The 144,179-nt window shown below is 44.0% G+C and overlaps 1 protein-coding gene and 1 pseudogene across 1 annotated transcript; both read left to right on the forward strand.

The window, feature by feature from the left end:
• The first annotated feature begins 3,278 nt into the window (after positions 1-3,278).
• LOC134353307 (interferon-inducible GTPase 5-like) lies at positions 3,279-12,892 on the forward strand. The gene is made up of 4 exons (XM_063061342.1): positions 3,279-3,371; positions 5,160-5,261; positions 5,391-5,521; positions 10,943-12,892. The coding sequence occupies exons 3-4, from the start codon at positions 5,502-5,504 to the stop codon at positions 12,141-12,143; spliced, it is 1,221 nt and encodes a 406-aa protein (XP_062917412.1). The 5' UTR covers positions 3,279-3,371; positions 5,160-5,261; positions 5,391-5,501; the 3' UTR covers positions 12,144-12,892.
• A 44,436-nt stretch (positions 12,893-57,328) lies between these two features.
• Positions 57,329-117,927, forward strand: LOC134352538 (interferon-gamma-inducible GTPase 10-like; annotated as a pseudogene).
• Positions 117,928-144,179: the final 26,252 nt, after the last annotated feature.

A 144,179-nucleotide genomic window follows, 5' to 3' on the forward strand; every position in this document is an offset into this window, starting at 1 on the left:
AGATAGTTTAATTTCATTTCCAGTACACAAATGTAAAGGAGAAATCAATAATTGTTACTTCGTACCTGATGCAGCATAAGAAAAACACAATAAAATAAAGAACATAATAATAGAGAAACATAATAAATATAAATTGGAAAATAGTTTGTATACATACATATATTGATTGTATGGCCATACAATGATGCAAGGCACAGGAACATTCGTACTTAAGGTGACTGACAGGAAATAATAAACTGCTGGTGGTAGAAGTGTGGAGGGGTGGGTTAGATGTGGACATGTTGATCAGCCTTACTGCTTGGGCAAAGTTACTATTTTGGTTTCTGATGGTCCAAGTAGCCACCTCCCTGATGGGAGTGGACAAACAAGTCACAAAAACGGTGGGGGGGATCCTTCATAATGTTACTGGCGCCTTTCTGTATCTACTTTATGTCCTTGACGGAGGATAAGCTGGTACGAATGATGCATTGGGCTGCTTTCACAACCCTTTGCAAAGCCTTCCTGCCTGTCACAGTGCAGTTTCCACATCATGCAGTGATGCAGCTTCTTGGGGTGGTCTCTCATGTGCAAATATTGAACAGCTGAGTATGGATGTTGATAGTGCAGCTCACATCAGCTTCTTTAAAAAGTAGAGGCTTTGGTGAACATTCCTGATCATATAGGATGTGTTCCAGGATTATGATAAGTTGTGAGAGATATGCACTCCTAGGAATTTGAACCTGCTAACAGATTCCACTGCTGTGCTGCTGATGTAAAGAGGGGTGTGACTGGTGCAAATTCTCCTGAAATCAATAATCATCTCCTTGGTCTTGGTGACATTGAGGAAGAGGTTGTTAGCCTAGCACCAGTCCTCAGGATCCTCTACCTCCTCTTTGTAGGACATCTCATCCATCTCATTGCTGTTGATGATGAGCCCCAGCACTGTCATGTCATCGGCGAACATGACAATGTGATTAGTATAACGTCTTTGGCTATGCAGTTGAGTGTGAGCAAAGTGTACATTTAATGGGCTCAACACACAGCCCTGGGGAGGATCCCATTTTGAGGATGATGGGGAGGAAGGTGCAGTTGTGCATCCTGACTATCTGACATCTGTTGGTTTGGAAGTCCAACACACAGTTGCACAGTGGTGTATTTAGACAGTGGAGTAGGAGCAGCAGTTTGTTCACCAAGATCTGAGGGACAATAGTGTTGAATGTAGAACAGAAATGCAGAAACTGCTTTCTGACATGAGGGTTGTTGCTTGTTAGGTATGTCAGGGCCAGGTGCATGACAGACGCTATGCCATATGTTTGAGAAAGGTTCTTTCAGTGAACATGTTGATGACTGTCTCGTGTGGCAGGAATGGAATGTTTGATTACCAGCCATTCAAAGCACTTCATGATGATTGCTGTCAGTGCCAGAGGGCAGCAGTTGTTTAGTTCTGAAAGTGTAGAGTTCCTTGATACCGGGATGACTGTGACTGTGTCAGAACATGTGGAATTGTAGCCTGGATGAGTGATGTGCTGAAGATATCCCTGAGGACATCAGTGAGCTGGTGTGCACACTCCCTGAGAACGCGACCTGGGATATTTTCTGGTCTGGCCGTCGTCGTAAGGTTGACTCTGCAGAGTCTTTCTCATGTTTGCTGTTGCTACAATTACTGATCACCTGGGAGAGAGGTAGATTTTGTGGTTGGTGTTGTGTTGCATGCCGCAAAGCATGCATAACAGTTGTTTAGAGTGTCAGAGAGGGAGGCATGACTGGTACAGGGGTAGAGTCGACATGGTCCTTTTTTGCACAATGTCCTTGCTCTCCAGCCACATACGACGGGAATCATTATTGGACAGGTGTTCTTGATCTTTTATGCAACAAGATGGTCTTGGCCCTCTTGATGCTAAGATGATGATTTCCTGGCTACTCTGGAGTTATTATGTCACCAGAATTGAAGGCGGTGTCCCAGGCTTTTAATAGGAAACACTCCTCACCATTCAGGGTTGGACAATCAAATGACCGTTGTTGAGTCACCAATGTTGTCTGCACACTTACTGATGTAGCCAGTGACAAATGAGGCATATTCCTCGAGGTCTGTATCCTCTCAGTTTCTGGCAGATTCTTTGAACACTTGCCAGTTCATCCATTCAAAACAGTCCTGAAGCACAGAGATCGTCTCATTAGGCCTCACAGTGACGGTTCTCTTGACTGGTTTCTCCATTTTCAGCAGTGGTTAGAATGCTGGGATTTACATTATGGAGATGCGCTCACAGAGACCAGGATGAGGGAAAGGGATGGCTTTGTAATTACCGTGTCCGTTTGAATAACCATAATCAAATCTGTTTACCTCCCAGTGGCCATGGTGATCTGTTGGTGGAATTTGGATAAAATGTAATCCAACCAGTGAGGATACTCCCCACTGTGCATCTATAAACGTTTGTCTCTCACATTATCTTATGTTCATAGACGTCTCCCACGCGCTATTCAGCACCTCGTGTTGCCTGTCCAAATAAACCGGGGTCAATTTCCAGTAACCCATTCACCCACCAAACCGCATGTCTTTGGTATAGGAGAGGAAACTGGAATACACCAAAAATACCGACACGGTGACGAGAAAACATGCACATTGCACGCACAAACATCATCGAAGGTCAGGAGGACAGGACAGCTGCACCTCCCGCTCTGCCATTGTGCAAGATTGATTTGTTTTCATTGCGAATGAGATTGTATACTGTGCAGTCATGAGCAAACTGATTTAGTTCTGACTTTAGAGGAAGGAAGGTCTTTCATGATACATTTGGAACTGATTTTTCCTGCCACTAGGACCTGATGAAATCCTACATCGATATCATGGTTCTGGATAGATTTATCTGCAAAACCCTGCAACCAAGCTTCGATCCTGACACAGAAGGCAGTTTGAATATTCTCTCCGTGATTCTGGGGATCCGTTCTCCCCAGCGGCTGGCCTGTCCTGCCACATCTTAATGAATTGATGACTTGTTCAGTTAGTTGGCTGCGGTAAATTATCCTCAGTGTAGCTGGCTGGCTGAAGAAATGAGGAAGGTATAAATCGGTTGGCAAGTGTGAAAGAGTACGTTGCGGTGATTTAACTATTGTAGTTAATAGGAATCGTTCTGTAAGTACACTGTATCTGAATGTACCGTCTGTACTCATCACACACTGAACCAGCAGAATTAAAAGAATATTCACCCGGCAACAAGTAATCTCATGTATATCTTTATTTCTTATTGGATAACACACATCAATCCGGGTGTACCTTTTGGAGAGGTATGCAGTGTGAATGAGAGCGGAAGCACAGAATGTACAAATCGCAGCGAGAGTGCTGATCATAGCGGACATTCACTGACGGAGCCTTCGTGATCAAAGATCCAGTGCAGGTAAAAACAAGAATTTGAATAACGAACTCAGTCTATTTATTCCCGTTACATAAATTTAATACGATTCGATTGAGACAATTGTGGGCAGTACATCCTGCGAGTTTGTAAGCAGGGTCTCGGTGTAAACGACCGTAAAGCGCCAACAACTTGAGAAAACTCCTGAACAGGTGTTACTTTTGTCCTAAATTTTCCGCCTATTTTGCTAGCATGTAGCGATTTTACATCGGGGATCTGTGGGTTTTGGAGTGAAAATGAAGTTGAGGACGTAACAACAGCAACAAACTGCCCTAAATTGATAATCAGATCAGAAACAGGTTTAATATATCGTGAAATTTGTTAAAATTGCGGCCGAAGTACAATGCGATATATCATAAATGTAAAAACAAAACTGAATAACAGTAGGTATATATGTGTATATTAATTAGGTAAGTTAAAACAAGTAGTGCAAAACAGAAATAAAAAGTAGTCGGGTTAGGGTGTTTCCATAAAGGAGAGACCCGCATGACGCAAGTCACAAATGAGAAAACCCCGAGGCGCTGCAATACAAGAGCTTATTGTAAACCACCCAGAAAACAAATAAGGGAAACAAGTTTCATTTACGTTTAGTTCACTTTAGCAGCCTTTCTGACTACATCCAGCACTGAATGAGATGTCCTCACAAGACCGCTTAACGCAAGGTACAGAGAGTCTAATAAAATCCTATGAGCCGTGGTCTCTGAGAAGAAGGTGCGGGGCTCAGCCGGTTGCGGGCTGGTCTTTCAAGTTTCCATCCGACCATGTAGCCATGGAGAGTTAGCACACAGTTCATATTGGCTGTCCAGTGCATTTGTGAGGAAAGTTTCCGAAGAAGTTTTTGGAGCCATCTAGCAGAGCGTGCGAAGATTTCCAGTGTAACGTTGTTATATAAAGATCTTATTTAAAGAGAGAGAAACAAAATATATTCGAGGAGAAATTTAGGGGGCATAGCTAAAGTTGAAAGTGAGAAGTTGTAGAACCAGAAGGCAAGGGTCTGTTAATGGAAGCACGTTGTTGAAATGTAGAGAAATAGAAGTGTGGACGGTGTGGTCGATCCCGCAGAGGATAGTTGGCAGCTAACAGTAAAGATAGCTCTTGTCCGGATAAGCATTGGAATCGCCAAAGCGTAGATGTCGTTGAGTGTGTGCCGTCAGGACCCTATACATCCTCCCAGAAGAAGGCATATTCTGGGTGTTGCTAGATGACGGCTTTAAGAGACATCGCTCCTTCAAAATGTCATGGATGTTGGGGAGGCGAGTGCCAATGATGGACTGTCTGAGTTTATAATTTTCTGCAGCTTATTTCGATCCTGTACAGTGGTCATCCACCTACCTCCATACCAGATGGTGATGCAGCCAGTTAGAATTCTTTCCACTGCGTAACAATGTCTCTTTGTATTCTCACTTATCAGTGCTTTTGTGGATACAACGCGAAAAATATCATCCTCTTGATTTACTTTAGTGTTGAACTATATGTTTAGTATTTTATGCTTTTCTGTGAAGACAGAAAAGGTCTTCACAAAGTCAGCTTTTTATTTCAATTCAATTGCAATTTCACGGACAATATTTCTATAGACATAACATTTTTCTGAGTTACTGGTAGTGTGAGTGCAAAATGCTCTTTTTCCCAAAGTGATTGCCATGGGCTTTCCATTGAGACAGTAACGTGGCATTATGCAGCACAAGGGTTTCTGTCACTTCACTTCAAGTCGGAGACTGATTTATGATGATGTTGGAGAGTCCAATAATTTTGACCATTTTGATTCACCTGCAGTTCTCGATGTCCCGAGCTTCACGAGAGGTCCTTCTTTCTAAGAACATTGAGAAGGAGCACAACCGCCCTCAGAATCTCTTTCTTCAGATTGACTAAGGCAAGGTGAGTAAATGCAATTGTGTATATTCGAGCTGGTTGCATTAAGCCAAACGTTATTAATGGTGATTTGCCTCAGAGTCAATGGTATGTCTGGTGAGAAAAAAACATAACTCATTCTATCATCTCCTCTAGAAGTAGAAAAAACGCATAGGAAAAGACAAAAAGGCTCCCCGAGCATCTGATTAAAGCCCTGTAGTCACTGGATCGTTATACAGGCCAGCCAACAAGAGACAGAGATCGGGAATGGGAGGGTCAAGCTCCAGGTAGGTTGGAAATTCCCAGTTCTCCTGCATCAACAAAACCTGCCAGAGCAGAAGCCGTACAGTGCTCAGCTTTCTCTTTCGATTAAGATAGATCTGACTCTATGGCAGATTAAATCCCTTTTGTTTGCCTTTGAGATGTGGGTATTGGCACGAAGAACAGCCGTTATTGCAGCCTTGAGCATGTAGCTGGGTCCTGCCTTCTTGAAAAGCTGTATTCAGGCCCATAAACACAAAATACTCTGCAGATGCTGGGGTCAAAGCAACACCCTCAACATGCTGGAGGAACGCAGCCAGTCGGGCAGCATCTGTGGAATCAATCAGTCAATGTTTCGGGCCAGAACCTTTCATCAGGATTGAAGAGGGAAGGGGCAGAGCCCCTAAAAGATGATGGGGGGAGGGTGGGAAGGAGAAGGCTGGTAGGTTCCAGCAAAAAACCAGTAAGGGTTAAGATAAAGGGGTGGGGTAGGGGTTAGGCAGGAAAGGTGAAGAAGGAATGGGGGAAAACACAATGGGTAGTAGAAGGAGGCAGAACCATGAGGGAGGTGATAGGCAGCTGGGGGAGGGGGGACTGCCATGACGCTGAACTCATCTTCCATCGCCTACGTCTCCGAGCCTATTTCTTTGGCAAGGATTCCCCTCCCCCTACTGATGACCCCTTCTCCCGTCTTCAACCCTCCTCCTCCTCCTGGACACCCCACCCGGGCCTTCTACCTGCACTCGATCTTTTTATCTCCAACTGTCGCCGAGACATCAACCGTCTCAACTTCACCACTCCTCTCTCCTGTTCCAACCCCACTCCCTCTGAAGGCACTGCCCTCCACTCTCTCCGCACTAATCCCAACCTCACCATCAAACCCGCAGACAAAGGTGGTGCTGTAGTAGTCTGGTGGATGGACCTCTACCTCACTGAGGCCAAACGGCAGCTCTCTGACACCTCCTCTTACTTACCCCTGGAACAGGACCCCACCAAAAAACATCAAACCATTGTCTACCGAACCATCACTGCCCTTATCAACTCCGGAGACCTTCCATCCTCAGCCGCTAAACTCATTATTCCCACACCACGTACCGCTTGGTTTTAACTCCTCCCAAAGATACACAAGCCCGAATGTCCCGGTAGACCCATAGTTTCTGCCTGCTCCTGTCCCACCGAACTTGTATCTGCCGACCTGGGCTCCATTTTGTCACTCATAGTTCAGTCCCTCCCCACCTACATCCGGGATACGTCCCATGCCCTCCACCTCTTCAATAACTTCCAGTTCCCCAGTCATGACGGCTTCATTTTCACTATGGATGTCCAATCCCTATACACCTCCATTCCCCATCAAGAAGGCCTCAAAGCCCTCCGCTACTTTCTGGACAATAGACCTCACCAGTTCCCCACCAGCACTACCCTCCTCCAGTTGTTGGAACTGGTTCTCACACTTAATAACTTGGCTTTTGGCTCTTCCCACTTTCTTCAGACCAAGGGTGTAGCTATGGGCACTCACATGGGCCCCAGCTATGCCTGCCTCTTCACTGGTTATGTGGAACGGTCTGTGCTCCAAATCTATTCTGGTACTGCTCCCCAACTTTTCCTTCGCCACATTGACCACTACATTGTTGCTGCTTCCTGCACCCATGCTGAGCTCGTCAATTTCATCGACTTTACTTCAAACTTCCACCCAGCCCTCAAATTCACTTGGTTTATCTCGGACACTTCCTTTCCCCTTCTCGATCTCTTGGTCTCCATCTCTGGAGACAGACTGTCCACTGACATCTTCTACAAGCTCACTGACTCTCATAACTACCTCGACTATACCTTTTCCCACCCTGCCACATGCAAAAATGTCATTCCCTATTCCCAGTTCCTCCATCTCCGCCGCATCTGCTCCCAGGATGAGGCTTTCCATTCCAGGACATCTCAAATGTCTTCTTTCTTTAAGGATCGTGGTTTCCCTTCTGCTGTCATCAACGATGTCCTCACCTGCATCTCCTCCATTTCCCGCACTTCGGCCCTCACCCCATCCTCCTGCCACCACAACAGGGACAGAGTTCAGCTTGACCTCACCTACCACCCCACCAGCATCCGGATCCAGCACATTATCCTCCGCAACTTCCACCACCTTCAACAGGACCCCACCACTAAACACATCTTTCCCTCTCCACCCCTCTCCACTTTCCACAGGGATCATTCCCTCCATGACTCCCTGGTCCACACGTCCCTCCCCACGGATCTCCCACCCGACACTTACCCATGTAAGCGCAAGTGCTACACCTGTCCCTACACAACCTCTCATGCCAACATTCAGGGCCCCAAACAGTCCTTCCAGGTGAGGCAACACTTCACTTGTGAATCTGTTGGGGTCATCTATTGCATCCGGTGCTCCCGGTGTGGCCTCCTCTACATCGGTGAGACCTGACACAGATTGGGGACCGCTTCATTGAGCACCTTCACTCCGACTGCCACAACATACAGGATCTCCCGGTTGCCACCCACTTCAACTCATATTCCCATTCGGATATTTCCATACATGGCCTCCTCTACTGCCATGATGAGGCTAAACTCAGGTTGGAGGAGCAACACCTCATATACCATCTAAGGTAGTCTCCAGCCCCTTGGCATGAACATAGAATTATCCAACTTCTAGTAATTCCCTCCCCCTCACTTTTCCTATCCCTATTTACACTCTGCCCCCTCCTCCAGCTGCCTATCACCTCCCTCATAGTTCCGCCTCCTTCTACTACTGATTGTGTTTTCCCCTATTCCTTCTTCACCTTTCCTGCCTATCACCTTCCTGCTTCCCCTCCCCCCACCCCTTTATCTTCCCCCGACTGGTTTTTCACCTGGAACCTACCATTCAACCTACCAGCCTACCTATTCAACCTACCTATTCATCTTCAACCTACCAGCCTTCTCCTTCCCACCCTCCCCCCACCTTCTTTATAGGGCCTCTGCCCCTTCCCTCTTCAGTCCTGACGAATGGTTCCGGCCCGAAACGTTGACTGATCGCTTCCATGGATGCTGCCCGACCTGCTACGTTCCTCCAGCGTGTTGTGAGTGTTGTTGTATTCAGGACCAATCTGATTACTTCTTGGGGTTGGCTGATGATTTCATCAAGTTAGACCTGGAGACATTAAAGGAACAATGATACCTTTCCTCTTAAGCATTGTGCATGATGGAGATGAAGACACATGAGGAAATGTTATCTCACACTAAAACCTGGTCCATTCTCTTAAAGGTTATTTCTTTTATTGTTAAAATAGCTTAAACAGGCAGCATCTTGAAATGTTGCGAGTGCCATTGGCTTCATCCTCTGTGTGGTACTGGTGGAAAAAGTGAATGTTTTGGGTAGCATATGTGCACCAGTCCTTCATCTTGTGTGCGTCTGGAGCTTGATTCATTGTAGGAAATTGAGGGGTAATCCTGCATGCATTTGACTTCTGCCTCACAGGTAGTGGAAAGCTTTAGGGGTGTCAAGAGTTTTCAATAGGATTCCCCACCCCTCTCCATTCTTCTAAACTCTCATGAAGACAGACCCAGAGCTATGAACCACTTATTATACATTAACTGTTTCAGCCTCTGGTACATTCTCGTGAATATACTTTGGTCTCTCTACAATACTAGCATATCCTTTTATAGATATGGGGTACAAAGATGCTCACAATAATCCAAGTGCAGTCTGTACAATGCCTGATAAAGCCTCAGCATCATATCAGGATGCAAAACCTGGCTGAGAAGTGGCAGATGGAGTTCAACCCAGATAATGTGAGGAGGTTCATTTTGGTAGGTCAAATATGATGGCAGAATATAGTATTAATGGTAGGACTCTTGGCGGTGTGGAGGATCAGAGGGATCTTGGGGTCCGAGTCATAGGACACTCAAAGCTGCTGTGCAAGTTGACTGTGCCGTTAAGAAGGCATACGGTGCATTGGTCTTTATCAACTGTGGGATTGAGTTCAAGAGCCGGGAGGTAATATTGCAGCTATTTAGGACCGTGGTCAGACCCCACTTGGAGTACTCTGCTCAGTTCTGGTCCCCTCACTATAGGAATGATGCTCAGAATGTATTTTGCCCCATGATGAGAAGGCATAGTCCACGCTGGCACCAATGATCATACGCAAGGAGGAGATGAGGTCCTGCAACAGAGATTTACAGATCAATAGATAAGTTGTAAAGAAGAAGTGGTGGTATATTGTAATCACTGGACTACCCCTTCTGCCATGTACGAGCGAGTTTAGAAACAGGAAGGCTGGACGGCTGAAATGTACAGACGAAGTGTGGGTGCAGAGCAGACAGCATCACTGGGATCTCTTCCATGGCAAGGTGACCATTTGTCAGATATTGTCAGATTTGGTGTTCATTAGCCGTGCTGTATTTGACACCAGAGCAATGTTATGTCTTCCTGTGTAGATACTTACATTGAAAGAGTCTAGGTCATCTGTACTATATTCTGGAAGTTGCCTGGTCCTATCTGCATTCAACCTGGTTATCAAACAGCATGCTTGTGTATATTTCAGCCTCAGCTTTAGCATTCACGACTTTTGAAGGTGGGCATTTTCTTGGAAAATTTACTTCTCTTATTTCTCCTCCAACAATTTGACTGTGCAGCATCATTCAGAACTGCATGTACTGAAATTAGATCTTTGATTGTGGTGGAGCTTATCAACGATTGAAGCATGCCAGGTCAAATATGAACCGATCCTAATCCCATTGCTGCACCAGACTGCAGACAGAACGCATCATCTGCATAGGAATCTCTGATATCCACTCCACCTTTGCACCGTATCAACCAGTTACTAGCGCACCTCACAATAAAGGCCTTCATGTGCTCCAAATCTCCCATCATCAAATTTACCTGCTATATCATTTCAAAGAGGCGAAGGTTTAGATAACCTTGTTGAACGGGGAGAGATTACATGAAGTAAATTGGGTGAATAGAAATAAGATGGTAGAAGTTTGTGAAGTTGCAGCTCTCTGGACAAAAGTTTGAGATCAATGTACTCCATTAGTTAAATCAGTGGTAGTTAAACAAATGAAAGCATATTAACCGACCAGAGGGTCAAGAGACTGTGGATTGAGCTGCCAGAGTAAGTGGTGCAAGTGAGCAATGTTAATGCTTCAGAGAATTTGGATAGGTACAGCAATAATAGGGGTATAGAGGGCTGTGTTCCTGGTTCAGGTCAATGTGAGTAGGCAGTTTAACTCATTTTGGCATGGACTAAAGGGCCTGTGTCCATGCTGTGCTTTTCAATGACTCTACTTATGCAGATTATAATAATAAATATAGATATCTGCTGGGTAGCAGATTGTAATAGCAAAGAGCACCTGGACCATTACTAGGACAAAACTGACATGAGCACGCTCAGTGAATGCCATGACAACAATATAAATAGAAGATGTTTCAATTGAGAATTTTAATGGAACATATTTTATTTCAGCGAACAGGTGGCAGAGACTGAGACCCCCTCATTCTTCACACAGGAAGAACTGAACAAACTGAAGTCTGATTTTGATACAGGTGGGGTGGAAAAAGTAAAACCACTGATAGAGAAGAAAGTAACTGATCTGGACAAGACAGAGCTTAACATCGCAGTGACGGGAGAATCAGGTACAGGAAAATCATGCTTCATCAATGCTATGAGAGGACTTCGGAGCGATGATCCAGGAGCAGCTGAAGTTGGGACCACAGAAACAACAAAGGAACCAACTGGGTACCCACATCCCACTCTGCCCCATGTTCACTATTGGGATCTGCCAGGGACTGGATCTCCAGAATTTCGAGCAGCTAGGTATCTCACAGAAATGAAATTCAAAAGATATGATTTCTTTATCATAATTTCTGCTTGTCGATTCAAAGAAAATGATGTAAAACTTGCCAAAGAGATTAAACGGCTGGGGAAAAAGTTCTATTTTGTCCGCTCTAAGATTGACTTTGATCTTTACAACACGAGGAATGAAAAGGGGGTTTTTAATGAAAAAGAGGAGCTGGAAAAGATTCGGAGTGATTGCGTCAGGAAGTTGGCAGAGGCAGGGTTTCCAGATTCACCTGTGTTCCTGATATCCAGTTTCGAGCCGAAACATTTTGATTTCATTCAGTTAAATGAAGGACTCGAAGGTGATCTAAATAATGTAAAGAAAAGGATCTTTGTCTTGGCCCTTCCAAATCTAAGTGTGGAGATAGTTCAGAAGAAATCTAAGATTCTGAGAAAACTTATCTGGATGTTTGCAACACTCTCTGGGGGCATGGGAGCTGTCCCAATTCCCGGTGTCTCTCTCGCTTGTGATATCAGTATATTGATTGGAGCCATTGTCTCCTTCCGGAAATGCCTGGGTCTGGATGATGCTTCTCTTCAAAGACTGGCCAACAGAGCAGGAAAACCTGTGGAAGAGCTGAAGGCGACAGTAAAAGCTCCATTGCTGGAGGAAATAACCATAGATGCAATTGTGAGGTTCGGTTGGGGTGCTGCAGTTGTTACCGTTTCAGCCCTGGAATTCGCTCTCGACTTTGTCCCTGTCATTGGCTCCATTTTTGGAGCAGGCTCATCATTTCTCATGACGTACAAGATACTGAGTGCTGCACTGAAGGATCTTACAGAGAATGCAGAGAGAGTGGTGAAAGTTGCCTTTGAAACTGATTAACTGCTCTGTACAAACATCTACCAGGAGAGTTTATATCCTGCTGTGGTTCATAATTTGATGTTATCTAACACCAAATACTTATTTAATTCTACCCAATAACGCTCACTTCTACTGCATTTTTTCCTGGAAATATTTTTTATTAATCACTGAAGGGGCTTTCGAGGGACTTTCTGATCTGCAGCATTTGGAAAACTGGGGCAAAATTAACAGTGTTACTCAATGAATCTATATACTACTAAAACTCTCATGCTCTGTTTGTGACCTCCAATTAGTGCAAACGGTACAGACAGTGGCACTATTTTTGGCTAAATCGACTTAAAATGTGCTAACTTACAGAATGTAGGCATAGTTCAGGGTTATATATTTGTATAAAATTCCTCACTCGCCAAAATCAACAGCCCCACTTTCACCCGAGAGCCGATGTCAGCCACAATGGAAACCACAACGCGACACCAGGACATATGCGCACGGCCAGCCTCAGAAGTGATTCACGATGCTCACAGCAGTGACACTAACCGGAGCAAAAGGGCAGGACAGCGCTATTTCGACCAGTCATGTTCTGCTAATCGCCATCAGCATGTGCAGGATTGGGAAAGATCAAACTGAAACCCATCAATAAGAGATAATTAAATCTTATTGTATTTTTTTTTCTTGCTGGCAGTTTGATGTTTATTTTTAGAAGCTTTTTGTATGACGCATGGCTCTGGGGTTGTACACCTAATGGGTTCTCTTTTTTTTTCCCTCACTTTTCTGCTCAGTAGGTTTTTTTTGTTATCACAAAATTTAGTTTTCAATCTTTAAGATGATGGTTTTTTTTGAGGCATTGTAAGTGTTGTTACCTCGATGTACTCATGTTATTTTTCCTATCTATACAATAAAAAGATTTGAAAAGAAAAAAATATCTTATTGCAATGATGTACTTTGAGACACCCATCAAGCCTTTTGCTGCAAAGGACAGTGATGAATATATCACGTCCATTTAGGAGAGCACCATCATCAACAAATAATCAGCAGCCTGGAGGCTTTGGTGTTACTGCTTTGTACCTTCTATCCAGCATTAGAGTGAAAAAAATATGGTCAGCCTAATTATGCCGCGTGGAAAGAGAAGGGGGACATTATGGTCAAGAGATGACGCCAAACGTTGTCGGGAAGCTTCAAAGAGAGGGAGTGAACAAGAATCGGATGAGGCCAGGGCCGCACGACTCCAGAATCAAAGAGTCAGGACAGAAAAGATGAGGCAGAGGAGGAGACACATGCATGTCTCCAAAATGACAACAACTGGCATAGAAGGAGGAGAGATGAAGAGACAAAGGAGCTGAGAAATGCATGTCTCCAGCAACAGAGACAAACAACAAACAGCAGAAGAGATGAAGAGATGGAGAATGAAAGGACTGCACATCTCCAGATTAACAAAAACAGGTACAGGAGGAGGAAAGAGGAAGAGACAAAGAAGCACAGAAATACATGTCTCCAGCATCAGAGACAAACAACAAACAGCAGAAGAGATGAAGAGACGGTGGATGAAAGGACTGCACATCTCCAGAATGACAACGAGAGGCACAAGGGTGGCAGATCAACCAGAAATTATGTCATCAAAAGTGTCCTTCGTTAACAAGGAGGAGCTGTATTTGCCTTGCTATGCGTTATGCTTCTTTAAAAAACTGAGGTTTTCTTCTTCAATTTCCAAAGCAAAGCAATACCAACAGCATTCAGGAAAATTTAATGTTCATTCTGGTCACATCAGACTGCACTACCCTTCTCTCAAAGGGTGCCCCAATGGGTCACCCCATTGTCTGGTTAAACTTTAAAATTAAGCTATATCTGCCTGCAGAGTCGTACAGGAAGGATGTACCTGCTCGACACTGGCCTACAGATGACTCAGCAGTGTGGGCTGCTGGGCAATGATCAGTAGCACCATGCATTACTCAGCCAATTACTTGTTAAAAAATAGAATGGCACAGGCTAAATGATAGATACCTGGATGCAGTGTATAAATGTCTGTATCAATTGAGATGATCTTTGAACCAATGACATAGAACAAGTGTCATCCCAACCATCCGATGTTAACTACCAGGAGATTTTCCCTGTGTTCAATGCTTAACAACCAGTTCAGTTTCACTTACCTTAAAGAGGACCTCTGAATAATTTAAAAAAAAACTTTGTTAGTGAATTTAGCATAAGGCTAATGGCAGGATCTGGGATTAATGAAGGGCTTGTATATTTAGAAATCATTTAAGATAGTCAAAAAATTGTCTGTAATTCTCCCTTCTGTAGGTTCTGTGAGTTTCGCATGAACACTCACCCACACAGCACAGCAAGTCAGAATTATTCTAAGTAGTTTATCAATACTTGTTAATAAATCACAATATAAAAATTAAGGAATATTGCAAGGAAACAGAATAAATTACATGTTATTGAAATAATCATAAAACTTTTCATTGTTATAACTGTAAGTTAAACTCACATTGTATTATCTTCACTCTGATTGAGTTTAACTCCTCCTTTATGAAGACTTGGAGGGAGCAGCTCTGGATGATACCAGTGCTGTGTCACATCCAATATCTCAAATTATTCCAAACTACTTCAGAAATGAAACTCACTCTTGTGATATTATTGAAAACACACCGTTTGTGATTGTGCAAATTACATTCAGTCTTTTCCACTTTTCCACTGCAAATCCAGTTGATAGGAATTTCATTATATCCCACCATCAATATTAAACTGTACTTTTTTTGTCAGATGAAATGATCCTGCTTCGTAAATGCTAACTTGTTTTCACTGTTCTGTGGCATTCCCACTGTAGAAACTCTGATAAACAGATTAATAAATTGTCTTGCTTCTACCTGAACTATTCCATTTTCGATTCTCTCACGCACCTGGTGAAAAATAAAAGAGAATGCCATAGTAGCTAGAAAACTGAAATGTAAACCAACTGAGAGAGATGCTCACAAAATCAGGCAGCACTTACAGTAAGAGAAGGAAATTTCATGATCCAAATCAGTTCTCTTCATTTGAAACTGCACCAAAAGTTTCTTCAAACATTCCAATGATTCCTCCTTTTATAGCAGATGGACACAGAATTCAACGTCAGTGCAGAGTGTGAATTAATATCGTCTTTGTTTGGCTATTATCACTAAAACATCACAAAATATTGTTGACTCAATGTAAGAATACAGAGTAAAACATTGAAGGAATGAATTGAACTCAATTACTTTAAATCTTGGCAATTAATTCAATGCTCTGCTGCATTAATGAGTACTCAGTTGTGTGGGGAAAATAAGTAAATATAATTGAAGTAAACAGTAGACGTTATGACATTGATATTATAGAGTGAGCACTGAGTAGAAGAGGAAGAAATGCTCTTAATTCCTGGTGGAGTCATTGGGGCGCCGTCAAGACAAGCTTTTTGCTTCGATCTTTTTGACGATTGCTCATCATGTGGCGTTTCTTTAGCATCTTTATTTTTACGAGGTCGAGTTGCTAGCTTGACGCTCAACCCAGCACGGATGGAAAGCATGCAAGGGAGCCGGCTGGATTCGAACTTGGTGCCTGTTGCCCCAAATTCCAGCGCTGATGCCACTACGCCACTAGCCGGCTTGTGAGCACTGAGTGCTCCCATGTTTTCTTCCCTGGACTTCAATTTTCAGAGAAATTAGCCAGTCTCCAGCAGTCTGGTGCTTTACGCCATCATCATCAAAGGAGCTGTGTTCAGGAATGGTGCCATCAAAAACACAAGAGATTCTATTCTGTCAGTTGTTCCCTCCTTCACCTTTTCCTGCCTTTTATATCTGCATTGGGATGGGTTTCTCCCAAATGCTCTGTTTCAGGTTATTTGGCCACTGTAAATTGCCATAAGTGCAGGCAAGTGTTGGGATTGATGGGAACATGGGATGAGTGGGTTATGGAGGAAATTATTAGGGGAAGTTATTTTCTGTAAGCTACCCTAAACTCAACGAGCCAAAAGGGTTCCTGACACTAGACTTCCTTGAAACATCTCCCATGAGGGCTTTTAAAACAACCAATGAAAAATGTAATATATTACCCTGTTAATTTTATGGGGATAATTTGATTTAAAAGAACAATAACCACAAGAACCTCTATATTGGAATTTTCTTGTGCTTAAGTGTTTGAAAACCTAAAGGGCAACCTCTTCTGCTGAGTTGATTGTTGCAGTGGTTCAAGCTGCTGTATCACAAATCTAGCTCTTCCGTAGCTTTGGGAAAAAGCTATTATCCTACCCATGATTGGCATTTGGCTGTTCCATTACTTCTACTATACCTATTTTGTACATTAGTCTGACCTGAGCACTTTAGTGTCAGAGAAACTGCAATTGTGCTTGTAGTTGAGAGTTTTGCCTATGATAAAGTTTGAAGGAAATTGGGGAGTCTCAGATTCCTGTAAGTAATGGTTAAGGTTGAGTCTGTGTATTCTGGTTTGAGAATGGCTGCAGTTTGAACAACTGTTGTCTCCTGACTTTTCACACCCTTTGATTTTGTGTTTAAATTTCAATTTTGGGTTAAGTACCGACTATGTCTGTAACTGCAGTATGTTTGAATAATGTCTCACAACTGCTTCTTTTAGTAAAAATAAGGATTATAAATTTACCAAACCCACAAGAAAGACATCTCCTAGTTTTCACACTTTCTGGTTTCAACAAAAGGTGGAGATAAGGCAGGGCATTCTTTACATTCCTTTCCTATTTTCGGTTAAGTCTCTTATCTAAATTATTAAATTCTGCTCTATTTGATTAGCCGGAATGTCTGTTGATCTGACTGTTCTTTTGTATTGAGATATTAAAGGTTCAATCTGTCCTGCTAACATGTAAATGCTGAGTGTCCAGACAAGGACACGCAAGATGTGAGAATTGATTATACTCTGTTCTCTGTTTACCTGTGTCTGATGTGATTTGTCAAGTACGTTTACCTCTGTTTCAGGTGATTAAGTGGCCTTTGTCTTGAACTATCACTGTTGCTGAGCTTCCGTGACAAAGATGTTATAAAAACTCTGTATCTCTGTGCTTTGAGAGAGAGAGAGAGACTTCCGTGGCTGACTCCCTTGTGAGTGCAGATGGAAGGTTCTCTCTCATAGCTTGCTGCCAATAAAGGTGCAAAAGAATCAACTGCGGTACTTGTTTCATTACATCGGGTTGATCACCGTTGACACATAAACCTACATCAAACAGTGAGAAAAGAAAGATGTTGCAATTTGCAAAATCAGCCAGGTTGAAGTAGAGGAACGAATGGGAACATCTCTGATCATAGGGGACCAAAGTAAATACAAGTTCGATGTTCTCATTTAAAGTTAAATTGGATAGCTATATGGACAGGAAAGGGATGGAGGGTTATGGGCTGAGTGCAGGTCGGTGGGACTAGGTGAGAGAGTTCGGCATGGAGTTGAAGGGCTGAGATGGCCTGTTTCCATGCTGCAATTGTTGTATGGTTACATGGTTAATGAAGGTCACATTGAATTAAAGAAAACAAGTGGAAGTGGGTGGGTGGCGGGAGGAATTTGAACTTAACTCATGGAGGTAGTAGTCTGTCTGGAATACCGAAAGGTGCTGAGGGCAGGGAGAAATCAATGGTGCTGGAATGTAATGAAACGGTGAAAATTATGGAGTGTTGTCCATTCAGTGCAATTGGAATGCTGGGAGATAAGGGAATGTGTCTATCCAGGCTCTTATACTAATCTACTCATTTTTGTTGTGACATTTATTGTCCGTGTTCTAGAGCGAATATTATTAAAAAGCATAAACCTTACAAGCTGACTTCATGGTTTTCCTTTTATCTTCATATGCTAACAATAATTTACAGAAGCCAATTAACATATGAAACTTGCCAACTTAGAAATGTGAGAAGAACCCAGAGAAGCTGAAGGAAACATATGTGATCACAGGTAGAGTCAGAATCAAATCTGGTGGTTGGAACAATGGGATCATTGCATTAACTGTCAAAATGGCAGAAAGAATCCAAGCTGTTGTGGGTGTAAGTTAGAAGAAACAGGGCGATGGAAAGAATAACGAGAAAGTGAAGGAATTATTATGTGGGCAAGTGAAGGCTGAAACAGTAGGTCTGTCTTGAGAGTTCCACCTGTGAATGTTCGGTAAGTGCTCACAGTGGACTGTGACAGGCTGAGATATTCCTAGTTTAGAAATTCTGGAAGCCTGACCAGCAGAGGAAGTGTGGTCAAGATAGTTTGAAAGACAATTGCCTGATATTCAGATATGTGTACAGTCCATGAGTGGCACGATGAAGTTTCCGATTGCTAATATGCAGTTTCTGTGAGTTAGAAGGCAATTCACCATTCCACAATTTCAAAATTGTCATTATGTTTGATAATATTGAGGTTGTTGTAGTGAATGCAGTACTACAAGTGCAGAAGTGGGTAGGCAAGAAGAACAGTGTGTAATTTATGCTTGGAAGTGTATTAGAATGGAGATGGAAGAGGCAGGAATGGAGTGGTATGGATAGATCATGATTGCTATATTCATCTGCGGAGAAACAATGTGCCCTCAGCCTGAAAAACAGATTCCTGACCAAAACTGTAGGTACAGAGGCAAATGTTGGGAAAGAAGAGCTCACCATCATTCTGGTATCAGAACTTACGAAGACGGTGGTGAAGCTGATGCCATGAATCACTTGTAATCAGAGGGGGAGCAAAAACACAAACAGACAGGAATGTTGGAGGGATACGTGTTCACGGAGATGAAGACTGTTAGAATTCAGGATCTGTTCAAGTTTGAAAGGGAAGGTGAAGGATAAAGTAGTCCTGTGGTTGAAGCAGTTTGAACATAGAATTACCTGACACTTTCAGCTAGAATTATCAGAAACTTGAAATTGTGCATTGGAAAAGGTATGGTTGTTAAAATGAGTATACTGATTTAAATGTCGGGGTTCTGCGAAGATTCCTTACTTACCAAGTTGTGCGATGCCAAGGGAAAAATAATAACAAATTTCATAGCTTTTGCAATTTCATGGTAGACTGCAATGAAAAAAAATAATCAGTTCTGGATTCTGAAATCTGTCTTCTGCATTGTTCCATTCCACGTACCAAAAATCTCGACGTATTTAAACTTCATCCCCTCCCCCCCAACATTAAAGGCACAGCGTCTGGTGTGCTATGAGGAAGCAGGCTCACGGGTTTGGTAAGTGAGACAGAAGACACTGATTACATAGAAAACCTACAGCACAATACAGGCCCTTCGGCCCACAATGCTGTGCCAAACATGTGCTTACCTTAGAAATTACCTTGGGTTATCCATTGCCTTCTACTTTTCTAAGCTCCATGTACCTATCCAGGAGTCTTTTAAAAGACCCTATCGTATCCGCCTCCCCACTGTCACTGGCAGCCCATTCCATGCACTCACCACTCTTTGCGTAAAAATTCTTACCCCTGACATCTCCTCTGCACCTACTTCCAAACACCTTAAAAATGCACCCTCTCGTGTTAGCCATTCCAGCCCTGGGACAGAGCCTCTGACTATCCACACATTCACTGCCTCTCATCATCTTATATACCTCTATCAGGACACCACAGATTTGCTATTGCTCCAAGGAAAGAAGGCCAAGTTCACTCAACTTAGTGTCATAAGGCATACTCCCCAATCAAAGCAATCTCCCCTGCACCCTTTCTATGGTTTCCACTTCCTTCCTGTAGTGAGGCAACCAGCACTCCAAGTGGGGTCTGACCAGGATCCTATATAGCTGCAACAATACCTCTTGGCTCCTAAACTCAATTCCATGATTGATGAAGGCCAATGCACCGCATGCCTCCTTAACCACAGAAGCTTAACCGCAGCAGCTTTGTGTGTCCTGTGGACTCTGACCCCAAGATCCCTCTGATCCTCCACACTGCCAAGAGTCTTCCCAGTAGTACTATATTCTGCCATCATATATGACCCACCAATATCAACCACTTTACACTTAGCTGGGTTGAACTCCATCTGCCACTTCTCAGTCCAGTTTTGCATCCTATCAATCACCCGCTGTAACATCTGACAGCCCTCCACACTATCCACAACAACCCCAACCTTTGTGTCTTCAGCAAATTTACTGACCCATTCCTCCACTTCCTCATTCAAGTCATTTATAAACATCACAAAGAGCAGGGGTCCCAGAACAAATCACTGAGGCACATGCCTGGTCACCGACCTCCATGCAGAATATGACCCATCTACAACCAGTCATTGCCTTCTGTAGGCTAGACAGTTCTGGATCCACAAAGTAATGTCCCCTTAGATCCCATGCCTCCTTACTTTCTCACTAAGCCTTGCCTGGGGTACCTTATCAAATGCCTTGCTGAAATCCATATACGCTACATCCACTGCTCTACCTTCATCAATGTGTTCAGACACATCCTCAAAAATTCAATCAGGCTTGGAAGGCACGACCTGCCTTTGACAAAGCTATGCTGACTATTCCGAATCATATTATGCCCCTCCAAATATTTATAAACCCTACCTCTCCAGATCTTTTCCATCAACCTACCAACCACTGAAGTAAGACTCACCGGTCAATAATTTTCTGGGCTGTTTCTGCTCTCTTTCTTGAATAAAGGAACAACATCCACAACCCTGCAATCCTCCACAATGTCTCCCGTCCCCATTGATGATGCAAAGCTCATTGCCAGACGTTCAGCAAACCCCTCCCTCGCCTCCCACAATAGCCTAAAGGACATCTCATCTGGTCCCAGAGACTTATCCAACTTGATGCTTTCCAAAAGCACATCCTCTTCTGAAATATCTAAATGCTCAAGCTTTTCAGTCCACTGTAAGCCATCCCTACAATTGCCAGGATCCTTTTCCATAGTGAATACTGAAGCAAAGTATTTATTAAATACCTCTGCTATGTCCTCGGGTTCCATGCACACATTTTCACTGTCACATTTGATTTGTCATATTCTCTTATGTGTTATCCTCTTGCTCTTCACATACTCGTAGAATCAATTGGGGTTTTCTTAATCCTGTCCACCAAGGCCTTCTCGTGGCCCCTTCTGGCTCTCCTAATTTCTTTCTTAAGCTCCTTCCTGCTAGCCTTGTAATCTTCTAGATCTCTATCATTACCTTTCGTTAGCTTTTCTTTTCATCTTGACTAGATTTACAACAGCATTTGTACATCACGGCTTCTGTACGCTACCATCCTTTCCCTGTCTCACTGGAACATTCCGATGCAGAACTCTACGCACTATCCCCTGAACATTTGCCACATTTCTTCTGTAAATTTCCCCAGATCATCTGTTCACAATTTATGCTTCCAAGTTCCTGCCTGATAGCCTCATTTTTCCCCTTACTCCAGTTAAACGCTTTCCTAACTTGTCTGTTCCTATCCCTCTCCAATGGTAGGGTAGAGGAGATAGAATTGTGATCCCTATCTCCAAAATACTCTCCCACTGAGAGATATGACATCTGACCGGGTTCATTTCCCAATTCCAGAACAAGTACAGCCTCTCTTCTTGTAGGCTTATCTACATATTGTGTTAAGAAACCTTCGTGAACACACCTAACAAACTCCACCCCATCTAAAGCCCTCACTCTAGGGAGATGCTAATCAATATTTGGGAAATTAAAATCTCCTACCACAATAACCCTGTTATTATTACGAATAAACACAAACAGTGAAACATTCAACCCAACATCTGAGTCACCCCAAGTTACAAAAACTACGATACCAAACATTCAAAACACTTCAACACTTAATTATGTCTTCTCAAGTTGCATTACTACAAAACCAAACATTCAACAGATACTCAGCTCAGTGTGCACGTGGGCCCTCCTAAACCTGCAGCACTTTCCCAATGGTCCTCAGCACTGGTCGCAATCACAGTGAAGATGAGCCCCAGAGACAAAGGGAGCCAGCCAGTCTCTCGCACGTACTATTATACCCCTGAGGCAACTGGAACAAGACACTGGTGCCGTGGCACTCAATAAGAAAGGGCTGCTGCATCTTTTGAACGGGCCAATTGATGACCTGCATGGCAGAAACGGTTTTTGACCGACAAGTACACTAAAACTTCGCGTTACAGGTAGTGGACATTTCTACCCTGGGGCCAGATTATAACTGTCTATGCCATTTATGCCTCTTACAATTTAAAAATACCTACTAAACTCCCTTCCGCCTCCAACGCTCTAGATAACAACCACATTTGTCCAATATTCCTTTATAGCTCATGCCCTCTAATCCAGGTAGCAATCTGCTAAACCTCTTCCGCACCTTTCCACAATCTCCACATCCTTCCTATCATAGGGCAACAGAACATCACACAATACTCCAAGTATTCTGCTCAGTGTCAGTGAAGATGTGGTGGGAAGTGGATTGTGTTTTTCTGAACTGGGCATCAATGACTTCAAACTGGCAATCCATCAAGGGATGGGAGGTAGACCGATGCAATGACTAATCAGCCCCCGGAATGAAACAAACTCATTTAATTTTTCAATACTGATCCGAGGCTGCCGACAGATCCCAAATTGTTTTGACCCGTCTTTTTCGAATCTGATCTCTGCACAATCAGGTGGGACCGTGTTCATGATGGAGAGCGCTGTGGGTGGTAAAGCAATTTCTGTTCCAATATATAGACGAGTTTCCACCTGTCACTTTACAGAATCTGTTGGCGAGCAGTCTATTCATTCATAATATCTATTATTCTTGCAGGAGAGGAAACTTCGGCAGTTAAGAGTCCTTATTTTTATTCTGGCCTCTGATCCTAATTTTCCAGTCCTGTTGAAGGATTTCAACCAGAAATGTTGACTGTACATTCCCCTCCATTTTTAAAAATCTAACTCTATTTTTGTCTGTTTCTTAAGCTTAGCCAAATAGGAGATTATCTGACCTTGCCATAGAGGGAGTACAAAGAAGGTTCACCAGATTGATTCCTGGGATGGCAGAACTTTCATATGAAGAAAGACTGGATGAACTGGGCTTGTACTCGTTGGAATTTAGGAGATTGAGGGGGGATCTGATTGAAACATATAAGATCCTAAAGGGATTGGACAGGCTAGATGCAGGAAGATTGTTCCCGATGTTGGGGAAGTCCAGAACGAGGGGCCACAGTTTGAGGATAGAGGGGAAGCCTTTTAGGACCGAGATTAGGAAAAACTTCTTCACACAGAGAGTGGTGAATCTGTGGAATTCTCTGCCACAGGAAACAATTGAGGCCAGTTCATTGGCTATATTTAAGAGGGAGTTAGATATGGCCCTTGTGGCTACGGGGGTCAGGGGGTATGGAGGGAAGGCTGGGGCGGGGTTCTGAGTTGGAGGATCAGCCATGATCATAATAAATGGCAGTGCAGGCTCAAAGGGCCGAATGGCCTACTCCTGCACCTATTTTCTATGTTTCTATGTTTCTATGTTTCTATCTCCTGATTTATTAAAAAGAAAAAAAATCTTTTATCTGAGTCTCAATAAATTTGACAAAGTCCAAACTTTGTAATCGATTTTCTGGAAAACGCCAAAGCAAGTTCACAATACCGACATCATTCAATTCTAAAGTTAAGCATAAAGGCGCTTGATCTGAGACAACAATAGCGTCACATTCACATTTCTGGACTTTGGACAAAAATTGGAAATCAGCTATAAAATAATCAATTCTCGAATATTTTATGAATATGTGAAAAGAATCTCTATCATTTGGATGTAAATTTCTCCAAATTTCAATCAAACTACAATCAATTAAAAGGAGTAAATAAGTGAAGCCGAACAACTCGGAAGCCGCTGATTGGTTGAACTCTTATCAATCAAAGGATTTAAACAACAATTAAAATCACCACCCATTAAAAACATATATTCATTTAAATCTGGCAATAAACCAAATACATTTTTAAAATAAGACCGTTCATCTGCATTAAGTCCGTATAGATTAACTAGGACAATTTTTCTATTACAAATTGTTCCTTTAATAATTAAAAATCTACCATTAATATCTGACACGATGTCTTCTTGGATAAATAAAATATTAGATTTAATAAAAATAAATACTCCCTTTGTTTTATTTTAACAAGTGGCATGATATTGAAGGCCCTTCCACGTTTTAAAAAATCTATTTTGATCGTCCGTTCTGATATGCGTTTCTTGAGCAAAAATTACATTGGGCTGGAATCGCTTAATAATTTTAAAAGTCTTCTTTCGCTTAATAGGGTGACTTCAGCCACATACGTTCCAACTAATAATGTTTATCTGTTTAACTACCATAAGATTTTTTAAAACACGAAAATACACGCATACCAACGTGGGCTAATCAAAAATGGTGGTAATGAGTATAACCATATAGAAAACAAGTATGCTCCAGAACTCCTTAATGGGAAAAAATACAAGAGGAGGAAAAAAACTGGAAAATGTGAAATTAATCCGACAATAAAACCTATAATTCAAAATTACCCCCAATCCTTCCACCATCCCAAAAGGTAAAAATACGGCAAAAAGAAGAAATAAGCTGGAATGCATCCCCATAGAAAAAGAAAAAAAGAAACAGAACTCTGTGAGCTGCTCAACTTAAATAGTGATTTTAAAAGTTTTTCTTAATTCCCCCCTCCCCTTTACAAAAAAAAACACATGGCCCTAAGATAAGAAAGCCCTACAGAGAAAGAAAAAAAAGATGTTTATACTTAATCATTAAAAATAAACTAGGGAATGCAAAAACAATCTCCAGAGACGTCAACACAATAAAATTAAACCTAAACATTGTAATCTCTAATGAAAAAAAATGAGCACCATTATCCCTTTGATTTACTGCCCGATGAAAAATCACAGTTTTTAACAGAAAAACTAAAACTTATTATCTATTTACTAAGCACTCCTCGTTATATATATATATATAAGAAAAAGTCTATATAAACTATGAAAACTATCACTTAATTCATGAATAAAAGGAAGAAAAAACAGATAATCAAACCAGTTAACAATCTATCCGCTGTGTTAATTCACTCAGTATACCAAACAGACTTTGAAAAAGTCGTTCATCAGTCAAATCAAGAAATTCACATCTTCTTTAAATAGTCCATTGATCAAAGGACATCTTCAACATATCAGAAATCTTCAAAGCCTGTTTTGTTTCGGAAAATTATTCAGCAGACCTAATACCATTCAGACCTTTGCCACCTCCAAAATAGAATTAACATAGTCCAATGCCGCTTGGGGATCCAAAAAAACACATGGAGTCGAATCTTAGGAAATAATTTGAATCGGGCTGGATAGCGAAGTGATGGGAATAATCCCTTAGCATGGGCTATCTTCATAGCCGGAATGGATTTGATTCGCTGTTCCATAACTTCCCGTGGATAGTCTTCATAAAAACGAATCTCGGAACCCTTAAAGTTAAAAACTCCCTGTTTCCTTGCACATTTTATGATTTGGTCTTTAACTTTAAAATGAAGAAAACGGACCAAAATTGCCCGTTATTTTACTGGATTTTGAGATCTCGAAGTGAAAATCCTATGTGCTCTTTCAATATCGGGAGGCTGAGAGAGAATATCTGGAAACAGAGATTGAAACAAATTAGCAAAATAGTCCAATAAATTCCCACTCTCAGATCCTTCCTTCAGTCCAACAATTCGAATGTTATTCTAACGAGACCTTGCTTTCAAATCGATAATCTTGCATTGAGCCTGTTCCAAGCCAGCTGAAATATCCACTATCTGATGCTTCGACTCTTTAAGCTCAGTATTCAAGGAAATAATATTTTCCTCTATGAACTGAAAACTCTGTCGGAACGACTTCATCTCAGAAGTGTTATTGTCTATTTTCTTGTCGAGAGCCATCAACGCATGTTCTGAACACTCAGCCCAGACAGGCATATCTTCTGATTTTTCTTTCAAAGTTTTTCCCTTTCCATTGCTGAATTCAGAAAGCTGCTTTCCACTTCTTAAAGATTGTGACATAATGACAACTATTCCCCTCTAAGATCTGACAATTAAAAGTTAAAAATTCAAAGTTTAAACTGCGGAAAAGGAACAATTAAAGGCAGCCACAGAATTTGTGTGTTACTCCATTGAGCTGCAGGCGGAAGCCCCCATTTTTAAAAATAAAGTTACAAAAGTTTATTCACTGGCAAAATACACGTGATAATCAACGGTTTACAAAATAATAACATTTCAAATTAAAATAAAAGCACTATTATTCACAAAGCACTCCGTTTTCGGCTGTGGGGGCAACCTTTCTCGGAAATCCCGCTCTCGTCCCCAAAAACCTCATGCTCCCTCTCTAAACATACCCAGGCATGGTTCAGAGGTTGAGGAGTGCATTGTCATTGGAAAGAACCCAGTTCGTACCTTGTGTGTCCATGTCACCACCAAAAAGTGACGAAAAAACTCAGAGGGAGACAGATGAGCAGTCTACAGGGAACTGGATAGTCTTTTTTGTTGTAAAAATCTCCCATAATTCGTTAATGTAGCATAAATTCAGTCCTGTATTTGTCTCAGTTTGCAGATGGCTGAAACAAAGTCTCATGAAAGAAATTTGACATAATGGGCTGAGAATTTTGAAAGGTGAAGAGTGAAGACCCATCCAGATCTTATAAACTTTCAGTAGTACCTCCATTCTGTACATTATTGTTGAAGCTTTCCTCTTGAAATGTGTCTCAAGGAGTGGTCGCCAGGCTGTTTGATCCAGAATTATGACAGCAAAGTTCTGTATCTTCAACTAGTGGACTACAGGGAAGAGCTTAGACCAGGTAGATCCAAGTGTAGAGGAAACTAGACACAAGGATGGAGTTGAACAAAGAATCTTCACTTGTAGATTTGTAGAGACCACTGACTAAAACGAGAATCACTGCACACATAGTAGTTAAACTCAAAACTGATGAAGAGAAACAAAACATGGAGATTTTAAATAGAGAAACAGGCCACAGGCGCACTGATCTGTAAAACGAGACACAGGTGTAAATGCCTAATAATCATGGGGGGGGAGTGTCGGTGCCTGGAGGACTCTGGTGCTCCCGGATATGCCTGCTGTTCCCATACCTTAAAACGGTTGAAGATTTGTAATGACTGTCAAGGTAAGATGAAATAGTTATCAGTTGGATTACAATGATCTCCTGCCTGGTACATGGTCTCACATTCCAGTTACACAAGGTAGATATGGACTTTGGTGACAAAAGAGTTTTCGGCTGTGGAGGATCCTGATGACATTCCCTGCGCTGCGTCATGTGCTCACTCAATGATGAGCCTATTTTCTCAAAGTTCGCAGTATGGTTGGAGTCCATCAATGTTCCTGTAATCTATTGTGTCCAATATACACAGGATTGCTGTGCTCCATGTGCCTGCTAGTACAGTCATCCCACCCTGCAGGAACTCATTTCAGGGAGGTAGCACCATCAATTTGCGGGAGACTCCCGGAACTTCCGGGAGAGGTGGGATGTCTGCAATAGAGTAGCTCCTTAGCAGCGAGCCAGCTAGTTTAAATAACGTTAGCTATGCGAAGAAATGAATGATAGCTGTTAAACTCACCTCAACATGTCTTTTACAGTCTCAACCCACCATGGGCAACAGAAAAGTCACTGTTGCAAACAGTGCAGCGAGCAACACTGTCATTATTTTTGACCCCTATTAGGCGGGGTACACTTCAGTGTAGTCTGAGATGACGTACGTTTTATATTTTCTTTTTTTGGAACACTCTGCCACTCTGACTTTTTTTGGAACTCTCTCGCTCTTGCTCTTGCTCTCTCTCTCTCTCTATCGCATGCGCTCTCTCGCTCTCTCTCTCTCTCTCTGTCCCACTCTCGCTCTCCCTCTCACATTCTCTCTCTCATGGTCGCGCTCTCTCAAGCCTGCTTTCTTGCTGTTGTGCTCGCTCTCTCTAGCACGCTCTCTCACGCTCAGTCTCAAAAAAATCAATTTCCAGGACATTGTATATAATTTGCGGGCATCAGGGAGCCGCTTTTAATTTGCGGGAGACTCCCGGAACTTCCGGGAGAGGTGGGATGTCTGCTAGTATGATGAACTGACAAGCGAGGCTTTGGGCCTTCTCTGGGTTCTGATCTGAGGACTCAATTTTCGTTTGGAATGCTGTTGTTCACTTTACTTGTTTGACTGATTTGATTTTTTCCTTTCTCTCATGCATCAAGTATTGACTTCTTATTTATTTATATTTTTTCTTTAGTTTAGTTCTTTCCTTTTTCTTGATTTGCTGTTACCTGTGAGCAGGCAAATGTATAACTTATACATTCTTGGATAATAAATGAATCTTGAAACTTAATTTGTTCCTGAGAGTGTCTCCGAAATCTGATTTGACTATCGTTGATTCTTTGGCTTTTGTTCAAGTGCTGCATTTTCTGTAGTGGGTTATTTTTAAACAGAAACACCCTGAAATGCTTCTAATGCGATTGTCTTTTGTTGACGATTCTTCGTCACTTTCTGTAAGTGATCATTAAGAATTATTGTTAGTTTTATTATTAGTGAAAGTGTTCCGGGTTTCCTTAAATTTTTATGTAGTAATGTCAATAGCATACAACAATCGAGCGCACTCCCGCACTCCTCCCATTTAAAACAAAATCCAGGATAACTCATTAATTTCCTTCAATATTGTTGCACAGAAGCAGATTCACACGTTCGGGTGAGTGAAACAGCAGACGCTGACTGCGGGTAAGTACAGCAACTGTTTGTTCACAAGCCAGCAGTGAAATAATTTACTCCCATGGAAATCAAACAAATGCTCATCCAAGTCACCCAGACTACAGAAATGCAATACTAAACACTCAATACACTTGTTAAATCTGCCCAAATTATACAACAAGCGTAAATAAACAATAAACAATCATTTCTGAATCTCAATTAGAATCAGCGTTAATGTCATCGGCATTTGTATTGATATTTGTTAACTTTATTCAGCAGTAGAATGACAAATAAATATAGAGAAACACACACACACACACACACACACACAAAAACACACACAACACACACACATATATATATATTATAGTTAAATTAAAACAAGTCGTGCAAGAAAAAACAGAAATTTTTAAAAAAGTAAGAGATGTCGGGTTCACGAGTTCAATGTCCATTTAGGAATCGTTTGGCAGGGTCGGGGGGAGAAGCTGTTCCTGATTCACTGAGTGTGAGCCTTCAGGCTACAGTGCCTCTTTCCTGACGGTAACAATGACAAGAGGGCAGGTCCTGGGTGGTGGGGGTGCTTCATGATGAACACCATCTTCTTCAGGCTCCGCTCCTTGAAGATGTCTTCAACACTACGGAGGCTGGTACCCATGATGGAGCTGACTAATTTTACAAGTTTTTGTAACTTACTTTGATCTTCCACAGTAGCTCTCTTCTCCCAACACCTCACCTCCCCCCATACCAGATGATAATGCAGCCAGTCAAAATGCTCTCCACGGTACATTGGTAGAAGTTTTTGAGTGTGCTCGTTCACAAACCAAATCTTCTCAAACTCTGAATGCAATATAGCCCTTACCTTGCCTTCTTTATAGCTGCATCAATAGGTTGCGTCCAGGTTAGGGGCTCAGAAATATTGACACCCAGGAACTTGAAAGTGCTCATTCGGTCCTCTTCTGATCCATCTATAAGGATTGGTTTGTGTTCGCTCATCTCACCCTTCCTGCAGTCCACCATCAACTCTTTTGTTTTGCTGACGTTGAGTGCAAGGTTGTTGCTGTGACACCACTCAACCATCTGGTATATCTTGTTCCTTTACGCCCTATCGTCGCTATCTGAGATCCTGCCAACAATAGTGTCATCTGCAAATTTGTGCATGCCATTTGAGTTGTGCCAAGCTACACATTTGTGAGCGTAAAACGAGTAGATTCGAGGGCTAAACATACACTTCTGTAGTATGCCAGCGTTGACTGTCAGCGAGGTGGAGATGCCATTTCCAATCCGCGCAGAAAGTGGTCTTCCGGTTACGAAGTCGAGGATCCAGTTGCAGAGGCCTACGTTCTGTAGCTTTACGATCAGGACTGCAGGAAATATGGTGTTAACTGTTGAGCTATCGTCTACAAAGTGCACCTTGGCGAAGTATTTATATTGTCCTGGTGATCCAAGGCCGCATGGAGAGCCACTGAGATCGCGTCTGTTGCAGACCTATTGTGGCAACAGGCAAACTGCAGTGGCTCCAAGAGTTTCCTGAGTCAGATGTGCGCTGGAAACAGAAGCCACTCCGCCTATTAACTGCAACACACCTTCCAAATGATTTCTCTAGCGCTGTCTTTGGCTCATAGCCTGGATCGAGCTCAAGGTAAAAAGAGAGAGACTCGGACACATGAAGACCTTTATACATCTGAAGACAGGAAGCCAGTTGCAGGTATAGGACCATGTGACCCAGGACCAGAAAGCAGTACCGCAGTGTTGGGGAGAGAACCAATGGACAGCGACTACACACCAATCATTAACTAATACAGTAGAAGCGACTTCGGAATAATTTGCGATGAGCAAATAAGTTAACTTTCCATGTGACAAATATTTCTTCTATGATTGCCCAAAAAATTTCTTCGTATACGGGAGATAGATAAAGAGAGGCTTCTCTGATGCAATGTCCACAGCAATTGAGGGAGTATTCAGCACAGTCCTTTGTGTATAAATTGTGATTATTACACAATTTCAATTTTTTGATAATATAATATCTTTTTCACCTTAAGCTGGGTCTTATGTTATTAGGAAGGGACAGGATGGCAAGACTGTCTCTATTCCAGTAGCTGTCAGTATTATGCTGGGTATCCCTTTTCCTCTCTGGGCTGCTGTCCCTGTTAGGAGAAGATGCTGTGGAATACACACAAATGGCTGGAGGAACTCAGCAAGCCAGGCAACAGTGGACATTTTGGGCCGAAACCTGTCGGCAGGACTGTGGGCCAATTATTGCAATAAATTCACCAAAGCATCACAAGATCCACACAGTTACATCTGAACTAAAGTCACTAGAAAATAATAGTTAATTTCACCAACATTCGCTGCATTTCTCTGTAACCAGGTGATGAAAGTTCATCCAGCTCCTCTAAAATCTCGTCACTTCGAACTCCTGGTGGTCTGCACTTGACGGCCAGAGTGATGCCCGTGCTCTCACAGCAATAATCCACCACATTCAGCCAAACTTAATACAGTACCTAAGTTTCATCGTCACTTTGATTGCAGTTCTGATATGGGTCATGAACTGATGAATGAAGAGAATAAAATTTGAAAAATAATTACCCAGCTCTCTCCCCAACAAATTTCGCTGCTGGCGGATCCGGGTCTCCTGTTGATTTGTACGAAGCAGTTATGAGTTGTTGGGAGTACTCCCTGCAGCAAATATCTTGTTTAGACAAAAGGCTTACGTTCTTTCAGCATTTTATATCGAAAATTCCCGCAAAATTGCCATATCTCTTTATTAGCCATTTAAAACTCTCTATTGATTGCACACTGATAGTTATCCACTTGCTTTTTTATGGTGGCTGACTGCCTTAAAATCGATGAAATCGGAGTGCTCTGTGTGATGAAATACTTGGAATAATTCCAGGATGTTGCGCGTTGATAAAATAATAGATTTTTTATTCTGTTTCGCATAATAAGGAAACGACAATTTGCACATTTTTTCCTGCTCTATACAGACTTATGTTGATGTGTAAGTAAGAGACAGATAGTCTGAAATCATCATTTCCTCTGTAGGCGATCGATGCTATAATAGGTATCTCCTTTTCCAAAAATTACCATCCTTTATTCTTTTCCTGAGTGAACTTTTGTTACAATGTAAGTGAAAATTTTCAGGAAGAAAATCCACAGGGACAAAGTAGCTCTGTTGTCTGTTTTGATTTCCCAATTGTTCATTGCACCAGCAATCCAATTATCATTTGTCTGTCTTCATCCCATTCATAAAATTACATATGAAAACACGTCAGAGTATCTGCGAGCAAAGTCCACCACTGGTACTTGGAGACAGAGTGTTTTTTGTTGTGACTGTCATTTTTGCCATCATTCCTTTCAATGGCAAATTATTTGGCTATATCAGACAATGTTTGTGTTAAACAGAGGAGTACTCGTGATTTCCCCTTGACCCAATACCAATTTTCTCAAGAACTATAAATGAATAAAATTTATCCGCACCGTCTGTTTTCAAATATGGCTTAAAAATGGCAGAATCTAAACAAGGTACGTGTTGAATGTTTGCATCAATGGACTATGCATGTACATACTGCTCTGTGACAATATAGTCTCGAGTTTGAATATAATATCATTATGAATATACAGGATCATGTGTTTTCTGAGAAAATTACTCTTTTCACTTTCCGGGCTCAGTTCCCGGAGAAAGAGACACACGTCAAGGAGATTTGCTGATGCTTGGTGAAAACGCCAACATCATCTCTCCAAACTACATGAGTTGAAACAATTATAGGTCCTCAGAATCGTTTGGCAATGATAAAAAAGAGCAGGTCGATTGGCAGAAGGTGGTGCGAGGGTAGGTATTGTGCACTAATGTGACATCAGCACTCAGCCTCTCGGAATCTCATTGTTTGTCCATCTCCACACAATACATCACTCGGACTCGAGAGAATGCAGGTGTTCCCGTTACTACATTCATCATGACAAACTTTCCTTTGACATCTTGGCACAATTCACAGCCCGTAATCATTGGCCGACCAAGTGAAAACATGAATTCACCGACACGTAACGTGTAAGAGTACAGTTTGAACGTATGTTACCAAAATGCCAAAGCGCATCCACACCTCTGATATTTATTTTAGTATTTGAAGATTCAACAGTTAGTGACATTTGTGGGAATAAATGTTGTCCATTTATCAATTATCAATGATATTGTGTGTTAAAAGTAGTTAATGTTATAAACTGTATCGTGGCATGATAACACACACCAAAAGTATGTAGATCTTGTGTAAAGAAGCAAAATCAGGAGCATTCTCATGTCACTGCTATTCGAGATACAGGAACTGTTGCTGGTTGAGCGCATTCTCTGGGATCTTGGATGTGAAAACAGGTGACATCCCTGCGATCCATCGATGAGGTCGAGCGGTTACTTTTACAGTGTATTTGAGGTGATCATCAAAAGTAGATTTCGAGACATGGTCCCTTGTAAAATACTCATCCCCAGCCCTTTGTTGATATACATGGATTTTACATGGCGCTATTGGCTCAGGGCGACCTAAAACAATAAACACTGAACTGCACTGAATAAGGACTCCTGCGATTTTATATTCTTTTTAATATGTTTTATATTCTATGCTTTAGCTCGTTCTTTCTTGTTGTTATTTGCGCGATTTGTTTTGTTTTTGCGCGGGATGGAGGGGTGGTCGAACATGATTTTCCTTGTTTCGTGGCCGTCTGTGGAGAAGACGAATCTCAGGGTTCTACACTGTATACACTGCATTCTTCAAATTCTTTGAAACTTGAATTTCCTACTGACTACATCACTTGAAAAACTGAAATCATGTAATAAAGAGCAGCGAGAGATGTGCGTTGGTACCACTGAAACTTATAAAGTTTTGATTTTAGGGAAGACACAAAAGACTGCAGATGCTGGAATCAGGAATAATAGACAATCTGCTAAGGAACTCACGATTCCAGTAATATTGAAAATTCCTTCCAGTCACAGATGCTGTTAGACCCACTGAGTTGCTTAAGCAGGTTACTGTTTTGAGGGAAGAATCGATTATTTTATGCTGCATTCTCTGAGACAAAGGCTATTGATTGGAAATCTTGTTGAAGGCAATGGGTCAAGTTCAAGTGAAGGAATTAGAACCATAGAACCATAGAAACTACAGCACAGAAACAGGCCCTTTGGCCCTGCTTGGCTGTGCCGAACCATTTTCTGCCTAGTCCCACTGACCTGCACATGGACCATATCCCTCCATACACCTCCCATCCATGTATCTGTCCAATTTATTCTTAAATGTTAAAAAAGAACCCGCATTTACCACCTCGTCTGGCAGCTCATTCCATACTCCCACCACTCTCTGTGTGAAGAAGCCCCCCCTAATGTTCCCTTTAAACTTTTCCCCCCTCACCCTTAACCCATGTCCTCTGGTTTTTTTCTCCCCTTGCCTCAGTGGAAAAAGCCTGCTTGCATTCACTCTATCTATACCCATCATAATTTTATATACCTCTATCAAATCTCCCCTCATTCTTCTACGCTCCAGGGAATAAAGTCCCAACCTATTCAACCTTTCTCTGTAACTGAGTTTCTCAAGTCCCGGCAACATCCTTGTAAACCTTCTCTGCACTCTTTCAACCTTATTTATATCCTTCCTGTAATTTGGTGACCAAAACTGAACACAATACTCCAGATTCAGCCTCACCAATGCCTTATACAACCTCATCATAACATTCCAGCTCTTATACTCAATACTTTGATTAATAAAGGCCAATGTACCAAAAGCTCTCTTTACGACCCTATCTACCTGTGACGACACTTTTAGGGAATTTTGTATCTGTATTCCCAGATCCCTCTGCTCCACTGCACTCCTCAGTGCCTTACCATTAACCCTGTATGTTCTACTTTAGTTTGTCCTTCCAACGTGCAATACCTCACACTTGTCAGTATTAAACTCCATCTGCCATTTTTCTTTCTTTTTAAATCTTTTTATTGAGTAAGTATACAAAAAAGGTAAGCCATATAAACATTAATACAATGTTAAAGTATAATAAAATTCCAAAAGATATCAATACCAAAAAAAATACTACAATGTAATTTAAACATAAGAAACCAAGATAACATAATAGTATACTAAATTTTATATATATCAATGGAAAAAAAAGAAAAAAAAACCCCAAAAAAAAACCCACCGTGCAACTAACTAAAAGCAAAGCAAAGCAATGGGCTAACTTGAAACCAAACAGAGTTAAACTTAAAATCACGTCCTAAATCCCGACCTCCATTAAAAACAGTGAAAAAAAAAACAAGAAGGGTAAATATTACATTAAATGAAAATATCGAATAAAAGGTCCCCAAATCTGTTCAAATTTAAATGAAGAATCATAAAGGTTACTTCTAATTTTCTCCAAATTCAAACATAAAATCGTCTGAGAAAACCAAAAAAAGGTAGTTGGAGCATTAAGCTCTTTCCAATGTTGTAAAATACATCTTTTCGCCATTAAAGTAAGAAATGCAATCATTCTACGGGCTGAAGGGGAAAGATTACTAGAAATTTTAGGTAGTCCAAAGATAGCAGTAATAGGGTGAGGAGAGATATCTATATTTAATACCTTAGAAATAATATTGAAAATATCTCTCCAAAAAGTTTCCAAAGTAGGGCAAGACCAAAACATATGAGTTAAAGAGGCTATCTGCCCCGAACATCTATCACAGAAAGGATTAATATGCGAGTAAAAACGCGCTAACTTATCTTTGGACATATGTGCTCTATGAACCACTTTAAATTGAATTAGGGAATGTTTAGCACAAATAGAGGAAGTATTAACTAATTGTAAAATCTGCCCCCAATCATCCACAGAAATGGTAAGCCCCAATTCCTGTTCCCAATCTACCCTAATCTTATCAAATGGAGCTTTCCTAAGTTTCATAATAATATTATAAATCATAGCCGATGCACCTTTCTGACATGGATTGAGGTTAATTATCGAATCTAAAATATATGTAGGAGGAAGCATTGGAAAGGAAGAAAGTATAGTACTTAGGAAATTTCTAACTTGTAAATATCTAAAAAAATGTATTCTTGATAAGTTATATTTATTAGATAATTGTTCAAAAGACATAAGGGAACCATCTAAAAATAAATCCAAAAACCGTAAAATACCCTTAGTCTTCCAAGTTTGAAAAGCGCGATCCGTAAAAGAGGGAAGAAAAAATGTTACCTAAAATAGGAATCGCTAACCCGAATTGATTAAGATCAAAAAATTTTCTGAATTGAAACCAAATGCGCAAAGCATATTTAACTATCGGGTTAGAGACCTGCTTAAGACGTTTCGAATCAAAAGGGAGAGAGGAGCCTAAAATAGAACCAAGTGTATAACCCTGAACAGATTGTAATTCCAATGCTACCCATTTAGGAATAGATAGTATGTCCTGGTCAAGTAACCAAAATTTCATATGTCGAATATTAATAGCCCAATAATAAAATCTAAAGTTAGGTAATGCTAAACCTCCATCTCTCTTAGCTTTCTGTAAATGTATTTTACCCAGTCTCGGATTCTTATTCTGCCAAATAAATGAAGAAATTTTAGAGTCAACTTTATCAAAGAAAGATTTTGGAACGAAAATTGGTAATGCCTGAAACACATATAAAAATTTTGGCAAAAAAAACATCTTAACTGCATTAATACGACCAATCAAAGTTAAATATAAGGGAAACCATTTAGATGAAAGTTGAGTAATATGGTCTATTAATGGTAGAAAGTTAGTCTTAAATAAATCTTTGTATTTACAAGTAATTTTAATCCCAAGATATGAAAAATAATTATTAATCAATTTGAATGGAAATTTATAATATAAGGGAAGATGTTTATTAATCGGAAAAAGTTCACTCTTACTAAGATTTAATTTATAACCTGAGAAATGACCAAATTGTGCTAATAACTCTAAAACAGCAGGAATGGATTTCTCAGGATTAGAAATATATAAAAGTAAATCATCAGCATAGAGTGATAATTTATGGGACTTTAATCCCCGAGTTATCCCAGTAATATTGGAAGATTCTCGAATAGCAATTGCAAGAGGTTCTAATGCAATATCAAATAATAGGGGACTAAGAGGACAGCCTTGTCGAGTACCACGAAAGAGAGGAAAAAAAGGTGAGTTTAAAGAGTTAGTACGAACCGAGGCTACAGGGGAATGATATAACAGTTTAATCCAGGATATAAATTTCAAGCTAAAATTAAACATTTCAAGCACCTTAAATAAATAAGGCCATTCTACTCTATCAAAAGCTTTCTCGGCATCTAAAGAAATAACACACTCAGGAACATTTTGTGAGGGAGTATAAACGATATTTAACAATGTACGAATATTATAAAAAGAGTAACGACCTTTAATAAAACCCGTTTGGTCTTCCGAAATAATAGAAGGAAGTACTTTTTCTAGTCTATTTGCTAATAACTTAGAAAAAACTTTAGAATCAACATTTAATAAAGATATTGGTCTATAAGATGCACATTGAGCAGGGTCTTTATCCTTCTTTAGTATTAGAGAAATTGATGCTCTATTAAAAGATTCAGGAAGTTTACCAAGTTTCAAAGAAGCCTCAAAAACCCTACAAAGCCAAGGAATTAATAAATAAGCAAAACATTTATAAAATTCAACGGTAAACCCATCAGGGCCAGGAGCTTTCCCCAGATTCATAGAAAAAATAACATTCTTAATCTCATCCATTGTAATGGAAGTATTTAATAAAGAAGACATATCCTGTGAAATCTGAGGGAAGTCTAACTTATCTAAAAAATCATTCATATATTTAGAATCTCGAGGAGACTCTGATTGATATAAAGAAGAATAAAAATCACAAAAGGTTTGATTAATCCCCACATGATCCAGTATCAATCGATCATTTTGGTCATAAATCTGATTGATTTGAGATTTAACATAATTAGATTTCAATTGATTAGCCAGCAGCTTACCAATTTTGTCACTGTGAACATAAAAATCACTTCTTGTTTTCTTTAATTGGTTTACAATCGAGGACGAGAGTAGTAAACTGTGTTCCATTTGAAGTTCAGTTCTTTGTTTGTATAACTCCTCAGAAGGAGCCATAACATATTTCTTATCAATTTCTTTAATCTTGTCCACAATTGCCATCTCCTCCTGCTTCTGTTTCTTCCTCAAAGCAGCAGAATACGAAATAATCTGACCCCGAATATAGGCTTTAAAAGTGTCCCAAAGAGTGTTAACCGAAATATCTTCTGTATGGTTAATTGTAAAAAAAAGCTCAATCTGTTCATTCATAAAATTAACAAAGTCCGAGTCCTGAAGCAACAGCGAATTAAAACGCCATTGTCTATTATTTGGTATATTGGCCGTAATTTTAATAGAAAGCTTAAGTGGAGCATGATCCGAAATGGTTATAGAATCATAATCACATTTAATCACTGAAGGAATAAGACGAGAATCAATGAAAAAATAATCAATTCTTGAATAGGAATGATGAACATGTGAAAAGAAGGAAAAATCTTTTTCCTGAGGATGCAGAAAACGCCAAATGTCCGTCGACCCAGAATCAGAAAGGAAAAAATTAATCAAATTTGCAGATTTATTAGGTAAAGTCCGTAACGGAGCCGAACGGTCCAAAGCTGGAGACAAACAGGTATTAAGATCTCCGCCCCAGATCAATGAAAACTCGTTCAAATTCGGAAACTGATCAAACAATGATTTATAAAATTCCGGACAATCCATATTAGGAGCATAAACATTAACCAAAACTACTTTTTTATTAAATAGTAAACCACTAACCAATAAAAATCTACCATTCGGATCAGAGATAATATCCTGTTGTATAAAAGTAACTGAGGAATCTATAAAAATAGAGACGCCTCGAATCTTAGCATTGGAGTTCGAATGAAATTGTTGTCCCTTCCAGAATTTGAAAAAACGTAGTCTGTCCCTCCTCCGTACATGGGTCTCTTGTAAAAATAAAATTTGTGCTTTAAGTCTCCGGAACACTTTAAAAACTTTTTTCCTTTTAATAGGATGGTTAAGACCGTTAGTATTCCAGGAGACAAAATTAATAATAGACTCCATAAATCCTAAAGTCAACCCACAACAAGGAGGATTGACAATAGGCGCGACCCACAAACCCGGAGAGGAAACCGAACATACAAAAGATACCGGGAAAAAGGACGCAACCAGTACTTCAATAATGTATATAGCCCAAAGAGAAACAAACTAAAATGTGAAGCCCCTCCCACCACCCACCACCCCAAGACCCCAAGGCAAAATCTAAAGCAGACCCGCCAGAAAGAAGCAAGCGCTAAAACTACCCCCATGACTTCCGGTATACGCTCCCTAAAAAAAAAGGTATAAATATGAAAAGGATCAGCTAATTGTAAAACAGTAAAAAAGTAAAAAAAAGGTAGCTCAATTAAAATACACACAGAACAGAACAAAAGCCAGAAAATATATATTAAAAAAAACCCACAATAAACCTCAAACCCATGAATAAACACAGCAACAAGAAAAAATAAGATTATTGACATAAAGTGGTTATAAAAAGCAAAACAGAATAAAAATTAAAAAATTAAAAAAATTAAAAAAAAACTACAAAATTTAAGGCCACACAGGAAATACGTAAGATGACAAAAAGGAAATAACCACCCAGAATCCCCTGGGAAAAGAAAGAAATGACGCAGTTAAAAAGAAAGTTCAGCAACCATATTAAAAAATCAAAAATAAACTTTTCTGCCCAAATAGGGCACGAAAAAGTCAAAACCAACCAATTCACAGCCTCCGATCGACGGAGATAAATAAAAAAAGCAATTAAGATGTTGAAGATGAAAGTTGATCCAGATAACTCTGGGCATCCGATGGAGAATCAAAAAAACGAAGGGCTCCATCTAACATGCGAATCCTTAAACGTGCAGGGTACAGCAGCGCTGGTCTTAAATCCATCTTGTAGAATTCCGACATCACGGATCTGTAACGAACCCGTTGGTCCCAGATTGGTTTACTGAAATCTTCCACGAATCGGAACTTAAGATCCGAAAAATCAATGAAACCTTTAGATCGAGCGAATCGAAACAGTCTCTCCTTGTCTTGAAAGTAATGAAAACGTAAGATAACATGCCTAGGTCTATCTGACCTAGACGAGTATGATGGGATTCTGTGAACACGATCCAGAAGCGGTGGTTGGTCAGGAAATACAGTAGGGAATGCATCTTTTAAAAGTTGAGAAAAATACTTCATAGGATTGTTAGATTCAACGGCTTCCCTCACCCCGATCATTCGTAAATTCTGCCGTCGCATTCTAGATTCCAAGTCAGAGTTTTTAAAAGTCAAAAAGTCAAGTTTCTTCTTCATTACATTAATTGTTTCTTCGATTTTCCCCATCTTAAGCTCACTTTGTTGCGCGAATTGTTGAAGATCAGATATAGCCGACTGATGTTCCGCAATAAATGTTTGCATCTTATCAATTGAATCGGCAATTTTCTGGAGATTAGTTGAGATTTCCGTATGAATCAGGTCTTTAACAGGGCCTGCAATTTCCGTACGAATCATCTCCCTAACAGAGGTTGAAATTTCCCTCTGAATTAACTCCGATATAGCTTTCAAAGTCACCGGTGATTCAGTCGGGGGGAGATCCGTAGCTTTCGGTTTAACCGGAGGTTTACCATCCTTGCCGTTTTTCCCGTTCTTAGACATAGCAGATCTAAGTTCCATCCAGTTGTCGGAGAACTCAGTTTAATTCAAAGTATTGTAAGAGTTGATGCCTTAATAGTTAATTAAAGTATAGCTGACCATAGAGAAAAAAAACTCAGAGGTAATGGAGCGAGTCAAGAACGCGACTTCACTCCATGAGCGCTACCGGAAGTCTCTCCCATCTGCCATTTTTCAGCCCATTTTTCCAGCTGGTCCAAGTCCCTCTGCAGGCTCTGAAAACCTTCCTCACACCTCCAATCTTTGTATCATCAGCAAACTTGCTGATCCAATTAACTCCATTATCATCCAGATCATTGATATAGATGACAAATAACAATGGACCCAGCACTGATCCCTGTGGCACACCACTAGTCACAGGTCTCCACTCAGAGAAGCAATTCTCTACCACCACTCTCTGGCTTCTTCCATCGAGCCAATGTCTAATCCAATTTACCACCTCTCCGTGTGTACCTAGCAACTGAATTTTCCTAACTAACCTCCCATGCGGGACCTTGTCAAAGGCCTTACTGAAGTCCATGTAGACAATATCCACTGCCTTCCCTTCATCCACTTTCCTGGTAACCTCCTCGAAAAACTCCAACAGATTGGTCAAACATGACCTACCACGCACAAAGCCATGTTGACTCTCCTTAATAAGCCCCTGTCTATCCAAATGCTTGTAGATTCTGTCTCTTAGTACTCCCTCCAATAACTTACCTACTACTGACGTTAAACTCACCGGTCTATAATTTCCCGGATTACTTTTCGATCCTTTTTTAAACAACGGAACAACATGAGCCACTCTCCAATCCTCTGGCACTTCACCCGTAGACAGCGACATTTTAAATATTTCTGCCAGGGCCCCCGCAATTTCAACACTAGTCTCCTTCAAGGTCCGAGGGAACACTCTGTCAGGTCCCAGGGATTTATCCACTTTAATTTTCCTCAAGACAGCAAGCACCTCCTCCTTTTCAATCTGTACAGTTTCCATGATCTCACTACTTGATTCCCTCAATTCCATAGATTTCATGCCAGCTTCCTTCGTAAATACAGATGCAAAAAACCTATTTAAGATCTCCCCCATTTCCTTTGGTTCCGCACAAAGCTGACCACTCTGATCTTCAAGAGGACCAATTTTATCCCTTACAATCCTTTTGCTCTTAATATACTTGTAAAAGCTCTTTGGATTGTCCATCACTTTGACTGCCAAGGCAACCTCATGTCTTCTTTTAACCCTCCTGATTTCTTTCTTAAGTATTTTCTTGCACTTCTTATACTCCTCACTCCCTGCTTCCTATACATGTCAGACAACTCCCTCTTCTTCTTTATCAGAGTTGCAATATCCCTTGAGAACTAAGGTTCCTTATTCCTATTCAATTTGCCTTTAATCCTGACAGGAACATACAATCTCTGCACTCTCAAAATTTCCACTTTGAAGGCTTCCCACCTACTAATCACATCTTTGCCAGAGAACAACCTGTCCCAATCCACGCTTTTTAGATCCTTTCTCATCTCTTCAAATTTGGCCTTCTTCCAGTTCAGAACCTCAACCCTAGGACCAGATCTATCCTTGTCCATGATCAAATTGAAACTAATGGTGTTATGATCACTGGAACCAAAGTGCTCCCCTACACAGACTTCTGTCACTTGCCCTAATTCGTTTCCTAACAGGAGATCCAATATTGCATCCCCTCTAGTTGGTCCCTCTATATATTGACGCAGACCCAGTGTCCTAATGAAAGGTCTCGGCCCAAAATGTTGACTGTACCACTTCCTACTGATGCTGCCTGGCCTGCTGCGTTCACCAGCAATTTTTATGTGTGCTGCTCGAAATTCCAGCATCTTCAGATTTCCTCGTGTTTGTGGCTATATTTAATTTGAAGCTTGAAGAAATTTGGTTTGTCACATAAAACTCTTGAAAACTTTTACATATGTATGCAATGCTGTCTGGTATGAGAGAGTGCTACTATACAGGACCAAAAGAAGCTACAGAACGTTATCAAATTAGTCAGCTTCATCTTGGGCTCTAGCCTTCATAGTATCCAAGACATGTTCAAGGCGTGGTGCCTCAGAAAGGTGTAATCCATTATTAAGAAGCTCGATCAGCCAGTACAAGCTGTTTCTCATTGTTACCATCAGGGAGGATCAGAAGTCTGAAGGCACACACTCAGTGATTCAGAAACAGCTTCTTCTTCTCTGCTATCTGATTCCTAAATGGTGATTGAACCCATGGACAATACATCACCTTTTTAATATTATTTCTGATTTGCACTATTTCAATCTAACAATTTCATATATATATATATGTATATTTACTGCACTTGCTTTACTTCTTTATTTTTCTTTCTATATTATCATGTATTGTATTGTACTGCTGCTGTGAAATTTCATGCCGGTGATAATAAAACTGATTCTGATTTTAATTGCCGATGAAAGGTTACAAATCCCAACTTCAAATGTTTTATTTTCCACAAATGCTCCCTGAGTTGCTGACTTTTCCAACACTTTCCATTTTGTTGTGTTTATCAAACTGTCATGGTCACATATTACGGCCTTTGTTCAAAGTTCAAAATAGATTTATTATCCCAGTACATATACAGCATGAGAGATCTGCAACACTGAGGTTCATTTCCTTGTGGGCATTTACAATAAATCCATAGAATAATAACCATAACAGAATGAATGAAACAACGCACCAACCTGGGCGTTCAACCAGTGTGTACAAGACAGCAAACTGTGCAAATACAAAAAGAACGAAATAATAATAATAAGTAAATAAAGAATAAATATCGAGAACATGAGATGAAGGGTCCTCGGAAGTGAGTCCACAGGCTGTGGGAACATTATATGATTGGCCAGGTGAAGCTGAGTTAAGTTACTCTTTGGTTCAAGATCCTGATGCTTGAGGGATAGTAACTATTCCTGAACCTGGTGTTGTGTGTCCTGAGACACCTGTACCTTCTTCCTGATGGCAGCAGTGAGAGGAGAGCATGTCCTTGGTGGTGGGGTCCCTGATGTGCCCTTCATGCTGTGTAGGGCATCCTTACTTTCGATAAATACGTGGCCTCTACATCTGTGATATTCAGTAGGATCTCTTTTGGCATTGTCGTCAAAACAAGATGGGAAATACAGAGGTCTTTTATAACCTTTGGCATCCTTGAACGTCATGTGAAGCATTCTAATCTTGCACGGTCATTACTGTGTCTCGGCTTCATTTGTGGACGAGAACTTTTATCGATACTTGATTTACCGGTCCACATATCCCACAGCCACAGTTTATTACTATTCACTCTTTCGGTTTCGGGCGGCACAGTTTTGTAGCCTTAATGGTATTATAGCGCCAGGAAACAGGGTTCATTTCTGCTGCTGTCTGTAAGCAGGTTGTACGTTCTCTCACTACTGCGTGGGTTTTCTCCAGGTCTCCAGTTTCATCCCACTTTCCAGAGACATACAGGTTAGTATAATTCTTACTCAGTCATCATTGAGAGTGTTGTGACCACCTCTATCAATGTTTGGTTTCCTGCAACCTCCCTCCTCTCCTATTCTCGGTCCACGCAGAAGAGAAGGCCATTGGCTGTCAGCTACCAACATTAAGAGACCTATTCATCACCAGAGCAAAGAAAAGAACTGGAAAAATTACACCCTAGCAGTTACCTATTCAACAAATTACCATCAGGGAACCGCTACAAGTTCATCACCACCAGGACTACACAAGGTCATCAAAGCTTCAATCCAGTAGCTATCCACTCCGACACAATGACCCTACACTAAGGCAGGGGTCCCCAACCTTTCTCGCACTGCGGACCGGTTTAATAGTGACAATATTCTTGCGGACCGGCTGACCGGGGGGGTGGGGTGGGTAGGGTTGCCAACGGACAGGAGTAGCAGACAAATACGTTGAGTTTACCCTTAGAAAGACTACAATGACCATCAAACCTTGCGCGAGCACCAGTGCGCATGCGTAACCCACCAATTTTTTCCCCTCCTTCTACAAATCGTTTTCGGCCATTCTGTTCGGGGGCTGCGGTGTTAATCATGACCGGAATATAGGTGATAAATGGCTAATACACTCAATTTCGTTTCTAAAAGGGTTTATCTAACGAATTTAATATTAAACACACAATGCATATTTTCCACGCATGAATATAGTGATAAGTCAATTATCAGGGGAGGACAGGGGAGCTTGAAGTAAGTATTGAATGAACTTCCAGTAGAAGTGGCAGAAGCAGGTTCGATATTATCATTTAAAGAAAAATTGGATAGGTATATGGACAGGAAAGGAATGGAGGGTTATGGGCTGAGTGCAGGTCGGTGGGACTCGGTGAGAGTAGCGTTCGGCATGGACTAGCAGGGCAGAGATCTCCTGTTTCCGTGCTGTAATTATTATATGGTTATATAAGTAAGTCAATAGCATCATAACATTTTAAGTAACGTTTGGATATTAAACACACAGCACATATTTTCTCCGTATGAACATATAAAATCATTGCAACACACCAGTATCGCTGAATCCTTGGGAGCCCTGGGCTTGTTTCCCTGCAACAAGACGGTCCTATCGAGGGGTGATGGGAGACAGCGATTCTCGAAGGGGGTTCCTTATGTCTAGTCTATTCCGCAATTTAGTTTTCATTGCATTCAATGCAGAAAACTCCGCTTCGCAGAAAAATGCTGAAAATGAAAGCAACGTTTTCAGTGTTTTCGTGGCTATCTCAGGATATTTAGCCTTGACTTTGATCCAGAATGCCGGCAGAGCTGTTATGTCAAACATACTTCTCAACCGGCCGTCATTTGCAAGCTCGAGGAATTAATCTTCTTCCCGTGCTGACATGGATGACGCGTGCGTAATGACCTCACGTGCGTTCAAGCTCAATAGTGCATGACAGGGAATGAGGAAAGGTGCAGCTGAGTCATATCGCCAAATCATATCGTTTCCTCGCGGCCCGGTAGCACATGCTTTGCGGCCTGGTACTGGTCCACGGCCCGGTGGTTGGGGACCACTGCACTAAGGCACTGAATGGGAAACCTGTTTAAATAAACATACAATGCGGGAAACGTACCAGTCACAATTAACTTAACAAGATTAACAAAGGGCTGGAAAACTGTATTTAAAATATTGATTAGTAAATACAGGTGCTCAAAAAACCGAGAAGCTCAACGCTCTATGGTAAGCCACTGGGTTCATGACAGATGATCCATGATGTGATGGCTGCTAAGGCTATTGGAAATAAAAGTGTTTACCAATGGGTTTCTGTCTTCATTCAGTTTGGGGGCTGATAAGACCATACGACCTAGGAGCAAAATTAGGCAACTTGGTCCATCAAGCCAATTCCACCATTCAATCATGGCTAATCATTTTCCTCTACTCAAACTCACTCTTCAGCCTTCTCCCTGTAACCTTTGATACCATGTCAAATCAAGCTCTGCCTTAAATACACCCAATGACCTGGCCTCCACAGCTGCTTGTGGTAATAAATTACACAAATTCACCACCCGCTGGTTGAAGAAATTTCCCTGCATCTCTGTTTGAAATGGACACCCCTCTATCCTGAGGCTGTGCCCCCTTCTCCTGGACTCCTGCACCATGGGAAACATCCTTTCCGAATCTACTTTGTCTCGGCACTTCAACTTTTGAAAGGTTTCAATGAAATCCCATCTCATCCTCCTAAATTCCAGTGAGTACAGACCCAGAGCTATCAAACATTTCTCGTATGGTAATCCTTTCATTCACGAATCAGCCTTTTGAACCTCCTCTGAACCCTCTCCAATGTCAGCACATATTTTCTTAGATGAGGAACCTGAACTGTTCACAATACTTAAGGTGATGCATCACCGGTGCCATATAAAGCCTCAGCACCACATCCCTGTTCTTGTATACTCGACCTCTTGAAACGATTGCTAACATTGCATTTGCCTTCCACACCAAAGACTCAACCTGCAAGTTATCCTTCAGGGTGTTCTGCACAAGGATTCCCAAGAACCTTTGCATCTCAAATGTTTGGATTTTCTCCCCATTTAGAAAATAGCCTGCACATTTATTTCTACTACTAAAGTGCATGACCATTCATTTTCCAACATTGTACTTCATTTGTTACTCTCTTAATCTGTCTAAGACCTTCTGCAGCCCAGCCTACTTGTTTCCTCAACACTACCTGCCCCTCCACCAATCTTCCTATCATCTGCAAAGTTGGCAACAAAGCCATCTATTCCATATTCTAAATCATTGATATACAGCATAAGAAGAAGAGGTCCCAATGCTGACTCCTGTGGAACACCGCTTGTCATTGGCAGCCAACCAGAAAAGGATCCTTTTATTCCCACTCACTGCCGCCTATCAGTCAGATAATGCCCTCACCATGCCAGTAACTTTCCTGTAATACTGTGGTCTCTGATCATGGTAAGCAGCCTCATGTGTGGCACCTTGCCAAAGGCCTCCTAAAATTCCAAATATACAACATCCACTGCAGCTCCTTTATTATCCTATGTGCCATCTCCTCAAAGAATTCCAAAAGGTTCATCAGGTAAGATTTTCCCTGAAGGAAACCAGGCAGACTTTGCCCTTTCTTGTCATGTGTCACTAAGTACTCCATAACCTCATCCTTAACAATTGCATCCAGCATCTTCCAAACCACTGACGTCAGGCTAACTGGTCTATAATTTCTTTTCTGTTGGCTTCCTCCTCTCTTGAAGAATGCAGTGACATTTGCAATTTTCCAGTCCTCTGGAACCATGCCATAGTCCAATGTTTTTTGAAAGATCATTACTAATGCCTCCACAATCTCTACCGCTGCCTCTTTCAGAACCCTAGTTAACCTATCCCCTATTTTTTTTTTTTTTAAACAGCAGCACGGACCAACCATTGGTCTGAGTAGGATATTTGTTACACATCCGGAAATCTGTTTTTCACTTTAGTTAAACATTATACAAAAGAAAATTCCAGCTGCGCAGCAACAAAGGCTATGTGCATGGGAGCATTTCACTTTCTGCACGGCCACACACCCAGACAGCATAAAAGTATCAGTGGGATAGACAGAAGAAATCCACACATCAAATGAAATGTGACAGAGGACTCTATGAACCAGAACAGAAGGGAAGGTGCATTTCTTCATGAGTGAGTTCCTCTATCCTGCGCAGGTAGATGCTTCCTGTATGATAACCATTCGACCATTCAATGGGATCACGGCAAACATCTGTTATGGTGGCTCTTTACTGTGCAATTCTCACATTCTTGGATTCACATCAGTTTTGAATATAATTTATCTGCTCACTCTTGATCATACTGAGAATTTGACTTTCATCAGACCAGTTCAGCAGAGAATTACCATGATAACCATACTCTGGGTGAAGGCATTTCCCATCTCTTTTCCACTTGAATGGAATGCTGCTGAGACGGGATTCTTTTTTGCCTCGCATCCACGGGAAGGAAATCACCTCAATATACCTATTCTTACAAGTTCCTTCCCATACTGAGACCATCTAATACCCAGCTTTCTATCTCCAGCAAATGTGTACAGTTGCATTTCATTCATCAGTTAAGTCAGATTAATTTAGATTCTGGATAGACTGTGATTTGTTGGAACATCAGCTGATGCGAACAGTACTTTCATAATGGAAAATTATTCATGTCATCTTGATATAACCATATAACCATATAAGAATTACAGCACGGAAACAGGCCATCTCGGCCTTCTAGTCTGTGCTGAACTCTTACTCTCACATAGTCCCACCGACCTGCACTCAGCCATAATCCTCCATTCCTTTCCTGTCCATATATCTATCCAATTTAACTCTAAATTACAACATCGAAACTGCCTCAACCACTTTTGCTGGAAGCTCGATCCACACAGCTATCAATCTCTGAGTAAAGTAGTTCCCCCTCATGCTACCCCTAAACTTTTGCCCTTTAACTCCCAACTCATGTCCTCTTGTTTGAATCTCCCCCACTCTCAATGGAAAAAGCCTATCCACGTCAACTCTATCTATCCCCCTCTTAATTGCAGGGACAGGTCAGTGCAGAGACAAGTAAACCTCACAGATCAGTGAGCTGCACACCGTCCCATCCCTCTCCTCTGGCCCTGACACCCTGACGTTGTCAATGTGGCCTGGTGGTTAAATCGTCCGAACCTTATGTCGTTATTCACTCTCTGACCCAGGTCCTGCCGCATCAATATGCTCTCAGGCCTGGGCCTTGCATTCTCAATTCAGCACATATCTGATCTTTCCAATCTGGGCTGGTGTTTAAATCAGCCAAGCAGTGGGTTGTTCCTCTTCCTTGGGTAGATGCGCCGCTTCCTCGAGTCTGCCTCATTTCCGCGGGTTTTGCCTGAATTTTGCCGCATCAAATCACTTGCAAGACCGCTCCAGCAATGGCCAAATATTGGTTCAATCCCTGCTCTCGCACCCTGACCCCACTGCCTCAATTCTGCCTGTATTCACCAAGCTACAACTGCCCTACACCATGGACACTTCAGTTCACACCGTAAATATGCCAGGTCGTACAGCGGTTCAAAAGGTCTACTCCGAGATGGAAGTCGCAGGCTATAAATGGCATTGATAGTTTCCGAGAAGAAGGGTGATTTATAAACAATAATTTATAGTTTTGTTCATTTTGTTTGCTGCCAGCAATTCGACACTATTCTTTACTATCACCATTGTAAACAGTCTGTCATTTAGAATTTTTGCATGTTGATATGTTCAAGTCAGGTCAAGTCAAGTCGCTTTTTATTGTCATTTCGACCATAACTGCTGGTACAGTACACAGTAAAAACGAGACAATGTTTTTCAGGACCATGGTGCTACATGAAACAATACAAAAACTACACTGAACTAAGTAAAACAACACAAAACCTACACTAGTCTACAGACCTACCAAGGACTGCATAAAGTGCACAAAACAGTGCAGGCATTACAATAAATAATAAACAAGACAATCGGCACAGTTAAGAGGGCAGTAGGTTGGTGTCTGTCCAGGCTCTGGGTATTGAGGATTCTGATGGGTTAGGGAAAAAAAACTGTGACATAGTCTGGTTGTGAGAGCCCAAATGCTTCGGTGCCTTTTGCCAGATGTCAGGAGGGAGAAGAGTTTTTATGAGGGGTGCGTGAGGTCCTTTATAATGCTGTTTGCTTTATGGATGCAGCGTGTGATGTAAATGTCTGTAATGACAGGAAGAGAGAACCCGATGACCTTCTCAACCGACCTCACTATCTGCTGCAGTTGTATTATCCACACAACTAAGTGCTGTGGCAATGTATCTTGCATTATATCCAGATGAAGGTCTTCTCATTGTCCAGGCACACTACATCACCTGGTTTGCAGATACATTATATGAATTGGAAAATCAAAACATCAAAAAATTACCAATCACGATACTACGTTAACCAATCAAAATTGCCATCAGCAAAATATATCAATATTTCCAAATGTCATGCAATAATTTCCGTGATAAAAAATATATAACCACTGTTACTATTAATGTCATGCTAAAGAGTCTGGAGATTTTTTCTTTTACCTTTCACCCTTTCTTTCAATATTAAAGTTATATTTGTTATCTTTCAAGCTTATATTTTCATACTTTCTTCTATTTTGGAGGCACGTGGTGACTATTGCAGCTGCCAGAGCAAACCCCTCAATTACATTCGCATGCTGATTTACCTGGAATTATTTGCTCCCATAAAGGGTTTCGTTTGATTTGTTTTCTTTCTTTGTTGACCACTGATTACCCTGTAACACTTCCCTTTTTCTTTGTACTATCTTCACTTTTGTAATTTTGTAACTAGCACCCATTCTCATCATACCATCAACAATTTATGATAGGTGTCTATCATCATGTTTAGAAGTTGTTCACTTGGAATTCCTTCCAGTTCTGTTTGAGGATTATGAAATTACTTTTCAAAGTGATCTGAAATTCCAACAGCTGTTGATCTCTCTCGATGATGCACAGTCTGATATATATATATATATATATATATACACACATTCAATTTTATAATGGTGAATACTCACATAAATTCAAAAAGAATGTATTTACCTACTGCACATCAACCTGAGGTTACTCCAACATGTAGTTTCTTTTTCTTTAGCCCTGTAGATTTCTTTCACAAATTGTGGAACACATTACTGCCTTGGTTCCAACATTATTAACAGACAGATTTCTAAGGCAGTTAACAGAGACAGCCCTTGACATCAATCTGACATTCTAACGAGTAATGTTTCAGGATTTTCGAATAGAACTAATGCCAAATGTCAGCCAGGGGGAAGAAAAAGTGTTATTAGTCTGAATTCACACTTGCTCAAGGGAAAGTGGCTGTGATAACTGAGGAAAGATTCAGACATACGCTAATGGACTCGAAGGATGCACTGTGCAGGATCTAATGAGGAGAGAGTTCCCACAACTCAGATTGATCTGGGCTGTCACTGCAGATTGGTAGGCTAAAATGGAAACACAATAGACTGCAGATACTTGTGTAAGGAGAAAAACACAAACCTGGAGGAGCGCAATGGGTCATAATTTTGTGAGGCAGAGGAACGTTCAGGAAGTGTATCATAACAAGGAAGCAGCCAATTGCTTAGTAGAAGATGCTCATTCCCCGTACTTTTTAACAGTTTAGTAGCTTAAAATAAAGGCAAGCACACGATGCTGTGGGAACTGTGTTGATGTGTACATTTTGTCACCTGTACATTCATACTCAATAATTCATGGATTATTGGTGATAGTAGCACAGTTTTCCTTGGACATTGAGGGAAAATAATTTCTAGCGAGCATGCAGGCAGGAAGTTCATTCAGCTGTGTTTACAGATTTCAAGCTTTACAGAGATGGAGCTGCAATTAGATTCACTGTTGTTGTTGTTGTTCGTCCTTCGTAGTCGAAGATGACCATGACTTCAAAGTCAAATGGGAGATTGATGGCTGTGGGTCCGGAGGTGACTGATGAGGCCAATCCAGGCCCTGAAGGCTCGCCCACATGTGGGACACAAGTGGGTGGGTGCTGTCATGGCAGTGGATGCTGCTCGGGCCCTGCGCACAGCACGCTTTCGTTGCACCTCGATGATGCGCCTGACTTCAGCTGCATGGGCTCCTGTTGTGATCTTGCTGCGCCAAGCTGGACGGTCGAGGGCAAGCGTCTCCCACGTGTTGATGTCGACACCCGGGCCTTTGAGGGACGCTTTCAGGCAGTCTTTGTAACGTTTCTTCTGCCCCCCGACTGAGCGCTTGCCCTGACACAGTTCTCCGTACAGCAGCTGCTTAGGCAATCGGCTGTCTGGCATTCTGACCACATGTCCAGCCCACCTGGCTTGGGCTTTCAGCAGGAGGGTGTAGATGCTGCAGAGCCCAGCTCGTTCCAGGATTTCCATGTCGAGGGCTTTGTCCTGCCACCTGATGTGGAGGAGTCTGCAGAGACAGCTCAGGTGAAAGTGGTTGAGTTGTTTGGCATGTCTGCTGTAGACAGTCCAGGTCTTGCTGGTGTAAAGGAGGGTGGTAAGGACCACTGCACAGTAGACCTTCAGCTTGGTGGTAAGGCTGAGTCCTCTCCGTTCCCAGACGTTCTCACGGAGTCTCCCAAAGGCGGCGCTGGCTTTGGCAATCCTGTTGTTGACCTCAGCATCTATATTCACTGCACGAGAGAGTATGCTGCCCAGGTAGGTGAAGTTGTCGGCTGCCTGGAGGTTCTGGCCCTTCACCGTGATGCGCGGCTCCTGGTATGGCTTTCCTGGGGCAGGCTGGTACATAGCACCAAAAAGACCGAAGTTAATAGTGAGACCGAAGTTGTCGCAGGCTTGTGAGAAGCACTCCATTTCACGTTGCATCTCCTGCTCTGTGCTGGCATTGAGTGCGCAGTCATCAGCAAACAAGAAGTCTCTGATGACAGTCTCTCGCACCTTTGTAACTGCCTGCAGGCACCTAAGGTTGAACAACCTGCCGTCAGTCCTGTACCTGACGTGGATTCCTTCTTCGTAGTTACGGAAGGCATCTGTCAGCATGGCAGAGAATACCATACTGAACAGAGTTGGGGCAAGAACGCAGCCTTATTTGACGCCATTTGTCACTGGGAAGGCCTCTGACTCGTCGCCGTCATCCAGAACTTTCACCATCATACCGTCGTGGAACTACCGGACGATTGTGATGAACTTGCTGGGGCAGCCAAACTTCTCCATGATCTTCCACAAGCCTTCTCTGCTGACCGTATCGAAAGCCTTGGTTAGATTGACAAAGGTCACGAAGAGGTCGCTGTGTTGCTCCTGGCATTTTTCCTGGAGTTGGCGTGCAGCCAAAATCATGTCCGCAGTCCCACGTTCAGCACGGAAGCCGCACTGGCTTTCTGGGAGCAGACCTTGCTCAAGATGTTGGAGAAGGCGGTTGAGCAGGACACGGGCCAGAATCTTCCCCGCAATGGACAAGAGGGAGATGTCTCGGTGGTTGTCGCAAGACTGGCGGTTGCCTTTCCTCTTGTAGATGTGGACTATGCTGGCATCTTTCAGCTGTTGCGGGACCTGTCCCTTTTTCCACATGGACTGGAAGCTTCACTGTACTACTCGGGTGATGTTGAATGCATTTGATCTCAGAATCAGCTGCAGAACTCGGCACCGATGATATGTAATTCAGCAGAGTGACAAAAATATCAAAGAGTGCAATAATCGAGCATCAGAGTGAACATGCAAAAACTACCCAGGAAGTCTGTGCTATAAATCTTCTACAAATTTCTGAACAGTAAAAAATCAGTGAAGGAAAATATAGATATCTGTAGAAGAAGGGCATTGTAAAAGGCAGAATATAAATGACAGAACAATGAAAGCAAGATTTACAGCATCTATGGAAGGGAATGAAGGGTTTTGGCCCAAAACTGACTGCTCATTCCCCTTCATCGATGCTGTCTGACTTGCTGAGCTCACTCCAGCATTGTTTGCCTGTTGCACAGATTGATATCACTTTGCAGGATATTCGCACATTCAGTTGAACTAAAATATATGCATTAGGTGCCCAGACTAATGTTCAATCCCCCACAGTAGTGAAATGGGTGGAAAATGCCTTCATCCACAGAATCAGAGAATTTCAGTATTTAATCAGGAAGACAGAGTAAAGAAACTTCTGAGAATTAGAACGAGATAAATTTACCTTTAATTTGTGATTTGAAGAAACTGGTGCTCACATTTTAAAGATATTTATATTGAATTGATGATGATGGTGAAACAGATCATTGACCTTTACTGTCCAACTATCATGCCTCATAAACTCTTTCTACTTTACAATAGTGACTAAACAGCATCACCAATAACTGGCAATGAAGTGATTATATTAAATTTTCTTGGCTTTACAAACAGCAACAGTAACATAGTCGAAGTCCCTGAGTGTCTTGGCCTGTAGATTGATGGTGCATGGATGTTGTCTTGGAGCCATGTTTCTGCAAGGACAGGCCATAGCAGTTTCTTATTTCACACTAGGGTAGCTTCAGATGAACACGATCCAGCTGGTCTTCCTGGGAACCAATACTGAGGGTCAGAACCAATGGTGCAGGGGGTGGGAATAGCCCCTAACCATGCAGGGAACCCAGCAGCACATAGCCAGCTCCAGTGTCTCTTTCCCCAGCAGCCGCAAGGGACTCTGTGCCACAACCAAGGCCATGCAGCTCCTCCACCATTGTTCTTTACAATGATCCAGAGAATCAGAAGTCCAGTGTTCTACATTCCCAATGTTCTCAGGGTCTTGGTATCATAAAAAGAACATCCAAGATGATCATCTGTTGTATCATGCACCACTTCCGTGAACTGCCTCTGACTCCTTCTTCACTGGGTGGCTGAAGCAGGCTGCAGAATAGTGCAAAACAAGTAAGTAACTCGGTAGTGGGGTAAACCTGCAATGATTGATATTCTTGATAACCAGCAATATCTTGTGATCATGACAAACAGAAAGAGGATGAACAACTACACCTTTGTTTGGAACCAGAGAGGCTGCCGTGTCTGCGCTCACTGCCATCTTGCTGGAAAATACTGATGCACTGTATCAGAACAGATATAAATGCTGACAGATTCCCCAGGGACTCCCTGTAAATACTGACACACACCCGGGGTCCCACTATTGATAAGGACATAGTCTGGGGGACCCTCTGAGACAAATATTGAGACAATCTACTGAGAAGTATAGAAACCTGTGGAGAGACATCCTGTAAATAGTGACACACGCCTCGAGCCCCTCTTTAAATATTGATGTACTTCCTGAGGACCAGCTGTAAATACTGACATTCCCAGCGATCCCCTATAAATACTGACACAATCCTAGGGATCCCCTGTAAATACTGACTCACTCCCCAGGACCCCTTGTAAATACCAATGGACTGCCAAGGACCCCCTGTAAATGTTGATATGCTCCTTGTTCTCTTCTTAAACACCGATACTCTTCCAAAGACACTCTGTGAATACTAACACGCTCCAGAGACAGAATATAAATACAGACACACTCTCCAGGACCACCAGTCAACAATAAGACATTTCCCAGGACCCTCTAAATACAGACACACTTTATGAAACTCCCTGGGTCCCCCTGCCAATACTGACATAATACCAATGACCACATTACAGTATAAATATTGACGCACTTCCGTTGAAACCCTGTAAAGATTGATATTCACTGACCGGGACCCTCTGTAAATACTGATACACATCCCCGGATTCCTGTAAATAGTGACAAACTCCCTGGGTGCACACTGTTCATATTGACACACTCCAACACCTGCTGTAAATACAGACACCGTCCTCAGTACCTGGGGTACATATGAAAATTGAGGAAAGGGGTAATGCTGATGGAATTTCAGTAGCCAGACACTAAACAAAAATGCTGAATGAAAAAGGTAATAAACTCCGGTTTGTTATATGAGCCACGTGTAAATTGGTACAGAGTTAATAAGTTCAGAGAACTATATACATGCTTCACAGATTGGTGAGGGAGAACTGGGTTTGAAGTCATGGGATTTTGGCTCCAGTAATGAGGAAGCAGGGAGTTGCCGTGATGGGATTGTCTCAGAATGAACCACGTTGTGATTGTGCTCCTAGAGAATCACATATCTTGGACTGTGGATAGGGCTTTAAACTAAACAGTAGGGAGGGTCAAACAGCTTGGAAAGTATAAATGAAGTAACAATGGCTGAAGTTTCTGGAGTAATTAGAAATTCAGAAGATGGGTTCATTCCAAAGAAGCGACAGCATTCAGAAGGGAGGATGAGGTAACCGTGGTTGATGAGGAAAGTAGAATACAGCACAAAAGCAAAATAGAGGGCAGACAAATTGCAAAAATTGGCAAGAAGCTTGAAGATTCAAGAATGTTTCATGTCATTTCCAGCAAACAATTGTGAAGGAGAACAAAATAATTGTTACCCTGAAACATAAAAAGAATCACAACTAGATAAAAACACAATAATAATAAAATAACCAATATAATACATTACAACACACACAAAATGCTGGAGGATCTCAGCAGGTCAGGCAGCATCTATGGAAAGAAATTACTGTTGACATTTTGTGCCAAGACTCTTCAGCAGGACTGGAGAAATAAAAGATGAGGTGTAGATTTAAAAGGTGGGAGTGAAGGGAGAGAGAAACAAACGGTGATAGTTGAAACCAGGAGAGGGAGGGATGAAGTAAAGAGCTGGGAAATTGATTGGTGAAAGTGAAACAGGGCTGAAGCGGGAGTCTGATAGGAGAGGACAGAAGTTCATGAAAGAAAGAAAATGGGAAAAGAGCACCAATGGGAGGCGATGGGCAGGCAAGGAGATAAAGTGAGAGGTGAAAAGGGGATGGGGAATGATGTGGGGGACATTACTGGAAGTTTGAGAAATCTATGATCATTCCATCAGGTTGGATGTTACACAGACGGAATATAAGGTGTTGTTCCTCCAACCTTAGTGTGGCCTCATCGCGTCAATAGATGAGGCCATGGACTGACAAATCGGAATAGGAATGGGAAGTGGAATTAAAATGGGTGGCCACTGGGACATCCTGCTTCTTCTGGTGGACAGAGCACAGGTTCTTGGTGAAGCAGTCTCGCAATCTACGTTGGGTCTCATCAATATACATGAGGCCACATGGGGAGCACTGGACACAGTATATGACTCCTACAGACTCACAGGTGATGTATCGCCTCAGCTGTGATGCTGCCTGGGTGCCTGAGTTCCTCCAGCATTTTGTGCGTGTTGCTTTGATTTCCAGCATCTGCAGATTTTCTCTTGTTTGTGATTGAATATAATACAGAACTTATGAACACAGCTTGATTATATATCCATAAAGTGATGCTAGGCACAGGAATGTCTGTACATAAAGTGACTTTGACTGGAAATGGAGTAGTGGTGGTGCAAGATGTACAATTCCAGGAGATTGAAACTATTCACAGTTTCGATTGCTGTGCCACTGATCTAAGGACGGGTGTGAGTGTTGCAAGATCTCCTGAAGTCGATAACTGTCTGATTGCATTGTTGACATTGAGGAAGCAGTTCTATGCCTGGCACAAGGACTTCTGAAAATCCAAGTACACAAAGTCCAACAATTCTCCTTTTTTTATCAGACTTGTCAATGGGTGAGTTCCAAGCTGTTCGTCAGTCTATATTGCCCTGCTGTTTACCCCTATCTACAATTCCCGTTCCAGAGCCCGAGGCTATGCATGTTGACCGTACTCGCCTGACGCCAACTGACAGACAACAGAGAATCAGCACCCGCTCCTGTCTGTACTGTGGCCAAACAGACCACTTCATCTCCTCCTGCCCAGTAAAGCCAAGCGCTCACCAGTAGGATGAGGAGTACTGGTGAGCGTGACCCCTGTCTGGCCCTCCTCGACTCCACTCACTCTCAAACCTGCTTCTCTGGAGTGGGGCATCCTACGGTGAGCAGTCTCCATCTTGGTTGATTCTGGTGCAGAGGGATGTTTTATAGATTCCGGCTTGGCTGCCCAGTGGGGGTTACCCACGTCTGCTCTCCAGTCACGATTGATGGCCAACGCCTTGAACGGTCAGAGATTGGCTAACATCATCCATGTCATGGGCCCAGTGAGTCTCAGTTTATCGGGCAACCATCATGAACAGTTAATGTTATTGACTCTCCTCAAGATCCCGTTGTCCTGGGTCATCCCTGGATAGTTTAATACAACCCCTACATTGACAGGCTAATTTGCAAGATGGTAGGCTGGAGCCCATTCTGTCACTCCCACTGCCTCTGCCATGCTCAGATCCCCTTTTCTCCAAGCCTAGGTCACCCCCGAGGAATTTCCAGACCTTAGTGCCATCCCTCTTGAATACTCGGACCTCAAGGCTGTGTTCAGCAAGTCCCGGGCCACTTTCCTGCCACCTCATCATCCATGTGATTGCTCCATTGACCTCTTGCCTGGCACATCTCCCCCAAAGGGGCGCCTGTATTCCCTGTCCGTACCTGAAACAGAAGCCATGAATGAGCACATTCAAGAGTCTCTGGCTGCAGGCATCAACCAGCTGAATTCCTCCCCTGCTGGTGCTGGTTTTTCCTTCGTTGAAAAGAAGGAGGTCTCCATACGTACTTACATTGATTAACAGGGACTGAATGAAGTCACTGTTAAGTACCATTATCCTCTTCTGCTCATGACCTCGGCATCTGAACTACTGCAAAAAGTCTCAGTTTTCACCAAGCTTCATCTCCATAACGCCTACCATCTTGTCTGCATCCGCAAAGGGAACGAGTGGAAAATGGCATTTAGCACCACCTCAGGCCATTACAAGTATCTGGTCATGCTATTCTGCCTCACCAACGCCCCCGCCGTTTTCCAAGCCCTGGTAAATGACGTTGTCAGAGACATGTGAACCAATTTGTTCTTGAGTATCTCGATGACATTTTCTTTTTTTCCCAGTCCCTTGCTGAACACATAGGTCACGTCCGCAGATCTTTCCAGCACCTTCTGGAGAACCAGCTGTTGGGAAGGCTGAGAAATGTGAGTTTCATCACAATACAGTCTCCTTCCTGGGGTATGTAATTTCAGGAAGTTCCATTCAAATGGACCAACAGAAGGTCAAGGCGGTGGTCAAATGGCCCCAGCCTTCGACTTGTCGGGAGTTACAACGTTTTTGGGCTTTGCCAACTTCTATCGCCGCTTCATCAGAAATTACAGTACACTGGCTGCAACACTCACTGCTCTTGCCTCATCTGCTGTCAGATTCTCCTGGTCTTCTGCTGCTGAAAAAAAAACATTCTCTGACCAGAAGGAACGTTTCACCTCTGTTCCCAACCCGGTTCAACCCGACACCGACCGGCAGTTCATTGTGGAGGTGGATACATCTGACATTGATGTAGGAGCTATTCTCTCTCAGCGCTTGGCCAAGGATGAGAAGGTACACACCTGCGCCTTCTTCTCTCACCACCTCACTCCCACGGAGTGGAATTACAATGTTAGAAACCTTGAGCTGCTGTCTGTGAAGCTAGATCTGGCGGAGAGGAGGCATTGGCTGGAGGGAACCAAGGTACCATTCTTGGTCTGGACTGATCACAAGAATCTGGAATATATCCGTACTGCCAAGCATCTCAACTTCCGTCAAACTCATTGGTCCCTGTTTTTCTCAAGATTCAATTTTACTCTGTCCTTCTGCCGCTGTTCCAAGAATGGAAAACCTGATGCCCTCTCCTGAAGATTTCCCTCCTCTGAGACCCCTGAGGTACCCAATGTCATCTTCCCTGCTCACTGTCTCGTGTGTTCAGCGCAATGGGACATTGAATCCATTGTGCAAGCTGCTCAACAGAGCGAGGCAGCCCCTAGTCAATACCCCAATAACCGTGTCTATGTTCCCAGCTCGCTCCGCTCACAGGTATTGCAGTGCGGTCATTCTTCCTGATTATCCTGTCACCCTGGAGCCAAGTGTACTCGGGCCTTCATCAGTCGGCGGTTATGGTCGTCCTCCATGGGAGATGACAACTGCAATTTGTCTCAGTCTGCTCGGTCTGTGCTCGAGGCAAGGACTCTAAAAGGTCACCTATTAGTCTGTTTCAGCCCCTGTCTATCCCCAAGAGACACTGGTCCCACGTTGCCCTGGACTGTCTCACTGGTCGTTCCTCATCAGGTGGTAATACCCCCATTCACACAGTCGTTGATCATTTCTCCAATCTGTGCACTTCATTCCTTTACATAAACTCCCCCTGTCAAAAACAAGCCAAATTACTAGTTTTGCATGTTTTTAAATTACATGGTTTACCTGTAGATGTTCTGTCAGACAGGGGCTCTCAATTCACATCCAACTTCTGGAGGGCATTCTGTAATCTTCTGAATACCTCCGTGAGTCTGTCTTCAGGATTCCACCCACAGACCAATGGCCAGACCGAGCGGGTCAGCCAACAGCTAGAGACAATACTTCAGTGTCTGGTCTCCCAGAACCCTTCCGCGTGGAGTCAGCAGCTACCCTGGGCCGAGTACGCCATAAACTCTCATCCGTCCTCATCCACTGGTCTGTCCCCCTGTGAGTGCTGCCTTGGCTACCAACCTCCACTGGTTCCTGCCCAGGAGGAGGTTGTTGGCGTTCCATCTGCCGAGGCGTTCTTCCGCCGTTGTCAGTGGACATGGAGGCGCAGTCGCTCTGCCCTTCTCTGTGCCTCTACTAGGATCAAGTGTCAAGTTGACCACTATCACTCCAAGGCCCCACGTTACCGCCAGGGACAGAGTGTGGCTTTCAACCCGCGACCTGCCCCTCAAGGTGGATTCCTTCAAACTCGCCCCTCACTACATAGGCCTCTTTCCCATTGCTAAAGTCATAGCCCCGCTGCTGTCCGTCTCAAGCTGCCCTCCACTCTCTGCTGCATCTCTCTGCTTCATATGTCCCGCATCAAGCCTTTCATGAGCCGCCTCTGTGTCCTGTCCCCAAACTCCGCCATCCACCAAGGCTCATCGATGGGTCAGAGTCCTTCACGGTGCAGCAACTGCTGGACTTTCATCACTGGGGCTGTGGCCTCCAGTACCTTGTGGACTGCAAGGCCTACGTGTCACAATGGAGGCATTGGGAATGGACCCAAATGCAAGACACAGACACTGAAGTACAAGGAATAGGACTTGACTAGAGTAAGGAGGTGACAGGATACAGACAAGGAGAAGGGACAAGAACACAGACTTGGGTTAGGACAAGGACAAGAAACCAGGAACCCGGACAAGGAACTATGAACTAGGAGCCTGGGCATGGGTGAGCAGGACCAGGACTAGGAACCATGGACTTGGAGCCTGTGCTTGGTTTCTGAGCCAGAGGCTGGACAAGGGCCCAGAACCTGGGTCTTGCCTCGGGCTTGGACCCCAGAACTCAGCAAGGACATGACATGGTTAGCAGACTGGAGGCTGGGGCCCCGAGGCTTGAGCTTGCAGACAGGCTGGGCCCCAAGGCTTGAGCTTGCAGACAGGCTGGGGCCCCGAGGCTTGAGCTTGCAGACAGGCTGGGGCCCCGAGGCTTGAGCTTGCAGACAGGCTGGGGCCCCGAGGCTTGAGCTTGCAGACAGGCTGGGGCCCCCGAGGCTTGAGCTTGCAGACAGGCTGGGGCCCCCGAGGCTTGATGCTGCAGGCTGTGAACTGGGGTCTTGGAATGCGGAGGCTAATAACTTGGAGGCTGGAGCTCAGAGACAGACTGGGAACAGTACACCAACGTAGAGTTGGTACTTATCCTTTGAAAACCTGGGGCTCATCTTTAACACATCACCAACATGAGACTGGACAGAACATGGACATAGAGCCTGGACTTATACTTAGACAAGCTGGGACTCAACTTCATCTCCACACCAAGGTGCAACAGGACAGCCGGACATACCCAACCGAGGCAAAGACAAGACAAGATAGGTCCCCCCGCAGGGCAACGGCAGAATAGCCTGGCTTACCCCACGGAGTCAAGGACAGGACAAGGCAGATCCCCCACAGGGCAACGGCAGAGCAGCCTGACTTACCCCACGGAGATGAGGACTAGAAGAGACAAATATTGAAGAATGACAGACAATTCCATCTCTGCTTCGGGGGTGCCCCGAGTCACAGTTACAGCCAGCGACCCCAGCTGGCTACGGAAACAGCTGGATCCCTATCTAGCTCAGAGTGGCTGACAGCCACCTAGCTGGCCCGGGAAACGGCCGAATCCATACCGTAAAGACAGCTCTGACTACTGACAGCAAGGCTTCATGAGGGGATGGTTCCCCAACGTGGCCTCAAGATGGCAAGTGGCCTCTCTCGCCTTCCACCGGCAGGATGCTCCCAGGGGATCTTGACAAGACAAACCAGCAGCTCACACTCGACCCCAAGGCCACTTATATTCCAAGGCCCAAGATGGGAATCAGTACCTATGATTAACTCCACCAAATCAAGGGACATCTGGAAGACCCGGAGTCCTGAGTCCACGGACCGGACCGTGAACCGGAATGCGGACTTAGCGGGCTGGACAATGACACTACAGTCCTGAGGAGAGGTGCTGGGTCTCCGTTCATTACATCCTGCACCCCTCTCTCGTCAGGGACTTTCATTGCCAGCACCCATCTCTACCTGCCGTGAGGCCAGGAGGCATCCGTAGAGGGGGTGGTACTGTCAGTACTTCCAGTTGAACAGTCTTTTTGTCAGTTTGTAGTTTTGTATTGCCATGTGCTCTTGTTTGTTTTCATGCCCCATGTGCTCCTGTCCCGGCTCCTGCTCTACTCCGGCCCCTGTATTACTGAGTACTCCGTCTCTCTCCTGTTTCTCATTACTACCTGATTTGCTGCCACTTCTGCTCATTGTGCTCCACCTATCATCTGACTCTGTTTATTGCTGAGTATATTTCAGTCCTGTGTTTTCACCTGTTTATTGCTAGATTGTGCCAGTGAGTTTTCCTGATTCTTTCCAGCATTTGTATCTGAACTCTGTCTGTCTGAATACTGACTCTGCCTGTTTCCCGATTCCATTTTTAGATTTCTCTGGAAATTTTGATCTCCGTCTGAACTTTGACGCCGACTTTGTTGCCCCCCGACCCCGGGATTTGCTACTCAGTAATTATCATAGTGCAAACAGTTCGCGGTGTGCGAATGGGTTCCTGCTTCAGTGTCCTGACAGCCCACTTTAGCTAAAAATATCTTTCCAACTAAATGTTCAAAAAGTATTGAATATGTGGGACTGGGTTGGTGGCCTTTTTAAGGCAACGTTAAACACCGCATGGACAACAAAAACCATCGGGCGTAGGGACGATATGGAGCTGTGAAGCCCAAGGACCATTCTTTCTGCATATAATACCAAGCATTTCCATGTTGGCAAATTCAGGCTTTGTGCAGCCCAGCTTTTCTAAGTCCAGTCTACGCACACGGACTTGCACCAGTGAGCCAGTTGTGAAAATGTGGTACTCGAACTCATGCATTGAGGTTGTAGTGGGATTGGTGAGGTTTTGGAGTTCACCCAGGAGGCGAGTGAATTCACATGTAGTGGTGCATGCACCAGACTGAGGCTTCTTGGGGAAGTGATTGTGGGAGACGGGGCAGGGTAACGACCCAGTGTCCTATATGTTGACAAACCGGCAATTCTTAAGATCTACTGACAGTCTGTTGGTGAACAGGAAATATACGTCAAGCCCTCAACGACTGCTGTTTTTTAACTGAGTTCAAAGTTTTGTTGTAATACTACTCAGCCAACTATCTATCTTACTCCTGTACTTCTCATCACCGTAGAAATTCTGCCAGCAATAGTGGTGTCATCAGCAAATTCATAGAACTGTGCCAAATCTCATAGTCAGGAGGGTAGAGAGAGCAGAGTAGTGCGAAAAGCAATTTATCTGGTACCACCACAGTGATGACAGAAGTTCTCACGACCACATTAATGAGCTCCTGCCTGAGTCAGAGCTTGTCCTTCCTTCCCTGGTTACCAATGGCTTCTCAAGGTTCAGGGTTCGGTTTGCTCTTTGGGTTTGATATAAGGAGCAGTATGGTAACTGGTGATGAGAGAAGGTCAGGGATAGGAGTTGAGGTTTGGGTCAGGGACAGGACTTAAAGGTTAGATTTAGGGTTCCCCGTCAGAAAGAGTGGGTGCTCGATCTATTTCAGATCCCCAGATTATTTATTTATTGTCGAGATAACTTCTGGCCCTTTGAGCCGCCCTCCCGGCAATCCGCCGATTTAACCCTCGTCTAATCGCAGGACAATTTACTATGACTAATTAACCTACCAACCAGTGCATTTTTGCAGGTTTGCAGGTCAAGCAGGCTAACAAGACAGAATATGCAGTGTTGGTGTTCAATGCTACAGGGGTTGAATTTAAGAGCAGAGTACTGGTGAGGCCACATATGGAGTATTGCTTGCACTTCTGGTCTCCTTACTTGAGGAAATAAATACTGGCTTTGGAGGAGCTACAGAGGAGGTTCACCATGTTGATTCCAGAGATGAGGGGTTTTGGCTATGAGGAGAGATTGAGTCATCTGGGACTTTTACTCACTGGATTTCAGAGGATTCAGAGGTGATATTATAGAAACATGTAAAATTATGAAGGTGTAGATAAGATAGAGGCAGGGAGTAAAACTAGAACTATGGGACATAGCTTCAAGATTTGGGTGAGCAAATTTAGGACAGAAATGAGAAAGAAATGCTTTTCCCAAGGAGAGGTGAATCTGTAGAATTCTCTCCCCACTGATGCAGTGGAGGCTACCTCAGTGAATATATCTGAGACAAGGTCAGATTGATTTTTACACAGTAGGGGAATTAAGGGTTACGAAGAAAGGGCAGGTAGGTGGAAATGAGTCCATCTACATAGCAGCCATGAGCTTACCGAATGGTGGAGCAGGCTCGATTGGCTAGATGGCCTACTCCTGTTCCTATTTCTTACGTCCTTGTGCACTGTGGGAGAAAGGATTGATCGTAGAAACATAGAAAACCTACAGCACAATACAGGCCCTTCGGCCCATAAAGTTGTGCCGAACATGTCGCTAACTTAGAAATTACTAGGCTTACCTATAGCCCCCTATTTTTCTAAGCTCTATGTACCATAAGACCATAAGGCAAAGGAGCAGAAGTTGGCCATTCAGCCCATTGAGTCTGCTCCACCATTTTATTACGAGCTGATCCATTCTCCCATTTAGCCCCACTCCCCCGCCTTCTCACCAGAACCTTTGATGCACTGGCTACTCAGATACCTATCAACCTCTGCCTTGAATACACCCAATGAACTTATGTAAAAGTCTCTTAAAAGACCCTATCCTATCTGTCTCAACTACTGTTGCCAGCAGCCCACTCCACGCACTCAGCGCTCTCTGAGTAAAACACTTACGCCTGACATCTCCCCTGCACCTACTCCCCAGCACCTGAAGCCTGTGTCCTCTTGTGGCAACCATTTCAGCCCTGGGAAAAAGCCTCTGACTATCCACACGATCAATGCCTCTCATCATCTTATTCAGCTCGATGAGGTCATCTCGCATCCTCTGTTGCTCCAAGGAGAACGTAGAACATAGAACATAGAATAGTACAGCACAGTACAGGCCCATCGGCCCACAATGTTGTGCCGACCCTTAAACCCTACCTCCCATATAACCCCCAACTTAAATTCCTCCATATACCTGTCTAGTAGTCTCTTAAATTTCACTAGGGTATCTGCCTCCACCACTAACTCAGGCAGTGCATTCCACGCACCAACCACTCTCTGAGTAAAAAACTTTCCTCTAATACCCCCTTGAACTTCCCACCCCATACCCTAAAGCCATATCCTCTTGTATTGAGCAGTGGTGCCCTGGAGAAGAGGCGCTGGCTGTCCACTCTATCTATTCCTTTTCATATCTTTTATACCTCTATCATGTCTCCTCTCATCGTTCTTCTCTCCAAGGAGTAAAACCCTAGCTCCCTTAACCTCTGATCATAATGCATACTCTCTAAAAGAGGCAGTGTCACACTGCTGCGCATTGGGAAATGGACCCAAATGCAAGACACAGACACTGAAGTACCAGGAACAGGACAAGGATGCAAGACCTGGGCTAGAACATGGACACAAAACAGGGAAACCAGACAAAGAACTATGAACTAGGAGCCTGGGCTTGAAAGCCAAGCCAGAGACTGGACAAGGACACAGAACCAGGATCTTGCCTCGCGCTCAGGCACCAGAACCAGGCATTAGTGAGACCTCATTTGGAATACTGTGTGCAGTTTTGGGCCCCCTATCTTAGAAAGGATGTACTGATGTTGGAGAGAGTTCAGAGAAGATTTACGAGGATGATTCCTGGAATGCAGGGGCTAACATATGAGGAGCGTCTGTCGGCTCTTGGATTGTATTCATTAGAGTATAGAAGAATGAGAGGGGATCTCATAGAAACATTTTGAATGTTGAAAGGGTTGGACAGACTAGATGTGGAAAGGTTGTTTCCCTTGGTGGGTGAGTCCAGGACAAGAGGCCATAGTCTTAGAATTAGAGGGTACCCAGTTAAAACAGAGATGAGGAGAAATTTTTTTAGCCAGAGGGTTGTGGATTTGTGGAATTCGTTGCCACATCCAGCTGTGGAGGCCCGATCATTGTGGGTGTTTAAGGAGGAGATTGACAGGTATCTAATTAGTCAGGGTATCAAGGGATATGGGGAAAAAGCCGGAAATTGGAACTAGATGGGTGAATAGTTTAGCTCATGGGGGAGCTGCGGAGCAGACTCGATGGGCCGAATGGCCTACTTCTGCTTCTTTGTCTTGTGAACTTGTGACTGCAGGACTCGAGGCTGAGGTTTGGAGGCTTGAGGCTTGGAGAAAGGCTTGGGGTCTTGAGGCTTGAGGCTTGGAGACAGGCTTGGGGTCTTGAGGCTTGAGGCTTGGTGACAGGCTTGGGGTCTTGAGGCTTGAGGCTTGGAGACAGACTTGGGGTCTTAGGTCTTGGGTCTAGGGTACTTCGAAGCTTGGGTATGGCCTCCGAGCCAGAGATTGGGCAAGGACTCAGAACCTGGGACTTGACTCGGGCTCGGACAAGACGAGGCTACAGAACTGGACATGGCTTGGGTGAGGAACTCCTGGGTAGGGCGAGACACAAGGACAGGTAAAGGCACATGGACAGGACTCAGATAGGACTGGACTAGGCATGGACTGGACGAGGTCCTTCAGGAGCACGGAGCCTTGGACTAGAAGAGACGGGAGCACGGAACACAGAGCCGGGACCCCTCCTTGGGAACAGGACGTAGGGCCGGGACTCATACACAGAACGCTGAACATGAAGAAACAGATCCCAACACAACCTGGCGGCAAACGGCCGGACAGACCTAGTGAAGGCGAGGACACAGAGACAGTTCCCAACACTAGGTAGCGGCAAACGGCCGAACCTACCTAGCGAAGGCGTGGACACAGAGAGACAATTCCACACAACAAAAGACAGTTCCTTATCTTGGCCTAACAAGGCCCCAGTCTTGCTCCAGCGGTAAAACTTCAGCGATACAGGCGGCGTATCCAGGCTAGGTGAGCAAGCAGAGAGTTAGGTGAGGTATCCAGGCTGAGAGTCAGGCGAGGGGGGGAAGACAAAGATTTCTGAGCCTCTGTCAATGATCTTTGCATCATCAATGGGGATGGGAGAGGTTCCGGAGGATTGGAGGGTTGCAGTCGTTGTTCCCTTTTTCAAGAAGGGGAGTAGAGATAGCCCAGAAAATTATAAACCAGTGAGTCTTACTTCAGTTGTTGGTAATGTGACAAAAGACCAAATTATCAGAAGATTGATGCCGATAAGAAGGACAATGGGGGAACATTCAGAAATGTTAATGGGGGATGAGAGAGATTAACAAAAAGGAGACACAGTTCCGAGTATCGTCAGAGACCGGTTGCTTTGAACCTGAACTGTTTGAAGTTTGATGGACAGGCGATACCCCAGCAGGGGGATAAAAGGAACAGGTTCGCTAAGGCAAGACACACACATGACACCACGAGATAACGAGACCCTGGAAAAGCAGTGTGCCCCCACAAGTTGGTGGAGTTTTGGAGGTCTGGTCGCGGGACCAACCATAGACGCACAGGGTGAGAAGGTATGGTCGGTGGGTACCTGGTGTGTGTGTCCACCTTTGCCTGGGTGCCGGCTTCACCGCAGGAGAACGATTGTATCCGGAACGGAGGGGTCACAGTCGGTGACCTCAGAAGACATTAAAAAGGGCTCGCGCCGACAGCTAACTGCGAAAAACAAAGGTCGGTCTGTTGAATCCGATTTGAATATCAGCATTCGCTCTCTCTCTCTCTCTCTCCAATGGCACGACAGCGATTAATGCGAACTGAAACTGAACTGAACTCTGTGTCACTTGAGACTGATCACTTTACCCCTGGACTGCGATAGAGGTTGATTGATCCTATTATCCTCGTTCTGTGTACATGTGTGTTTATTCATTGCTAACCTGTTGCATTTATTTCCTTACTATTAGAGTACTGTGTTACTTATTTCTTTAATAAAACTTTCTTAGTTCCAGTAATCCAGACTCCAACTAAGTGGTCCAATTCTGCTGGTTTGGCAACCCAGTTACGGGGTACGTAACATAAGTGGGGTTCTCGTCCACGATTTTGAACACTAAATTTAGGATGGGGTAAATTGATTGGGTTAAAATTCCCGAAAGAAAGAAAAGGCAAACAGCAGAAATGGAGATTGAGGAATTTCTAAAGGCGCCGACCTTGGAGGCATTAGAGGATGCCAGGAAATCGGAATTGGCAGCTGTGGCCAAATGGTTGAATCTTGTTAAAGGGAAGTTGACAATGAGGAGAGAGGAGATACACAGAGCTATCATAGAGCATTAAGTGTCTAAAGGTATGTTTCCCCAAGGGCAGCTGGAGGTGATATCTATTGGAAAACCTGGTGGAGACGCAGTACAGGTGCAGATTGAAAAATTGAGACTCGAGCACGAGTTCTGGGTACAGCAGCTAGAACACGAAGAGAAACAGTTAGAACGGCAAGAAAGAGAGAAACAGTTAGAACGGCAAGAGAGAGAGAGGCAGTTGGAGTGGGAAGAGAGAGAGAGGCAGTTGGAGAAACAGAGGGAAAGGGAATTTGAGCTGGAGAGGTTAAAGATGATGGCAGTGCAGGGGCCCATGCCGAACCAAGGTGGAGGGTTCAGGGTGACCCAGGAGGTTAGGCTGGTTCCCCCATTTGACGTTACCGATGTGGATCGGTACTTTCTCCATTTCGAAAAAGTTGCTGCAAGTCAGGACTGGCAGAGGGATAAGTGGGCTGTTTTGCTTCAGAGTGTACTTAAAGGAAATGCCCAACAAGCTTACTCGGCTTTGTCAGCAGAAGATGCCCAGAGGTATGAGGTGGTGAAAGAGGCCATACTCAGGATTTATGAGTTGGTCCCAGAAGCATACCAGCAAAGGTTCCGGAATGTGAGGAAGCAGTGGGACCGCACGTATTTGGAGTTTGCCCATGAGATGCAGACATATTGTGAGCATTGGTGCGCCTCGAAAGGGGTCAATGGAGATTATGACAGACTGCTACAGCTAATCCTGATTAAGCAGTTTAAGGGTTGTGTCCCTGAAGGTATGAGACCCTACCTAGATGAGAAAGAGGCAGACACTTTAGCCGCAACTGCTAAGTTAGCGGATGAATACGCGTTGACACATAAAACGAAATTTGCCCTGAGTAAAGGCTACCAGAAGAGTAGTCAGGACGGCGGGGAGAGTCCGCCAGAAAAATCAGAAAGTAAGCCGGGGACTAGTGATAAGGATAAGGTAGACCGGGAGCAGTTTGGTAGGAAGTCTCCTGGGGTCGTATGTTATAATTGTGGGAAAGTCGGACACTTTGCGTCCAGGTGCTTTGCCCCAAAGAAGGAGACGGGAAAAGGAAAGGCGACGGTTCCGACTGGCTGTATTGAGCTGGTAAGCAAACCGCTAGGAGAGAAGAGGTCTGATAAAGTTCAGGAAGGGCGTGAGAGGTTTATCTCGGCCGTATTGGTGTCGGTGAAGGAGGGGTTAAACCTAGTTCCAGTACGGATCTGGAGAGACACGGGAGCGTGTCAGTCATTGATATTAAAGAGTGTGTTAGACTTTAGTTCAGAGTCCGAGACTGGGAAAGTCAGGGTCATAAAAGGCATTGGGAAAGGGACTGAGGCAGTACCTTTGCAACCAGATACACCTAAAAAGCGACTTGGTCTCCGGACTGGTCATGATCGGGGTGAGGCCCGAACTACCGATGAAAGACGTGGAGGTCTTATTCGGTAATGACCTCGCCAGCGGAAATGTGTTCTCAGCAGTAAAACTGACAAGCCAGCCTGCCAGGATTGAGGCCCCGCCCATGGACTCACAGATTTATCCTGTTTGCACAGTGACTCGGTGTGTGTCCAAAAAGGCTGCTGAAGTAACTATAGAATTGGCTGAGACGTTTTTACCAGCCTTGTACCGGGGGGGGTTAGAAAGTGAAAAGAAGGAGCGTAGTGAAACAGGAGGAAGTGAGGGAGCTGAGGCAGGCTTAGCATTAACCAGGAAGAAATTTGTACAGGCACAGGAGCGAGACGAGGAGCTGATGGTTTTGGCGGAGACAGCTCTCTCTGAAGCAGAATTGAAAAGGGAGCCAGTAGGCTATTGTGTGGAGGAGGGAGTGCTAAGAAAGAAAGGGAGACCAAGTACCGTGCTCGCAGATGAGGAATGGGGAGTGGTGCCAAAAATTTATGGGGATGAGACTCTTAACCTGGCCCACAAGATACCCCTCGGTGGACATTTTGGGGGGAGGAAAACAGTTGACGGAATCATGAAAGAGTTTTACTGGCTGCACAGGAGGAAGGATGATACTGACTATCGCAGACGTGAGCTGACACAGTTACAGGCTTTTGATATGCTGACAGCTTGCCACGATAGGCAAACAAACTCAGTCGGTGTTATCACGAAAATTAATGAGGCGAGGATGCCACCTGATAAGGGGAAAACCCATTTGGAAAAGATAAGTATGGGGACGATCAGATGGGAGATGTCTATTGTTTTGTTAAGAGAGCTAATTAAACAGCACGCACACGTAGGTCCCCAGATGTCCTGAGGCGATGCAAAGAGCTGGGACATGGAGTTGTTGTCACATCAGGTCAGCCTAGTGAGCAACACCCCTATAGAATGATTAATTCAGTGACAAAAGGGCTAAAGAACACAGAAGTGTATATTGGCGATGTAGTGGTCTGGAGTGACACATGGGAAGAGCACATTGTGGCACTGTTTAAACGGCTGTCTAAAGCCTGCCTGACAGTGAACCTCGCAAAAAGTGAATTCGGCCGGGGAAAAATCACTTATCTGGGATTTGTGGTAAGACAGGGGCAGCTGGCACTGATGCAAGTTAAGGTGCGGGCTATCTCCGACGTCCCCACCCTGACAGACAAGAGAGCCCTGAGAAGGTTCTTGGAGATGGTGGGGTACTATAGGAAGTTTTGCAAGAACTTTGCGGATATTACCCACCCTCTTACTAAGCTCTTGCTAAAGAATGCTAAGTTGGCATGGGACAACCCTTGTTATCTTGGTCCGGGACGAAGACCACTGAGAAGTTACACTGATCACAACTCACTAGTGTTTTTGGCCACTATGAAGTTTGCTAAGTTGGAGCCTGGTTTTAGAGGATTATTTAAATACCACATATAAAAGGAACGGAAAATGTGATTGCTGACTGTCTGTCAAGGTGTTGACAACTTAAAATTCTCTGTACTAGCCAAATAGCTGATGAACATGTATATTTGTGTGTATCTAATGGTGTATTCATGACTATAATTTTTACCCTGGTAAAAATCCTTGAAGGATAGGGGTGTGACAAAAGACCAAATTATCAGAAGATTGATGCCGATACGAAGGACAATGGGGGAGCATTCAGAAATGTTAATGGGGGACGAGAGAGATTAACGAAAAGGAGACACAGTTCTGAGTATTGTCAGAGACCGGTTGCTTTGAACCTGAACTGTTTGAAGTTTGATGGACAGGCGGTACCCCAGCAGGGGGATAAAAGGAACAGGTTCGCTAAGGCAAGACACACACATGACACCACGAGATAACGAGACCCTGGAAAAGCGGTGTGCCCCCACAAGTTGGTGGAGTTTTGGAGGTCTGGTCGCGGGACCAACCATAGACGCACAGGGTGAGAAGGTATGGTCGGTGGGTACCTGGTGTGTGTGTCCACCCTTGCCTGGGTGCCGGCTTCACTGCAGGAGAACGATTGTATCTGGAACGGATGGGTCACAGTCGGTGACCTCAGAAGACATTAAAAAGGGCTTGCGCCGATAGCTAACTGCGAAGAACAAAGGTCGGTCTGTTGAATCCGATTTGAATATCAGCATTCGCTCTCTCTCTCTCTCTCTCTCTCTCCCCAATGGCACGACAGCGATTACTGTGAACTGAAACTGAACTGAACTCTGTGTCACTTGAGACTGATCATTTTACCCCTAGACTGCGATAGAGTTTGATTGATCCTATTATCCTAGTTCCGTGTACATGTGTGTTTATTCATTGCTAACCTGTTGCATTTATATCCTTACTATTAGAGTACTGTGTTACTTATTTCTTTAATAAAACTTGCTTAGTTCCAGTAATCCAGACTCCAACTAAGTGGTCCATTTCTGCTAGTTTGGCAACCCAGTTACGGGATACGTAACAGTAAGTTGATGGTGAAGATCCTGAGATACAGGATTTATGCACATTTGGAGAGGCAGAATATGATTAGGAATAGTCAGCATGGCTTTTTGAAAGGCAGGTCGTGCTTCACAAGCCTGATTGAATTTTTTGATGATGCGACTAAACACATTGATGATGGTAGAGCAGTATAAGTAGTGTTTATGGATTTCAGAAAAGCATTTGATAAGGTACCCCATGCAGGGATTATTGAGGAACTAAGGAAGCTGTCATGGTCAGGTCTGTGAAGTCCACGTTCTGGTACACGGTCCGGTCCATGGACTCCAGACCCTGGGTCTTCCAGCTGTCCCGTCTCAGCATTCTATGTATGAGTCCCGGCCCTACGTCCTGTTCCCAAGGAGGGGTCCCAGCTCTGTGTTCCATGTTCCTGTCTCTCAAGTCCAAGGCTCCATGTTCCCGTGCTCTGGACCAAGGCTCTGTGTTCCTGTCCTCCCCAAGAACAAGTCAAGGCTTCCAGCTTTGTGTTCCGAGGTTCCTGTCTCCCAAGACCACGTCATATCTTCGCCTAGTTCCAGAGTCCGAGCCCGAGTCAAGACCCAGGTTCTGGGTCCTTGTCCAGTCTCTGGCTCTGCATGTCCTCGCCTCGAGGAACCCAAGCCACGAAGAACCCAAGCCTCAAGGAATCCAAGCCACGAAGAACCCAAGCCTCAAGGAACCCAAGCCATGTCTTGTCCTGTAGCCACGTCATGTCCTCGCCTATTTCCGGGGTCTGAGCCCCAGTCAAGACCCAGGTTCTGGGTCCTTGTCCAGTCCTTCGCTCAGAGTCCAAGCCCAGGCTCCTAGTTCCCAGTTCCTGGTCCTAGTCCTGCTTGCCTCGCCAGTGCCCTAGCCCAAGTCTGTGTTCTTGTCCCAGCTCCTAGTCTGCATGCATTCACGTCCCTAACACTAGTCTCTAGTCCTGTCCTGTTCCTAGTACTACAGTGTCTGTGTCTTGCATTTGGATCTGCCACCAGGGCTCCCTTGTGACAGAAGCATGGGATCCAAGGGGACATTGCTTTGTGGATCAAGAACTGGCTTGCCCACAGAAGGCAAGGAGAGGTTGTAGACGGGTCATAATCTGCATGGAGGTCGGTTACCAGTATTGTGCCTCAGGGATCTGTTCTGGGACCCTTACTCTTTGTGATTTTTATAAATGACCTGGATGAAGAGGTAGAGGGATGGGTTAGTAAACTTGCTGATGACACCAAGGTTGGCGGTGTTGTGGACAGTGTGGAGGGCTGTCAGAGGTTACAGTGGGACACTGATAGGATGCAAATCTGGGCTGAGAAATGGCAGATGGAGTTCAACCCAGAAAAGTGTGAGGTTGTTTATTTTGGTAGGTCAAATATGATGATAGAATATAGTATTAATGGTAAGACTCCTGGCAGTGTGGAGGTTCAGAGGGATCTTGGGGTCTGAGTCCATAGGACACTTTACACTGCTGTGCAGGTTGACTCTGTGGTTAAGAATGTGTATGGTGCATTGGACTTCCATCAATTGTGGGACTGAGTTTAGGAGCTGAAAGGTAATGTTACAGCTATATAGGACCCTGGTCAGACCCCACTTGGAGTACTGTCCTCATTTCTGGGTCATCCCACTACAGGAAGGATGTGGAAACTATAGAAAGGGTGCAGAGGAGATTTACAAGGATGTTTTCTGGATTGGGGAGCATGCCTTATTAGAATAGGTTAAGTGAGCTTGGTTGTTTCTCCTTAGAGTGACAGAGAACATAAGAAGATAATCCTAAAGGGATTGGACAGGCTAGATGCAGGAAGATTGTTCCCGATGTTGGGGAAGTCCAGAACGAGGGGCCACAGTTTGAGGATAAAGGGGAAGCCTTTTAGGACCGAGATTAGGAAAAACTTCTTCACACAGAGAGTGGTGAATCTGTGGAATTCTCTGCCACAGGAAACAGTTGAGGCCAGTTCATTGGCTATATTTAAGAGGGAGTTAGATATGGCCCTTGTGGCTATGGGGGTCAGGGGGTATGGAGGGAAGGCTAGGGCGGGTTCTGAGTTGGATGATCAGCCATGATCATAATAAATGGCGGTGCAGGCTCGAAGGGCCGAATGGCCTACTCCTGCACCTATTTTCTATGTTTCTATGTTTCTATAAGAAATAGGAGCAGAAGTAGGCCATCCGGCCCCTCGAGCCTGCCCTGCCATTCAATAAGATCATGGCAGATTGCCCGTAAACTCAGCTCCATCTACCTGCCTATTCCCCATAACCCTTAATTCCCCTACTATGTAAATATCTATCTAACTGTATCTTAAATATATTTAGTGAAGAAGCCTCAACTGCTTCCCTGGGCAAAGAATTCCACAGATTCACCACGCTCTGGGAGAAACAGTTTCTCCTCATCTCCGTCCTAAATCTTTTCTCCTGAATCTTCAGGCAATTTCCCCTACTTCTAGTCTCACCTACTAATGGAAACAACTTTCCTACTTCTATCTTATCTACCCCTTTAAAAATTTTGTATGTTTCTATAAAATCCCCTCTTATTCTTCTGAGTTCCAGACAATATAGGCCCAGGCGAGTCAATTTCTCATCATAGGTTAACCCCTTCATCTCTAGAATCAACCTGGTGAATCTCCTCTGCACTGCCTCCAAAGTCAGTAAATCCTTCCTCAAGTATGGAGACCAGAGCTGCATACAATACTCCAGGCGCAGCCTCACCAGTACCCTGTATAGTTGCAGCATGACCTCCCTGCTCTTGAATTCAATCCCTCTAGCAATGGCCAACATTCCGTTTGCCTTCTTATTAGCCTGTTGCACCTGCAAGCCAACTTTTTGCGATTCATGAACAAGCACTCCCAAGTCCCTCTGCACAAAAGCATGCTGTAAACTTTCACCACTGAAATAATAATTTGCTCTTCTATTATTCCTTTCAAAACGGATGATATTGCATTTACCAACATTGTATTCCATTTGCCATACCTTGGCCCACTCACTTAATCTGATTATATCCCTCTGCAGACTCTCCACATTCTCTGTACAATTTGCTTTTCCACTCAGTTTAGTGTCATCAGCAATTTTTTCTACGCCACACTCAGTCCCCTCTTCCAAATCATCAATGTAAATGGTAAACAGCTGCGGGCCCAGCACTGACCCCTGCAGCACCCCACTCACCACTGACTACCAACCAGAGAAACACCCATTTATACCGACTATCTGCTTTCTATTGGTCCACTATCCATGCCAATACACTTCCTCTGACACCATGCATCTGTATCCTATTTATAAGTCTCTTGTGCGGCAACCTATCCAACACCTTCTGGAAATCCAAGTATACGACATCCAACTGTTCCCATCTATCCTCTGCACTCATTATGTCCTCAAAGAACTCCTGTAAGATTGTCAAACAGGACCTGCCCTTTCTGAATCCATGCTGCATCTGTCTAATCGAACCACTCCTTTCTAAATGTTTCGCTATTTCTTCCTTAATGACAGCTTCAAGAATTTTCCCGACTACAGATGTTAAGCTAACTTGCCTATAGTTACCTATCTTTTGCCTACATCATTTTTAAAAAGTGGCATGATATTTGCTGTCTTCTAATTCTGCCCAGAGTCTAGAGAGTTTTAATAAATGATTACCAAAGCATCTACTCTAACCTCCACTAATTCCCTCAGCACCCTGGGTTGCATCTGATCAGGACCAGGGGATTTATCTACCTTCAGGCCCTCTAGTTTGCTTATCACTATCTCTTTAGTGACAGTGATTTTATCTAGGTTCTCACCTCCTATTTCATCCATAACACAATTCTTTGGCATATTAGACGTGTCCTCCACTGTGAATACCGACAAAAAATGGTCGTTCAATGCCTCAGCCATTTCCTTATCACTCAATATCAATTTCCCCTGCTCATCTTCCAAGGATGAGAAGTGACCTGATAGAGATGTATACAATGATGAGTAGCATTGAATGTGTGGATAGTCAGAGGCTTTTTCCCGGGGCTGAAATGGCTAACATGAGGGTAACAGTTTTAAGGTGCTTTGAAGTAGGTAGAGAGGAGATGTGAGGAGTAAGATTATTACGTAGAGAGTAGTGAGTGCATGGAATGGACTGCCGGTGATGGTGGTGGAGGTGGGTATGATAGGGTCTTTTAAGAGACTCCTAAATAGGTACATGGAGCTTAGAAAAATAGAAGGCTATGGGTAACTCTAGGTAATTTCTAAAGTAAGTACATGTTCGGCACAGCATTGTAGGCCGAAGGGTCTGTGTTGTGCTGTAGATTTTCTATGTTTCTATGTGAAACCTCGTGCCCGAGGCTTAGAGATCGTTTGGTTGCTTCAGCGTTCTACGGTCTCCAAGAGGATTCCCGGAGACAGAAGTAGCATTGTTGAACTCCATAGTGGGCAGGCTGCAGGATGGGGGTGCAACCCAGTTTGACTCCATTTTGCAAATAAAAGCTTCCATTTTCACCAATTAATGGAACAAGTGAGATTAAAGCATTGAGACGAGAGCAGAGAGTGAGCGCCTGCTGCCTGTCTTGATTGCTCTACTATAGAGAAGGAAAAGCCTGCTGGAGAATTTTTCCCAGGTTTTCTGCACTTTGGATGTGGACTTGGACTATAACCTTTTCTCAGCCTTATAATTTTTAAATTCTGTACTTTTCGCCCAATCTTTCTTGTTTATTTTGTGTGCGGGTAGGGGGATTTGAGGGTCAATGTGGAAGTTTCGTTTTTATTTGTCTTTTCGTGTGGAAAGAGGGATTCGGGGTTGAAATGCCTCTACTGTTTTATTTGGTTTTGCGTGTGGGAGGGAATTCAAGGTTTCAAGGGTACATTTAGTATCAGAGAAATGTATACAATATAAATCCTGAAATGCATTTTCTTCGCAAACATCCATGAAAACAGAGGAGTGTCCCAAAGAATGAATGACAAGTAATGTTAGAACACAACGTCCCACCATTTCCCCTCCCTCCTGTATGTAAGTGGCAGCAAGCAATGATCCACCACCCCCCACCAGCAAAGAAAAAGCATCGGCACCCACCACCGAGAACTGAAACGTGCAACAAAGCAACAATAAAGACATAGACTTGCAGTACACCAAAGACTACTCATTCACCCGGTATTCGACATACCACAGGCTCTCTCTCTCTCCCTGATAAGGGTAAAAGAGATGTCTCCATTTCACAGCAAGAGGAGAGACATAACAAACAACTTGCTGAATTATGATGTTAAAAGTCTGTTGTGTCGCTTTTTCCAAGCTCTTTTTCCAAGATCCTTTTCCAGCCAAGGGTCTCCTGACTCCCACGACGCACCAATCTCATGGTGGGACACCGACCTTCAATCCACTCGTCTGCAGAGCCACAAAATCCCGAAACTCCGAAGGCAATCTAAGGCCCTAGGCCGTGTCCTTTGCATGTTTGATAATGGCCAGTCGTGAAACCCCGAGAGCGGGTCCCATTCCCATAAAGAACCGAAGTCAGCGTGTAACTCTAGGTCAGGGTCTTCAAAAGAACCCTGAAAGGGAAAAGTAGAGATATTAAAGATGGAAATAGAACTGTTTCTGAAGGTGCAAGCAAAGGAGCTGCCATATAGCGCCATCATCACTACGCTCCGCCTCTTCAGGATTTGAGGATTGATGTCCCTGTTTCATTTCTTTATGTGCAGGATGATGGCTTTGGGAGCTGATGATTGTGCTGCCTTCCTTTTAATTCTCGGTTTCATGGCTACCCGGAGAAAAATAATTTTAACTTGTGTACTTTGATAATAAATTAATCTTTGAACTGGAAACTGCAGTACCTGGTGGAAACCCCCATGATTACAGGGAGAAAATACAAACTGCTTACAGACAGCCGTGGGAATTGAACCGGGGTCGCAGGTTCTGTAAACTCTTGTGCCAGCCACCATGCTACCATGCCACTTGCAGTAGTGACTTGACTCTCTGACAGTTGTGTTCCAATGTTACACGAGTAACCACTTAATAAACTGCTTAGTTCCTTAGGAATATCCTTTGTAACATCCCAAGTTTGCAAGTGATGCCACAGAATTGCCTCCCACTCCCAGTTCCTCTCCCTCTCCCACTCCCTGACTCCCCCTCTTCCCAATCTCTCCCCATCTCCCACTCTCCATCTCCCTCTTCTTCTCTCCATCTTCCTCTTCTGCTCTCCACCACCTTCTTCTGCTCTCCCCCTCCCTCTTCTGCTCTCATGACCTGCCATGCACAAAGCTGTGCTGGCTCTCCCTAATTAAGCCAGGAGTTTACAAATGCTCACATACTCTATCTCGAATATTTTTGTTCAGAATTTCCCTACAACTGATCTGAGAATCACCAGCCTATAATTCCCAAGGTTTCCCTTGTTCCCTTCTTAAATAGAGGTACGACATTAGCCACTCGCCAGTCCTCTAGGGATTTGCCTGTTGCTAGAGAGGACATAAAGCTACTGGCAAAAGGCCCAGCAATCTCATCTCTGCCTCCTTCAATAACCTGGGGTAAATCCCAGCAGGTCCTAGGGACATTCACCTTAATAATTATGAGGAGGCTCATCACTTCCTCTTCCTTGACCTCCAAATGTCATATTGTATTTATACATTCAGCACAGATCTCCGAGTCACCCATATCCTTTTCCTTGGTAAACACTGAAGCAAAGCACTCATTAAATGCCTCACTCACATTCTTCAGATCTAAGCAAATATTTCCCCCTTTACCCTTGAGTGGTCCCACCCTCTCCCTAGTTATCCTCAAGCTCTTGGTGCATGTAAAGAATGCCTTGGGATTCATTTACTCCTACTTGCCAAGAACTTTCCATGCCTATCGGACCCCTCCTAATTCCTTCTTTATTTCTTTTTTTTTTGGTTTCTTTATACTCCTCATGCGCTTTGTTTGATCCTAACTTACAAAGCTTTGCATAATTTTCCCATTTCTTCTTGGCAATATTCATAACCTCTCTGGAAGTTCAAGATTCTCTTATCTTTCCACCCACCCCCCCCTCCCGCATCCTTCCATCTAGCAGGAAGAAGCCAGCCTTGTACTCTGTGCAGTGGATCTTTAAATGCCTTCCACATGTCTGATAAGGAGTTGCCAGAGAAAAGGTGTTCCCAATCAATGGTTCTTAGTTTCTGCCTAATATCCTCATAGTTTGCACTGCTCTAATTTAAAATTCTCCGATAAGGGCTGTACCTATCCTTGTCTATAGCCATCCTGAAAGTTAAGGTATTGTGGCCAATGTTCCCTAAATGTTCACCCACTGAAAGGTGTTGAGTATCTCTCTGATAAGTCTCACAAAACGCAGTAAAAAGTTCACCTCCACTGCCATCAGGAATGTTTGGCGATGTCCAAAATACATTTGCAAAGTGTTTCTTTTATACTTAAGGACAAGACGAGTTTACTATTCCCAGCGAGCTCAGTCCTTCTGATACATTTGTTGTAGTCTATTATTCTCTGCTATGTTCTTATTTTTGAACAATGTTTGGTACATTGGGTGCTTGCACTGATGTATTCCTTTAGGAAGCACATTTCTTCTAGATATGTACATATATTGCAACATATCAGTTTAGCACTCCGGGATTGTCTACAACTGCATTTTGTCACCTCAAATGGTTACAAAAAATACGAAGTTCAATACACATCTTCCCCTTTTTGTTACCCCTTTTTATCATCCCACAGCATACATTTAGTATTATCAGGCAAAGTATAGTGAAACTCCTGGCAAAATTAATACAGGACTGAAGCTGATATATTTAAATGCACGCAGGGTACGGAATAAAGTTCTGCATTTTCTGCTTTTTGCCGATTTTACACTTCAAACACAAGGGAGATGATAAACTGTCCCTAAAGTAAATTGCTTCCCCTCCCTGCAAGTCAAGCAGGTCAGAAACAGAAACTTTGTCAATCTTGCTCACATCAACTAGCAAGAACTCAACTCCACTAATCCCAGTTCCCAGCACTTAGTTTGTAGTCTTTCGTGCCTTGGCGATTCAAGAGCACCATCAGCAAGACAATACTGATCTCCGGCACCTACCCAGGAAGGAAGACCAAGACTGCAACCATCCTCTGGGTGAAAAACATTTTCCTCAGATTCGCTTTGACCTTTAAATATCTGCCCACTGAGTTTTAATGTTCAGTGCTCAGGGAAAAGTGTCACACTACCCACCCTATCTATGCCCCTGCTGATTTTGTAAAGAGGAAAAAACTAGTTAAGAGCTTCTTTGTTGTAAAAATGACCAACAATTTGTCCTGGTTCAGCCACATAAATACAGCAGATTGGCATGTATGATGTTGTGCGGATCACAAAGTAATGGCTGAAAGAAGATTACAAACTGCCAGCTGAAAAAACAGGATACACATTATACTGAATGCACAGGCAGGTAGGCAGAGGCGCTGGGGTGGCTCTGTTGGTAAAAAATTAAACTGTGGCACAGACCTAGACGAGCATGGTTGCACCCAAGAGCTGGAGTATCTGAGGCTGGAATCGAGACTTGATATGAGACTGAAATGAGAACAGAATTCAAAACAAGACACTAGACAATAATCCAAGGAGAACTGATGATTGGGCACTGAACATCCATTCTGGTGCTCCTTAAATATTGGACTCGGTACCAAAACATGGTTATCAATTAGTGAGATGATCCTGAATTCTTAAAGGGCTGTGCATATGTCCATATTCCAGAGTTAGAGTAAAAGGTAAAGGTATAGCTAAAAACGTGCAGTCTCTGGTGAATAAAATCGATGATCTCAGAGCTAGGGTGCTGTATCAGAGGGACATTAGGATCGCGTGTGTCCTTTGTTTCTTGGAATCCTCGTTAACTCCTTCCGTACTGGATGCAGCAATTCAGATCAACGGGTTTACTGTACACCGTCAGGATAGATCGATAGAGTCTCTCAAAAGCAGAGGTGGAGGAGTATGCCTCATGATCAACCCTTCTTGGTGCACGAATATATCAGTGCTGTTCCAATTCTGTTCACCAAACCTGGAATATCCCGCAGTAAAGTGTCGTCCTTTTAACTTAACCACGGGAATTCTCTGGGGTCACTCTGGTAGCAGTTTACATTCCACCTCAGACCAATGTCAAGCAGGTTTTGGATGATCTGTGCAATGGGATCAACATGCACAAAACAGCACACCTTAACAATCGTTTTGGGAGATCTTAACAAGGCAAGTCTGAAAAGATCACTAAGCAATTACCATCAACAGATCACTTGCAATACCAGAGGAAACACCACACTGGAACATTGCTACACCACCATCAAGAACGCTTACCGTACTATTCCACACCCACACTTTGGGAAGTCTGATCACCTAGCTGTACTTCTACTCTCTGAGTATCGGCAGAGACTGAAGACTGCAGCACCAGTAGTGAGGACCAAGAAGGTTTGGACCAGGGAAGCGTAAGAGTGCTTACAGGACTGCTTTGAATCGATGGACAGGAGTGTATTCAAGGATTCATCTTTGAATCTGGATGAGTATGCTGCAGTTGTTACCGACTTCATTAAAACCTGTGTGCCTACAAAGACTTACTGTACATTCCTTAACCAAAAGCCCTGGATGAACCAGGAGGTACGTGGTTTGCTGAAGGCTAGATCTGTGGCATTCCAGTCCGGCAACCCAGGCCTATACCAGAAAACCAGATATGATTTGCGGAGGGCTATTTCAAGGGCAAAGGGACAATTCTGAACGAGGTTGGAGGCGATATCAAATGCACGACAACTCTGGCAGGGACTGCCAGACATTACTTCCCACAAAGCAAAACCCAATAGTATGAATGGCAATGATGTTTCACTACCAGATGAACTCAACGCCTTGTATGAACGCTCTGAAAGGGAGAACACAACTACAGCTGTGAAGATCCCTGCTGCACCTGATGACCCTGTGATCTCTGTCTCTGAGGTCGATGTTAGACTGTCTTTAATGAGAGTGAACCCTTGCAAGGCAGAACGTCCTGATAGAGTACCTGGTAAGGCTCTGAAAACCTGTACCAACCAACTAGCGGGAGTATTCAAGGACATTTTCAACCTCTCACTGCTACAGGCAAAAGTTCCCACTTGCTTTAAAAAAGCAACCATTATACCAGTGCCAAAGAAGAATAATGTGGGCTGTCTCAACGACTATCGCTCGGTAGCACTCACATTGAGAGTAATGAAATACTTTGGGAGATTGGTTATGACTATACTGAACTGCTGCCTCAGCAAGGACCTGGACCCATTGCCATTTACCTATTGCCACAATAGGTAACGGCGGACGCAATTTCCATGGCTCTGCAAACGGCTTTAGACCACCTGGACAACACAAACACCTATGTCAGGATGCTGTTCATCCACTATAGCTCAGCATTTAATACCATCATTCCCACAATCCTAATTGAGAAGTTGCAGAACCTGGGCCTCTGTATCTCCCTCTGTAATTGGATCCTCGACTTCCTAACAGGAATAACACAGTCTGTGCGGATTGGTAATAACATATCCTCTTTGCTGATGATCAGGACTGGCGCACCTCAGGGGTGTGTGCTTAGCCCATTGCTCTACTCTCTGTATATACATGACTGTATGGCTAAGCATTGCTCAAACACCATCTACAAATTTGCTAACAATATGACCATTGTTTGCAGAGTCTTAGGTGGTGACAAGGGGGCATACAGGAATGAGATATGTCAACTAGTGGAGTGGTGCCGCAGCAACAACCTGGCACTCAACGTCAGTAAGACGAAAGGATTGTGGACTTCAGGAAGTTTAAGACGAGAGAACACGTACCAATCTTCATAGAGGGATCAGAAGTGCAGAGAGTGAGCAGTTCCATGTTCCTGGGTGTCAAGATCTCTGAGGATCTAACCTGGTCCCAGCATATTGATGTAGTCATAAAGAAGGCAAGAGAGCAACTATACTTTATTAGGAGTTTGAAGCGATTTGGCATGTCAACAAATACGCTCAAACACTTCTATGGTCGCACCGTGGTGAGCATTCTGACAGGCTGCATCACTGTCTGGTATGGAGGGGCTACTGCACAGGACTGAAAGAAGCTGCAGAATGTTGTAAATCTAGTCAGCTCCATCTTGGGTACTAGTCTACAAATTATCCAGGACATCTTTATGGAGCAGTGTGTCAGACAGGCAGCGTCCATTATTAAGAACCTCCAGCACCCAGGGCATGCCCTTTTCTCACTGTTTCCATCAGGTAGGAGATACAGAAGCCTGAAGGCACACACTCAGTGATTCAGGAACAGCTTCTTCCCCTCTGCTATCTGATTTCTAAATGGACTTTGAAGCACTGGACAGTACCTCACTTTTTAAATTTTTTTTTCACATTTTTAAAATAATCTATGCAATATACGTAATTGATTTACTTATTTATTTATCATGTTTTATTTTATTTATTTTTATTATTTTTTTCTCTCTCTGCTAGATTATGCATTGCATTGAATTGCTGCTGCTAAGTTAACAAATTTCACGTCACATGCTGATGATGATGAACCTGATTCTGATTCTGAACTTCAAAGATAAAAATACCCTGCTGGGAGTTGTATACAGATCCCCACACAGTTGCAAAGATGTAGATTACAAATTACAATCGGAGACAGAAAATACGTGTCAAGTTGGAAACACTCAGATAGTCGTGTGGAATTTCAATATGGAGGTAAATTGGGAAAATCAGTTTGGTGCTGGATCACAAGAGGGGAAATTTCTAGAATGCTGATGAGATGGTTTTTCAGATTGACTTGTGGTTGAGACCACTTGGCGATCAGCTATTTTGGAACAGAATTGTTTAGAGAGCCTTAAGTAGAAGAAACCTTAGGGGTAAGTGATCCTAATATGATTGACTTCGCTTTGAAATTTGAGAAGGAAAAGCTAAAGTCAGGTGTCTCAGTATTTCAGTTGAGAAAAGGGAATTACAGAGCCATGAGCGAGGAGCTGGCCACAATTGATTGGAAAAGAGGACAGCTGAGCAGCAGTAGATGGAATTTCTGGAAGCAATTCAGAAAGTGTGGGATATAGAAACATAGAAAACCTACAGCACGATACAGGCCCTTTGGCCCACAAAGCTGTGCCAAACATGTCTTAGAATTTAAGATGTTGGAAAAGATTTGTAGCTCGGGCTGAGGATGTTGTTGTTGAGAAGCTCAAACTAGCTTGGTGCGCTACTGAACAACAATCGCTGGAATTTCTGGAAGCAATTCAGAAGGCATGGGATATATACATCCCAATGAGGAAGCAGTATTCTAAGGCAAGATGACACAATGGTGGCTAACAAGAGAAAAAGCCAATGCAAAAGCCAAGGAGAGGGCACATAATAGAGTAAACATTAGTGGGAAGCTAGAGGACTGAGAAGCTTTTAAAAACCAACAGAAGACAAATAAACTTGCTATTAAGACGTTAAGGATGGAATACAATATTAAGCTAGCCAATAGAATTAAAGGCAATAACAAATGTTTCTTCAAATACATCAAGGGAAAAAGAGATTTGTGATTGGCTATTGGACCACTGGAAATTGATGCCGGAGTGAAGAGGTAGCAATGGGGGACAAAGAAATTGTGGATGAACTGAATTAAGTATTTTGCATCAGTCTTCACTGTGGAAGACACAAACAGTATGCTGGATGTTCAAAAGTGTCAGGGTCTAGAAGTGTATGAAGTTGGCATTACTAGGGAGAAAGTTCTTGGGATACTGAAATTCAGAAGGAAGATAATTCATCTAAAGCAGGTGGTGTACACCCTAGGTTCTGAAAGAGGTGGCTAAAGAGATTGTAGAGGCATTAGTAATTATTTTTCTAGAATCACCAGATTCTGGAAGAACTGGAAGACTGCAAGTATCCCTCCACTCTTCAAGAAGGGACAGAGTCAGAAGAAGGGAACTTTTATGTGATTGCGTCTGACCTCTGTGTTGGAGATGTTGGATTCAATTGTTAAGGATGTGTTTTCGAGGTACTTGGAGGCACCTGATAAAATAAGCCAAGGTCATCATAGTTTCCTCAAGGAAGAATCTTGCCTGACAAATCTGTTGGAATTCCTTGAAGAAATAACAAGCAGAATAGACAAAGGAATATCAGTGGATGTTGTGTGTGTGGATTTTCAGAAGGCATTTGAAACAAAGTGCCACACATGAGGCTACTTAACATGTTAAGAGACGCTGGTATAACAGGAAACATACTAGCATGGATAATGCACTGGCTGATTGGCAGGATGCAAGGAGTGGTTAACAGGGGAGCCTTTTCTGGTTGGCTGCTGGTGACCGGTGGTGTTCCACTGGGGTCTGTGTTGGGATCACTTCTTTTTACATCATATGTCAATGACTTGGATGACAAAATTTGTTAATTTGTTGCAAGGTTTGTCGATGATACAAAGTGAAGGGGCAGGTAGTTTTGAAGAAGTAGAGAAGCTACAGAAGGACTTAGACAGATGAGGAAAATGGACAAATAAGTGGCAGATGCAATACAGTGTTGAGAAATATATGGTCATGGACTTTGGAAGAAGAAGTAAAAAGGTAGACTATTTTCTAAATGGAGAGAAAATTCAAAAATCTGAAGTGAAAAGGGACGTGGGAGTCCTTGTGTAGGATTCCCAAAAGGGTAATTTGCAGATTAAGGAGGTGGTGAGCAAAACAAATGTGATGTTAATATTCATTTCTGGTGACTAGAATATCAAAGCAAGGATGTGATTTTGAGGTTTTATAATGCACTGGTGAGGCTCCACTTGCAGTATTGTGAGCAGTTTTGGACCCCTTATCTTCAAAACTATATACAGACACTGGAGTGAGTTCAAAGGAGGCTCATGAAAATGATTCCATGATTAACTGGCTTGTCAAATAAAGAATATTTGTTGGTTCTGGGCTTGTATTCGCTGGAATTCAGAAGAATGAGAGTTGACCTATTTTTATCCTATCGAATGTTGAAAGGCCTGAATTAGAGTGGATATGGAAATGATGTTTCCTATGGTGGACAAGTCTAGGTCCAGAGGACACAGCCCCAGAATAGAAGGGCTTCCTTTCAGAACAGAGATAAGGAGGAATTTCTGTAGCTAGAGAGTGATGGATCTGTGGAATTCATTGCTGCAGGCATCTGTGGAGGCCAAAACATTATTTCTTATAGATGACCCTGATCGTGGGTAGACGTGTACGCATGAAAGAGCTGTCTGAGACCACTACTCTCTGTAGCATTTTGCATTCCTGTATATTTGAGCTTCCATATGAAGCCATGATATAACCAGTCAGAATGCTTTCTACTGTACATCTGTCAAAGTTTGTTAGTCTTTGATTACATGCTGAATCTTCTTTAATAAGGTTGTGGCATAATTGCCTCCATGTTCTGGCCCAGGATAGAATATTGACACCCAAGACTATGAAGCTGCTCAATTTTTCTACCACATTCTTCAACGAGACTCATGTGTTCATCTCTCTTCTTCCTAAAATCTACAATCAGTTCACATTGTCAATTGATTAAAAAATCTTGCACACTCTTGCCTTACTCTCAGTTGTATATGACACTACTATCCTTGTAGAGTTTGCTTAAGCATCCGTATTTAGCTGGATTTGGTTGACCTGTCCAAGCACTCAGATGAAGTGTGTCCGAAGACCATGGCAAATGTCACCAGATCTCCACTTTTCCATGCCTGCATGTATATAGGCTGTCCACAGTGATCTCCCTGTTCTGACAAATTGCAGTCGGGATCACCACCTTAAATTCCTCTGAGCACCCTCCCCATCCTGGGATTGGGCAAACCAGATTGTACATGGGGCTCAGAAACATGGGCATTAACTTCATCTTCTCCAGGTCTTTCAGACCATGTAGTTCCATTTTTCAGTGGGTATTATTGAGGAAAGGCATATCAGTGGGAGGTGGTGCAAATTTATGAACCTGTTTAGCCATTTCTTTCAATTGTTGTATTGAAAACATAGAAACATAAAAACATAGAAACTAGGTGCAGGAGTAGGCCATTCGGCCCTTCGAGCCTGCACCGCCATTTATTATGATCATGGCTGATCATCCAACTCAGAACCCCACCCCAGCCTTCCCTCCATACCCCCTGATCCCCGTAGCCACAAGGGCCATATCTAACTCCCTCTTAAATATAGCCAATGAACTGGCCTCAACTGCTTCCTGTGGCAGAGAATTCCACAGATTCACCACTCTCGGTGTGAAGAAGTTTTTCCTAAACTCGGTCCTAAAAGGCTTCCCCTTTATCCTCAAACTGTGACCCCTTGTTCTGGACTTCCCCAACATCGGGAACAATCTTCCTGTATCTAGCCTGTCCAATCCCTTTAGGATTTTATACGTTTCAATCAGATCCCCCCTCAATCTTCTAAATTCCAATGAGTACAAGCCCAATTCATCCAGTCTTTCTTCATATGAAAGTCCTGCCATCCCAGGAATCAATCTGGTGAACCTTCTTTGTACTCCCTCTATGGCAAGGATGTCTTTCCTCAGATTAGGGGACCAAAACTTCACACAATACTCCAGGTGTGGTCTCACCAAGGCCTTGTACGACTGCAGTAGTACCTCCCTACTCCTGTACTCGAATCCTCTCGCTATAAATGCCAGCATACCATTCGCCTTTTTCACCGCCTGCTGTACCTGCATGCCCACTTTCAATGACTGGTGTATAATGACACCCAGGTCTCGTTGCACCTCCCCTTTTCCTAATCGGCCACCATTCAGATAATAATCTGTTTTCCTATTTAGGATCACGTACATGATGCTGGGTTTGTCCAGGCCATTTCTACAGCTAGGAACAAGGGGATTCATTGAGGTGGAAATTGATGAAAAACTAGTATGAACAAAGACTGATGTGCCAAAAAAAGTCTGTAGGTCATGGAAACAGTTCCGGACTGTGGTGAGTGAAGTTATTCACACCCGTTTTGGAGCATGGTGGTTGTATGGTAGTTACTGTTCTTGTAGCTGGTGGTGTGAGACCTAAGCATTCTGTGCCACCTGCCTGATGGTAGTAGTGAGAGGAGTGCATGGCCTCGATGGGATGGTATTTGGTGATGGATGCTGCATTCTGTGGCAGAGCACCGGTAAATGTAGTCAGTGGTTGGCAGGCCTTTGCCTGTGATAGACTGGACTGAATTAACATTTCTGTAGACTTTTCCATTCCTCCGCTTTGGTGTTTCTATAACAGGCTGTGATCAAAGATTGTTTAATGCCATTCCCAGTACGCAAGAGTAAAGGAGAACTCAGTAATTGTTAGTTCAGATCTGATGCATAAGAAAAACACAATAAGATGAAGAACACAATAATATTAAAACATTGTAGCGGTGTGCTACACACAGCGCTAGAATAACCACGCGGAGTCGGTGAGTTGGAGTTGCGATGGAAGAGATTTATTCAAACTTCGCGGCCTGCTTTAAAGCCTTCTCATTCCCGCCCTCCCTGGGCGGGATTGCTGTGAGGAATGCATATTCCCAGACCCTTTCCACGCGTGGGATTTTCCCCCTGCTGGTGAAGATGGCCTGGCGCCCTTTTTGGCCCTCTGCCTACGCGTGCTGTTGTGAGCCGGTTCGTGTGCGCTGGAAAGTGGGTCGCCACATAACCCCGCCCCCAGAACCGGCGATACCTCCCCCAGTGTCCACAGTCTGGATCGGCCTCTGTTTGGGAGGTCTCCCCCTGCGCCGCGGTGCCTGAGCCTGGACAGCTGCGCCAAGTCCACATGGACCGGTTTGAGTCAGTCCACCGTGAAAACCTCCTCTCTCCCTCCAATGTCCAGCACGAACGTGGACCCGTTGTTCCTGATCACCTTAAACGGCCCCTCGTAGGGCCGCTGTAGCAGTGCCCGGTGTCCGCCCCGTCGTACAAAAAGAAACTTACAGTTTTGCAGGTCTTTGGGTACGCAGGTCGGGCTCTGTCCGTACTGTGAGTGGGTATTGGGGCCAGGTTACCGAGCCTCTCCCGTAGTCTGTCCAGGACTGCTGCGGGTTCTTCCTCTTGCCCCCTTGGGGCTGGTATGAACTCTCCTGGGACAACCAGGGGCGCGCCGTACACCAACTCGGCCGATGAGGTGTGCAGATCCTCCTTGGGCGCCGTGCGGATTCCGAGCAGGACCCAAGGAAGCTCGTCCACCCAGTTAGGCCCTTCCAGGTGGGACATGAGAGCCGACTTCCGGTGACGGTGGAAATGCTCCATTAGTCCGTTCGACTGTGGGTGGTAGGCAGTTGTGTGGTGTAGCTGCGATCCTAAAAGGTTGGCCATAGCCGACCACAGGCTGGAGGTGAACTGGGCGCCCCTGTCGGAGGTAATGTGGGCCGGTACCCCGACGCGGGCTACCCAGGTTGCGATCAGTGCTCGGGTGCAGGATTCGGAGGCGGTGTCGGTGAGCGGGACTGCCTCTGGCCATCTGGTGAACCGGTCTACCATAGTTAGGAGGTACCGCGCTCCTCGTGACACTGGCAGCAGCCCCACGATATCCACATGGATGTGGTCAAACCTCCGGCGGGTGGGTTCGAACCGCTGTGGCGGAGCCTCGGTGTGCCGCTGCACCTTGGCCGTTTGGCACTGCATGCACGTTTTGGCCCATTCACTGACCTGTTTATGAAGCCCATGCCACACGAACCTGTTGGCGACCAGCTGGACGGTTGTCCTAATGGAGGGGTGCGCTAAGTTGTGAATGGACTCGAAAACCCGCCGGCGCCAGGCTGCTGGGACGACGGGGTGGGGTTGGCCGGTAGCTACGTCACATAGTAGGGTCCTCTCACCTGGATCTACGGGGAGGTCTTGGAGCTACAAACCGGAGACTGCAGTCCTGTAACTGGGGATCTCAGCGTCTGCCTGCTGTGCCTCTGCCAGCGCTGCGTAGTCCACTCCCTGGGACAGGGCCTGTATGGTAGGTCTGGATAGTGCGTCCGCCACGAAGTTGTCCTTTCCAGAGACATGCCAGATGTCCGTCGTGTACTCGGAGATGTAGGACAGATGTCGCTGCTGGCGGGACGACCAGAGGTCGGACACCTTCGTGAACGCAAAGGTAAGCAGTTTGTGGTCCGTGAACGCAAAGGTAAGCAGTTTGTGGTCCGTGAACGCGGTGAAGGGCCTACCTTCTAAGAAGTACCTGAAATGCCGGATTGCCAGGTATAGTGCCAATAACTCCTGATCGAAAGCACTGTATTTGAGTTCAGGTGGTCGTAGGTGTTTGCTGAAGAACGCCAGGGGTTGCCAGCGACCTTCGATGAGTTGTTCCAGCACTCCACCGACCGCTGTGTTGGATGCGTCCACCGTGAGGGCAGTAGGAACGTCCGTTCTGGGGTGCACTAGCATCACAGCATTTGCCAAGGCTTCTTTGGTTTTAACGAAAACGGTTGCGGCCTCTTCGTCCCAGGTAATGTCCTTGTCCTTGCCCTTACCCGACATCAGGGTGAACAGGGGGCGCATGATTCGGGCTGCTGAGGGGAAGAAACGGTGGTAGAAATTCACCTTACCCACGAATTCCTGCAGGCCTTTGATTGTGTTGGGTCGGGGGAAGTTGCGGACCGCGTCTACCTTGGCGGGCAGCGGGGTTGCCCCGTCTTTAGTAATCCTGTGGCCCAGGAAGTCGATGGTATCGAGTCCGAACTGGCATTTGGCTGGGTTGATTGTAAGGCCGAATTCACTCAGGCGAGAGTAGAGCAGGCGGAGGTGGGACAGATGCTCCTGCTGACTACTGCTGGCTATGAGGATATCGTCCAAATAGATGAATGCAAAGTCCAGGTCGCGTCCCACCACGTCCATTAGCCGCTGGAAAGTCTGTGCGGCATTCTTTAGACCAAACGGCATTCGGAGGAATTCGAAAAGTCCGAACGGGGTGATAAGTGCTGTTTTGGGAATGTCGTCCGGATGTACCGGGATTTGATGGTATCCCTGGACGACGTCTACCTTGGAAAAGATCCTTGCGCCGTGTAGGTTTGCTGCGAAGTCTTGAATGTGCGGCACAGGGTAGCGGTCTGGCGTTGTAGCCTCGTTCTGTCTGCGGTAGTCACCGCATGGTCTCCAGCCCCCCGTTGCCTTGGGCACCATGTGAAGGGGGGAGGCCCATGGGCTGTCGGACCGTCATATGATCCCCAATTCCTCCATCTTCTTGAACTCCTCCTTCGCCAGTCGGAGCTTGTCCGGGGGAAGCCTTCCAGCATGGACGTGGAGGGGTGGTCCCTGGGTCGGGATGTGGTGCTGTACTCCGTGTCTGGGCATGGCTGCCGTGAACTGCGGTGTCAGTACTGATCAGAAATCCGCCAGGACCCTGGTGAATTCATCGTTGGACAGCGTGATGGAGTCCGGGTGTGGGGCTGGCAACTTTGCTTCACCCAGGGAGAACATTTGAAAAGTCTTGGCGTGGACTAATCGCTTCCCTTGCAGGTCGACCAGCAGGCTGTGGGCTCGTAGAAAATCCGCCCCCAGGAGCGGTTGGGCCACGGCAGCCAGTGTGAAGTCCCACGTGAACCGGCTGGAGCTGAACTGTAGCCGCACCGTGCGGGTGCCGTAGGTTCGTATTGTGCTGCCATTTGCAGCCCTCAGGGTGGGTCCCGGTTCTCTGTTGCGGGTGTTGTAACTCGTTGGAGGTAAGACGCTGATCTCCGCTCCAGTGTCGACCAAAAATCGGCGTCCCAACTGCTTGTCCCAGACGTACAGGAGGCTGTCCTGATGGTCAGCCGCCGTAGCGATCGGCGGCAGCTGGGCCTTGGCGTTTCCCGGGAATTTGCAGGGTGGCCTACAGCGGCGGGCCTCTGTGCCCCACCGCTGGTGGTAGAAGCACCATTGTTCATTGCTCTGCTCTGCTGCCGGGCCTGTTCTGGTCTGTCGTTGGGCACGCAGCTTGGTGATCTGTGCGACGGGCGCCCCTCTCTCTTTCTTGGCATTCCACAGCACATCTGCTCGGGCCGCCACCTCCCGGGGGTCGCTGAAATCTGTGTCGGACAGCAGCAGGCGTATGTCCTCGGGCAGTTGCTCTAGGAACGCCTGCTCAAACATGAGGCAGGGTTTGTGTCCTTCAGCCAGGGCCAGCATCTCGTTCATTAATGCCGACGGCGGCCTGTCTCCCAAACCATCCAGGTGCAGTAAGCAGCGTGCTCGTTCGCGCCATGAGAGTCCGAAAGTCCATATGAGCAGGGCTTTGAATGCTGTGTATTTGCCGTTCTCCGGGGGCGACTGTATAAACTCCTCAACTTGTGCAGCAGTCTCTTGGTCGAGGGAGCTCAGCACGTAGTAGTAACGAGTGGACTCCGAGTTTATCTGCCGAATGTGGAATTGTGCTTCTGCCTGTTCCAACCACAGACGGAGTCTCAGCGGCCAAAAGCTTGGCAGTTGTAACAAAACTGCGTGAACAGATGCGGCGTCGGTCATCTCTGGCCCAAATATCGTTTGGGCCATCGGGGTCACCAAATGTAGCGGTGTGCTACACACAACGCTACAATAACCACACGGAGTCGGTGAGTTGGAGTTGCAATGAAAGAGATTTATTCAAACTTCGCGGCCCGCTTTAAAGCCTTCCCGTTCCCGCCCTCCCTGGGCGGGACTGCTGTGGGGAATGCATATTCCCAGACCCTTTCCGTGCGTGGGATTTTCCCCCTGCTGGTGAAGATGGCCTGGCGCCCTTTTTGGGGCCGGCCCTCTGCCTACGCGCGTTGTTGTGAGCCAGTTCGTGTGTGCCAGAAAGTGGGTCGCCACAACATAATAAATATCAATCAGAAGATAGTTTATATACATACATAGACTGATTGTCTGGCCATAAAATGATACAAGTCACAGGAGCATTTGTACAGAAGGTGACTGACAAGAAATAATAAACTGCTGGTGGTAGGAGTGTGGAGGGATGGGTTAGTGGGTGGAGATGTTGATCAGTCTTACTGACTGGGCAAAGTAACAGTTTTTGTTTCTGATGGTTTCAGTAGCCGCCTCCCTGACGGGAGTGGGACAACAATCCACAAGGAGGGTGGAAGGCATCCTTCATGATTTCACTGGCACCTTCCTGTATCTACCATATGTCTGTGACAGGTGATAAGCTGGTGCTGGTATTGTGTTGATGTGTTGGGTAGTCTGACTACCCTTTGCACAGCCTTCCTGCCTGCTGCATTGCAGTTTCCATATCACGCAGTGATGCAGCTTCCTAGGATGGTCTCTAGTGTGGAACTGTAGAATGGCTGGGTATGGATGTGGATAGTCCAGCTGCCTTCAGCCTCTTTGGAAAGCAGTTGCTGGGGTGAACTTTCCTGATTGTATAGGATGTGTTGCAGGATGATGAAAAATTGTGAGTGATGTGCACTCCTAGGAGTTTGAACCGGCTAACAGTTTCCACTGCCGTGCTGCAGATTAAAGAGGGGTGTGACTGGTGCAAGTTCTCCTGAAGTCAATAATCATCTCCTTTGTCTTGTCGACATTGAGGAAGTGGTTGTTAGTCTTACACCAGGATTTGAGCTCTTCCATCTCCTCTCTGTTGGACATCTCATCCATCTCATTGTTGTTGATGATGAGCCCCAGCACCGTTATACCGTTGACGAACTCGGCAGTGTGATTACTATAATGTCTTTAGCCTTGCAGTCATGTGTGAGCAGAGTGTACACCTAATGAGCTCAACACACAGCCCTGGAGAGGATCCCATTTTGAGGATGATGGGGAGGAAGGTGCAGTTGTGCTTCCTGACTATCTGAGGTCCATTGGTTTGGAAATCCAACACGCAGTTTCACAGTGGTGTATTTAGACAGAGGAGTAGGAGCAGCAGCTTGTTCACCAAGGTCTGTGGGACAATAGTGTTAAATGCAGAACGGAAATCCAGAAACTGTATTTTGACATAAGTGTTGCTACTTGCTAGGTGTGTCAGGGCCAGGGACACGTCAGATGCTATGCCAGCTGTTGTCGAGAGGTTCTGTCAGTAAGCATGTTGATGACTGTCTCGTGTGGCAGGAGTTGAATTTTTCATTGCCAGCTGTTCAAAACACTTCATGATGATTGGGTCAGTGCCACTGGGCAGTCGTTGTTTGGTTCTGAAGGTGCAGGCTTCCTTGATACAGGGATGATGGTCACTGATTCAAAACACGTGGGACAGCAGCCTGGATGAGTGATGTGTTGAAGATATCCCTGAAGACACCAGTGAGCTGGTTTCCACATTCCCTGAGAACTCTACCTGGGATATTGTCTGGTCCGGCCATCTTAGTGAGGTTGACTTTGCAGAGTCTTTCTCACATTTGCAGCTGCTACAGTTACTGATCACCTAGGAGAGAGATATATTTTGTGCCTGGTGTTGTGTTGCATGCCTCAAAGCATGCATAACAGTTGTTTCGAGTGTCAGGAAGGGAGGCATCACTGGTACAGGGGTAGAGTCAAAACAGTTTTTCCTTATATAATACCCTTGCTGCCCAGCCACATGCAACAGGGATCGTTATCGGACAAGTTGTCATCTTTTCTGAGGCAAGGCGTTCTTCGCCCTCTTAATGCCTAAAATGAGGTTTCTCCAGGCTCATTTAGGATCCATTGTGTCACTGGACTTGAAGACAATTTCCCTTGCTTTTAAAAGGAAGCGCTTATCACCATTTAGCCAGGGCTTTTGGTGGGCAGTGAAATGGTCATTCCTGAGTCACCAACGTTGTCTACACACTGCTATAGCCGATGACAGATGAGGTATATTTCTCGAGGTCTGTGTCCTCTCTGTTTCTGGCAGCTTCTTTGATCATCTACCAGTTGATCCGTTCAAAACAGTCCTGAGGCATAAAGATCATGTTATGAGGCCGCACAGTGATGGTCCTCTTGACTGGTTTCTCCATTTTCAGCAGTGGTCGAAATGCTAGGATTAATATTATGGAGATGGGCTCAGAGAGGCCAGTATGAGGAAGTGGGATGGCTTTGTAATTATCGTGTCTGTTAGTGTAACCATAATCAAATCTGTTTACCCCCCAGTGGCCATGGTGATGTGTTGGTGGAATTTGGATAAAATGTAATCCAACCAGTTAGGATACTCCCCATTGTGCATCTATAAAAGCTTGTCTCTCACATTATTTTATATTGACAGAACTCTCTCGCGTGCTATTCAGCTCCACATGTTGTCTATCTAACTGAACCAGGGTCAATTTCGAGTGACGCATTCTCCCACCAAACCACGTGTCTTTGGTATAGGAGAGGAAACTGGAATACACCAAAAATACCAACATGGCGACTAGAAAACATGCACATTCCACGCTCAGACATCATCAAAGGTCAGGAGGAAAGGACAGCTACACCTCCCGCTCTGCGTCATCTCGGTGCCTGCAGGCAAAGATTGGTTTATTTTCATTGCTAATGGGATTGTGCAGTCATGAGCAAACATCCAACTTCTGATTTAGTTCTGACTTTAGTGGAAGGAAGGTCATTTATGATCCATTTGAAATTTGTTTCACATGACTCTAGGATCTGATGAAATCCCACTTTGAAATCATGGCTCTGGATAGGTTTATCTGCAAAACCCTGTAACCAGGATTCGATCCTGACACAGAGGTCAGTTTGAATATTCTCTCCGTGATCCTCAGAGCTTCCCCAGCGGCTGATATGTCCTTCCACTTCCGGAAGATATGATGACTCTTGCAAACAACAGGAATTCTGCAGATGCTGGAAATTCAAGCAACACACATTAAAGTTGCTGGTGAACGCAGCAGGCCAGGCAGCATCTCTAGGAAGAGGTGCAGTCGACGTTTCAGGCCGAGATCCTTCGTCAGGACTAGTTGGCTCGGTAAATTATCCTCAATGTATCTGGCTGGCTGAAGAACTGATGAAGGTATAAATCGATTGGTAGGTGTGACAGAGTACGCCGTGGTTATTTCACTATTGTAGTTAATAGGGATGGTTCTGTAAGTACACAGTATCTGAGTGCACTGTCTGTACTCTTCACACACTGAACCTGCAGAATGAAAAGAATAAAGTTACCCGGCAACAAGTGATCTCATGTATATCTTTATTTCTTATTGGATAAAACACATCAATCTAGGTGTAACTTTTGGAGTGGTAAAGAGTGTGAATGAGAGCGGAAGCACAGAGTATACAAATCACAATGGAGTGCCGATCAAAGCGGACCTTCACTGACGGAGCCTCCTTAATCAAAGATCCAGAGCAGGTGAAGACGAGAAATTGGATGATGAACTCAGTCTGTTTATTACCGTTACTTAAATGTAATACAATTCGCTTGAGAAAATTGTGGACAGTATACCCTGCGAGTTTCAAAGCAGTGTCTCAGTGTAAACGACCGTAAAACTAGGTCAAACAATTTGAGAAAACTCCTGAACAGATGTTACTTTTTCTTGTATGTAGGGATTTAACATCGGGGATCTGTGGCTTTTTGAGTGAAATTGAAGTTGTGCACATCACAACAGCGGTGAACTGCCCTACATAATCAGAATCAGGTTTAATATCGGAAGCATATGTTGTGAAAATTGTTAACTTTGTGACAGCAGTACAGTGCAACACATGATAAATGTAAAAATAAACACTGAATAACACCAAGTATATATATGTATATTAACTAGTTAAGTAAAATCAACTAGTGCAAAACACAACAATAAAAAGTAGTCGGATACATAAAGAGGTTAGGGTGTTTCCAGGAAAGGAAACATCTGTGTGACGCAAATCACAATTGAAACAACCCGAGGTGCTGCAATACATGAGCTTATTGAAAATCGTCCAGAAACAAGTTCCAGCTTACGTTTAGTTCACTCTCCCAGTCTATCTGATTATTGCCAGCACTGAATGAGATGTCATCACAAGCCGCTTAACACAAGGTACAGAGAGACTAACAAAATCCTGTCACCTGCGGTCTTTGAGGAGAAGGTGTGGGGCTCAGCGGTTGGCGGGCTCGTCTATCAAGTTTCCATGTGGACCAGGTGTCCATGGAGAGTTAGAACACAGTTCATATTGGCTGTCTGGAGCCTTCCTGAGGAAAGTTTCCGAGGAAGTTGCTGGAGCCATCTAGCAGAGCGTTGCTGAGATTGCAAGTCAAGTCAAGTTTATTGTCATTTCGACCATAAGCTGCTGGTACAGTACACAGTAAAACAAAAACCGAAATAATGTTCCTCCAGGACTCTGGTGCTGCATGAAACAACACAAAACTACACTAGACTATGTGAGACAGCAGAAGGCTACACTAGACTACGTAAAGCGGCATAAAATCTGCACTAGGCTACAGACCTGCACAGGACCACATACAGTGCACAAAACAGTGAAGGGCAGTACAATAATTAATAAACAAGACAAAAGGCACAGTGGAGGACAAATTACAATGTAATAATAAATGATGTAGATGTCAGTCTAGGCTCTGAGTATTGAGGAGTCTGATGGCTTGGGGGAAGAAACTGTTGCACAGTCTGGTCCTGAGAGCCCGAATGCTTCGGTACCTTTTGCCAGATGGCAGGAGGGAGAAGAGTTTGTATGAGGGGTAAATGGGGTCCTTCACAATACTGTTAGCTTTGCGGGTGCAGCGTGTGGTGTAAATGTCTGTAATAGCGGGAAGAGAGACCCCGATGATCTTCTCAGCTGACCTCACTATCCGCTGCAGGGTCTTGCGATCTGAGATGGTGCAATTTCCGAACCAGGCAGTGATGCAGCTGCTCAGGATGCTCTCAATACAACCTCTGTAGAATGTGGTGAGGATGTGGGGTGGGAGATGGGCTTTTCTCAGCCTTCGCAGAAAGTAGAGACACTGCTGGGCTTTCTTGACTATGGAGCTGGTGCTGAGGGACCAGGTGAGATTATCCGCCAGGTGAACACCAAGAAATTTGGTGCTCTTAACGATCTCAACGGAGGAGCCATCAATGTTCAGCGGAGAGTGGTCGCTCCATGCTCTTCTGAGGTCAACAACCATCTCTTTTGTTTTGTTCACATTCAGAGACAGATTGTTGACTCTGTACCAGTCCATTAGCCGCTGTACCTCTGTATGCTGACTCATCGTTCTTGCTGACGAGACCCACCACAGTCATGTCATCGGCAAACTTGATGATATGATTCGAGCTGTGTATTGCTGCACAGTCGTGGGTCAGCAGAGTGAACAGCAGTGGACTGAGCACACAGCCCTGGGGGGTGGGGGGGCGTGCTCAGTGTGATGGTGTTGGAGATGCTGCTCCCGATCCGGACTGACTGAGGTCTCCTGGTCAGGAAGTCTAGGATCCACTTGCAGAGGGAGGTGTTCAGGGCCAGCAGCCTGAACAAATGTGGCGTTGTTATTTTAAGATGTTATTTAAAGAGAGAAACAAAATATATTAGAGAAATTTTGGGGACATTGCTAAAGTGGAAAGTGAGAAGTTGTAAAACCAGAAGGCATGGGTGTGTTGTGCAATGCAGGATGTTTAGATGGACAGAGACTGAAGTTGTGGGAGGGGGTGGTTGGTCGTCCCGCAAAGGATAGTTGGGATTTAAAACATAATTCCCCTGGCCTGTCTGGTTCCAGAAAGGATTGCTCTTATCCGGATAAGCATTGGAATCGCCAAACTATAGTAGTCGTTGAGTGTGTGTCTTCAGGTCAGGCTCCTGTCCTTCCTCTCTGATGATAGCAATGAGAAGAAGGCATGTCCTGGGTGTTGCTAGCTGCCGATTTTTTGAGGCATCGCTCCTTGAAGATGTCATGGATGTTGGGGAGGCGAGTGCCAATGATGGAGCTGGTTAAGTTTATAACTATCTGCAGCTTGTTTCGATCCTGTACATTGGTCACCCACCCACAATAATACCCGATGGTGATGCAGCCAGTTAGAATTCACTCCACGGTGTAACATTGTTTCACTGTATTCTCACTTATCAATGCTTAATGGATACGACACTGAAAAATCTCATTCTCTTGATTTAGTTTTGTATTTAACTATATCTTTAGTTTTTTATTCCTTTCTGTGAAAACAGAAAAGGTTCGACAAGTCAGCATTTTATCTTAATTTAACTGCAATTTCACTGACACCTACTGCCTATAGAAATAACGTATTTATGTGAATTGCTGGGAGTGTGAGTGCAAAATGTTATTTTTTTCCAAAGTGATTGTCTTGGGCTTTCCATTGAGACAGTAAGGTGGAATTTTGCAGCACTTTCTTGTCACATCACTTCAAGGTGACATGATCTATGATGATGTTTGAGAGTCCAGTAATTGTCACCGTTCCCATTCACCTTCAGTTCTCTTTGCACTGAGCTTCATGACAGGTCCTTCTTCCTTGGACCACTGAGAAGGAAGTACGACTGCCCACACAATCTCTTTCTTCAAGTTGACTAAGCCAAGGTGAGTAAATGCTATTGTTTATTTTCCAGTTGCTTGCATTAAACCAAATGTTACTAATGGTGATTTGTCTCAGTGTCTGGGATATGTCTGATATATGTAAGAAAAACAATTCATTCTGCCTTCTCCTCTGGAAGCAGAAAAAAACACACAAGAAAAGACAAAATGGCTCGCTGAGCATATGTTTAAAGCCCTGTCATCATTGGATCATTATACAGACCGGACAGCGAGAGACAGAGATCAGGAATGGGAGGGTCAAGCTCCAGGTAGGTCGGAAATTACGCACATTGTTTCTTCCCAGCTCTCCTGCATCAACAAAACCTGCCAGAGCAGAAGCCTACAGTGCTCAGCTTTCTCTTTAGAACAAGACAGATCTGGCTCTTTGGCAGATTAAATCCCTTGTGTTTGTTTTTGAGATCTGGGTATAAAAATCAAGAACAGCAGATATTACACCTTCCTAACAGCCTTGAGCATGTAGATGGGACCTGACTTCATCAAAATCTGCATTCTGGATCAATATGATCCCATCTTGAGTTTGGCTCATGATTTCATCATGGTAGACCTGGCAACACTAAAGGAACAATGATACCTTTCCTCGTAAGCATGGTGCATGATGGAGATGAAGGTACTTGAGGAAATGTTATAGAAACATAGAAAACCTACAGCACAATACAGGCACTTCGGCCCACAAAGTTGTGCTGAAAACGTCGCCACCTTAGAAATTACTAGGCTTACCTATAGCCCTCTATTTTTCTAAGCTCCATGTACCTATCCAAAGGTCTCTTAAAAGACCCTATCGTATCCGCCTCCACTGCAATAACCAGCAGCCCATTCCATGCACTCAACACTCTGTGAGTAAAAAAAACTTACCCCTGACATCTCTGTACCTACTCCCCAGCACCTTAAACCTGTGTCCTCTTGTGGCAACCATTTCAGCCCTGGGAAAAGGCCTCTGACTATCCACACGATCAATGTCTCTTTTTTAAAGAAAGGGGCTTCCCTTCCTCCACCATCAACTCTGCTCTCAAACGCATCTCCCCCATTTCACGCACATCTGCTCTCACCCCATCCTCCCGTCACCCCACTAGGAATAGGGTTCCCCTGGTCCTCACCTACCACCCCACCAGCCTCCGGGTCCAACATATTATTCTCCGTAACTTCCGCCACCTCCAACGGGATCCCACCACTTAGCACATCTCCCCCCCCCCCCGCTTTCCACAGGGATCGCTCCCTACGCAACTCCCTTGTCCATTCGTCCCCCCCATCCCTCCCCACTGATCTCCCTCCTGGCACTTATCCGTGTAAGCGGAACAAGTGCTACACATGCCCTTACACTTCCTCCCTTACCACCATTCAGGGCCCCAAACAGTCCTTCCAGGTGAGGCAAAACTTCACCTGTGAGTCGGCTGGGGTGATATACTGCTTCCGGTGCTCCCGATGTGGCCTTTTATATATTGGTGAGACCTGATGCAGACTGGAAGATCATTTTGCTGAACACCTACGCTCTGTCCGCCAGAGAAAGCAGGATCTCGCAGTGGCCACACATTTTAATTCCACATCCCATTCCCATTCTGATATGTCTATCTACGGCCTCCTCTACTGTAAAGATGGAGCCATACTCCGGTTGGAGGAGCAACACCTTATATTCCGTCTGGGTAGCCTCCAACCTTATGGCATGAACGTTGACTCCTCTAACTTCCGCTAATGCCCCACCTCCCCCTCGTACCCCATCCGTTATTTATTGATATACACACATTCTTTCTCTCTCTCTCTTTTTTCTCCCTTGTCCCTCTGACTATACCCCTTGTCCATCCTCTGGGTTTTTCCCCCCCTCCCCCTTTTCCTTCTCCCTGGGCCTCCTGTCCCATGATCCTCTCATATCCCTTTTGCCAATCACCTGTCCAGCTCTTGGCTCTATCCCTCCCCCTCCTGTCTTCTCCTATCATTTTGGATCTCCCCCTCCCCCTCCCACTTTCAAATCTCTTACTAGCTCTTCCTTCAGTTAGTCCTGACGAAGGGTCTCAGCCCGAAATGTCGACTGTACCTCTTCCTAGAGATGCTGCCTGGCCTGCTGCATTCACCAGCAACTTTGATGTGCAATGCCTCTCATCATCTTATACACCTCTATCAGGTCACCTCTCATCCTCCATCGGTCCAAGGAGAAAAGGCTGAGTTCACTCAACCTATTCTCATAAGGCATGCTCTCCAATCCAGGCAACATCCTTGTAAAACTCCTCTGCGCTGTTTCTATGGCATTCACATCCTTCCTGTAGTGAGGCAACCGAACTGAGCACAGTACTCCAAGTGGGGTCTGACCAGGGTCCTATATAGCTGCAACGTTACCTCTTGGCTCCTAAATTCATTTCCACGATTGATGAAGGCCAATACACCGTATGCTTTCTTAACCACAGAGTCAACCTGGGCAGCTGCTTTGAGCGTCCTATGGACTCGGATCCCAAAATCCCTCTGATCCTCCACACTGCCAAATGCATTAGCATTAATACTATATTCTGCCATCATATTTGACCTACCAACATGAACCACTTCTCACTTATCTGGGTTAAATGCCATCTGCCACTTTGCAGCCCAGTTTTGCATCCTATTAATGTCCCGCTGTAACCTCTGATAGCCGTCTCACTACCCACAACACCTCCAACCTTTGTGTCATCAGCAAACTTACTAACCCATCCCTCCAGTTCCTGAACCAGTTCATTTCTAAAAATCACAAAAAGTAAGGGTCCCAGAACAGATCCTTGAGGCACAACACTGGTCACCGGCCTCCATGCAGGATATGACCTGTCTACAACCACTCTTTACTTTCTGTGGGCAAGCCAGTTCTGGATCCACAAAGCAATATCCCTTTGGATGCCATGCCTCCTTACTTTCTCAATAAGTCTTGCATGGGCTACCTTGTCAAACGCCTTGCTGAAATCCATATACACTACATCTACTGCTCTTCCTTCATCAATGTGTTTAGTCAGAACCTCAGGATATTCAATCGGGCTCGTAAGGCAGGACCTGCCCTTGACAAAGCCATGTTGACTATTCCTATTCATATTATACCTCTCCAAATGTTCATAATTCCTGCCTCCTAGGATTTTCTCCATCAACTTACCAACCACTGAGGTAAGACTCACTGGTGTATAATTTCCTGGGCTATCTCTACTCACTTTCTTGTATAGTCATAGTCATAGTCATACCTTATTGATCCCGGGGGAAATTGGTTTTCGTTACAGTTGCACCACAAATAATTAAATAGTAATAAACCATAAATAATTAAATAGTAACATGTAAATTATGCCAGGAAATAAGTCCAGGACCAGCCTATTGGCTCAGGGTGTCTGACCCTCCAATGAAGAAGTTGTAAAGTTTGATGGCTGCTGGCAGGAATGACTTACTATGACGCTCTGTGTTGCATCTCGGTGGAATGAGTCTCTGGCTGAATATACTCCTGTTTCCAACCAGTACATTATGTAATGGATGGGAGACATTGACCAAGATGGCATGCAACTTGGACAGCATCCCCTTTCAGACACCACTGTGAGAGAGTCCAGTTCCATCCCCACAACATCACTGGCCTTACGAATGAACTTGTTGATTCTGTTGGTGTCGGCTACTGTCAGCCTGCTGCCCCAGCACACAACAGCAAACGTGATCGCACTGGCCACGACCAACTCGTAGAAGATCCTCAGCATCGTCCGACAGATGTTAAAGGACCTTCGTCTCCTCAGGAAATAGAGACAGCTCTGACCTTTCATGTAGACAGCCTCAGTGTTCTTTGACCAGTCCAGTGTATTGTCAATTCATATCCCCAGGTATTTGTAATCCTCCACCATGTCCACACTGACCCCCTGGATGGAAACGGGTCACCGGTGCCTTAGCTCTCCTCAGGTCTACCACCAGCTCCTTAGTCTTTTTCACATTAAGCTCCAGATAATTCTGCTCACACCATGTGACAAAGTTTCCTACCGTAGCCCTGTACTCAGCCTCATCTCCCTTGCTGATGCATCCAACTATGGCAGAGTCATCAGAAAACTTCTGAAGATGACAAGACTCTGTGCAGTAGTTGAAGTCTGAGGTGTAAATGGTGAAGAGAAAGGGAGACAAGACAATGCCCTGTGGAGCCCCAGTGCTGCTGATCACTCTGTCGGACACACAGTGTTGCAAGCACACGTACTGTGATCTGCCAGTCAGGTAATCAAGAATCCATGATACCAGGGAAGCACCCACCTGCATCGCTGTCAGCTTCTCCCCCCGTAGAGCAGGGCGGATGGTGTTGAACGCACTGAAGAAGTCAAAAAACATGACCCTCACAGTGCTCGCTGGCTTGTCCAGGTGGGCGTAGACACGGTTCAGCAGGTAGACGATGGCATCCTCAACTCCTAGTCAGGGCTGGTAGGCGAACTGGAGGGGATCTAAGTGTTGTCTAACCATAGGCCGGAGCAGCTCCAGAACAAGTCTCTCCAGGATCTTCATGATGTGGGAGGTCAATGCCACCGGTCTGTAGTCATTGAGGCCACTGGGGCAAAGCATCTTCGGCACAGGGACGAGGCAGGATGTCTTCCACAGCACAGGAACCCTCTGGAGCCTCAGGCTCGGGTTGAATACATGGCGAAGTACTCCACATAGCTGAGGGGCACAGGCTTTGAGCACCCTGGTACTGACACCATCCATTCCTGCAGCCTTGCTTGGGTTGAGACGTTATAGCTGTCTTCTCACCTGTTCAGCTGTAAAGCCCACCGTGGTGGTTTCGTGTGGGGAAGGGGTATAGTCATGAGAGCAGGGTGGGGGACTGTGAGGAGGGGAGAGTGGAATATGTGTTGGTTGGGGGCCGACAACAGATGACTCATGTGGGGGATGGGCAGGGGCCACAATGTCAAATCTGTTAAAGAACAGGTTAAGTTCGTTGGTCCTGTCCACACTGCCTTCAGCTCCTCTGTTGCTAGTTTGCCAGAACCCAGTGATGGTCCTCATCCCACTCCAGACCTCTCTCATGTTGTTCTGCTGGAGTTTCCACTCAAGCTTCCTCCTATACCTGTCTTTAACCTCCCTGATCCTGGCTTTCAGGTCCCTCTGTATTGCCCTCAGCTCCTCTCTATTTCCATCTATAAACACCCTCTTTTTAGCGTTCAGGATGTCCTTAATGTCCTTTGTTACCCATGGCTTGTTATTTGAATAACAAAGGACAGTTCTTGTCGGAACATTGCAGTCCACACAGAAGTTGATGTAATCAGTGATGCACTCTGTGAGCCCATCAATATCCTCTCCATGTGGCTCACAGAGTGCCTGCCAGTCTGTCACCTCAAAACAACACTGGAGCGCCTCATAAGCCTCCTCCGACCATTTCCTCACTGTCCTCAAGGTTGCAGGTTTACTCTTCACCAGAGGCACGTAGCAGGGTTTTAGATGCACTAGGTTGTGATCCGACCTTCCCAATGGGGGGAGGGGAGAGGAGCTGTATGCTTCCTTAATGTTAGCGTACATCAAATCCAGAGGATTTGGAACAACATCTGCAACCCTCCAATCCTTCGGAACCTCTCCCGTCCCAATTGACGATGCCAAAATCATCGCTAGACACTCAGCAATCTCCTCCTTCACCTCTCACAGTATCCTGGGGTGCATCTCATCCGGTCTCGTCGACCTATCCATCTCGGTGCTTTCCAAAAGCTCCAGCACATCATCTTTCTTAATATCTACATGTCAAGCTTTTCAGTCTGCTGCAAGTCATCACTACAATCACCAAGATCATTTTCCATAGCGAATACTGAGTTTAAGTATTCATTAGGTACCTGTGCTATTTCCTGCGGTTCCATACACACTTTCCCACTGTCACACTTGATAGGTCCTATTCTTTCACATCTTATCCTCTTGCTCTTCACATACTTGTAGGAAGCCTTGGTGTTTTCCTTAATCCTGCCCGCCAAGGCCTTCTCATGGCTCCTTCTGGGTCTCCTAATTTCATTCTTAAGCTCCTTCCTATTAGCCTTATAATCTTCTAGATCTCTCACATTACCTAGCTCTCTGAACCTTTTGTAAGATTTTCTTTTCTTCTTGACGAGAATTATTACACCATTTGTACACCATGATTCCTGTAACCTACCATAACTTCCCTGTCTCATTGGAACTTACCTATGCAGAACTCCACACAAATATCCCCTGAACATTTGCCACATTTCTTCCGTACTTTTCCCTGAGAACATCTGTTTCCAATTTAAGCTTCCAAATTTCTGCCTGATAGCCTCATAATTCCCCTTACTCCGATTAAGTGCTTTTCTAACTTATCTGTTCCTGTCTCTCTCCAATGCTATTGTAAAGGAGATAGAATTATGATCACTATCTCCAAAATGTTCTCCCACTGAGAGATCACACATGACCAGGTTCATTTCCCAATGCCAAATCAAGTACAGCCTCTCCTCTTGTAGGCTTATCTACATATTGTGTCAAAAAAGCTTCCTGCATCCACCTATCAATCTCCACCCCATCTAAACCCTTTGTTCTAGGGAGATGCCATTCGATATTTGGGAAATTAAAATCTCCCGTCACAACAACTCTGTTATTATTACACCTTTCCAGGATCTGTTTCCCTATCTGCTCCTCGATATCCCTGTTACTATTGGGCGGCCTATAAAAAACAACCAGTAAAGTTATTGATCCCTTCCTGTTCCTAACCTCCACACACAGAGACTCCGTAGACAATCCCTCCTTGGCGTCCACCTTTTCTGCAGCTGTGACACTATCTCTGATCAACAGTGCCACACCCCCACCTCTTTTGCCTCCCTCCCTGTCCTTTCTGAAACACCTAAAACCCGGCACTTGAAGTAACCATTCCTGTCCCTGAGCCATCCAAGTCTCTGTAATGGTCACCACATCATAGCTCCAAGTACTGATCCACGCTCTAAACTCATCCACTTTGTTCGCAATACTCCCTGTGTTAAAGCAGACACATCTCAAACCATCCATCTGAGCGCATCCCTTCTCTGTCACCTGCCTATCCTCCCTCTCACACTGTCTACAATCTTTCTCTATCTGTGAGCCAACCTCCTCTTCCCAGTCTCTTCAGTTCTGTTCCCACCCCTCAACAATTCTAGTTTAAACTCTCCCCAGTAGCCTTAGCAAACCTCCCCACCAGGATATTGGTCTCCCTGGGATTCAAGTGCAACCCGTCCTTTTTGTACAGGTTACATCTGCCCCAAAAGAGGTCCCAATGATCCAGAAATCTGAATCCCTTCCCCCTGCTCCAATCCCTCAGGCACACATTTATCCTCCACCTCATTCTATTCCTGTTCTCACTGTCACATGGCACAGGCAGTAATCCCGAGATTACTACCTTTGCAGTTCTGCTTCTCAACTTCCTTCCTAACTCCCTGTAGTCTTTTTTCAGGACCTCTTCCCTTTTCTGACCTATGTCATTGGTACCAATCTGTACATGACCTCTGGATGTTCTCCCTCGCACTGCAGGATATCTTGGATGCGATTTGAAACATTCTGGACCCTGGCACCTGGGAGGCAAACTTCATCCAAGTTTCTTTCCTGCGTCCACAGAATCGCCTGCCTGACCCGCGAACTATAGAGTCCTCTATCACTACTGCCTTCCTATTCCTTTCCCTACCCTTCTGAGCCACAGAGCCGGACTCTGTGTCAGAGGCACGGCCACTCTTGCTTCACCCAGGAAGGCTGTCCCCCTCACACTAAAGCCCTAGTCCATTCTCTTGGTGGTCATTTTATTGTTCTAATAGCATAAACAGGTAGCATCTTTAAATCTTGTGAGTGGCATTAACTTCATCTTCTGTATGGTACTGGTGGAAAGTGTGACTGTTTTGAATAGCATGTGGTGTAACAGTTTCACTTCTTGAAGTGCTGATGAGCTTGATTCAGTATAGGAATTTGAAGGGTAATCCTGCATGCATATGACTTCTTCCTCAGGTAGTAGAAGGCTCTTGGGGTGTCAAGAGTTTTCAATAAGTTCCCCCCCCACCACCACTTTCTTCTAAACTCACATGACTACAGGCCCACAGCTATCAACCGCTCCTTCTACATTAACTGTTTCAGTCTTGGTACATTCTCGTGAGTATATGCTGGTCTCTCTAGCATATCCCTTTATAGATATGGAGTCCAAAAATGCTCACAGTACTCCAAGTGCAATCTGTCCAATGCTTGATAAAGTCTCAGCATCACATCCTTCCTATAATATTTCAGTCGTCTCGAATGTTGCCTTTGCCTTCCTTACCATATTAGAAACTAATCTATATCTTAATCCCTTCGACCAAAATGCCTGGCCATACACTTTACTTCACTGTATTCCTTCTGCCACTTCTTTTCCCATTTCCTGATCTGTCCAAGTCCTTCTGCAGAATCCCTGCTTTCTCAGCACTGATATATATGGAACACCACTAGTCACTGGCAGCCAAACAGAAAAAGAATAAAGAACCAAAGTTTCAGTCTATGACCCTAATTGGGACGGATGATGAGTCTCTGCCTGAAAGATCAGGTCGTTATTGCTATCCATAGATATGTACTGCCTGACCTGAGATCCTCCAGCATTTTATGTGTGTTACCCTTATTCCTACTCGTTACTTTCTGCTAGTCAGCCAATCATCTATTCATGCGGGTATTTTTTCAGAATCTTATCTTCTTTCCAGACTTCTGTGCGGCACTTTGTCAAAGGCCTACTGAATATTCAAGTAAACAACATCTACTGTCTCTCCTTTGTCTATCCTGCCTGCTATTTCCTCAAAGAATTTCAACAGATTTGTCAGACAAGATTTTCCTTCAGGAAACCATACCGAGTTCTGCCTATCTTATCATGTACCTTCAACTACCCAGAATCCTCATCCTTAATAATAGACCCTAACATCTTGCCCAACCACTGAAGTCAAGTTAACTGGCATATAATTTCCTGTCTTTTGCCTCCTTTCATTCTGAGATCATTCCAGAGACCAATGATTCTTGAAGGATCACTATTATTGCTCTACAATTCCTTTAACACCCACTTTTAGAACCTGGGGTGTAGACAATCATGACCAGGTGAATACCTACCTTCAGACTTCTCAGCTTCCCATGCACTTACTTCCTAGTAATCACATATACACTACCTCTGCCCCCTGACGCTCGAATTTCTGGCATGCTGCTGGTGTCTTCCACAGAGAAGACTGTCGCAAAATACATATTCAGTTCACCTTCCATTGCCTTGTCCCCATAACTACCCTTCAATTGTCAGTCTAGAACAGACCCGTGTTAAGTCTTACCTCTCATTTACTATTTATGTATCTAAAAAAAGAGCTTTTGTTTTCGTCCTTTATATTATTTGCTTGTTTACCTTTATACTTATCATTTCCCTTGTTACTGCTTTTTCCCAGTTGCTTACTGTTACTTTTTTAAATACTTCCCAATCCTCTAGATTCCCAGTATTATTTGCTATATTGTATGTCCTCTATTTTGCTTTAATGCTGTGTTGACTTCCCTTATTGCCATGGTAGCCTCTCCGCCCTTTGGAAACTTCTTCTTTGGGATGAACCGATCTTCTGTCTTCAAACTTGGCTGCCTGTGACTAGTAGTGTTCTGCAGGTGTCAGTGTTGGGGCTGCTTCTTTTTACGTTGTATGTCAATTACTTGGATGATAGAATTGATGGCTTTGTGGCCAAGTTTGAAGTTGATACAAAGATAGGTGGAGTGACAGGTAGTCTTGAGACAGCAGGGAGGCTACAGTAGGATTTAGACTGATGAGGAGAAAGGGAAAAGAAGTGACAAAAGCAATACAGTGTTGGGTAATATACAGTCAGGCACTTTGGTAGTAGGAATAAAAGAGTAAACTATTTTCTAAATGAGGAGGAATTTTTTAAAAAATGAATTGGAAAGGGACTTAGGTGTCCTCATACAAGACTATCTAAAGGTCCATTTGAAGGTTGATTTGGTGATGAGGAAGGAAAATGCAAAGTTAATATTTGTTTTGAGTGGTCAAGGATATAAAAGCAATGATTTATGGCCAGGGCTTTAGAAGGCACCGGTGAAGCCTCTCTTGCAGTATTGTGAGCAGTTTTGGGCCCTTTATTTAAGAAAGGATGTGCTGACATAGGAGAGGGTTCAGAGAAAGTTCACAAGAATGATTCCAGGAATGAAGCAATTATCGTATGAGGAGCTACTGGTGGCAGTGACTTGCACTTGCTGGAATTTAGTCGAACCAGGGGATAATCTCACTGAAACCTGTTGAATGGCCTAAATACCTTGGATGTGGAGAGGATTTTTCCTATGATGCGGGAGTTTATGACCACAGGGCACATCCTCCAAACAGAGGAACTTTCATTCAGAGTATAGATGAAAATGATCTTTCTTAAACCAGAGGGTGGCGAATCTCTGGAATTTATTGCCACTGCCTGATGTGCAGGGCAGATAATTGAGTACATTTTAGGTGGAGGTTGATAGGTTCTTGATTAGTTAGGGTATGAAGATTTTGGGGAGAAGGCGGGAGGATGGTGTTGAGAAGGAAATGGATCAGTCATGATGCAATGGCAGAGCAGATGTATTGGGCCAAATGGCCTAATTCTGTTCCTATGTCTTATGGTGTAATTGTTCTCAAAGTTTCCAACCATTACTCTTCTATTATCCCTGCTAGTGTTGCCTTCCAGTGAACTTTGGCCCACTCTCCTCTTCTGCTTCTGTTATTCCCTTTAAGGCTCTGCATACTGATCCATTTTTATCTTCTCCCTCTCAAACTGCAGGATGTATTCTATACTAGTATGATGACGGCCTCCTAAGGGTTCCTGCACCTTAGGCTCCTTAAACAAATCTGATTACACAGCACCCAGTCCAGAATTTTCCCTCATCGTCTCAACCAGAAGCTGTTTGAAAAATAGGTCTTACAGACATTCTGCCAACTCTTCTTGGAATCGAGTACAAAACTGAATTTCCAGTAAATCTGCATATTGTAATCTTCCATGACCAACATAACATTACCCTTTTTACATGCCTTTTCTGTCTTCTGTTGTAATTTGTACCCCACATTCTTGCTACTGTTTGGAGGTCTATATAAAGCTTCCATGAGTGTCTTTTTTTCAAACCTTGTTGACTGCATCTTCTAATCATATGCCTTTACTTTTGAGTGATTTATTTAAAAATCAAAGCCATCCCAACACCTCTGCCCACTTGACTTTCCTTTTGATATGATGTGTATCCTTGGATGTTAAGCTCCCAGCTGTGATCTTCCTGCAACCATGACCCAGTGATGCCCACATCATCATACCTGGCAATCTGTAACTGTGCTATGATATCATCAACTTTATTATATTGTGATGAAAATCCAAGTTATCAGAAGATTGATGCTGATGAGAGAGATAAGGGAGACAAATGGAGAAACGTTCAAAATGTTAATGAGAGAGGAAAGAGATAACAAAAAGAGACACAGTTCCGAGTATTGACAGATCGGTTGCTTTGAACCTGAACTGTTTGAAGTTTGATGGACAGGCGATACCCCAGCAGGGGGATAAAAAGAACGGGTTCGCTAAGGCATGAGACACCACGAGATCACAAGATAACGAGACCCTGGAAGAGCGGTGTGCCTCCACAAGTTGGTGAGAGTTTGGAGGTCTGGTCGCGGGAACCGACCATAGACGCACAGGGTGAAATGGTACGATCAGCGGGAACCTGGTGTGTGTGTCCGCCCTTGCCTGGGTGCCAGGTTCACCGCGGAAGAACGGTCGTATCCGGAACGGAGGGGTCACAGTCGGTGACCACAGCAAGATATAAGACATAAAAGGGTCCGCTCGAAAGCCAACTGTGAAGAACATCAAAGGTCTGCTGAATTGGATTTGCATATCCCTCTCTCTCTCTCTCTCTCTCTCTCCAATGGCACAACAGCGATTACTGCGAACTGTACTAAGCTGAACTGAACTCTGCATCACTTGAGACTGATCATTTTACCCCTAGTCTGCAATAGAGCTTGTTTGATTCCTATTAGCCTTGTTCTGTGTACATGTGTGTTTTATCATTGCTAACCTGTTGCATTTATATCCTTACGATTAGAGTACTGTGTTACTTATTTCTTTAATAAAACTTTTTTAGTTTCTGTTAAACCAGACTCCATCTAGTGGTCCATTTCTGCTGGTTTGGCAACCCAGTTATGGGGTACGTAACAATAGATACATCATGCATTGAAATATAACAGAAACAGTTCTGTATTCAGCTCTCTTTTCAATTTTGTCTCCATGTTTCTGAAGATGATTTCTTATCCCTTTCTAAACTTTGTTTTATTCATTAATTTGGAGACTTCTGTAATCTCTCCTGGATTCTCCTTCCCTTTACTATTATCCTGACTTTTCCAGCCTGTTCAATCCACCCCCTACAATTTAGTTTAAAGCCCACCACACCCCTAGTTATGTAATTTGCCAGATTGTGGTCCCAGCCTAGTTCAGGTAGAGCCTGCCCCATCAGAACAGCTCCCTTTCTCCAACACTGGTGCTAATGTTCCACAAATGTATATCCACTTCTCCCACACCGAAATTTAGCAGCACCTTTACCCCTCTGATCTTATCATCTTATTAACCCTGTGCAAATTGCATGTTGCTTATGTAGCAATCCAGAGATTATTAACTTCTTGTTTCTGCGTTTTGATTTAGTCCCTAGCTTCCCAGATCACTAGTGCTGACATGAACCACAAAAAAGGAACCCTACCCCTTCCCATGCATAATTTCTCTGCAATTCAGATGGGATGTCCCAGACCCAGGAACAAGACAGATAACATTGCCTTTGGGACTCTCAATCTTTGTGACAGAGAATTATGCCTATTCCATTGTCTATACAATCACCAGTTACAACCACATTTCTCTTCTCTCCCCCTTCTTGAACAGCTCCATGAACCACAGTTGCTGATCTTCCCTACAACCCTCTGTCTCATCCTCAGAAGGAGCATCAGTCTCAAACAAGAGAAAATCTGTGGGTGATTGAAATCAAAGTAATACACACAAAATGCTGGAGGACCTCAGTAGACCAGGCAGCATCTATGGAAAAGAGTAAACAGTCAACGTTTTGGGCTAAGAAATGAAGGGTCTCGGACCAAAATGCCGATTATTTATTCTTGTCCATAGATACTGCCTGGCCTGCTGAGTTCCTTCAACATTTTGTGTGTATTGCATCAATTTCAGACCTGTCGGGCAAGTTCAGGGTCTGAGACTCCTCCAATATTCCTCCGTCTTGGAACCCCCTCCTCCCCAAGTGCCTCACTCGCAGTAACACGTTCTTGGCCCTGATCACAGACTGGGCGCAGAGTCCAGGTAACTTTCACTCTCTCTGATGCATCGCGATGTTTGAAGCTCAGATTCCAGCTCTTCAAATTTGAGCCTGAGTTCTTCGAGTAACTAACACTTGCTGCCAGTGTGGTCACCAGGAACCACAATGGGGCCCTCCAGCTCCCATATCATTCAGCTAAAACACATCCCCTAATCCTGCATCTCCATTTTATTTAATTTGTTATAATTTGGTTTTATATAATAAATTATATATAATACATTTGAGACTTTTGCACAGTACTGTATTTGTCAATATGGAGTGGGGAGTGGGGCCCATGTTGTTGCATTTTGTGCTAGGGAGGGAGTTTGGAGGGTGGATTGATGATCGTGTTACCTTTCTTTTTTGGTGAGGAAGGAGGGATGGGTTTGCTTTTCTCTTTGAATTGGTAGTTCCTGGGTCATCACTAACCATTGGTGCCTACTGAAAAAGTGTGGTTCTTTTGGGCACACTCTGTGAAGTTTTAGCCTGGGCTCAAAGACAGTTTTCATTACAAATGGGAAGAAGCTGTTATGTCTACAAAGGATCTAGTTGAAAATGAATTTTAAAGATCAAATTGTCCTGGCAAAATCCAAATTAGGCATTAATGATTCTTGAGAGTCCCATGATGGCAAGGCCCATTGCTTTGATGTTTTAGTGTCACCAGATTTGGTAGTCATTAACCGTACTGGATTTACGTCATGTTGTGTAGATACCTACATTGAAAGAGCAGACGTCTTCTGTACATTATTTACATATTCAGGAAGTTGGCGGCTCCTATCACCATTTGACCTGGTTATTGAACACCATTCTTGTGAATATTTCAGCCACATCTATAGCACTCACAATGGTTGTTGGATGGGCATGTTCTTGGAAAATGTTCCTCTCCTTTTCTCCTCCAGCTATTTAACTGTGCACCATCATTCAGAACTGCACGTTGTTACGTACCCCGTAACTGGGTTGCCAAACCAGCAGAAATGGATCACTCAGTTGGAGTCTGGAGTACTAGAACTAAGAAAGTTTTATTAAAGAAACAAGCAACACAGTAATCGAAAGGATAATAAATGCAACAGTTCAGCGATGATAAACACACATGTGCACAGAATTAAGATAACAGCATCAATCAAGCTCTATCGTTGTCTAGGGGTAAATGACCAAATTTCAAAGTGACTCAAAGTTCAGTCCAGTTTAGTAGTTCAGTTCGCAGTAATCGTTGCCATGGCGATGGACAAGGTGGGGGAAGAGAGAGATAGAACAGGAACAACTGATCATTCAGACATGGTTTCACTCACAGACCGACGATATGGCTCACAAACAGCTTTTTGGGCGGGTCCTTGGTGATGTCACCTGAGGTCACCGACTGTGACCCCTCCTCCAGATGCGGTCGATCCTCTGCAGTGAACCCGGCACCCAGGCAGGGGCGGACACACACCGGGTTCCCGCTGATCGTACCTTTCCACCCTGCCTGGGTTGTCTGGTACTTCCCACCGACTTGTGAGGAGCGTACCGCTTCCAGGGTCTCGTTACCTCGGGTGGCGTGTGTGTGTCCTGCCTTAGCGAACCGGTCCCTTTTTATCCCCCTGCTGGGGTATCGCCTGTCCATCACTTCAAACAGTTCAAGGTTCAAAGGGGGGAGCCGCTCCAGACAGCTCTCCCTCCCACATCCCTTCATTACACATCTCCAGATGCTGCTCCATTGTTCCTTATCTCTCCTTCCCCTGAGGGCAGGTGGCAGACCACTTGCTGATGTCACTGATGCTAACCCAGGCCAGCAAACATCTTAATTTTATGTGTATTCTCGTCACAACGTGTTGAAACTAGATTCTTGACTGTGGTGGAGCTTATCAATGATTGAAGCATGCCAGGTTCAATATGAGCCGTTCCCATTCCCACTGATGCACCAGACTGCAGACAGAACGTATCATCTGCATAGGATCTTCTGATAACAACTCCTCTTCTGCACCCTGTCAACCAATTACTAGTGCCCCACACAGTTTGGGCTTCATGTGCTCCAAATCTCCGATCACCAACTTCACTTGTAATATCATTTCAGAGAGGCAAAAGCTAAGATAACTTTGTTGGACTGAGGTGAGAGGATATGATGAAGAAACATGGGTGAATAGAAATAAAGTTGTAGACTATGTGAAGATGCTGCTCTGTGGACAAACAGGTGGAGATCTACGTGCTCCATTAGTTAAATCAATGGTGAGTAAGCAAAGTCAAAATATATTAACAGCTCAGAGGGTTGTGAGAGTGTGGAATAAGTTGCCAGCATAAGTGGTGCTTGTGAGCTTGATCTCACTGTTTAATATTAGAAGTATGGAGGGCTATGGTCCCAGTTTAGGTCAATGCCTGTTTCTGTGCTGTACTTTCCAATGACCCTACTCGTGCTTATGCACATTATAATAACAACTTTGATAGCTGTTGCATAGCAAATTGTAACAGCAAGAGCACTTGGACCGTTAATAAGAAGGACTGACATGAGGATGTTCTGTGAATGATGTGACATGCAATACAAATAGAAGTTGTTTCAGTTGAGAACGTTAATGGAACATATTTCATTTCAGAGAACCAGTGGCATAGACATAGACATAGACATAGAAAATAGGTGCAGGAGTAGGCCATTCAGCCCTTCGAGCCTGCACCGCCATTTATTATGATCATGGCTGATCATCCAACTCAGAACCCCGCCCCAGCCTTCCCTCCATACCCCCTGACCCCTGTAGCCACAAGGGCCATATCTAACTCCTTCTTAAACATAACCAATGAACTGGCCTCAACAGTTTCCTGTGGCAGAGAATTCCACAGATTCACCACTCTCTGTGTGAAGAAGTTTTTCCTAATCTCGGTCCTAAATGGCTTCCCCTCTATCCTCAAACTGTGACCCCTCATTCTGGACTTCCCCAACATCGGGAACAATCTTCCTGCATCTAGCCTGTCCAATCCCTTTAGGATCTTATACGTTTCAATCAGATCCCTCCTCAATCTTCTAAATTCCAACGAGTACAAGCCCAGTTCATCCAGTCTTTCTTCATATGAAAGTCCTGCCATCCCAGGAATCAATCTGGCGAACCTTCTTTGTACTCCCTCTATGGCAAAGATGTCTTTCCTCAGATTAGGGGACCAAAACTGCACACAATACTCCAGGTGTGGTCTCACCAAGGCCTTGTACAACTGCAGTAGTACCTCCCTGCTCCTGTACTCGAATCCTCTCGCTATAAATGCCAGCACACCATTCGCCTTTTTCACCGCCTGCTGTACCTGCATGCCCACTTTCAATGACTGGTGTATAATGACACCCAGGTCTCATTGCACCTCCCCCTTTCCTAATCGGCCACCATTCAGATAATAATCTGTTTTCCTATTTTTGCCACCAAAGTGGATAACTTCACATTTATCCACATTAAATTGCATCTGCCATGAATTTGCCCACTCACCCAACCTATCCAAGTCACCCTGCATCCTCTTAGCATCCTCCTCACAGCTAACACTGCCACCCAGCTTCGTGTCATTCGCAAACTTGGAGATGCTGCATTTAATTCCCTCATCCAAGTCATTAATATATATTGTAAACAACTGGGGTCCCAGCACTGAGCCTTGCGGTACCCCACTAGTCACCGCCTGCCATTCTGAAAAGGTCCCGTTTATTCCCACTCTTTGCTTCCTGTCTGCTAACCAATTCTCCACCCACACCAATACCTTACCCCCAATACTGTGTGCTTTAAGTTTGCACACTAATCTCCTGTGTGGGACCTTGTCAAAAGCCTTTTGAAAATCCAAATATACCACATCCACCGGTTCTCCCCTATCCACTCTACTAGTTACATCCTCAAAAAATTCTATGAGATTCGTCAGACATGATTTTCCTTTCACAAATCCATGCTGACTTTGTCCGATCATTTCACCGCTTTCCAAATGTACTGTTATCACATCCTTGATAACTGACTCCAGCAGTTTCCCCACCACCGACGTTAGGCTAACCGGTCTATAGTTCCTTGGTTTCTCTCTCCCTCCTTTTTTAAAAAGTGGGGTCACATTAGCCACCCTCCAATCCTCAGGAACTAGTCCAGAATCTAACGAGTTTTGAAAAATTATCACTAATGCATCCACTATTTCTTGGGCTACTTCCTTAAGCACTCTAGGATGCAGACCATCTGGCCCTGGGGATTTATCTGCCTTCAATCCCTTCAATTTACCTAACACCACTTCCCTACTAACATGTATTTCGCTCAGTTCCTCCATCTCACTGGACCCTCTGTCCCTTACTATTTCTGGAAGATTATTTATGTCCTCCTTAGTGAAGACAGAACCAAAGTAATTATTCAATTGGTCTGCCATGTCCTTGCTCCCCATAATCAATTCACCTGTTTCTGTCTGCAGGGGACCTACATTTGTCTTTACCAGTCTTTTCCTTTTTACATATCTATAAAAGCTTTTACAGTCCGTTTTTATGTTCCCCGCCAGTTTTCTCTCATAATCTTTTTTCCCCTTCCTAATTAAGCCCTTTGTCCTCCTCTGCTGGCAGAGATTGAGACCCCCTCATTCTTCACACAGGAAGAACTGAACAAACTGAAGTCTGATTTTGAAACAGGTGGGTTGGAAAAAGTTAAACCACTGATACAGAAGAAAATAACTGATCTGGATAACAGAGCTTAACATTGCAGTGACGGGACAATCAGGAGCAGGAAAATCCACCTTCATCAATGCCGTGAGAGGACTTCGGAGCGATGACCCGGGAGCAGCTGAAGTTGGGAACGCAGAAGCAACAATGGAGCCAATCGGGTACTCACATCCCACTCTGCCCAATGTTCGCTATTGGGACCTGCCAGGGATCGGAACTACACAATTTCCAGCAACTACATATCGCACAGAAATGAAGTTCAAAAGATTTGATTTCTTTATCATAATCTGCACTTGTCGATTCAGAGAAAGTGATATAAAACTTTCCGAAGAGATTAAACGGCTGGGGAAAAATTCTGTTTTGTCCACTCTAAGATTGATGTCAATCTTTGGTCCATGAGGAAACAAAAGATGGTTATTAATGAAGAAGAAGAGCTAGAAAAGATTCGGCGTGACTGTGTCAGGAGGCTGAAAGAGGCAGGAGTTCCGGATCCAGCTATGTTCCTGATATCCAGTTTACAGCCGTGTCATTTTGATTTCATTCGGTTAAATGAAGAGCTTGAAGGTGATCTAAATAATGTAAAAAAAAGATCTTTGTCCTGGCCCTTCGAAACCTAAGTGAGGAGATAGCTCAGAAGAAATCTAACATTCTGAGAACACTTAACTGGATGTTTGCAACACTTTCAGGGGGATTGGGTGAGATCCCAGTTCCCGGTGTCTCTCTTGCTTGTGATATCGGTATAGTCATTGGAGCCATTGTCCACTTCCGGAAATGCCTGGGTCTGGATGATGCTTCTCTTCAAAATCTGGTCAACAGAGCAGTAAAACCTGTGGAAGAGCTGAAGGCGACAGTAAAAGCTCCACTGCTGGAGGAAATAACCCTAGATGTAATTATGAGGGTAGGTTGGGGGGTTACTCTTGTTACCATTTCAGCCCTGGGATTTGCTCTCGACTTTGTCCCAGTCATTGGCTCCATTTTTGGAGCAGGCTCATTATTTCTTATGACGTACAAGATACTGAGTGCGGCACTGAAGGATCTTACAGAGAATGCAGAGAGGGTGGTGAGAGTTGCCTTTGAAACTGATTAACTGAGCTTTAAATGTATGGACCCAGTGAATTTATATAATGCCATTGTTAAACATTTGATATTATCTAACACCAAATCCTACTGTTAGATAATGTTCACTTCTCCTGCATTCACTCCTAAAATATTTCTTATTCATTACTGAAGCGGGCTGGGAGGGAATTTCCGATATGCAGCATTTGGAAAACTGGTATAAGATTAACAAAGTGCTACTCTATGAATTAAACTTTAAAATGATGCTATATCTGCCTTCAGAAATGTATATGAACGATGTACCCTGTAAACATTGACATATAGAAGGCACAGCTGGGTGGTCTGCCACGCAATATTTGGCAGCACATTGCATTATTCAGCCAATTACTTTTGTTAAAATAGAACTGCATAGGTGAAATGATAGCTGATACTTAGATGTAGTGTATAGATTTCTGTATCATTTGAGATGTTATAAATTATTGGTTGAAAGATCGTATCACTCCAACCATCTGATGTTAATTATCGGGAAGAATATCACAGCCTGGGTTTAGTGCTTGTTGACCTGTACAGTTTCAATTACCTTTAAGAGAATCTCTGTATAAATTTAAAAAGAAAACACCATTAGAAAACCTGGCCCAAAGCTCATGGCAAGATCCCGGATCAATGAAGCCTTGCACATTTAGATCTCAATTAAAATAGTCGAACAATTGTCGATTATTCTCCCTTCTGCTGCTTTAGATTAGATTAGATTATGAGGACACTCAGTCCTCATTTATTGTCATTTAGAAATGCATGCATTAAGAAATGATACAGTGTTCCTCCAGAGTAATATCACTAAAAAAGGACAAAGCAAGACTAAAATGGACAAAGCTATATAATTATAACATATAGTTACAACAGTGCAAAGCAATACCATAATTTGATAAAGAGCGGACCATGGGCACGGTAAAAAAGAAGTCTCAAGGTCCCGATCGACTGCTGATAGTCCCGATAGCAGGCAGTAGAAGGGAGGAACTCTCCCTGCCATTAACCTCCAAGCGCTGACAACTTGCCAATGCATTGGAAGCACTCGACCGCAGCTGACTCTGAGTCTGTCCGAAAACTTCGAGCCTCCGAACAGCCCCTCCAATACAGCCTCTCCGAGCACCATCCTCTGCCGAACCCTTTGAGCTCCGGACGCCGAGCAACAAGCAAAGCCGAGGACTCGGGGCCTTCTCCTCTGAAGATTCATGCTTCTGTGCGTTTTGCATGAACACTTACCCATACAGCACAGCATGTCAGAATTATTCTAAGTAGTTTGTTAATACTTGTTAATAAATCACAATACAAAAAGTAATGAATAATACAAAATATTGCAAGGTAACATAATAAATTACATGTTAATGAAGTAAACTCATCAAACTTTACATCTCAATTGTAACTATAAACTAAGCTCAGTTAGTATCCTTTTCAACTCTGATTGAGCTTAACTTAACCTTTATGATCATTTGGAGGAAATTGCTTTGGATGATACCAGTGCTGTGTCACATCCAATATCGCAAGCTATTCCAAGTTATTGCAAAAATGAAACTCACTTCTGTGAATTTATTCAAAACACACTATTTATGACTGTGAATATTACATTCAGTCTTTTCCACTGCAAGTCCAGTATTAGTGAATTTAATTATATCCCATCATCAATATCAAGCTCGATTTTTTTTTGTCAGGAGGAAATTGAGGACTGAAAAGATCTTGCCCTATTAAATGCTTACTTGTCATGACCATTCTGTGGCATTCCTCGCATAGAAACTTTGTGATAAACAGATTAATAAATTGCTTTGCTTCTATCTGAACTATTGCTTTCATGGATTCCCTCACCCACCTGGTGAAAAATAAGAGAAAATGCCATAGTTGCTCAAAAACTGAAATACAAACCATCTGATTGAAATACTCAGCAAATCAGGCAGCAACTAAGCAGAGAGAAGGGAATTTCATGATCCAAGTCAATTTTCTTCATTTGAAACTACATCAAAAGTTTCTTCAAACATTCCAATGATTCTTCCTCGTATAGCAGATGGACGCAGAATCAACTTCAGTGCAGAGTGTGAAATAATCTCATCTTTGTTTGGCTATAATCACCAAAACATAAAATATTGTTGAATCAATGTAAGAATACAGAGTAAAACATTGAATTATGTGAAGTAAATTCAATTACCTTCAATCTTGTCAATTAATTCAATGTTCTGCTGCATTAACGATTCTTTAATTTGTGTGGGGAAAGTAGGTCAATATAATTGAAGGAAACAGTAGACATTATGACATCAATATTATGGAACAAACATAAAGTGTTCCCATGCTTTGTTCCCTGTACTTCAGTTTCCAGAGGAATTATCCAGTCTCCAGCGGAGACGTCATGGCATCTGCTTTACATCATCTTCATCAATGGGTCTGTGATCAGGAATGCTGGCAGCAAAATCACAAGAGATCTCACAGATGTTGGAAATCCAGATTCACACGCACAAAATGCTGTGTGATCTCAGCAGGTCAGACCCATCTATGGAGAGGAGTAATCTGTTGACATTTATTTAAATTCATCAGATCCTGATGAAGGGCCTCAGACCAAAACATCAACTGTTTATCCCTCTTCATAGATACTGCCTCAACTATTGAGTTCATCCAGCATTGTGTGGGTTACAGTACGCTATAGCACTACAGTACCATCAAAGGAGAGAAAATGATCTGAAAGAAGCCACCTTCAGAAACCTTGTTGTATTGGGAGTAACTTGTGGGAGCATCTTACACAGCCCACTGGAACTATTCTGCTTATTTACAGATTTGAACACTGGATTGATTAGTGTTGTGGTGTACTTTGTTCTTTCATTAACGTAGTAAGTTCCAAATGTGCATAGTTGCCTTTAGACAAATTTACATTATTAAAACAGGTACAGGTATAACCTATTGGGACTTAAAGCTTTTTTAAAATCTCCTTGAAGTGCAGCTTCATCATACCAAATCAGATATCAGGCCAGTTGCATTGCATTTCAGATTGCTGCCGGATTGTAATATCCTGTGTATAATTAAATTCTAGACATACTTTGAATAAATTCTGCCCCAGCTTATGCATGTAATAGCTACAAAGATTAAAATCAGAACCCTGCACAGCAGTCTGAAGATTGTGCAAGGATGATGTCATTCATTACATTGAACAGCAATGCAAGCTAAATAATTACTGATGGGAAAACAAAAGAGTTAAAATGTCATTAATTGGTTGGTCATGACAAGCCAGAAATGTGTGACTTTAAGAAATACTAAGAACTTAGCTTTTGTTTTGCCAGGGCGGGTTAATATTTTCTCAACATGCAGTTACGTCTAAATATTATTTTACGAAATCCCCTTCTAATCAATAACCATTAATGAATTGAAATGTCATTCAAGTACTACATTCACTTTTCTTTAGATAATGTACAACACATATTCAAAATAACATTAATGTTTTAACCTTAGTGTATCTGTCCAACATACACATGCCAGTAAAGGTCCTTACCATGAGCAAATTCGACTGATCAGTAGCTCAAACCATGGGCTGGAAACCATGCAAACATTTAAAGTTATCACCTCAGAGCTTCAGTGATCTGGGTTCTATTCTGTCAGCTGTTGCTCCAGCTTTAACCTTTTCCTGCCTTTTATTTCTACGTTGGGATGGGGTTTTCCCCAAATGCTCTGTTTCAGGTTACTTGGCCACTCTAAGTTGCCATAAGTGGAGGCAAGTGATGGGATTGATGGGAACATGAGATGAGTGGGTTACGGGGCAAATTGTTTGGGAAGGATATTTTCTGCAAGCTACCGTAAACTCAGTAGGCCGAAAGGGTACCTGCTACTGGGCTACCTTGAAATATGTCCCACGATGATTTTAAAAACAACAAATTAAAATATGTAATATATTACCCTGTTAATTTTATGGGGATATTTTGATTAAAAAGAATAATCACAAGAACTATTATCACGGTACTTTCTAACATGTATATTAGACTGTGGAACTCAAGAGTGCTCGGTGTCAAAGAAGATGTGGTGGGAAATGAATTGTGTCTGTCTGAACAGGGCATTAATGACTTTAACCTGGCAATCCCTCAAGGGATGGGAGGTAAACAGATGCAACGACTAACCGGCACCCAAAATGAAAATTGACTTTTCAATACTGATCTGAGGCTGCCTAGAAATGCCGAATCACAGGCATACATTCCTGGATGTTTTTAGCTGTCTTTTTAAAATCTCCTCTCTGCGGGACCCTGTTCATGATGGACAGCGGTGTGGGTTGTGAATTTCAGCTCCAGTGTTACAGACGTGTTCCCATGCGTCATAGTCCAGAATCTGTCGGCAAGCAGATATTTGTAGCATCCAAACACAAGATGCTCTTCAGATGCTGGGGTCAAAGCAACACTTACAACATGCTGGGGAAAGATAAAGGGGTGGGGGAGGGGAAGCAGGGAGGGGATAGACAGGAAAGGTGAAGAAGGAATAGGAGGAAACACGATCAGTAGTAGAAGGAGGCGGAACCATGAGGGAGGTGATAGGCAGCTGGAGGAGGGGGCAGAGTGTAAATAGGGATAGGGGAAGTGAGGGGGAGGGAATTACCAGAAGTTGGAGAATTCTACGTTCATACTAAGGGGCTGGAGACTACCTAGGCGGTATATGAGGTGTTCCTCCTCCAACCTGAGTTGAGCCTCATCATGGCAGTAGAGGAAGCCATGTATGGACATATCCGAATGGGAACGTGAAGCAGAGTTGAAGTGGGTGGCAAACGGGAGATCCTGTCTGTTGTGGCGGATGGAACGGAGTTGCTCGATGAAGCGGTCCCCAGCCCTTTATCTTTATCCTTACTGGTTTTTCAGCTGGCAACTAACAGCCTTCTCCTTCCCACCCTCCCCCCACCTTATTTATAGGGCCTTTGCACCACCGCGCTCCGCACCCCCCCCCCGCCCCCCGGTCTTCAGTTCCGACAAAGGGTTCCGGCCTGAAACGTTGACTGATCATTTCCAAGGATGCTGCCCGACCTGCTGAGTTCCTCCAGCATGTTGTGATTCGTAGCATCTATTATTCCTGCAGGAGAGGAACCTTCTCCAATTAAATTCCTTCTCTTTATTCTGGCTTCTGCCCCCAAATTTCAAGTCCTGTTGAAGGGTTTCAGCCTTAAATGTCGACTGTTTATTCCCCTCCATGCTATTTTTTAAAATAAATTACACTCGTAAAATACAAGCGATGATCAGCGGTTTCCAAAACTAATAACATTTTCATATTAAAATACAATCACTATTATCCAGAAAAGACTCAATTTTTGGGTGGGAGAGGGTAACCTTTCTCAGAAATCCTGCTCTCGTCCCATAAAACTGCATACTCCCTATCTAAGCACACCCAGGCACATTTCAGGAGTTGGGGAGCACAGTGTCATTGGATGGAACAGAGTTCGTACCTCGACCTATTTCATGTGGGTCCATGTCACGGCTGAAAGTGTCGAAAAAAATCAGAGGGAGATAGATGAGCAGTCTACAGGAAACTGGGTAGTCTTTTTCATTGTAAAATTCTTCCATAATTTGTTAATGTAATGCAAATTTAGTCCTGTATTTGGGTCAGTGGGGTGATGGCAGAAACGAAGAGTGTGAAAAGATATTTGACACAATAGGCTGAGAATTTTGAAAGGTTGAGAGTGAGGAATGACTGATGAGAGGTTTGGTGAAAGTGTGAATCAATGTTTAATTATTAGTATATTTAGGATGGGTCCTGTGTCAGGAAGCTGTTGGAACTCACATCCAGCAGCTACATATCTCACAAAAATGAAATTGAAAAGATTTGATTTCTTTATCATAATCTCCACTTGTCAATTCAAAGAAAGTGATGTAAAGCTTTCCAAAGAGATTAAACAGCTGGGGAAACAACTCTATTTTGTTCACTCTAAGATTGATGCTGATCTTTATTCCATGAGGAAAGATAAAATGGTTATTAGTGAAGGACAAGAGCTGGAAAAGATTTGGAGTGACACTGTCAGGAGGTTGGCAGAGGCAGGGATTCCAGATCCAACTGTGTTCCTGATATCCAGTTTAGAGCCACATCGTTTTGATTTCATTCAGTTAAATGAAGGACTCGAAGGTGCTCTAAATAATGTAAAGAAAAGGATCTTTGTCCTGGCCCTTCCAAATCTAAGTGTGGAGATATGTTCAGAGGAAATCCAAGATTCTGAAACAATATATCTGGATGTTTGCAACACTCTCAGGGGGATTGGGTGCAATCCCAGTTCCCGGTGTCTCTCTCGATTGTGATATCGGTATATTGATTGGAGTCATTGTCCACTTCCAGAAGTGCCTGGGTCTGGATGATGCTTCTCTTCAAAGACTGGCCAACAGAGCAGGAAAACCTGTGGAAGAGCTGAAGGCAACAGTAAAAACGCCATTGCCGGGGGAAATAACCATAGATGCAATTATGAGGTTAGATTGGGGGGTTGCTGTTGTTACCGTTTCAGCCCTGGAATTCGCTCTCGACTTTGTCCCTGTCATTGGCTCCATTTTTGGAGCAGGCTCATCATTTCTGATGATGTACAAGACATTGAGTGCTGCACTGAAGGATCTTACGGAGAATGCAGCGAGGGTGGTGAAAGTTACCTTTGAAACTGATTAACTGGGCTGTGAATGTATTGATCCAGTGAACTTGTATCACACCATGCTTAATAATTTGATGACATCACATCAAGCACCAAATCCTGCTGTAATTCTACTCAACAATGTTCACTTCTACTGCGTGCGTTCCTGGAAATATTTCTGATTCAATACCTGGGGGTGGTCGGGGTGGGGGAAGGAGTTCCAGTCTGCAGCTTTGTGGAAAACCAGTGCAAGATTAACAGAATGCTGTTCCATGAACTAAACATTAAAATTAAACGATATTAGATTAGATTAGATTAGATTATAAGGACATGCGCTCCTCTTTTATTGTCATTTAGTAATGCATGCATTAAGAAATAGAAACATAGAAAATAGGTGCAAGAGTAGGCCATTCGGCCCTTCGAGCCTGCACCACCATTCAGTATGATCATGGCTGATCATCCAATTCAGAACCCTGTACCTGCCTACTCTCTATACCCCCTGATCCCTTTAGCCAAAGGGCCATATCTAACTCCCTCTTAAATATAGCCAATGAACTGGCCTCAACTGTTTCCTGTGGCAGAGAATTCCACAGATTCACCACTCTCTGTGTGAAGAAGTATTTCCTCATCTCGGTCCTAAAAGGCTTCCCCTTTATCCTTAAACTGTGACCCCTCATACTGGACTTCACCAACATCGGGAACAATCTTCCTGCATCTAGCCTGTCCAATCCCTTTAGGATTTTATACATTTCAATAAGATCCCCCCTCAATCTTCTAAATTCCAGCGAGTATAAGCCTAGTCTATCCAGTCTTTCATCATATGAAAGTCCTGCCATCCCAGGAATCAATCTGGTGAACCGTCTTTGTACTATCTCTATGGCTAGAATGTCTTTCCTCAGATTCGGGGACCAAAACTGCACACAATACTCCAGGTGTGGTCTCACCAAGGCCTTGTACAACTGCAGTAGTACCTCCCTGCTCCTATGCTCGAATCCTCTTGCTATGAATGCCAGCATACCATTCGCCTTTTTCACCGCCTGCTGTACCTGCATGCCCACCTTCAATGACTGGTGTATAATGACACCCAGGTCTCGTCTCACCTCCCCTTTTCCTAATGGCCACCATTCAGATAATATTTTTTTTTCCTGTTTATGCCACCAAAGTGGATAACCTCACATTTATCCACATTAAATTGCATCTGCCATGAATTTGTCCACTCACCTAACCTATCCAAGCCACCCTGCATCCTCTTAGCATCCTCCTCACAGCTAACACTGCCGCCCAGCTTTGTGTCATCCGCAAACTTGGACATGCTGCATTTAATTCCCTCATCCAAGTCATTAATATATATTGTAAACAACTGGGGTCCCAGCACTGAGCCTTGCGGTACCCCACTAGTCACCGCCTGCCATTCTGAAAAGGTCCCGTTTATTCCCACTCTTTGCTTCCTGTCTGCTAACCAATTCTCTATCCACATCAATACCTTACCCCCAATACCGTGTGCTTTAAATTTGCACACTAATCTCCTGTGTGGGACCTTGTCAAAAGCCTTTTGAAAATCCAAATATACCACATCCATTGGTTCTCCCCTATCCACTCTACTAGATACATCCTCAAAAAATTCTATGAGATTCGTCAGACATGATTTTCCTTTCAAAAATCCATGCTGACTTTGTCTAATGATTTCACCGCTTTCCAAATGTGCTGTTATCACATCTTTGATAACTGACTCCAGCATTTTCCCCACCTCCGATGTTAGGCTAACCGGTCTATAATTCCCCAGTTTCTCTCTCCCTCCTTTTTTAAAATGCGGGGTTACATTAGCCACCCTCCAATCCTCAGGAACTAGTCCAGAATCTAAAGAGTTTTGAAAAATTATCACTAATGCATCCACTATTTCTTGGGCTACTTCCTTAAGCACTCTGGAATGCAGACCATCTAGCCCTGGGGATTTATTTGCCTTTAATCCCTTCAATTTACCTAACACCACCTCCCTACTAACATGTATTTCCCTCAGTTCCTCCATCTCACTGGACCCTCTGTCCCCTACTATTTCCCGAAGATTATTTATGTCCTCCTTAGTGAAGACAGAACCAAAGTAGTTATTCAATTGGTCTGCCATGTCCTTGTTCCCCATGATCAATTCACCTGTTTCTGACTGTAAGGGATTGTCTTAACCAATCTTTTTCTTTTCACATATCTATAAAAGCTTTTACAGTCAGTTTTTATGTTCCCTGCCAGTTTTCTCTCATAATCTTTTTTCCCTTTCCCAATTAAGCCCTTTGTCCTCCTCTGCTGGACTCTGAATTTCTCCCAGTTCTCAGGTGAGCCGCTTTTTAAGGCTAATTTGTATGTTTCTTCTTTGGAATTGATTCTATCCTTAATTTCCCTTGTCAGCCACGGGTGCACTACCTTCCCTGGTTTATTCTTTTGCCAAACTGGGATGAACAAATGATACAATATTCCTCTGGTGTGATATCACAAAAACACAGGACAGACCAAAACTGAAAAACTAACAAAAACCACATAATTATAACATATAGTTACAACAGTGCAACAATACCATAACTTGATGAAGAACAGGACATGGGCACAGTAAGAAAGTTCAAAGTCTCTTGAAAGTCCCACATCTCATGCAGACGGGAGAAGGAAGAAAAGTCTTCCTGCCACACCCGACCACAGTCCGACTCTGAGTTGTCCGAAAACTTCGAGCTCCGATCAGCCCTCCGACACCGAATACTGAGCTCCATCTCTGCCAAACGCTTCCACCCCATCCTCATTCGCCAGCAGCAGGCAAAGCTGGGTATTTTGTGGCCTTCCCATCAGAGATTCTCGATCGCACAGTGGCAGCGGCAGTGAACCGGGCATTTCAGAAATTTCTCCAGATGTTCCTCCGTGCTTCTCATGTCTACCTCCATCAAATCAGAATTGTGCACAGCGTCCTACTTACAAATATGATATCATTTCACCGGAGAGCTGCGCGCGCTGCGTCGCACCGCCATCTTCACCTCCCGCCATTTTTGGCCTTCAGAGGTGTACATAAAGGATGTACCCGATAAATGTTGGCCTATAGAAGGCACAGCTGGGTGGGCTGCGAAGCAATATTCAGAAGCACTTTACATTATTCAGCAAATTATTTGTTTAAAAAAAATGCAGAGGCCAGATGATAGCTGATAACTGAGTGCAGCGTATAGCTGCCTGTACCAATTGAGATGTTGCAAATCATTGGTTGAAATATCAAGTGCCGACCCAACCAACTGTTCTAACCTCTGATCTTAACTATCGGGAAGACTTTTACTGCCTGTGTTAAGTGCTTATCAACCGGTTCAGTTTCACTTGGCTTCATGAGAACCTCCAAATAATTAAAACAAATATCGTTAAAAAATTTGGCACAAGGCTTATGTCAAGATCCAGGATCAATGAAGGGCTTGCATATTTAGATCTCATTTAAAATAGTCAAACAATTGTCTAATTCTCCCTTCTGCAGGTTCTGTGAGTTTCATATGAACACTTCTGGTTGGCATACATTACTCATACAACACAGCGTCAGAGATATTCTAAGTTTATTAATATGTTAATAAATCACAAGGAATAATAGAAAATATTGCAAGATGACAGAATAACATAACATAAAACCCCATCTTTATGCTAACTGTAAATTAAGCTCAAACAGCATTCTCTTCAACTGATCTTAACTCATTGTTTATGATCACTTGGAGGAAATGGCTCTGGATGATACCAGTGCTGTGTCACATCCAATATCTCAAATTTTTCCAAACCATTTCAAAAATGAAACTTACACTTATGACTTTAATGAAAATGCACCATTTGTGATTCTGCAAATTACGTTGAGTCTTTTGCACTGCAAGTTCAGTATTAGTGAATATTGCATCATCCATATTAAGCTGGATTTTTTTTTGTCAGCAGAAAACTGAGGACTGAAACGATCTTGGCCTAGTAAGCGCTTACTTCTCATGTCTGTTCTGTGGTTGTTCTCCCATAGAAACTCTGTGGTAAACAGATGAACAAGTTGTTTGCTTCCAGTTGAGCTGTCTCCCTCGCCCGCCTGCTGTACAATAAAAGAAAATGCTCTCATTGCTCGAAAACTGAAATGAAAGCCAGGTGAGCGAGATACTCACCAAATCAGGCAAACACTACAGTGAGAAAGAAATTTCAAAATCCAAGGCAATTCTCTTCATTTGAAACTATATCAAACATTTTTTCAAACATTCCAATAATTCCTCCTTATATAGCAGATGGACACAGAAATTAACTTCAGTGCTGTAGAGTGTGAATTAATGTTATCTTTCTTTGACTATAATCACCAAAACATAAGAAAATATTGTTGAATCAATAGGCAGAAGGCTGAAGAACAGGACCTCAAGGGTGACGTTCTCAGGATTGCTGCCAGTGCTACGTGACAGTGATGGTAAGAATTGGAGGAGATGGCAGTTGAATGCGTGGCTGAGGAGTTGGTGCAGGGAGCAGGGTTTTAGATTTTTAGATCATTGGGATCTCTTCTGGGGAAGGTGGGACCTGTACAGATTGGATGGGTTGCACCTGAACTCGAGGGGGAGCAATATCCTTGCAGGTAGGTTTGCTAGCAAGGTTCAGGAGGGTTTAAACTAATTTGCGAGGGGGATGGGACCCAGAGCGATAGAGCAGTGAAAGAAGTGTATGGAATAAAGCCAGATCTAACATACAGAGAGGCTTTGAGGAAAGAGAAGCAGAATAAACGGTGTAAAGACAGTAAGGTAGAAGGGCTGAAATGTGTGTACCTCAATGCAAGAAGCATCAGGAACAAAGGTGATGAACTGAGAGCTTGGATACATACATGGAATTATGATGTAGTGGTCATTACAGAGACTTGGCTGACACCAGGGCAGGAATGGATTCTCAATATTCCTGGATTTCAGTGCTTTAAAAGGGATAGAGAGGGCGGAAAAAGGGGAGGAGGGGTGGCAGTACTGGTCAGTTATACAATTACAGCTACAGAAAGGGTGGGTAATGTAGCAGGATCCTCTTTTGAGTTAATATGGGTGGAAGTCAGGAACAGGAAGGGAGCAGTTACTCTACTGGGGGTATTCTATAGGCCACCTGGTAGCAGCAGAGATACAGAGGAGCAGATTGGGAGGCAGATTTTGGAAAGGTGCAAAAATAACAGGGTTGTTATCATGGATGACTTTAACTTCCCTAATATTGATTGGCACCTGATTAGTTCCAAGGGTTTAGATGGGACAGAATTTGTTAAGTGTGTCCAGGGTGGATTCCTGTCACAGTATGTGGACAGGCCAACCAGGGGGAATGCCATACTAGATCTAGTATTAGGTAATGAACCTGGGTCGGATCACAGATCTCTCAGTGGGTGAGCATCTGGGGGACAGTAACCACTGCTCCCTGGCCTTTATAATTATCATGGAAAAGGATAGAATCAAAGAGGATAGGAAAATTTTTAATTGGGGAAAGGCAAATTATGAGGCTATAAGGCTAGAACTTGCGGGTGTGAATTGGGATGATGTTTTTGCAGGGAAATGTATTATGGACATGTGGTCAATGTTTAGAGATCTCTTGTGGGATGCAAGGGATAAATTTATCCCGGTGAAGAAGATAATGAATGGTAGGGTGAAGGAACCATGGGTGACAAGTGAGGTGGAAAATCTAGTCAGGTGGAAGAAGGCAGCATACATGAGGTTTACGAAGCAGGGATCAGTTGGGTCTATTGAGGAATATAGGGAAGCAAGAAAGGAGCTTAAGAAGGGGCTGAGAAGAGCAAGAAGGGAGCATGAGAAGGCCTTGGCGAGTAGGGTAAAGGAAAACCCCAAGGCATTCTTCAATTATGTGAAGAAAAAAAGGATGACAGGAGTGAAGGTAGAAACTATTAGAGATAAAGGTGGTAAGATGTGCCTGGAGGCTGTGGAAGTGAGCGAAGTCCTCAATGAATACTTCTCTTCAGTATTCACCAATGAGAGGGAACTTGATGATGGTGAGGACAATATGAGTGAGGTTGATGCTCTGGAGCATGTTGATATTAAGGGAGAGGAGGTGTTGGAGTTGTTAAAATACATTAGGACAGATAAGTCCCCGGGGCCTGACGGAATATTCCCCAGGCTGCTCCACGAGGTGAGAGAAGAGATTGCTGAGCCTCTGGCTAGGATCTTTATGTCCTCATTGTCCACGGGAATGGTACCGGAGGATTGGAGGGAGGCGAATGTTCTTCCCTTGTTCAAAAAAGGTAGTAGGGATAGTCCGGGTAATTATAGCGCAGTGAGCCTTACGTCTGTGGTGGGAAAGCTGTTGGAAAAGATTCTTAGAGATAGGATCTATAGGCATTTGGAGAATCATGGTCTGATCAGGGACAGTCAGCATGGCTTTGTGAAGGGCAGATTGTGTCTAACAAGCCTGATAGAGTTCTTTGAGGAGGTGACCAGGCATATAGATGAGGGTAGTGCAGTGGATGTGATCTATATGGATTTTAGTAAGGGATTTGACAAGGTTGCACACGGTAGGCTTATTCAGAAAATTAGAAGGCATGGGATCCAGGGAAGTTTAGCCAGGTGGATTCAGAATTGGCTTGACTGCAGAAGGCAGAGGGTGTTGGTGGAGGGAGTATATTCAGATTGGAGGATTGTGACTAGTGGTCTAGTGGTGTCCCACAAGGATCTGTTCTGGGACCTCTACTTTTCATGATTTTTATTAACGACCTGGACGTGGGGGTAGAAGGGTGGGTTGGCAAGTTTGCAGACGACACAAAGGTTGGTGGTGTTGTAGATAGTGCAGAGGATTGTCAAAGTTTGCACAGAGACATTGATAGGATGCAGAAGTGGGCTGAGAAGTGGCAGATGGAGTTCAACCCGGAGAAGTGTGAGGTGGTACACTTTGGAAGGACAAACTCCAAGGCAGAGTACAAAGTAAATGGCAGGATACTTGGTAGTGTGGAGGAGCAGAGGGATCGCGGGGTACATGTCCACAGATCCCTGAAAGTTGCCTCACAGGTGGATAGGGTAGTTAAGAAAGCTTATGGGGTGTTAGCTTTCATAAGTCGAAGGATAGAGTTTAAGAGTCGCGATGTAATGATGCAGCTCTATAAAACTCTGGTTAGGCCACACTTGGAGTACTGTGTTCAGTTCTGGTCACCTCACTATAGGAAGGATGTGGAAGCATTGGAAAGGGTACAGAGGAGATTTACCAGGATACTGCCTGGTTTAGAAAGTATGCATTATGATCAGAGATTAAGGGAGCTTGGGCTTTACTCTTTGGAGAGAAGGAGGATGAGAGGAGACATGATAGAGGTGTACAAGATAATAAGAGGAATAGATAGAGTGGATAGCCAGCGCCTCTTCCCCAGGGCAACACTGCTCAATACAAGAGGACATGGCTTTAAGGTAAGGGGTCGGAAGTTCAAGGGGGATATTAGAGGAAGGTTTTTTACTCAGAGAGTGGTTGGTGCGTGGAATGCACTGCCTGAGTCAGTGGTGGAGGCAGATACACTAGTGAAGTTTAAGAGACTACTAGACAGGTATATGGACGAATCTAAGGTGGGGGCTTATATGGGAGGCAGGGTTTGAGGGTTGGCACAACATTGTGGGCCGAAAGGCCTGTACTGTGCTGTACTATTCTATGTTCTATGTTAAGAATACAGAGTGAAATATTGAAAAGTGTTAAGTAAACTGAAGTACTTTATTTCTTGGTTCATTACTTTATTTAATTTGATACAATTGAAGTAAACAGTAGACATAATGACATGGATGTCAGGGAGCAAGCACTGAGGTCTCCCATGCTTTCTTCCCGTACTTCAGTTTTCAGAGGTATTAGGCAGTCTCCAGCAGAGACGTCGTGGCACCTGCTTTACACCATCTTCACCCTCAGGGCTGTGATCAGGAATGGACCCCATCAAAAACACAAGAGATCCCACAGATGTTGGAAATCCAGAGTAACACACACACAATGCTGCAGAAACTCAACAGGCCAGGCACGGTCTATGGAGAGGAATAATCAGTTGACATTTTTTGATTTCATCAGATCCTGATGAAGGGCCTCAGCCCAAATGGCAACTATTTATTCTTCGTAAATACTTCCTGCACTACTGAGTTCCCCCAGCATTGTGTGTTAGTGCCATCAAAGGAGAGAAAAATGATCTGGAAGAAGCCATATTCAGAAGGCAGCAACATCACACTCAATGCCAGCATAACCAAGGACCTGGACTTCAGTACGGAGAAGTCATGAAAACACGTATCAATCATCATTGAGCAATGGAAAGGGTAAGCATCTTCTAGTTACCATAGAAATCATAGAAACTACAGCACAGAAACAGGCCTTTTGGCCCTTCTTGGCTGTGCTGAACCATTTTCTGCCTAGTCCCACTGACCTGCACACGGACCATATCCCTCCATACACCCATCAAAGTTGCTGGTGAACGCAGCAGGCCAAGCAGCATCTATAGGAAGAGGCGCAGTCGACGTTTCAGGCCGAGACCCTTCGTCAGTCCTGACGAAGGGTCTCGGCCTGAAACGTCGACTGCGCCTCTTCCTATAGATGCTGCTTGGCCTGCTGCGTTCACCAGCAACTTTGATGTGTGTTGCTTGAATTTCCAGCATCTGCAGAATTCCTGTTGTTTCCCTCCATACACCTCCCATCCATGTATCTGTCCAATTTATTCTTAAATGTTAAAAAAGAACCCGCATTTACCACCTCATCTGGCAGCTCATTCCATACTCCTACCACTCTCTGTGTGAAGAAGCCCCCCGCTAATGTTCCCTTTAAACTTTTCCCCCCTCACCCTAAACCCATGTCCTCTGGGTTTTTTTCTCCCCTTGCCTCAGTGGAAAAAGCCTGCTTGCATTCACTCTATCTATACCCATCATAATTTTATATACCTCTATCAAATCTCCCCTCATTCTTCTACACTCCAGGGAATAAAGTCCCAACCTATTCAACCTTTCTCTGTAACTGAGTTTCTCAAGTCCCGGCAGCAACCTTGTAAACCTTCTCTGCACTCTTTCAACCTTATTTATATCCTTCCTGTAATTTGGTGACCAAAACTGAACACAATACTCCAGATTCAGCCTCACCAATGCCTTATACAACCTCATCATAACATTCCAGCTCTTATACTCAATACTTTGATTAATAAAGGCCAATGTACCAAAAGCTCTCTTTACGACCCTATCTACCTGTGACGCCACTTTTTAGGGAATTTTGTATCTGTATTCCCAGATCCCTCTGTTCCACTGCATTCCTCAGTGCCTTACCATTAACCCTGTATGTTCTACGTTGGTTTGTCCTTCCAACGTGCAATACCTCACACTTGTCAGTATTAAACTCCACCTGGCATTTTTTAGCCCATTTTTCCAGCTGGTCCAAGTCCCTCTGCAGGCTCTGAAAACCTTCCTCACACCTCCAATCTTTGTATCATCAGCAAACTTGCTGATCCAATTTACCACATTATCATCCAGATCATTGATATAGATGACAAATAGCAATGGACCCAGCACTGATCCCTGTGGCACACCACTAGTCACAGGCCTCCACTCAGAGAAGCAATTCTCTACCACCACTCTCTGGCTTCTTCCATCGAGCCAATGTCTAATCCAATTTACCACCTCTCCATGTATACCTAGCGACTGAATTTTCCTAACTAACCTCCCATGCGGGACCTTGTCAAAGGCCTTACTGAAGTCCATATAGACAATATCCACTGCCTTCCCTTCATCCACTTTCCTGGTAACCTCCTTGAAAAACTCCAATAGATTGGTCAAACAAGACCTACCACCAGAAAGCCATGTTGACTCTCCCTAATAAGTCCCAGTCTATCCAAATGCTTGTAGATTCTGTCTCTTAGTACTCCCTCCAATAACTTACCTACTACCGACGTTAAACTTACTGACCTATAATTTCCCGGATTACTTTTCAATCCTTTTTTAAACAACGGAACAACATGAGCCACTCTCCAATGCTCCGGCACCTCACCTGTAGACAGCGACATTTTAAATATTTCAGCCAGGGCCCCTGCAATTTCAATACTAGTCTCCTTCAAGGTCCAAGGGAACACCCTGTCAGGTCCCGGGGATTTATCCACTTTAATTTTCCTCAAGACAGCAAGGACCTCCTCCTTTTCGATCTGTACAGTTTCCATGATCTCACTACTTGTTTCCCTTAATTCCATAGACTTCATGCCAGTTTCCTTAGTAAACACAGACGCAAAAAACCTATTTAAGAGCTCCCCCATTTCCTTTGGTTCCGCACATAGCCGACCACTCTGATCTTCAAGAGGACCAATTTTATCCCTTACAATCCTTTTGTTCTTAATATACCTGTAAAAGCTCTCTGGATTATCCTTCACTTTGACTGCCAAGGCAACCTCATGTCTTCTTTTAGCCCTCCTGATTTCTTTCTTAAGTATTTTCTTGTACTTCTTATACTCCTCAAGCACCTTATTTACTCCCTGCTTCTTATACACGTCATACAACTCCCTCTTCTTCTTTATCAGAGTTGCAATATCCCTTGAGAACCAAGGTTCCTTATTCCTACTCACCTTGCCTTTAATCCTGACAGGAACATACAAATTCTGCACTCTCAAAATTTCTGCTTTGAAGGCTTCCCACCTACCGATCACATCCTTGCCAGAGAACAACCTGTCCCAATCCACGCTTTTTAGATCCTTTCTCATTTCTTCAAATTTGGCCTTCTTCCAGTTAAGAACCTCAACCCTAGGACCAGATCTATCCTTGTCCATGATCAAGTTGAAACTAATGGTGTTATGATCACTGGAACCAAAGTGCTCCCCTACACAGACTTCTGTCACTTGTCCTAACTCGTTTCCTAATAGGAGATCCAATATTGCATCCCTTCTAGTTGGTCCCTGCATATATTGATTTAGAAAACTTTCCTGAACACATTTTACAAACTCTAAACCATCTAGACCCCTAACAGTATGGGAGACCCAATCAATATATGGAAAATTAAAATCCCCTACCACCACAACATCTCAGATGTCTTCATTTTTTAAAGAAAGGGGCTTCCCTTCCTCCACTATCAACTCTGCTCTTAAACGCATCTCCCCCATTTCACGTACATCTGCTCTCACTCCATCCTCCCGCCACCCCACTAGGAATAGGGTTCCCCTGGTCCTCACCTACCACCCCACCAGCCTCCGGGTCCAACATATTATTCTCCGTAACTTCCGCCACCTCCAACGGGATCCCACCACTAAGCACATCTTTCCCTCTCCCCCTCTCTCTGCATTCCGCAGGGATCGCTCCCTACACAACTCCCTTGTCCATTCGTCCCCCCCCATCCCTCCCCACTTATCTCCCTCCTGGCACTTATCCGTGTAAGCGGAACAAGTGCTACACATGCCCTTACACTTCCTCCCTTACCACCATTCAGGGCCCCAAACAGTCCTTCCAGGTGAGGCATCACTTCACCTGTGAGTCGACTGGGGTGATATACTGCGTCCGGTGCTCCCGATGTGGCCTTTTATATATTGGTGAGACCCGACGCAGACTGGGAGACAGCTTTGCTGAACATCTACGCTCTGTCCGCCAGAGAAAGCAGGATCTCCCAGTGGCCACACATTTTAATTCCACATCCCATTCCCATTCTGACATGTCTATCCACGGCCTCCTCTACTGTAAAGATGAAGCCACACTCAGGTTGGAGGAACAACACCTTATATTCCGTCTGGGTAGCCTCCAGCCTGATGGCATGAACATTGACTTCTCTAACTTCTGCTAGGCCCCACCTCCCCCTCGTACCCCATCTGTTACTCATTTTTATGCACACATTCTTTCTCTCACTCTCCTTTTTCTCCCTCTGTCCCTCTGAATATACCTCTTGCCCATCCTCTGGGTCACCCCCCCACCCCGTCTTTCTTCCCGGACCTCCTGTCCCATGATCCTCTCGTATCCCCTTTTGCCTATCACCTGTCCAGCTCTCGGCTCTATCCCTCCCCCTCCTGTCTTCTCCTATCATTTTGCATCTCCCCCTCCCCCTCCAGCTTTCAAATCTCTTCCTCACTCTTCCTTCAGTTAGTCCTGACGAAGGGTCTCGGCCTGAAACGTCGACTGCACCTCTTCCTATAGATGCTGCTTGGCCTGCTGCGTTCAACCAGCAACTTTGATGTGTGTTGCTTGATTTAAAAAGGCATTGATTGGTTGGTCATGACAACCCAGAAATATGTGACTTTAAGAAATGCTAAGAATTTAGCTTTTTTTTTGCTGGGGTGGGTTTTTTTTCAACATGAAGTTATGCCTTTTGTTTTATGAAATCCACTTCTCTTTGATTAGTCATTAACTGTTAGTAAAGTGATATGTCATTCAAGAACTACATTCTTTTTTTTGGGGTAATGCACAACAGAGATTCAAAATAACATTAACATTTTTAACTTTGTGTATCTGTCCAACATACACATGCCAGTAAAGGTGCTTTCAATGAGCGAATTTGACTTCTCAGTAGCTCAAATCATGCAAATATTTAAAGTTATCACCTCAGATAAGAGGGTTAAAGTAATCACCTCAGAGCTTCAGTAACTGGGTTCTATTCCATCAGATGTTGTTCCCTCTTTAACCTTTTCCTGCCTTTTATTTCTCTGATGGGGTGGGTGTCTCCCAAATGCTCTGTTTCAGGTTACTCAGCCACTGTAAGATGCCATAAACGCAGGCAAGTGATGGGAACATGGGTTGAGTGAGTTACAGGGCAAATTGTTTAAGAAGGTTATTTTCTGCAAGTTGCCATAAACTCAGTGGGCCAGAAGGGTTCCTGATATTAGGCTACATTGAAATAATGTCCCATGAGGGCTTTTAAAACAAAATGAAATATGTAACATTTAATGGATATTTTGACTAAAAACAACAAGAACTACTATCATAGTACTTTCTTGTGTCGAGATATTTGAAAACCAGAAGTGCAACTTCTTTTGCTGAGTTGACTGTTACAGTGGTTGTGAGCTGCTGTATTGCCACTCTGGCTCTTCCGTATCTTTGGGAGGAACCTGGTATCCCACCCTGATTGGCATTTGGCAATTTCCAGTACTTCTATCGTGCCTATAATTCAGTTTAGGTAATCACCCTGATCTGAGCACTTCAGTGTCAGAGAAGATGCAATTGTACTTGTCGGTGGGAGTTGTGCATAAACCTACATCAGTCAATCGATGCTCGAACTCCTGCCAACCAAAGTGAAAAGTCAGTTAGCAGGACATCCAGATTTTTTTTAGTAGTCATGGTGTATGATTTTTAATTTTGGTAATTGTGTGAATTGACATCTGTAAGAACCTGAAAAGGTAAAGCAGATAGGATTGGAGGGTTGCAAATGTTGTTCCCTTGTTCAAGAAAGGGAGTAGAGATAACCCAGAAAGTTATAGACCAGTGAGTCTGACTTCAGTGGTGGGCAAGTTGTTGGAGAAGATCCTGAGAGGCAGGATTTATATGCATTTGGTGAGATATACAGTAATCTGATTAAGGATAGTTAGCATGGCTTTGTAAGGCAAGACCTGCCTTTGACAAACCTGATTGAATTCTTTGAGAATGTAACAAAACACATTGATGAAGGTAGAGCGTGGATGTAGTGCATATGGATTTCAGCAAGGCACTTGATAAATTTCCCCATGCTAGGCTCCTTCAGAAAGTAAGGTGGTGTGAAATCCAAGGAGATGGTGTGAAATCCAAGGAGACCTTGCTTTGTGGATCCAGAATTGGCTTGCCCACAGAAGGCAAAGGGTGGTTGAATATGGTTCATATTCTGCATGGAGGTCGGTGACCAATGGTGTTCCACAGGGATCTGTTCTGGGACCCCTCCTCTTTGTGATTTTTATAAATGACCTAGATGAAGTAGAAGGGTGGGGTTAATAAGTTTGCTGATGACACAAAGGTTGGGGGTGTTGTGGATAGTCTGGAGGATTGTCAGAGGTTACAGCAGGCTTTCGATAGGATGCAGAACTGGGCTGAGAAGTGGCAGATGGACTTCAACCCATATAAGTGTGAAGTGGTTCATTTTAATCGGTCCAATTTGAAGACAGAGTGTAAAATAAATGGTAAGACTCTTGGCAGTGTAGAGGATCTGACAGATCTTGGGGTCTATATCAATAGGACACTCATAGCTGCTTCGCAGGTTGACAGTGTTGTTAAGAAGGCATTCTTCAACTGTGAGGTTGAGTTCAAGGGTTGTGAGGTAATGTTACAGCTGTACAAGACCTTGATCAGACCCCACTTGGAGTACTGTGTTCAGTTCAGGTCACCTCACTACGGGAAGGATGTGGATACAATAAAGGGAGTGCAGAGGAGATTTTCAAGGATGTTGTCTGGATTGGAGGATGTATCTTATGAGAACAGGTTGAGTGTACAAGATGAGGGGCATTGATTATTTGGATAGCCAGAGGCTTATTCCCCCAGGGTTGAAATGGCTAACATGAGGAAGCATAGTTTTAAGGTGCTTGGAAATAGGTACCGAGGTGATGTCAGGGGTAACTTTTTCACAGAAACTGGAGGGTGTGTGGAATTCACTGCTGGTGGCAGTGGTGGAAGTGGATACAGTAGGGTCTTTTAAGAGCCTCTTAGATAGGTACATGGAGCTTAGAAGAATAGAGGGCTATGAGCTCGGGAAATTCTAGGCAGTTTCTAGAATAGGTTACATGGTCTGCACAACATTGTGGGCCAAAGGGCCGGTAATGTTTGTAAACTTCTATGTTCAAAGTCAATGAGATGTGACTGTGTGGAAAAATGCAGGCTCTGGAAGTTCAACATAAAACTGGAAACAAATCTCAGTAGGTCAAGCAGAAAGAGGAAATTTAAAAAAAAATTCTTGACATTTTGGGTCAAGAAGCTTACTTCAGTACTTTATAAAAAAAGAAAAGATAGGTGTTGCAATTTGCAAGAACTGGGTCTGCTTAAAGGGGAGTAACAAATGGGAATATCTATGATCGTAGGGGACCAAGGTAATCAAGGTCATATTGAATTAGAGAAGATATATTGTTACGTACCCCGTAACTGGGTTGCCAAACCAGCAGAAATGGATCACTCGGTTGGAGTCTGGAGTACTAGAACTAAGAAAGTTTTATTTAAGAAACAAGCAACACAGTAATCGAAAGGATAATAAATGCAACAGTTCAGCGATGACAAACACACATGTGCACAGAATTAAGATAACAGCATCAATCAAGCTCTATCGCTGTCTAGGGGCAAATGACCAAATTTCAAAGTGACTCAAAGTTCAGTCCAGTTTAGTAGTTCAGTTCGCAGTAATCGTTGCCATGGCGATGGAAAAAACGTGGGGGAAGAGAGAGAGGGAACAGGAACAACTGATCATTCAGACACGGCTTCACTCACAGACCGGCGAGATGGCTCACAAGCAGCTTTTGGGCAGGTCCTTGGTGATGTCACCTGAGGTCACCGACTGTGACCCCTCCTCCAGATGCGGTCGATCCTCTGCAGTGAACCCGGCACCCAGGCAAGGGCGGACACACACCGGGTTCCCGCTGATCGTACCTTTCCACCCTGGCCGTTGTCTGGTACTTCCCACCGACTCGTGAGAAGCGTACCGCTTCCAGGGTCTCGTTACCTCGGGTGGCGTGTGTGTCCTGCCTTAGCGAACCTGTCCCTTTTTATCCCCCTGCTGGGGTATTGCCTGTCCATCACTTCAAACAGTTCAAGGTTCAAAAGGGGGGAGCCGCTCCAGACAGCTCTCTCTCCCCCGTCCCTTCATTACACATCTCCAGACGCTGCTCCATTGTTCCTTATCTCTCCTTCCCCTGAGGGCAGGTGGCAGACCACTTGCTGATGTCACTGATGCTAACCTAGGCCAGCAAACATCTTAATTTTATGTGTATTCTCGTCACAATATAGATGGAGGGAAGAATTTGACCACTTGATGGAGATAGTATACTGAAAGGTACCGAGGGCAGAGAGAACTGAATGGTGCTGGAATGCAATGAAACTTGGTGAAAATTATGGAGTGGTGGCCATTGAGTATTGCTGGGATGGTGAAAGAGAAGGGAATGTGTCAATCCCATTGGGTCTATGCTGGCCCTTATATTAATTAATCTGCTCATTTTCATCATGACATTCATTTCCCCTATTCTAGACACAATTATTAAAGAAGCTTGATCTCATGCATTCCTCACGATATTCCTTTTATCTTCATATGCTAATAATAATTTACAGAGGCCAATTAACATATCAAATATTGGGAAAGAAGAGCTCACCATCATTCTGGAATCAGAACTTACGAAGATGAAGGCGAAGCTGATGCCATGAGTCACTTGTAATCAGAGAGGAAGCAAAAACACAGACAAGAATGTGGGAGGGTTAGGTATTCAAGGGGATGGATATCGAGGAGTGTTAGAATTCAGGATCTGTTCAAGTTTAAAAGGAAAGGTGTTTTTGTTGAAATGTCAGATGAAGAATAAAGTAGACCAATGGATCAAGACAATTTGAACATAGAATTACTTGCCACTTTTACCAAGAATAGTCAGCAACATGAAATAGCGCATGGCACGAAGCTTGGGAAAGGGTGTGGCTGTAAAAATAAGTATTCTCTGACACCTCCAATTAGACGTCGGTACTGCGAGAGGATAGCTTACTTAGTAGGTGATGAGAAGTGAAGGGGAAAATAATAAATTTCACACCTTTTGCGGTTTCATGGTGGACTGCAATGAAAATCTCTGCGTGATACATGCTCGCCTCTCCCCCCTCCCCCAAACATTAAAGGCAGACCACCTGGTGTGTTACCAGGAAGTGGGCTCACGGATTTGGTAAGTGAACAGAAGACACTAATTACGAATAAGCACATTAAATATTATTTACAGATAAACAGTGAAACATTTAACCAAACATCTACGCCACCCCAAGTTACAAAAACTACGATACTACACACTAAGAACACTTCAACTCTTCGGGTACTTCATTATGTCTCCCCAAGTTGCATTATTTACTACAAAACTAAACATTCAACTGATACTTAGCTCAGTGTGCACATAGGCCCTCCTAAACCCTGCAGCATTTTCCCAATGGTCCTTCAGCACTGGTCGCGATCACAGTGAAGATGAGCCCCAGAGACAAAGAGAGCCAGCCAGTCCCTCGCACGTACTATTATACCCCTGAGGGAATTGGAACCAGACACTGGTGCCGTCGCACTCATGACAACCAATAGGAAAGAGCTGCTGCGTCGATGACCTGCACGGCAGAAGCGGCTTTCGACCGACGAGTAAACTAACCCTTCGCATTGCAGGTGGTTAACATTTCTACCCTGGGCATCAGATGCTGACTGTCTATACCTCTTATAATTATTAGAACTTATATCAGGCTCCCTTCGACCTCCGACGCTCTCAAGAGAAAGCTCACACCCTCTAATCCAGATAGCAGCCTGGTAAACCAGTTCCGCGCCTTTTCCCCACATATCCACGTCCTTCCTGTAATAGGGCGAACAGAACCGCACACAATACCCCAAGTGTGGTTTCACTACGATTTTATATTTAGTGACTGTAGACTGATGGCTGGAAGCTACTCGCTCCCACTGCCAGTCTAGTCAGACTTCAACTATGACCCAGAGGTACTTGTCCTGGACGCACCAGCTCCAAGACTGCCGGTCCGGCTAGTTGAAAATAGGAATGGATGGGTGATGTGTTTTTGGTGGCTGACTGTAGAACTCAAAACTGCTCGGTACCGAGGACGATGTGGTGGGAATTGTGTCTGTCTGAGCTGGGCATCAATGTCTTTAAACTGGCAATCCCTCAAGGGATGGGAGGTAGGCAGATGCAATGATTTACTGGCACCCAGAATGAAGAAAACCCTCATTTAACTTTTCAATCGAAGGCTACGACAGCTCCCAGATCACAGGCATACATTCCCGATTATTTTTACCCGTCTTCTCAGAATCTTCTCTCTGCACTACTAGGCGGGACTCGAGAGCGGTGTGGAATGTGAAGCGATTTTCTACTCCAATGTAAGGGAGGAGTTCTCACGCTTCACAGTCCCGAATCTGTCCGCAAACGCCCTTTTCATTCGTAACAGCTATTATTCATGCAGGAGAGGAACCTTCTCCAATTGGGTTCCTTATTTTTATTCTGGCTTCTACCCCTAACTTTGCCGTCCTGATGAAGGGTCTTAGCTCAAAATGTCAATTGCTTATTGTTAGAGTGGATTTCTTTTGGGTAGATGATTTGTTAACACTTAAATGACTTTGGCCACCAGACTTCTATTTTAACTGTTTGACAAAGGACTGTGTCCACCACAATGGGCTTCCTAAAAGGTGTAAATACCAGATGCTTCTGGCGCCTGATGCTGTAGTTTCGAAGACAGTCTTATCTATACATTATAAATATTAATTGTCTTCTATGTTAGCACGTAAAATGCCAAATAAATGTATTGTGGATTGAACTAAAGGCTGTGGATACCAACCCAGACATGTTGGCGTCAGAAGGAAAGGATGAAATCTGAAGGAGTGATGTTTGTATGTAGCTTCATTAGGAAGCATTGTCTATAACTTTTAAGTAGCGATTGCCTTTGTGTTTAGCATATAAATATCGAGCCTATATTGAGCTAACAGACCTTTCTGCAGAAAGCAACTCGGTACGTAGATACCTGCTATACCTTGTTGTGTCGAATAAAGAAGCTGCTTTGTATCTAGCAGTGACTGTCTCTCCGGTGATTTCATCCACGCTACAACATTTGGTGTTAGAATAACATTTTTTAATCAAAGCTGAAAAAGTTATTCACTCAAAATACTAAATACAAAACTAATAACGATTTCAAATTAAAATACAATTACTTTTTTCGACAAAATAGTCAGTTCCGGGGGTGGGGGGGGCGCAACCGTTCTCTGAAATACCCCATGACCAAAAGGACACCCGGGCACAGTCCAGGAGTTGAGGAGTGTGGAGTCGGCGGAAGGAACAGGGTTCGCACCCCGACTCATTTCATGTGGGTCCAAGTCACACTGTAAGCATCCAATAAACTTAGCGATAGAACATTTTTTGTTGTAAAAATCTCCCATATTTCGCTAATATAGCGCGAATTTAGTCCTGTATTTTGACCAGTATGGTGATGGTTGAAACGAAAGCGTGTCATAAAAGATGAAAACCTAGTACATGACGAATAAACTCTTCTCGGGCTTCAAGCTGGGTACAGGTATCGTTTTTCTGTGATAAAAGATATTTAACATCACAATGGGTTAAGAATTTCGAAAGGTGTAAAGTGAGGAATAACTGACTAGAGCTTTAGTGAATGTGTGCATGAATGTTCGATTATTAGTTAGTGCAAGTAGGATGGTTCCTGGATCATATTCTGTGTGAGCACCGCTTGATGTTCAGCGGGATGAGTGCCGGAATTTAAAGATAGAAAGAGTAATTCATTCCTGCAGCCACAAGTGGGTGCTATTCTACTTCTCCCTCCCTAATTAAAATGTAATTAAGAGTAGCTGTAAGCCGGAGTTTTATCCTGCCCGTTCGAATGAGGATCGGGTGCCCTAATCAAGGAGCCCGGTGGAACACGGGGAAAAGGAAATTAACTGAAATGAGTAGTCAAAGGACCGGATCGTGACAGAGATTGCACATCAATGTCCATTACATTCTGTTTTATTTCTGACAACAAGCATGACATACTGCCGTTTAACAAGGCTGGCAACTTACTTTGCCTGTCGCTGCTTCCACTGTGTCTTTCCATACTCCTTGCTTAACCTGCATTCAACTC

Source organism: Mobula hypostoma, chromosome 10 (assembly GCF_963921235.1).
Source record: "Mobula hypostoma chromosome 10, sMobHyp1.1, whole genome shotgun sequence".
In the NCBI taxonomy this organism is placed as follows: domain Eukaryota; kingdom Metazoa; phylum Chordata; class Chondrichthyes; order Myliobatiformes; family Myliobatidae; genus Mobula; species Mobula hypostoma.

Coding starts and splice junctions, on each gene's coding strand:
- LOC134353307 (XM_063061342.1), top strand. CDS start 5,502: ATGGGAGGGTCAAGCTCCAG. Junction 5,522..10,942: donor ATGGGAGGGTCAAGCTCCAG/GTAGGTTGGAAA, acceptor ATTTTATTTCAG/CGAACAGGTGGCAGAGACTG.